Source organism: Macrotis lagotis, chromosome 1 (genome assembly GCF_037893015.1).
Source record: "Macrotis lagotis isolate mMagLag1 chromosome 1, bilby.v1.9.chrom.fasta, whole genome shotgun sequence".
Lineage (NCBI taxonomy): Eukaryota > Metazoa > Chordata > Mammalia > Peramelemorphia > Peramelidae > Macrotis > Macrotis lagotis.
Genome location: NC_133658.1, coordinates 899,513,149 through 899,654,296, shown reverse-complemented (window position 1 = coordinate 899,654,296; position 141,148 = coordinate 899,513,149). Strand labels below are relative to the sequence as shown.

Here is a 141,148-nt window from a genome sequence, read left to right as displayed (position 1 = left end):
CTTTTCCTCTCCCTCTCTCTTCTTTCCGCTTCATTTCCCATACCCCTTCCCTGATTCATCCCTCTACCTCCACCCCTCTCTCTCCTTTTCTGCTCTTCCTTCTCCTCCCATCACTCTTTCCTTCTTATATCCTGTCCCAATCCTCTCTCTCTCCTTTACTCACACCTCCATTTGCGATCCTTCTCTTCCCTCCTTTTTGCTATGATCACCCTCTTTCTTCCTCTCTTCAATTTACCTCATTCTCTCTGCTCACCCTCTACCCCCCCTCCTCCTTCTCCCTGAAGCAAGGCTAGTGAGGGAAGAGAATCCTGGGTTCACATGGCATCAATATTGTTTCAAAATGGAGTTCTCTAGACACTTCTCTCCAGCTGTAGTTCTTTTTCCTAAGCCCACCTGCTTCTGCATTTTTTCAGCCAGGCTCTCATTATCTTCTAGCCTAGGGACTCTGTCAAATGCTAACATTTAAGTAGATTCTATCTGTGATCTCCCAGTTCAGTGACCCCATCAGGAAAGGAAAAGAAAGCCAAGTGATCTAGCCTGACTCAATCTTGATGAAGCACCTTGGTTCTTTTGTGATCACTGCATCCTCTTCTAAATTGTCCATTATCCATCCCTTTCTAACACTTTCTACAGTGCGCTAGAAACTGAAGGAAAGTTCTTTTGTTCTTCTTTTGGGGGGGAGGGGGAATACTTGTCCTCCTTGAATCTAGCCTTCTCTTAGTTTTCCAAGATATTTTAATGCTCACTGATAGCAGTTTAGTAATTACATCCTTTTCATGTAGCTCAGCAGGACCTGATGAAAGGGATTGTCAAAGGAAGCTAGGTATCCTATTACCGGCTCCCTACTTATCTTGGCTTTCAACTACCTAGAAATCATTTTTCCTCAGCCCTTCCCAGATCAGAGATCATTCACCTTGACAGAGGAGGCAGAAGCCAAATCATGGATGAGCAGCTGTGCTTCTCTCCAGTTATCATGGTTCCATCCACCTTGAGTGATCACCAAAGGAGGCTCCCTTCTTTGCCCCGAGTCATGTGAAATTCCCTTCGCCAGATACAAAATTTCAATCACCAGCAGGTGAGAATTTTGTTCTTGTTTTTTCCTACCTCTTCAACAACATATGAAATTTCCTAGAAAAGATTTTTCTCCTTGAAAAGGTCTGGAGTCTTCTGGTTGCTTATCTCTGAATTAACTCTACCTGGGGAAAATAAGGCTTCAAGATTTTTATTGCCAGTTGATTATGGAAGTTAACATCTGGAAGACACAGAGATGAGGGATGGAGGGGTTCTTAACAAGAGAAGATTGCTACTCCATTCCTATGACTTCCTCCTGTCTTGGCCCTTGCTCCTCTTCTGCCTTTCTTTGCCCTTTTTTCTTACTTTCCCTCCTCCGAGCTTCTTCTCTTTGGCATAGACAGTGATCCTCTGCTCCTCTGATTCATCTCAGCTCTGTCTCTGACCTCCCTACTCATCCTCCCTGATTCTCCTTGTGTCCCTCCCAACCCCATATTTGTGAGATGTGCTCATTGCTGACTAACTGCCTGCATTTACATGATATATGGATGCTGGTCCTTGTCTTCAGAAGATGTGAGAATTGAGATAGCTCAGCTCTTTAGCCTTATTTCTTACCCTCAGATGGCCAAAGGCAGGCTAGGGGCCTTGAAGCTTTAGGCAGACAAATGAAGGGAAAATGTATAATCATTGAAACTGATCCTGAAGGAAGGGTCACTGCTCACCCTAGGAAAGGACCATGAGAATTGCCCCTAGACTCAAAGAGGGGTCCATCCTGAAAGGTCCAACCTCTCCTGAAGATGGGAAGCCTTTCCCAGGGGGAAGTCTCTCCTTTATCTCCCAATCTATCCTGGGGGAAATCCAGCTACAGAGGCAGTCCACAGTCCCAGCCAGAGACAACAGATAGTCAGATAGACAGACCAAGGGATAGACAGACATATAGATTAAATAGACAGACAGGTAGATATTTAGATAAATAGATTAGATAATACATAAGATGAATGGAAGGAAGAAAGGATGGATGGATGGATGAATGGACAGATAAAGAAATGATATATAAGATGGATGAAGAATAGCTAGATAGATGAGACAGGTAATAGATTGATAGAGGAGAGATAGAGTAGATAGATGGGTAGGTTGGTAGGTTGCTAATATATAAGATGCATAGAAGGAAGAAAGGATGATGGATGGGATGGATGAATGGATGGATGAATGGATGGACAGACAGATAAAGATACATGTGTGTGTGTGTGATGGATGAAGGATGGATAGGTGAGATAAATAGATTGATAGATAAGAGACAGTGGAGAGACAGAGACAGGCAGAGAGAGAGAGAGAGAGAGAGAGAGAGAGAGAGAGAGAGAGAGATGGAGGAAGGAGGCATAAACTTTTATTCAGGCTTTACTACAAGTGAAGCACCATACTAAAGCTGGGGCTACAAACAGTAGTCCTCCATTCTCTAAGAGGATCAAAAAGACATCACTATGCTGGGATCAAGGTATAACATGTCTGACTATGACTGATCAGACCAATGGAGGTCAGAAGATTCTACCATCGTTCAGGCCCAAATCATCCATGTGAGCAATTAGGATGGAGGGGACCCAGATAAAAGCAACACAATCCAATGTTCTAACAGAAAACATTATAATAGGGGAATCCAACTCATAAAGGAGAGCTGACTAGTGAGTAGTCGGGGAAGAAGGGAAGGGGAAGGAGGGTACCCTCATGGGTAAGGAGTCAGCTGGGAAGTATGGTGGAGGCCTAAGGACCATGCAAAATAAGACCAAAGCTGGCTTGAGTTGGGAGATGGAAGACTAGAATAAGGTGCAAATTTCCAGGGGGTTTGAAGCCAATCAGAAAATGAGACCATGGACAGGAGAATTCGGGAACATACCTTCCTCCTGTTTCAGCTTTAGCACCAGAATTATTCTTCTCGTTTTACAGATGAGAAAGCTGAGACTCAGAGAGGCAAGTGAGAAGTCCAGAACGTCACAGCTTAGTGTTAGAGGCAGAATCTGAACCCAGGTCTTCCTTCCAGCCCTTAACACAGGGCTGCCACATTCATGGTGCTTAATAAACACCGATTGACCAATTGAGTCCAAGATCAGCCTGATAGATGGTGTAAGCCAGTTACTATTCAGAATATGATCTGGGAGGAGAATAATGGATTGCCAGACCTCAGAGCCCATCTGTTCCAACTGCCTTCATTTTATAGGAGAAACTAAGATTCAGAACTGGGGAGTGATTTGCCCAAAGACATACAGATACGAAGTTTTAAGAGGTGAGATTTGAACCCAGTACCTTTAACTAGAGAGTGAGTGTTCTTTCCACTATATTTCCTATCAGGTACCCAGAACCTTGCAAGGGAAACAGGTTCCTCCCATCCTTACACTTGACCACACCCTTGATGGGGCAGGGGTGCCATGGGAGGGGGAGGGGTGATGGGGGGGAGAAGAAATGGGGGAGAGGGGAGTAAGGGGTGGGAAAGGAGAGATCTCTTTGTGGGGTTCCTTCCTGTTTTTCAGAACAGAGACTTGAAAACCATGAGACACAGAATCTGCTCTGCACCTGATTTGGGGGTTGGCCCCCACCAATGCAGCCTCCTCTGGGAGGTTCCTACCCCCTGTCCCAGGAGGTCCTCCTGCCATCTGCCCCGGGCCTGGCAGGCTGCCTGAAGCCTGGGAGTCTGTGAGTCGCTAGCTCCTACTTAGTCTGACCTCACTGTAACAAGAGGCTGGGACCCTCCCCCCCTGCTGAAAACGCCACCCGCCCTCCCTGGCTCAGAGATTTAGAGCTGGAGGGGACCTCAGGCCGAGTCCCTGCCTGGTTTTACTGCCGAGTTCTTAGGGGCAAGCCCCTGGAGGTAGCACGTGACTCGAGAGTGGGGGAAGGGGGTGGGGTCACCCTGGCCAGCTGGGCTCTAATGGTGGGGTGGGGCGGCTTTGGCCCCAATCTTGGGGCCACCAGAGGAGAACTGAGCTAGAGAAAGCCTACTCTAAAAGGCAGATTTTTCCAAGAAAGGTTTCCAGCTTTCCCCTTCCTGGTCCCCCCACACTGGGCCAGCTGGCCTACAACTCTCATGAAGGGTGGGGGCATGGATGTGTCTGTGGCTGAGAGCTGGCAGAGCAGGCTGCCAGTGTGGCCTACCAAGGCTGGGGAAGGGGACTTTGGAGAGAAGGAGTCCTGGACTCTTTGCGGTGGGGGGAAGGAGGAAGAGGTGGAGACTCTTCTGTCTGAGCTGCCATTTGGTAGTCCCCAATTCTGACAGAAGTCAAGGCAGGAAAAGAAAGTCAGGGAGGATGGGAGTGGAGGTGCCCTTTATCCAAGTCATGCTTGCTTCTGTGGAATGGGTTGCCAAAGGTCTTAGCCTCAGATGGAGGAAGGACCCTGAGACACAACTTTTCCAGTTTCTCCTCAGTTCTATCCCTCTATTCTTAGGGATTAGGTCTCAATGACTTCCCTTTTTCATGATTACTTTAATTCTTTAAAATATCATGTAAACTATATCTACCTGCCAGATGCTTAGCAACTCATCTCTTTAAATAAGTGAGAACTTTCTAATAATGAGCACTATCCCAAGGTTAGAATGAATGAACTGTCGTCTCAGGAGGTAGTGAGTTCCATGTCACTGGAGGTCTCCAAGCAGAGGCTGGAGGACCACTAGTTGGGGCTGATGCATCAAGACTTCTGTTATGTTCATTCATTCATTGAACATTTATTAAATCAGATAGTCAATCAACAAGCATTCCTTGAGCACTTCCTATGCCCCAGATACTAAGTGAAGCACAAAGAATGCAAAAAAGGGTGAGTCCTTGCCCTCAAGGAGCTTGCAATCCAAATAAGAACTACACATCCATAATTGATTGGTTGTTGTTTGTCCTTTGTTCTCAAAGAGGACAATGACTTCAGGAAAGTAATGTTGTGACTTGCAAGTGAATTAGATTTAAGTAAGGTGGGGACAAATTGGAGAAAACAGGAAGAGGGAAGGTGCTAGAATTAGAGGAATTGGAAAGGTTTCCCATAGAGGATGGATTCTGTCTGGGACTCAAGGGAAGTCAGAGAAAGAAGTCTAGGTATGGGAACAGAGTTGAGAGATGGAGAATCTTGTTGAAAAACAGCAAGGACAGCAAAGGCACTGAGTCATGGAATAATCATAGATGATATAAAGGATATAAAAAGACTGGAAGGGGAGGAAGGGGCCAAGTTTTGAATGATTCTAAAAGCCTATTTGATCCTCCAGTTAACAGGAGCCAATGGAATTTATTAGATAAAAGGATGGCATGGTTAGACATGCACTTTGGAGGAAAATGATCAATGTTGGAGAAGATGTGGGAAAATTGGGACATTAATGCACTGTTGGTGGGGTTGTGAACTGATCCAACCATTCTAGAGAGCAATCTGGAACTTTGCCCAAAGGGCAATAGAACTGATCCTACCTTTTGACCAGCAATACCAATATTAGACATATATTTTAGGAAGATCACTTTGGGAGCTGAATAGATGATGGCCTAGAGGGAGAGAGCCCCTTCTTCCAGCTCTACTTTGGAGCTCAGTTTGGTCATTTAAATTTCATAGCAGTTTCAATTCCACTTACACTGCCATAGTCACTATGTATCAGTTCAGGTAAATCTCCCCAACTTCTCTGTATTCATCATTTCTTACAGGATAGAAATATTCCATTATGTTCATGTACCTCAATTTGTTTAGTGATTCCCCAAATGATGAATATCAGTTCCAATTCTATTTTTAAGAAGTTGATATGGGGGCAGCTAGGTGGTGCAGTGGATAAAGCACCAGCCTGGTGTCAGAAGGACCTGAGTTCAACTGTGACGAGAGAGAGAGAGAGAGAGAGAGAGAGAGAGAGAGAGAGAGAGAGAGAGAGAGAGAGACCAGATTTAGCTGCGTGACCTTGGGCAAGTCACTTAAACCTCTTGCCTTGTCAAAAAAAAACCCCAGCAACATAGTAAGTAAATAAATAAATACAAAGCGGATACAAGTATTTGATGGATATGGGGCCTTTCTTTTTATTAGTGATTTCCTTGGGGTACATGTCTAGCAATAGAATCTCTGGGTCTAAGAGTATGGACATCTCAGTTACTCTCTTTGCCTAAATGCAGATTCCTTTATATAATGGTTGGCCCAGTTTACAGTTCTGTTTTCAAAGTGCCTGACTTTTCTCAACTCTGCAAACATTAACTATTCCCTTCTTTAGCCATTCATACCAATTTACTGCATGTAAAATAAATCCTCAAGGGTGTTTTGATTTGAATCTCTCTCACCATTAATAATTTGGCATAATCTATCACAGTCTGCAATTATTCTTAAAACTGTTTGTTTATGTCTGGATAAATTGCCTATTAGTAACCCCTTTCATTTTAAAGAAGAGAAATCTGAGGTGCAGGGGATAAAGTACCAGGTTCAGTTAGGCAGACTTATCTTTGCGAGTTCAAATCCAGTCTCAGATACCTATTAGCTGTGCAATCCTCAAGTCACTCAACCTTATTTGTCTCAATGTCTTCATTTGTAAAATGATTTAGAGAAGGAAATGGCAAATAACTCTAATATCTTTGCCAAGAAAATCCCAAATGGGGTCACGAAGAGTCAGACATGACTCAACAATAAAACTTTTTTTGGCAGCTAAGTGTGTGCATTAAATGGAGTGCCAGTCCTGAAGTCAGGCATACCTGAGTTCAAATCCAGTTTCAGACATTTACAAGCTGTGTGACCCTGGGAAGTCACTTAACCCTCCAGCTCAAAGCTGGAAGAGCAAATGGTAAACCACTCCAGCATCTACCAAGAAAACCATGAATGGGGTCACAAAGAATCAGACATGACTGAAAAATGACTTAAGAAATCAATCAATTGAGGGAGGCTAGGTGGCGTAGCGGATAAAGCACCAGCCTTGGAGTCAGGAGTACCTGGGTTCAAATCCAGTCTCAGACACTTAATAATTACCTAGCTGTGTGGCCTTGGGCAAACCACTTAACCCCATTTGCCTTGCAAAAAAAAACACCTTAAAAAAAAGAAATCAATCAATCACTAAATATTTATTAAGTACCTACTATATGTTAGGCACTATGCTAAGTACTGGGGATACAAAAGCAGACAGAAGACGTCTCTGTTCACAAGAAGCTTACAATCTATTGTGGGAGACACCATGCAAACAAAAAATCTGCAAAGAAGCTATATATAAAGAAGATAAACAGAGGGAAGGCTCGGGAATGAAGAGGGGATGGGGAAGGCTTCCTGGAGAAGATGGGATTTTAGTTGAGACTTAGAGGAAGCCAGGGAGGTCAGTAGGCAGAGTTCAGGCAGAGACATGGCCAAGATTAAAAGTAGAAAGTGGTCAAATTGGAACTCACATTTGGAGACTGGGGTAGGGAGGATTATTTTCAGGACTGAAGGGCTTTCCTGATCTTTGTAGTCCATGAAGGATAGGGTGACTCAGTTCCCAGGGTGCAGAGAGAGCTACCCAGTGGGATGATCTTGTTATGACCTTGTAGTTGTGCTAGACCAAAGGTTCTTATGCTCTGTGTTGAACTGAATCCCATACTCAGGGTCAGCCCAGGCCAGATTTTTATAGCTAAGTAATAAACACTTGAGGACTTGGGCATGTAATGGACAATACTTGCCAGTCCATTAAGCCTGGATGCTACAAGACTCAAGAATAATTGGCTCATGAAGTTTAAAATCAGTGAAGCATTTTTCTATAGCCTCCCTGCCCATCTCCAGGCCAATTGTCAAGAGGTTCAGCCACACCTGCTCCCTTGAGCCCAGAATGACCAGCAGACTCAACTCTCTGAACCCTACTCTAAGCCTCGACTTTCTTGGGCGATATCTCTCACCTTCACACTGTCCGGGACCCAAGAGGGGAAAATATCCATCTGCTTAGTCTTGTTTAGATCTTTTTAGAATATCTGTTCAGTCTGGGCTCCAAATTTGAGGAAGAACATTAATAAATTGAACAATGACCGAGATAAGGCAGAATATCAAGATTATGTCTTATGAGAATCAGCTGAAGGAGCTAGGAACACTTACCCCAGAGAACACTTGGTGGGGAGAGGGATGGAGACATAACTGTTTAGAAGTATTTTCAGGGATGTGGAATAGAATAGGGATTAGCTTTTTTCTGCTTCCCCACAGAAGGCAGAGTAAGACATATCAGGTGGAAGCTGTGTAGAAAGATCCATTTCAGCTTGGTGCAGGCCATTGGTGTCAAACTTAAACAGAAACAGGCTGGTTTGACTTTGTTATCTGTTGAGCTGTTTTCAGTCAGGTCCAACACTTTGATACCCCATTTGAAGTTTTCTTGGCAAAGATCCTGGATCCTATTTCCTTCTCCAGTTCATTTTACAGATGAGGAAACTGAGGCAAACAGGGGTTAAGAGTCTCGCCAGGGTCACACAGCTAGGAAGTGTCTGAGGCTGAATTTGAACTCTAGTCCTCCTGATTCCAGTTTTCCTCTCCTCCCAGCTACTTCATCACCTAGCTGCCCCCATATTGACTTGGAAAACCACATATCAGCATTATCTATATTCTATTCTATTTTTATTTGTTTTGCTAAATATTTCCCAATTGCTATTTTAATCAGCTGACACTTGGAAATATTGTTAATTAAGGCTAAATATTTCCCAATTGCAGTTAACTTTTATGGCACTTGACTTGTATGGTGTAGCTTCTCATTATAGTGAAAGCTGTCCCAGTGAGCTCTGGAAGCCTTCACGTAGAGGCTGGATGACCACTTGGTGAGGATGTTGCAGGAGAGGATTTTTGCCTAGTGCCTCTGAGGTCCCTTACAATTCTGGGAGGCCTTGCCTCTGCTGCCCTTCCTGGCCATTTGTTCAGCATGCTAGCCTTGCTTTCCAAGGGAGCTGCCATTGGATAGGGATCAAGAATGGGGATGGCCCAATGAGTGAAATCGAAAGACTTCTCAGCTCCATGTATCAAGTGATCTTTGTGGCTCATCCTTCTAAATTTATGTGCTGAACCTTAAAAAAAATAGTGGCCGTAGCTCCTTTCTGCCAGGGTCCCAAGATTTCCAAAGGACTGGAGAAGAGTTTAAAAAATGTTGTTGAGATAGAATTTGATTGTCATCCTCAACCATGTGGTTGTCCCTGAGACTCCAGGCAACTCCCAACACAGGTCTAACTACACAGCTCCCCTGGAGAAGCACACAGCAGACAGTTCATAGAATCAAAGATTTAGAACTGAAAAAGGCCATATGCTCCCACCTTCTCATTTTACAGATGATTAATTGGGACCTACCCAAGGTCACATAGATCATAAATAACAGAGCCAAGATTCAGACAGAGGACCTCCACTTTTTTTCCTCATTTCACACGTTTGCCCTAAGGAAAGGAGACTGGCAAATAAAACTCCAGAAGCCCCACATCCTCAGACCCACAGACGAACTGAATCTCTTCATTCTCTCTCCTTACAGTCGCCCAAACCCCAATTCAGACCTTTACATACTATCTATTCAGAAGACTATAGGCAGCAGGAGCTGTCTTCCTGCCCCCGCAGCCCAACTGTCCTGACTCCCAAATTAGAGTAATATTTTCACTGACATTTTATTCCTTTAAGTATATATGTTTTTGTTTGGATAGAACAACCTAACCAGGCTCCAACAATCCTCAACCTACCAATCCAATTATCCCTTCAAACAACCACACACTCCAATACCACCTAATAGTGTGAATGTGACTGATGGTTCACAACCCTTTCCACTGCTAATAGAAAAGATTTAAAATGTATTTTTCTATTGGTACCTTTCAGAATCATCTGTAGTTCTATTGCTGAAGTCAGAATTTTCTTTTGCAAAAGCTCATCTTCTGAATTTTATCACCTCGACTATCCTTTTAAACAGGGCCTGTGACTTCATTTGTCAGAGGGGAAGAGGAGGACTTCTAGTATGGACATTCCATTCACCAAAACAGAAATGAAACTGATCTGCAATTTAGTTTTAGAGGTCTACCTGGCAGTCTTGAGATGAAGTGATTTGCCCAGGGTCACCTGACTAATACATCTTAGAGAAGGGGCCCAAAGCCCCATCTTCCTGACTCCAACACCTTCATCCACGATACCAGGCTGTCTTTCTTCTTTCCTTTAAATGTGATATTTTAAAAGACTTTCATGCTTTAAATTGATTTTATTACCTTTGAAAGGCCTACTCCTCCTTCCTTCTCCAGGGAAACATAGTACTGATCTGATAATGCAAGTCAGTGAGAAAAATGGGATTTGATATACAGAAATTTGATTTACAGAAAACATCTCACAAAGGAAAGGCAATCTGGTCCATGGAAAGAATGCTGGATTGATCAGAAGACTTGAATCCTATTTATGACCTAGGGCAAGCTCCTCCCTGGGCCTCAGTTTCTCCATCTGTAAAATGGGGTGAGGTTTGGACTTAAATGGTCCCAAATTCCTTTTCAGTTTTAGAATTATGGTCCTTTAAAGAGGAATTGTGCCATAATATTCCATAATAGATGGTGTGGGTTTTGGGTCAGGAAGACCTGGGTTCAAATCCTTCTTCTGTTGCTTACTAACTGTGTGATTCTGGGTCATCTTCAACTCTCTGAACCTCAGTTTCTTCATCTGTAAAATAAAAACTTTGATCTGTAATAATAATACCTCATTGGGCTTGAGTGGGTCAAATGAGTTAAGTATGTAAAATGTTTATAAATTTAAATTTGAATTAGTGATTAGGAATATCAAAGAAGGCACCAGTAAGTAGTTTTAAAAACAATTATCTGGGACTGGAAAGAGACTGTCTCCCTCTGACTGTAAACAACAGCTTGATGGACTTTGTGCTTCTCCAGGACTCAGGGTTCCCTGCCCCCCCCATCTCCAAAAGGAAGGAAGAAAGACAACAAAAGACAATGTCCCGGGCCATTCAAGTTTCAACACCACCACCCACCACTGCTACTGAAAACAGAACTGGGGGGGGTGCGGAGAGGGACTTCCCTCTGACACATGTGGACCATATGACCATATGACATCCAGGACCGGTCTCCAGTCGCCCTGATTCCTATCTGGACCTGCACCCAGATGGCTCTGGAGGACAAAGTGAGGCTGGGGATTTAGCATAGCGCCTCCTCACTCAATCCAATTCACTGGCTTGTCATGGCATCACCTTCCCCATGTTGTGGTCTTCTTCCAGGACCGAAGGACAAACATCATCATCATATGACCTTGACTAAGTCTCTTCTCTCAAAGGGCCAAGGAACTCCCTCTGGTTAGAAATGGCAGACTCGGTGCTGGCAGATTATCTGCAGGGTTAGGGGGAGTTCCCCTTAGCCTGGAAAACACAGCTCCAAACCAAAATAATAATAATGATGATAATCAAGTTATCACTTTAGGGTTTGCCTCCATCATTTCCGCTGAGCCTCACCCTAAATTTTGGGAAGCCTGAGGAGCAGGAAAGGAAGTTGTCAGTGGAGGGAACTCCAGAAGAGGAACTTCCCCTGCACCAGAGCAGATTGGCTCCACCTCTGAAAGTGTCAGTCCTTAGAAAGCTGCCTAGGGTTTTAGAGACTTGGCAGGTCTACCAGCAGGGCCGTGTGAAGGACAGGTCCCCATTTTACAGATGAGGCAAGTCAAGGGCAGAGAACGCAAAAGGGATTTGCTGAGGGGATGACTTTATTGGTAGGTGTCCGAGGTAGAATTCGAACCCAAGACTTGCCGTCTCCCGGACCGGCACTCTCTCTGCCTGGTCACGTATGGTACAGATAAACGGTACTTTCCGGAGAGGGGGGAGACCGAGGCTGGAGGCTCCCCCCCACCCAGGCTCCTCTGGATCCGCGGGGGTGGGCGCCGGGCCTGGGGCCCGGAGGCTGTGGGCAACCGCAGCAGCTGCGGCCAAGGAGACCTGGCGGCGGCCGGCTCCGGGCGCCCCAGACTCCGCTCTTTCCGGGCCAAGCCCCCCCATAGCACCCGCACAGATCACCCCCTCTCTCCCTCACAGCCAAGCTCCGTCCTCCTCACGGTTCCCGCCCCCGGGGAGCTTTCCCTTTCTCCAAGGGATGCCCTGGCCCGGAGCGCTGGGCCCACCGTGCCCCCCAGGATCCCAGCTCCGCCGGAGCGCAAGCCCCTCTGGGATCTAGGCAAGACGTGGAATCGGCCACGCTGTGCCGCGTGTGGTTAGTCGGGCGGCCCCTGCTCCCTCCCCCCAGTGTCCCCAGACAGAAACGCCCCCCCCCCCGAAAACGCGGTGGTTTTTATCAGATGGCCGGTGTGTGTGTGTGTGTGTGTGTGTGTGTGTGTGTGTGTGTGTGTGTGTAAATGTGTATGAGGCTTCAGGCTAGGGACTTTAGTGTGTCTGTGTGTATGTCAGTCTTTGAGTGTGTGTGTGTGTGTGTGTGTGTGTGTGTGTGTCTATGTGTGTGTAAATGTATGCGAGGTTGCCAGGCTAGGGACTGGAGTGCGTTGGTGTCTGTCTTTTGAGTGCGACTGTGTGTGTGTGTGTGTGTGTGTGTGTAAATGTGTATGAGGCTTCAGGCTAGGGACTTTAGTGTGTCTGTATGTATGTCAGTCTTTGAGTGTGTGTGTGTGTGTGTGTCTATGTGTGTGTAAATGTATGCGAGGTTGCCAGGCTAGGGACTGGAGTGCGTTGGTGTCTGTCTTTTGAGTGCGACTGTGTGTGTGTGTGTGTGTGTGTGTGTGTGTGTGTGTGGCCTCGGGGGGAGTTGGCGTCGGACCGCGGGCTAATGACACCCTTGGGGAATTCAGGGGGAGGGGCGGGGGGCTGAGCTCCGCGTGGGCCGGGGCCAGGCCTGCCCGGGGCGGGGCAGGGGGCGCTGCCTCGTCCCGGCCCCCCCGCGGCCCGGCGGCCCGCTGCCCGCTCCGACAGGCCGCCCGCAGGGGCGCGGGGCGCGCTTGATGGGAAGCAGACGTGTCCCCGGAGGGCCCCACGTGCCCATTGGCCCGCGCGTCCCCCCGCCCCCCAGTCAGGCCTGGGCCCCCCGGAGTCACTCCCCTCCTCCCTCCCTCCCTCTTCCCCCCCAGCCCGGGGCGGCTGAGCTGTGGGGGAGGAGGAGCAATTACCGTAATGACTGCAATTACCTTAATCACCACTTGGGCCGGAGCGCGGCTGACAGCCAGGGGTGCGAGCCAGCCTGGGGCGCCCAGACTCGCCCCCCCTCCCCGCCCACCCAGGCAGGTGTCAAACCTTAGCCGGCCCGGCCCTGGCCGTCCGGGGGGCCCCGGCCCGCCTCCCTCTACCCCGGCCCCAGCCCTGGTAAGCAGGCAGCCCCCGCTTAGGGGAAACTGAGGCTCCCCCTCCCTTCCTTTGCACCGTCGGGGGGGGGCACATAACAGCCACACATCCTCAGTAGGGCTGAACACACCAGTCACACACACTCAGGTCCCTACACACCAGCCACACACTCAGAAGTAGGCACACCAGCCACACACACTCGGCAGGCGTGTAGACACCAGTCACACACACACACACACACCCTCAGCAGGCATGTACACACCAGTCCCACTCATGCACTCAGAAGGCGTGTACACTCCAGCCACACACATTCGGCAAACGTGTAGACACCAGTCACACATACACACACCCTCAGCAGGCATGTACACACCAGTCCCACTCATGCACTCAGAAGGCGTGTACACTCCAGCCACACACACTCGGCAGACGTGTAGACACCAGTCACACACACACACACACACACACACACACACCCTCAGCAGGCATGTACACACCAGTCCCACTCATGCACTCAGAAGGAGTGTACACTCCAGCCACACACCCTCGGCAGGCGTGTAGACACCAGTCACACACACACACACACACACACACACACACACACACACACACACACACCCTCAGCAGGCGTGTACACCCCAATCACATCCACTCAGCAGGGCACCCCCTTCCAGGGGGCGGTATACGTGCACCCCCCGCGGTGAGCACAGGTCCACACTCCTGCTTGCAGCCCCCGACAGCCACCAGCCCTCCCCCCCAGTCGACACACAGCTAGTTGGCCCAGAGGGCGCCCGCCAGAGGTCCACTGTGCCCGGGGGCGCCCTCCCCCCAGCAGGCCGGGCAGTGGGTGCCTGCGGGGAGCCCGCATCCTGTTTCCATGCCTGCCCTCGGGGCTTGTCTGTCAGTGGCTGCCTGCCCGGTGGGTGGGCGGACCCGAGAGGGGAAACAGAGGCGGAGGGGCTGTCAGGGAGTGAGGTCGTTAGCCCTGCGCTCCAGGGGGCTGCTAATTAAAGCCCGATCCCCGCCCCCCCAATTTCTCTGCGGCAAAAGCGGGGGCGGGAAGGGGGGCTCGGAGCTCCCCGGCAGCCGCAGCCCAGGCGGGGGCGGACAGAGCGATAAGGCGCTAATAAGTTCCGTTCTGGGCCCGGCTCACCCCGCCGCCGCCGGCGGCAGAAGGGGGCAAGGGGGGCCCACGGCCCCGCCCAGCTCGGGAAGGCGGCCTGGCTCATTGCACGCAATTTTCCCGGCCGGGGAGAGAGCGGCTCCTCACCAGCTCGGGCTGCCAGCCCCTTGCTTTGGGTTTCTGTGAATAAATTCCGGAGACCGCCCCCCTCAGGCTCCGGGAGCTGGCGGGGCGCCCAGTCGCCCTCCCCCCTCGCGGGGGGACCAGCCAGCCGTTCTACTTCTGGTCCTTACCCCGAAGCTGGCTGGCTCGGGGTCTTGGGGTGAACCCCTACCCCCTTTCTGGGTCTTTGATTACACCTCCCATCCCATGCTAGACATATCATTGGCCAAAAGACCTGGGTTCGAATCCTCAGAAGGAAAGAACGGAAGCCTAAGGTCCCTCCCTGCTGGAAGGATGAACCATTCTAGCCTCGTCCCCAACTAAATGGACCTTGAAACTCGTGACCCCAGCCCTCCGTCATTTACAGAGGAATTCCAGCCCGGGAGTGTTGGTGGAGGCAGGGGCCAAACTAGGGACTTCCTGAATCCAGGGTCAAATAACCTTTCCTGACCCTGGGTAGATCCTGAGCTCTGAGATGCAGGATCCCATAGTAGCTCTGGAAGATAGTGCCCTGGCAGGAGATGGTGGGGGCCTGAAGGTTGGGGACCAAGAAAGGGAGGGGATGGGCTGCCTCAGGAGTTGGCCAGTTCTACTCTTTGGAGTCACCAATGGTTGGATGTGTTATCTTGGGCATGCCTTTTGGGGGTGTGGATTGCTCGACAGATACTGCTGAAGTCTGAGACAGCTCTCAAATTCTGAGTGAGTGGGAGTTGGAAAATGGGAACCAGGTGAAGGGTGGTCAGGAGGAAATGAAAGAGAAGACAAAGACACACTTCACTTTCCCACTCTCCAGCAGATACTCCAAAGGGGGAGTATGGGGCAGAACTCTGGTTCTGCCTCCAGTCACCAGACATCGAAGGCATCCCTGCCTAGGGCAGGGTCTTACAGTGGACAGCACCCACTGGTCCTCTGACCTAAGGCCATGGATTCAAATCTCATCTCTGATACTATCCATGTGAACCTCCTCAACCTCAGTTTCCACCTCTGTAAAACAAAGGGGTTGGATTGGATGGCCTCAGCTCCCTTCTAGGTGCAGTTCTGTGATCCCAAGACCGGCTCCAATAGACCTCATCTGTGTAGAATATGAGGTCCCCCCCCCCCCGTGTTTCCAGATTTCTAGCAAGAGCACAGGCATGTCCTGAAGGATGAGATTGGACTTGGAGGAAAGGCTTCTAACCAGTGATTTGCTGGGAGACAGGAGGAGCAGAGGTGGCCCCTACGATGGGAGGGTCCCAGATGTAGATGCTTCCTACTCTCCTAGGATCACAGATTCCGAGCTTGAATCAATCTTAGAGATCATAAAATCCAACCTCCTTTTACATATGGGCCAACAGAGGCTGGGAGAGACTAGGTGACTTACCCAGAGTCACACCGAGGGTGTCTGAGATAGTAGATGAACCCAGGTCCTCCTGATTACAAGACCATTATTCCATTCTATCGAAGGAGAAAAGGTAGGGGAGGGGAAGGGACCTGAGTTCTTTCACCAGGGAGGCCTGGTTCCTGGTCCTGGTTTAGCCACTTTGAAAACATCTTGTCTTCCTTCTCTGAACCCCAGGGCCCTTATATGCTAAAGGATCAGATGTGGTACAAGGACCTTTCTCTGCAAGTCCCACAGGTACAGCTAGTCTGTGATGACCACAAAACCTGGGAGCTCTCCCTGGTGCTGCCTGGTCTAACTTCAGTATCTCTCAGGGTCCTGACCAAGGTAGAGACCTCTTCTGCCAGGATCCAGGCCTCCCAGGTTGAGGAAGTGAAGAAGACACCCCAGGGTCCTGTGAGGGAACTGGGGGCCAGGAGAGAAAGGTGAAGGATCAGCTCCATTATCGCTAGCATTGGGGGGACCCAGGCCGGCTCTGGGTCCCCCTGCTGGTGGCTAAGATGGGTAAGGGTTCTGGAGGCAGTTTCCCCCAGAAAGGCCAGGCTGCAGAGCTTAGAGCTCCCTCACAAGCGCACTTTTAATCTCATTGACCTCTCGTTATACGACATCGCATAAATTCAGGTTTGGGGATCTTATGTTCAATCATAAATTGGGCTGGCAGACTTCCGATCAACAAGATAAAGCTGTCTCCGGTGAGGCGGTGTTTTATTTGTCTGCTTTGTGCTTGGCTAGGCCAGCGGGGGTGGGGGGTGGGGGTGGGCTGGAAGACTGTCCCAGAGAAGGGGCTGAGTCCTGCCTCCAAACCAGAGGCACCCCTCTGCCGCACTCCTGGGGGTGGTGAGAGCAACGAACATACACAGCCCCTCTTTTCCTTGCCATCTTTTTTCCTCCTTCCCCCCTTTCCTCTTCCTACCTACTGTTGCACCTTTCCTCCCCTTTCTTTCCTTCCCTCCTCCCATTTCCCCTTCCTGTTCTCATTCTCTCACTTCCTTTTCCCCTTTGTCATCCTATTTTCTTTATCTTTCTCCTTTTCTTCCTCCTTCCTTCCTCCCTTTTCTCCTTCCCTTTCTCCTTCATTCCCTTCCTCTTCTCCATTTTCTTGTTTTTATTCCCTTATTCCATCCCTTCTTCACTCTTCCTTTCCTCCTTTCCCTTCCCCTCTCCTTTTCTTCTCCCTCCCTTCCACTTTATCTCTTCCTTTTTTTCCCTCCCTTCTTTTCTCCTTCCCTCCTTTCCTCTTTATTTCTTCCTCCTTCCATCCCTTCTTTTCTCTTTTTCTCCTTTTTTTCTACTTTCCATTTTATATCTTTTCCTCTTTTCTTCCATTCTCTCCCCCCCCCTTATTCTTCCCCCTTTCCTCCCAGGAGTTTTTTGGCAGGGAGAGGGGGTAGAGAAAGTTCAGGAACAAAGGTATTATAGGTAGAAACAGAATAGGTTGAGAGAAATTTGAAGCTTTTTTGTGTTTGTGTGTGTGTATGTATGTATGTATGTATATGTGTGTGTGTTTAGGTTTTAACCTGAACCCAAACCAAAACCTGTAGACTGATTTCTGCAGATCAAGGAGAAGATGAGGGGGGAAAAAAGACCCTTCAGAGAAGGAGACCAAGATGGATAAGTTGAAAGGGACCCCCAGAAAGGAGACAATCTTTACTGGCCCTCTTCATAGCAGTCCCCCACATATCCCAAAATGATTCTTCTTTCCAGATGGCAGTTATGGTATTATGTGGTTCAGTTCCATATCTTCTCCCAGTCAGAATCCTTTAACTCTTATTACCAGGGTCCCAGAAGCTTTGAATGCCAGGGCTCCTGAGCTGCAAAGAATTGGTTCAGAGGTTAGATGGAGGACCCAGCTGGCCCTTGCCTTGGGATATCCAAGCATCACTACCCAGTTCTTCAGTGTATTCACCTTAGACCTTAGACAATTCTCAGCACTGTCTCACATGATGATCCCCAGGGGTCCATACAACAGAGAGAAAAGCAAATTTAGATGAAAAGGGACATCCACATCTCCTCAGCTGCATCCCTCACTCTTCCTCCAAGAGGTCTCATCTGGCTCTCTCTCCTTCCGAAACATCCAACCTTGCCACCACAGTGGAATGGGCTAGCCTGTCACTCCCAAAGAGGTCTGCTTTCAGCTGTTGCCTCAGAGAGGGAGAAAACTACAATCTTCATTAGGGCTATTAGCAGCAGCTGCTCCCTCTCCACCCCAAGAGCTCAGTTGCCCTGCCTTCCTGCTTGTGGTAATGCACCCTTTCCATTCACCATTTCAGAGTTGGCAAGAAGGGATGGTGCATGCAAGGTAGTTATAATAAAAATGCAGCATGCTCCTATAGTCCAACTGAGTCAGATTAAACAAATTAGATGGTCTTCTTTCTTCTCTTCCATTCCCCCTCATTCCTCCCTGCTGCTTAGCCCAGTCAGGCTTCCACTTTCAGACTGACTCCTCTATCCCTATCTTGGATGCCCTTTTGTCTTAAGCTTCAGGTACAACTATCTCTCTCGTCCTTGACCCTTTTTCTTCAGATCTCCCACCCAACACATATACATGAGAGGCTGAGATAGCCTCCTTAAACCTAGCCTCAGATTCCCTTTAGGGGGCATTCACTTTGAATACTTGGATAAAGCATCCAGTCTGACTAACTTCTGTCTGTTCTTCCTGACCCCTCTCCCTTTCCCTTCTCTGGTTTGTCTCCCTACACCATTTCCTTGCTCTTTCCCATCATCTCTCTCCTTATCCATCCCTCCCTGTCCAATCACTTGTTTTTCCCCCATCAGTGTCTCTGACCCCTTGCAAATTACCATTTGCAAGGACTCACATTCATATTTAATACACCTAAGACAGAATAGGCTTCAGTTATTCATCCCAGACTCCATCAGACAGAGGAATGCAGAGACCTTTCAGTCAGACGTCTCTCTGGAGCCTTAGCCAGCTGGGTTCCATAACTCAGTTCTGCCTTTGTGACTGATGCCCCCTGAGCTTGAGCCCTCAGCAGTCTGTCCTCCCACCAGACACAGTCTTTGAGCTTCTTGTACCCTCCCTACTATAGGAGGAAAAGAGAAAGCAGCTAAGAGACTCTCCATGCACTTCATTCTAAAACTAGCATCCCTGCAAAGGCTCCTGGCAGATTGGAGCCTGGAGGTTCGGAGGATGGCAGATGCCCCATTCCTAACTTGCAGACCTAGACATAACACATCACGTGTTGCTTGAATCTTCCTGGTCCTGGGAGTCCGGCTGTGGTCTGCCATGAGGACGAGCTCAGGGTTATGGCAGCATTTGGACACAGGCCTCGATTTCTCACCGTATTTCTGGGAAGCCTGGGTCTTTCTGGTCTGTGCTACTTTATAGAACTATTTAAATGTCTGAGAAACTAAGGGTTTTCCCCCAGAGATGGGCTTCTTCCTGACTAAGTATAGGAAGCAAGTTTTGTTCTTCCCTTTGTGATTCCAACTTGAGCCAAGGACTTCTGACCAAGTCCAATGGAATCATCCAAAGAGAGCCCTCCTCCTGCTATGGTGGGCCTAACCACTACCTTCACCTTCCCACTATCAACGCCAGTGTCCCCAGACTTCTCACTCAGGCCCAGTCTCAGTTGCCTCCTGAACCCCACCCTCCCAAATCACAGAATTTTAGAATTAACCCATCCTTGCACAAGAATCTGCCTCTGCAATATGCCTGACAAGTGGTCAGTCCACCTTCACTTGAAATATGCTTCTCTTGAAGTGAGGGAAATTCATACCCTCCTGAGGCTGCCCTTTCTACTGCTGGACAGCTAGAATCACCGAGAAGGTTCTTCTTACATCAAGTTTAATTCTGCCTCTGTACTTTCAACCTGTTTGCTATTCCTAGTTCCACCCTCCCAGGGTCAAGCAAAATCAAGCAATCTCAGGGGTGACCAGGTGGTGCAGTGGATAGAGCACTGGTCCTGGAGTCAGGAGGATCCGAGTTCAAATCCAGCCTCAGGCACTAATAATTACCCAGCTGTATAACTTTTGGGGAAAAAAGATAAAATAGAGTTATCTCCACATCTCAGGACAAACCTCTGAATACCAAAAAAAAAAAAAAAAAAGAATGATTGTTCCCCTTAAGTCTTTTTTCCTTCTGGCTAAACATCAAGTATTCTCTTATAATTCTCCTGTCACAATTGCCGATCACTTCACCATCCAGGTTACTTGGCCATGGACTCGCTCCAATTTGTGTCACTTTCCTTCCTTCACTATGGCTCCAGGATTGAACCCAATCAGATGGGATCTCTTCGGGCCAGAAGGCAATAGGACTCATCTCCTTTATTCTGAGTGTTAAGCCTTTCTCAACTTGTATCAGTGTTTTTGGTGGGGCAGGGGGAACAAGGGAGGGAACTGCCATATCACGGTGTGGATTTCATAATAAGTCTGGATCCCCCTAGTATCTCTGGATCTTTTTTATTGGTTAATCAGGTCTCCCTCATTTTGAACTTAGGCAATTTATTTTTTCAACCCAAGTGTAGAACTTGACATTCATCCCTCAGTTGCAGCTCATTAGATTAGGTCCACCATAGAACCAACAGTTCTCACTTTCCCCCTCTCCGGAGGAAGTTCTGTTGTAATGGGAGAACCAACTTGGAAAAAACTAGGTACCTTCAAGATATAAACTGAATACTTGGAAGATAACCTGAAAGGGAGGGGGGACATTGGTCTGAAAGGGGTCTCAAAGGTCTTCTGCAGAAGGGGAGATCTGAACTGAGTTTTAAAGGAATCCAGAAAAACTTAAGAAGTGGAGATGAGGGGACGGAGCATAAAAGACATGAGGCACAGTCAGTGAAACTGCCTAGAGATAAGAAATGAAGTCCTGTGTTGAAGGGACTGCAGGCAGGTCAGTGTAGCTGGATTGTGGGTAGAGGGGGTATAAGGAATAAGAAGACTAGAATCATAGGAAGGAGATAAGTTAGGAAGGACTTCAGAAGTTAAACGGAGGATTTGATCTTTGACACTGGAGGTAATAGGGAGCTACTGGGATTCACTGAGTGAAGTGAGGGAAGGTCCATCCCCCTTCACTTCTTCCTGCCACCAACTCTAGAACTCTCAACTACCTCTAACCACAGAGAGTCCTTCAGCCAGGCCTGTGACCAAAGTCTGCATTTATACAATAGCCACTAATGGCTAGTTGGCCCAGTGGAGAGAATGCTGGGGGTGGAGTCAGGAAGATGTGTCTCCCTGAGTTCAAATCTGACCTCAGACACTTACCATCTGGGTGGCCCTGAACAAGTCACTTAATCCTATTTGCCTCAGTTTCCTCATCTGAAAAATTGAGCTCAAGAAGGAAATGGCAAATCATTCTAGTATCTTTGTCAAAAAAAAAAAAAAAACCCAAAGGGGATCACAAAGTGTTGGACATAATTGCCTTTGTATCTATCTTGTTGGTACTTTAATTATGAATAAGTTGTCTTCCAATTAGAATGTCATCTCTTTGAGAGAAGAGATGAGGTTTTGCCTTCTTTATGTCCTCAGTGTCTGGCATAAGTAAGATATTAATAAATGCTTGCTGGCTGCCTTTACTTGATGACCAATAATGCAAGGTTCAAGGTTGAAGGGGGTTAATGTCAGGACAGGGCAGAGGTTTATCCATGGGTGATGACAAAGATCCCTTAGGAGGGGCTCAGTCTGTAACCAAAACTATGAGTCATTCCTTAGCTGGGGTTAGAGGTCATTGTCGACCATTGTTAAAGGTCATGGATAAAAGATTGGTCCATTGTTAAACCTAGGAGGGTAATTGTAGCCAGGACTGTGGTCAGTTTGTGGTCAACATTAAGGGAAAAAGCATAGTGCAGGGGAAAGAATTGTGACTCTGACTGAAAATCTGGTTTTGAATCTCAGCTCTAAAATTTACTAACCACTTATCCTAGACCCTGAGTCATTTCACTATCTTAGCCTCAGTTTCCCCATATATAAAATGAGGGGGTTGGATCAGATGGCCTCTAAGACCCCTTCAAACTCTTGATTTCTGATCCTAAAAGACTCTTAAGGGATCAATCAATGGTCAAAATTATGTCTCAGTAGGTGACCAAGGTTTGGATTTAGTCTATTTCTGAAATTAGAGGTCCATGGAAGGTCAAGGTAAAGGGCCAGCAAATAGTCAAGACCATTGATAAGGTTGGGGAACAGTGTGTGGCTGAGGGTTGGGGCCCAACTATAATCATGGAACAGAATGATGTCCCCTGATGTCATGTCTTCTTCATTAACCCGGAGGACTCACAGGCCAACTATCCATACTGGTATGCTAATGGAGAAATTCAGGAGACTAATGGGAGGGATTTATTTTTGTGAGTGCCTGTGCAGAAGAGAAATGTGTATGGATACTCATGTCTATATTTGTATGGGTGTGCATGAATGGAGAGAAGGAAAGTGGGAGAAGGAAGGAGAGACAGAAGGAGAGGAGAGCAGAGAGAAGCAAGGAAGGGGGAGAGAGAGACAGAAACAGAGACAAGAGGGGTACAGGAAGAGAGAAGAGAAGAATGGAGGAGAGGGAAGAAGAGTAAAGAGACAGAAGAAGAGAGGGAAGGAAAGAGGAGAGAAAATGGAGAGAGACACACAGAGAGAGAGGGAGAGAGACAGGGAGGAGAAAAGAGGCAGAGAGAAGCAAGGGCTAGAGAGATAGAGAGAGATAGGGAGGGAAGTGAGATGAGAGAGAGTAGACAGGGGAGATAGAGAGACAGAAAGGAAGAAAAGAGAGAGGGAGGGGGAAAAGAGGAGAGCAAGGAGGAAAGAGAAACAACAGTCACAGAGAGAGGAGAGCAAAGTCAGAGAGTATGAAACAAGGGGGGAGAGAGATAGGAAGGGAGGTGAGGAGACAAGAAAGAGGTGCAGGAGGAGACAGGGAGAGAGAAGCAAGGAGAAGACAAAGAAAGGGAGAGGAGAGGAGAGAGAAGGAAGGAGGGAAACAGATGAAGAGAGAAGAGAACAAGATGGGGAGAGAGAAATAGAGAGACAGAGAAGAGAGGAGAGGAGAGGAGAAGAGGAGGAGGAGGAGAAGGAGGAGAGAGGGAGACGGAGACAGAGAGAGGGAGACGGAGACAGAGAGAGAGAGAGACGGAGACAGAGAGAGACGGAGACAGAGACAGAGACAGAGAGAGAGAGAGAGAGAGAGAGAGAGAGAGAGAGAGAGAGAGAGAGAGAGAGAGAGAGAGAGAGACAGAGACAGAGAGAGAGAGAGAGAGAGAGAGAGAGAGAGAGAGAGAGAGAGACAGAGACAGAGAGAGAGAGAGAGAGAGAGAGAGAGAGAGAGAGAGAGAGAGAGAGAGAGAGAGAGAGAGTAAGTGTTGGTTTAGGCTTCCTTTTCCCTGAGGCTGCCTGGCCCCAGAGCCAGGATCCCAGGAGCCTTCTCCATGCTCAAGGGGATTAGCTCCCAGGACAAGCAGCCAATTACCCAGCATAAAGTTGCATTCAATAAAGAAAAATAGAAGGAAGTCCATAGCAACTGAGCTGTAAATGTGTAGATTAGAAGTCACCAGAAATATACCTGCCTTCTCTGTCTCTGCTAATTAAACTCCACTCTGAATCAGGCTGTGGCAGCATTTGGAGACAGGCTGGAGATGAGAGCGGGAGATACGTGCAGGTGTTGGGAATACTTGTCCATGGGCATACTAGATACATTTGCTATGATGTGGAACCTTTCACACATACGTACACTAATGTATACCATGTGATCCAATCGAACACTCATTGCTTAGGTTCCTTCTGTATACCGACTACTCACTTGTTGGGAATCCAAAACCCAAACCCAAACCAGCCTTGCCTTGAAGAAGCTTACATTCTACTGAGAGATTTAGCTAGGGGTAGACTAGAGAAAGAGATGCTACAGCTTAGAAAAAGAGAAGTATTCATAGGAGAGTTTGAGAAGGGGGAGATCATGGGCAACCTGGGAAATCAGGGGAAAAACTTCAGGGAGGAGGCCCAGACTCAAGCTGAGCCTTTAGAAGGAAAGGTATGGAGGGGCTCGGAACATAGGACTGGGGGTGAGAATGTACTGGATGAGCAACAGTAAGGAGGTCAATGAGACTGGAATGTGGGGTGCACCCCTTCAGGCATGCAGGTCTGATCATGCCATTCCTAGCCCCCCAAAGAGAATTCCAATGGCTCACTGGGATGAAATAAGGTTCTCCCTTTCCAATCTGTCACCATTCTAACTTTCTAACCTCATTATCCATCATTTTCCTTCCAGTCCTCTAGTCCACTCAAGCTGGCATCCCTGGAATTCCTCTTATGTGAGATTCCATCTTCCCTCTCTATACCTTTCTCCAGACTATCCCCATTCCTGGGATATACTCCCATCTCACCTCTGTTAATTAGGATCCCTTGGGGTCTCATAAGGTGACACCCTTAAATGAAGCCTTTCTAAGATCCCCCCTCCCCTCAGCTCTTGGCTACAGCCTCCCCCCCCAAAAAAAATTTACCATGATTATATACACACATACATCTATATTAAATATACACACATGATAAACATGTATATTTACAAACATGTAAGCTATAGCACATGCATATTAGATACTCAGTAAAAAGATACATGGTAAATCCATATCTATACACAAAGTTTACACACACAAAGTAACTAACTATACAAGATATCCAGATATATTTATGTATTTGTCTTTTTTATATTTAAATTTATTTATTTATTATTCCAACTACAGGCAAAGAGAGTTTTTAACATTCATTTTCTGTAAGATTTTGACTTCCACATTTTTCTCCCTCCTCCTTTTTCCTTGTCAGCAAATAATCTGATCTAGGTTATTGATATACACCTATGTTACACATATTTCCTGTATGTCTGTCTTTATTGCCTTGTTCTACTCAGATTGTAAGCTCTCTGAGGACAGCCACTGCTTCATTTTTGCTCGAGTCCCCAGAGTCTACCAGGGTGTCTGGCACAATAGGTGCTAAACTAATGCCTATTGGTTGGTCACTTTATCACCAACTATGGAACTCAGGACACTGGGCAGTAACAAATGAATGCTTGTTGAGTTGAATTGAATCGGAGTGAATTGACTGTCTCTCTCCATCCAAGACTAGTCTGATCCAATTCACAGGAAAATCCTCAACTTGAGACAGACAGAATCCCGGACAAAATGGTGCCATCTGAGCGAATCCAAAGAGACTGACCTTGGGGCCATAGGACCCACTCAAGTTCATGTTGGGTCATATCTTGCTGGTAAAATCCACCAGTGCAGATACAGGGAGCAAAGGAGAATAAACTTAAGAAGGTGATAGAGAAAATGTTAATACTGTATATTGAATATCTGGCCCCTGAGCTGGTTGTTAAATATTTACCATCACACTCCTGAATAAAGAACATAGTAGATTTTGAGCTGGAAGGAGTCTTAGAGAAGACTCTTTTTTGACTCATTTTATAGATATGAAAAGTGGGGCCTCTAGAGAAGAAAGCAGCTTGCCCAAAGTCACACAATAAGTGCCAAAGGTCAAATTTGAACACAGGTCTTCTGGCTCTGGAGCCGATTCTCTTTCCATTTTACGAGGCTTCCTTCACAGAAGCATAATCCTATTCTGATGGGATATGGTCCTTATCCCTGCCCTCCTCTGCTGTTTCCACTTATCAATATCTCCTTTAGAATTTGGTACCCAGAACTCAATCAGAGGGTGGTTATTGTTGTCTGCCTTTCTGTGACCCCATTTGGGGTTATCTTGGCAAAGACATTGGAGTGGTTTGCTGTTTCCTTCAGCTCATTTTACAGAAAAGGAAACTAAGGTACATATGGTTAAGTGACTTGCCTAGGGTCACACAGCTAATGAGTATCTGAGCTAAAATTTGAACTCAGATTTTTCTGAACTCGAGACTGGGTACTTGATGCACTGTTGTACCACCTAGTTGAAGACCCAGATTCAGATTTTGATGCTGTAGAGTAATACCTGTGTCATTTATCTGGGCCTCAGTTTCCTTATCTGTAAAATGAAAAAAGAAATGGATCTCTAATATTCCTTCCAAATCTCATTCTGTAATCCAAACCTTTGGTCATTTTAAGTCTCTGGCTTTCTCAAAACTCCTGAAAGACATTCTTCTTTTTCTTTCCTGAATGAACTATTGTCTAACTATGGCTTTCTTAATCTCTAGGATCACAGGATCAGAGATTTTGAGCTGGAAAGAACCTGAAAAATTCCAAAGCACACAATGGCATTAGAGGACCTGGTCTGAAAGTGAGACCCTTGCCCTTCCTGGGTCTCAGTTTCATCTTCACAAGTAAGGTTAGGATTGGGTAAGGTGAGCTCTAAAATCCTTCCTAGCCTAAATCTGGGTGTCTATTAAATAGAGCTGGATTTTGTATATAGTCCAACCCCCTGAGTTGACAAGTGAGCAATGTGAGGCCTAGAGGAGTTTAGTGTTGTTCCAAGGTTACCAAGTGGTGGAATTTGAATCCAGATCCCCTGAAGCTACACATTCTTATACTCTTTTTGGACTTGTGTAATTGATACTTTAAACCAGAATGTAAAATTTTTACATTTCACTGTTACTTCTCCAGCTCTCTTTCCCTCCTGCTTCTTGAGTTAATTGGGGATGGGGAGTCCAAATCAAGATGGCTGGGGGATGTCTTTAAGGCAGGAGGGAATTCTTGTCTCTTCACTTCCTGCTGGTCCCTTTGTCAAACTCTTACATCAGGGAGAGGGTATGTCATCCATCCTCTTTGGATCCAGGACCTCTGAAGCCAAAGGCAAAGAGGAGACCAAGGCTCTGCTCTCTCCAACATAGAGATGTGGGTTCAGGAAGGGGATGCTTCAGAAACGGATTACCAAGGGGGAAGGTGACCTAGTACTTCAAGGCCACACCTCCAACAGGGCTGATTGAATTGACTACCTGGCCACACTGACTACCCCCTGTGACCACACTGCCCAGCCAAACTGTCCATATTGTCTAGGCCAGTTGACCACACTATTTGTCCCACCAACTACACTTATTAGCCCAAATAACTTTGACTAGTCCATCTAACCACATTGACTTCCCAATGAACATACTCACTGGCCACAATGACTGACCCAGTTGAATATCCTAACCAGCTTATCTGATCACACTGACTAGTGTATTAGCCACATTTACTGACCAACTGACCCCATCTATCGGCCCATTTGAATACCTTGACCAGTCTATTTGATCACATCAACAACCCACTAATACTCACTGGCTGAACTCACCACAGTGACTGGCCCACCTGACCATCCTGACCAGTCTGTCTGACCATAAATGACTGGCCAACCTGATCCCATGGACCAGTCCAACTGACCACCCTGACTAGCTAATCTAATGATGCCAACTAACTCATAAACCACATGGATCCACCTATTTGCCCACATGGGCCAATCAATCCAGCCATAATGATGAACCCATGTGACTATACAAAATAGTTTATTTGAATACTTTCACGGAATCAGTTGGAAACATTAACTAGCCAATCAGTAATTCACTGATTGTTCAGTGTACCCACATGGATCAGAACCAGAAAGACTGATATATCTGACTACAATGACAAATCCATCTGACTGACTTCAGCCCTGACCTTGTTACTGTGCTTCTTCTTCTTCCAGGCCATAGAATTCCAGACTTTTGACTTGAAAATGACCTCAGAGAACATCCAGTCCAATTGCCCCTCCCCGATCCCAGTTTAGACAGATGAGAAAACTGAGACTCTAGGAGAGGTTTAAAGTCAACAACAAGTGTTTCAAGTACTTATACCAGGTAGTGATACACTTTGGGAAGACAAAAGAAGGAATTTATGATCTAAAAAGGGAGACGATATGCAAATAACTATGTACAGACAAGATAAATTGGAGATAATCTTAGAGGGAAGGCACTAAGATTAAAGAGGACTGGGAAAGGCTTATTGTAGAAAAATTGGTATATGGGATTGCCAAAATTCTGTCAGTGGTCTTCAAAAAAATGGTGGGAAATGGGAGATTGGAGACAAATACCCCAAGATTTTAAAAAAGGGAAGCAGGTGGGTCCTAACTTTGATGATCACTACTTGAGTGACTTTTGGCAAGTTCTTTAACTTTTCTAAGCCTCAGTTTCCTCATTTGTAAAATGTGGCCCCTTACAATTGTCAGTAAATGAGCCTATGATCCTTAAAGGATTCATGATCCCTAAAGCTATAGACCTTCATTTCCTGGAAAAGTTGCATGATATATTATCAAAGGGATGGGAAAAAGAAGCAATGATCACTACACATCATTATGAGTAAATCAAGAACGGGTCATGCCTAAATAAATAAGATTTTTTTAAAAAAAGAACAGTTCATGCCCCACTAATATCACTGCTTTCTTTACAAAATAAAGACTGACAGATTGGGGAACATCAGATGTCCTGTATCCCTTGTTTTTAGCAAGGTACTGCACAAAGACATTGATGATGGCTTCATGAACAAGATACGGACATGTGGGCAGGAAGTTAGTACATTAGAAGGAGTCAGATCTGGTCATCTGATCGGACTCAGAGTTATTAAGGAATGGTCTCAGGTTGGAGGAAAATCTCTAGTGGAGTGCCCTAAGGATCTGTCCTTGGTCCTGTTTGGTTCAGATGTGTATCAATGACTTAGGTGTATTCAAAGCTACAGAAGATCCAAACAGATGTGATGAGTTTGAATGAAATGAAACTTGATAAAGTCTTCATATCTGGTCCAAAAGTTAACTGCACAAATCTAGTCTAGGATGGAGAAATGGTCCATCTGGGGGAAAAAAGGATTGAATTATTTGCTTTTGTTTGTGTTTTCTAGCTTACAAGGTCAATATGAGCCAACAGCTTCAAAATTACCACCACCCTAGGTGCATTATCCAGATGGTATCCAGAATAAGGGGAAATGCTCATTCTGTAATTCTCTGCCCTGATCTGAAGCCAACAAGAGTATTATGGTTGGCTCAAGAAATCATTTTTTTTTTTTTTAGGAAGGATGGTGACAAACTAGAGAGCATATAAAGAAAGGAAGATAAAAACAGTGAAGGTGACAAAATTAGAAGTACCTGTGGTAGGATTTGAATTCAGACCTTTGTTATTCTGAATCTAGTGTTCTCTATGTTGCATCCTACTGGGACACAAAAGATAAGCATTAAAGATAAAGTGAGAGGGGTGTCAATATGTCAGACAACAAGCATTTATTAAGTGCCTACTGTGTCCCAGGCATTGTTTTGACCCTTGAGGATACCAAGAAAGGTTAAAAACAACCCTGCTCCCAAGGAGCTCATAGACAACATGCATATAAGTAGGTACAAATGAGTTATGGATAGGATAAAGTGAAGATAATCTCAGAGGGAAGACAGTGAAAGAAAGATGAATAAGAGAAGGCTACCATTAAAAGGTGCATTTTAGCTAAGTCTTTATGGAAGCCAGGGAAGGAAGAAGAGCATTCCAGGGATGGGGCAACTAGTGAACATTCCCACAGTAGGGAGGTCAGTATCTCAGAATACCTGATAGGAGATAGGGTGAAAAGTTGGTAGAAGATGAGAGGCAGGTTATACAGTACTTTAAAAGTCAAATGGGTGTCATCTAGGGAGCTACAAGAGTTTAGCAAATAGTCATGCAGGTGAGATGGTCAGATCTGGGCTTTAGAAGATTACTTTGGCAATTGAGAGGAAGATGAGCTGGAGTGGGCTTCTCTTATAGTGGGGAGACCAATAGTACAGGATGAGGGCCTGCACCAGGGTCTGAACAGTTAGAAGGAGAAGGGACTCTAAATGAGAAACAATGGGAAGGCAAAATATTCATGACTTAGCAATAGATCAGATATGGGGCATGGGGTGAGAGCCGGGAGTTCAAGAGGACATGTAGGTTTCAAGCCTGGATGCCTCTGACAGTAATAGAATATTTGGGGGAGGCTAATGAGTTCAATTGCTGAGTTGAAGACACCTCTACAGGACATCCAGTTGGAGATGTCCAATAGGCACTTGATGATGTGGGACTAGAGAACAGCAGAGATTTAATGCATTATCTCCATAGGAGCTAATGAGATCACCAAGGGAAAGAAGACAGAAGAAGAGGAGAGGGTCCAGGACAGAACCCTGGTGGACACCCATGGTTAGTGGGCATGACCTGGAGGAAGATCTAGGAAAGATACGTGAGCATGCTGGTTGTTTTATCCAAGAGAAATTGTCCCTATGGTTTTCTAAGATCGTTGAGCTCATCAATTCTTATAGAACATTAGTTCCATCACAATTTTATATCTGCATGTCCTATGTCTGGGTCTCTGCTCTGTATGTATATCTAACCATTGGCTTAGGGACTAGCATACAGAAGACACACATGGGCAGCTGGGTGGGTGACCCAGTGGATAGAGCAGGAAGATCCGAGTTCAAATTAGGTCTCGGACACATAGTAGATGAACAAATCGCTTAATACTGTTTATTTTCTCATCTGGAAAATGAGTTAGAGAAGGAAATGACGAACTATTCCCCCAAATGGGGTCATGAAGAGTCAGACATGACTGAAAAATGAGTGAACAACAACAAATACATATAAGTCAATGACTATCCATAGTCTCCTCTTTATTCCCATCTATGGTCTGCATGACTTTGTGTGTGTGTGTGTGTGTATTAGCATGTCAATGCCTATCTCTGGGTGGGCATCTATGACTCTGGGTATCTCAATCTGTGTCCACGTAAAGGAACTGGGCTGTCAATCACAATAAAGGGGGGTAGGAAGGGAGAGGATGGTTAACCTAGGCTGCTGCTTATTTACTTTTGTCAATGATGGAGGTGGAGGACAGAGGGATTGTGTTCAGAAATTTCTAATGTTTCTTGGGGGAAAAAAGATATAGGCTGGAGCCACTGGGAATCTGTCATCACTGCCAGGTAACAAGAGCTTATTGGATAATGAGCTGTCCTGGAGAGAGCTGAAGACACTAGAGACCCTGGGACCCTGGCTCAGTTCTACCCACTATTTTATGCTTAAAATACTTCACACACATCATCTCACAACAACTAGAATTTATTAAGTACCTGCTCTCCTGTCAGGCACTACGCTAAGTGCTGAGGCTACAAAGGAAGGGAAAAACCAGTTCTTGTCCACATGCTGCTCACACTCTAATGGAAAATATTCACTCACTTTCACAGTGACCTTGTGAGATGGATGGTGCAGAGGAACAAATTGAGCAAGTGAAGACTAAACAGACTTCATCAAAGGTATAAGAGCATAGATTTAGAACTGGAAGCAACCTTTGAAGGTCACTGAATCCAACAACCTCATTTTACAGATGAAGAAACTGAGGCAGGCTGAATAACTTGCCCAGGGTCTCAGAGCTGGCAAGTATCTGAGGCAAGTGAGGTCTTACTAACTTCAATTCCAATTATATCCGTTGTGCCAAATAGTTGACTCACATGGTAGGTACGAATAACTCATACAATGTTTCAAATTTGTAAAGTATGTTACAGAAATGAGGTCCGTTCTGTCTCTAAGCCTATACTCCTATAGACACATTTGAACCTTACACATTGAACCTGGGAAGTAGGCTCAACAGGTTTTATCTCCATTTTACAAATGAAGATACTGAGAGACAAGTCTCAGGAAAGTTAAATGAATTGCCACGATCATACAGCTCATGTCAGAGGCAAGATTTGAACCCAGTTCTTGGCAAGTCCAAGTCTGACATTTTATTCCATATAAATTTTCAGATCCCCAAAACTTTGATAGATAGCGAAAACAATGAAGGACAGATGCCCAAACATCGTGACAGGCTTAGACTATTACACCAAATCTAAGATGACATTTGATAGGGATGAATGTTAAATTTTTTAGTTGAATTGCCAAAATCTATCTTGTAAATGTAAAATGGGTTAGATCCAGATAGAGTGTGATTCCTCTACTGCAGGACTGAGTGATTTAATTTGTTTTTTTTTTTTTAGGTTTTTGCAAGGCAAACAGGTTTAAGTGGCTTGCCCAAGGCCACACAGCTAGGTCATTATTAAGTGTCTGAGGCCGGATTTGAACCCAGGTACTCCTGACTCCAGGGTGGGTGCTTTATCCACTGTGCCACCTAGCCGGCCCTGGTAGATTTAATTTGGCAGAAGGCAACAACATACTTTGGTATCCAGGAAAGTTGGCATGACCTTAGACATCATTAAGAATTCATAGAGCATCTAGGACCAGGGATGTGTTGGTCCCATTGTCCTTTGCCCTGATAAGACCAGAGGACTATGAGGATGTGGAATCTGGAATATGTGGGATGTGTGTTCAATTCTTGAGGTCTTATTTTAGGAAGGATGTCCATAAATTGGATAACATCTAAAGGAGGGCAGCAAGTCCTTGGTGAAGGATCTTGGATTGATGCCAGAGGGGATTCCATTAATCACTAGGAATTAGAGAGAGTTAACCTGGAGAAGAGAAAATTCAAAAAGAGAATATAGATGGCTTTAAGTATTTAAAAGGCTATCATTTCAGGGCGGGTGGCGCAGTAGATAGAGCATGGGCCCTGGAGTCAGGAGTACCTGGGTTCAAGTCCGGCCTCAGACACTTAATAATGACCTAGTTGTGTGGCCTTGGGCAAGCCACTTAACCCCATTGCCTTGAAAAAAAAACCTAAAAAAAAAAAAGACTATCATTTGGATAAAGGTTTAGACAGGCCCTCCTTGACCTCAGAGGACCAGAGCTTGTAGCAAAAGTTAGAAGTTCCAGAGGGACTGATTTTGATTCACTGTAAGGATGTATAGCTGAACTCTTAGAGCCACCTCAAAGTGCAATAGGCTACCTTGGAAAGCATTGAGTTGCCCATCGTTGGACGTATTCAAGCGGAGGCTGGGTGACCACTTTTCACAGTAGAGAGAAGATTGGGTCTTGTCACCCCAACTTGAGTATCATTTTTTTCCTGGGATGGGCTTCTCTCTAACCTGGGCCTTGCTTTGGAATGGAATAGATTGGAATACTGGAAACAATGGTGGCCTGGAATGAGGAGAGTTGGTTTTGAATCCTGCCTCAGACACTTTCTAGCTAGATGATCCTGGAAAGGTCATTTCACCACCCACATCTCAGTCTTTATCTGTAAAAGTACAAGAATTTGTGGCTAAGAAAATTGTTATAGTGTTGACATTTCCTCAGTTTCTTTTCTCTCTTAACTTTTCCCTGGACTGACTTGCTCCTCAGTCTGAGTAGAATTTCTCCCAGCCTGGGCTTTTCTGGGGTTGAGTTCCTCTGTAGACTCCATTTCTCACAACTATGACTTTCTCCCTAGGCTGAACTTTTTCGCCTTTTCACCTTTTTCAGCTCCAACAGGGCTGATAAATGAACCAACAAGCTTACTTACCCCACATCAATCTAGAAAGGTCAGATAACGCCTGTGCTACCAGGTAGAATACAGGCATGAGAAAAGGGTTAACTTCCTTTTTTAGACAAAGTGGGGCAAAAGTCCAGACTTTGGATCTGGCAGGTCCCCTTCCCTGCTCCAGACCTAAGATTCTCCTTGATAAATCCTTAATGGTCTGAGAATGAGACAAAGATCTCATGAGTTCATTGAGTCCTGGTCTCTAGGACCTTGTCAAGGGAAGAGGGTGAGGATGTGTTTGTAAATATGTGACTATAACTATTTATGCCTTCTATCTCTCCTTCCCTCCATTCATGCTAGTTCATTCATCTCTTCCTCCCTATCCCTATCTCCCCCCCTCTTCTCTGTCTCTGTCAATCCCCTCCCTGGCTCTCCCAATCCAGTCCCCATCTCTCTCTCTTCTCATCCCTGTCTCATCCCTGAGGATCTAAACAGAGAAGGAACATTGTATTGTCTTCCATGTGAGGGTGAGGAAGATTCTGCATCCCAAAGATTTCTAGTGGCATTGCACCTCAGAGATCACTCAGGTCCGGGCTGGCCAGGCCTGTAATATTCTGTCAGGGATTCCTCTATCACATCTCAAAGGTTCAGAAACAAAAACTTTGAGAAAAAGTGACTTGCTTGGAGCAGCTAAGTGACAAAGTGGATAGAGCACCAGCCCTGGAGTTAGGAGGACCTGAGTTCAAATCCAGACTGAAACACTTAACAATTACCAAGCTGTGGGACCTTAGACAAGCCACTTAACCCCATTTCCTTGCAAAAACTTTAAAAAAAAGTGACTTGCTCAAGGTCATCAGGTAGCATTTAGTGCATGTGGAATTCAAACCCAGATTCTCTGACTCCAAACTTAGTTGCCCCCTCCCTCGCTGCTCCCAGGTGTGTTCAAGGCCTCTAGATGGAGAGTTGGAAGGGAACCTGAGTGAGTAAATAACTTATCCAAGATCACCTGGTGACAGCAAATCCAGAGCTGTATCCATTGGACCAAACTGGACCTATGTGCATGTATCCACATGTGTCTATATGTACACATATTTCTGGATCTGTGTATGTGATTAGCAAGGCCATGCATGGGTAGATGAATGGATGCACCTGACTGATTGACTGTGGGCATCTCAGTAAGGAGGTATGACATGATATTGTCCTTCATTCTTTTTGTTTGTTTTGGGGTTTTTTGCAAGGCAAAGGGGTTAAGTGACTTGCCCGATTTCACAACTAGGAAATTAAGTGTCTGAGGTCACATTTGAACTCAGGTCCTCCGGACTCCAGGTCCAGTGCTCTATCCACTGTGCCACCTAGCTGACCCTGTCCTTCATTCTGGAAGAAGACCATGACATGAAGGAGGTGATATCTTGACAAATACATGAATTGGATTTGAGTGGGTAGGGGGAGGGGTGGGGAGAGGGGCTGTGCTAAGTCCCCAGCCTCCCTTTCTCCTCCAGAGCCATCTGGGACCAGGGACCAGATATGAAGCAGGATGACTGGAGATGGTCTTGGATTCGAGGCAGTCAGAGTGAAGTGACTTGCCCAGGTTCACACAGTTAGTGTTGTGTCTCAGGCCAGATTTGAACTGCTGTCCTGGATCCAAGGCCAGTGCTCTAGCTCCGGGTCTGTCTTGCGTCTGGGTCTGAGGAGAGAGGGGATTCTTGGGATCCAGCTCACTTTCTTCTCAATCCAGCAGCTCTCTAAACCAGGGACTCTGAGGACGATGGGTCCTCAGTGGCTGCCCCAGCCGGAGACCTCCTGCAAGGTCTCCTAGCTCTGTCTCAGAACTCCAAGGAGAACTCACTACCTCCCAGGGCCGCCAGCCGCCTTATGGACCTCCGGCTTCCATCACACCTGTCTTCCTTCTTCACAGCAGGCGCTGCGCTGGGCTCTGCTGGGGACTGACCCTGGGATCTCTAGACCCTTCTCTCTCCCCTGACTCCAGTTTCTGCTCCCCTTTCTCCCCTGTTCTCTGCTCCTCACTCTCTGTTTCCACCTCTTTCCTCGCTGCCTGTCTGTCCCTGACCCCTCTGACTGTCAGTCCCTCCTTCTCTGTCTCTCCTTTCTCTTTGCCTGTTTCTAGCTCCTTCTTTTGGGTCTGCCTCTCCCTGTCCTTGCCTTAGTGTCTCCCTCATCGCTCCAGCTTTCTTTCTCCACTTCTGACTCTCTGCTTCCCGGGTTCCCTCTGCCGCCACCCGGGGTCTGGATCTGTCCCCACCCCCCCAGGGCTGGGTCTGCCCCAGCCTGCCTGGCACCAGGGGGTCCCCGGAGCAGTCCCAGGCCGGAGGCTCCACAGCGGAGAATGGCAGGGGAGGGGTCCCGTCGGGGATTCCTCAGGTCACCGCCTGGGCCGCCTGCCCACCCCCCCGCCCCGCCGCCGACGCCGCCGCCGCCGCCAGCCCGCCCCGCCGGGCCGGCCCCCGCCGAGCCGCTGCCTCCCCGGGTTATTTATTACTTCTCTCCCCCGGCGGCAGCGCGGCGGCTCCCGGGCCTCTGCCAGCCAGCCGCGGAGCTCGGGGCCCCCAGCCAGGGGGACTGCGAGCAGCGACCGCAGGGGCCTGCAGCCCGCGGCCCAGAGACCTGGGGCGGGGGCCCCAAAGTCCTCTGCCGAGGGGACGCACCCGGATAGACCCGGGCCAGGGCCGGGCCGGGGTGGGGGGCACGGGGAGGGGGCATGATCGGGGGTTAGAAGTGAGCTCCCCATCACCAAGGGGCCCTGGATGATCCCTTAGGTCTATTCTGGAGGAGACTGGTGGGGAGCTGAGGAAAGACCGACTGCCAGACCTCCCAGGGCCCTGTGAGTCTCCATGGGGGTGCCCTGGGTGGGGTGCACCTGTGACCTGATGCCCAGTGGATGGCATCTCTCTGACTGGAATGGGCATCGTGTTACATATTGGTCCCCCTCTAGGAACCATGAACTCCTTCCTGCTCTCTCCACCAAGGGCCCCCAGCCCTTGGCTCTGCCTTGGGTAAGATGAGGCATCAATAGGGCATTTCTGGGCATAGCTGGGCAGGTCTAGGGTCCTTCTCAACAGCTGAGGCCCTGATCTGAAAGAGGCATGAAAGGAAGATCAGGGAAAGAGACAAAGCAGGAATGGTCACAGGGAGATCAGGCAGAGCAGGGAGGGCCAGACTGGGAATAGGCAGAGCAAGGGTGGCCAGACTGGGAACAGGCAGAGCAGGGGTGGTCAGACTGGGAACAGGCAGAGCAGGGGTGGTCAGACTGGGAACAGGCAGAGCAGGGGTGGTCAGACTGGGAACAGGCAGAGCAGGGGTGGTCAGACTGGGAACAGGCAGAGCAGGGGTGGTCAGACTGGGAACAGGCAGAGCAGGGGTGGTAAGATTGGGAACAGGCAGAGCAGGGGTGGTCAGACTGGGAACAGGCAGAGCAGGGGTGGTCAGACTGGGAACAGGCAGAGCAGGGGTGGTCAGACTGGGAACAGGCAGAGCAGGGGTGGTCAGACTGGGAACAGGCAGAGCAGGGGTGGTCAGACTGGGAACAGGCAGAGCAGGGGTGGTCAGACTGGGAACAGGTAGAGCAAGGGTGGTAAGATTGGGAACAGGCAGAGCAGGGGTGGCTAGGCTAGGAACAGACAGCAGAAGTGACCAGAACAGAAAAAGGCAGAACAGGAATAGCCAGTCTAGGAAAAGGCAAAAAAGGAATGGCCAGATCAGGAAAATGCAGAGCAGGGATGGTCAGAGTGAGAACAGTTGGGAGACTGGAGGTGGGGGTGGGGAAGGAAGGGAGATCCAGACGAGCAAGGGTAGTATCCAGAGTGGAGAGCAGGGGATGGCTACACTGGGAAAAGGCAGAGCAGGGCAGAGTGACAACAGCAGTGCCACAGGCGGTGGTGATGGTCCCAACAAAGCTAGTCAAACTAGGTCATAAATGAAATTGGGATGGACAGAAGAATACTAGCATCAAGGGCAAGAGAAAGACAGTAGGGCTAGGCAGAGAGAGAAGCACAAGAGCAAGGCCGGCCAAAGCCTAGAGAGCAGGGATGACTGACAAAGGAGGGTAAAGGATGCCAAGGACAGCCTGCGAGGTGGACAGAGCAGGAATAAATAAAGGTCGATGAAATAGAAAGGGACAAAACTGGGAACAGTCGAATAGAGGGGAGAGGAAGGAAACATATTTCATAATCACTATGTGCTGGTCACTGGACTAAGTGTTTTTCAAATATGATCTCATTTGATCTTCATAATACCCCTGGGAAGTGGGTGCTATTATTGTATCCATTTTATGGATGAGGAAACTGAGGCAGACATAAGATAAGTGATCACAAAATTATTGTGTGAAATTAGATTTGAACACAGGACTTCCTGACTCCAGGACCAGTGTTCAATCCATTGTACCACCTAGCTGCCAGAGTAAGCTGCCCAGTCAAGAAACATTTATTACCTTCCAAGCCCAAGGCTGGGTGCTGGGGTGCAACTGCAGAAGCTACATGGACAAGGTCCAATCATGGTCTCAGGTAGCAGGGTGACTGCACAGAGCCTGGCCATCAGGAGGGCAGAGAAGGACCAACCTGACCAAGGACAGCCAGGACACGCTCATACCCTGCAACAGAGATGGAGAGAAGGGGAATGGAGGCCACAGGCTCAGAAGAAGGGGTTGAGTAGTCTTGGGAATGGTCTCTGTGGGGACTGATGAGAGATGGGGAGCACCAAATGGAGGATGAGGTGCTGAGTGTGAATCAGAGGACGACCAGAGCTGATGGAGTCAGAGCTAGGGGGGAGGGGCAGAAGGGGGTGGGGCAATGGTATTGACCCAAGGAAAGCATGGGTGGCCAAAGCTGTCAGTGGTTGATCAGAGAAAGAACTAACTGGGCAGGAAGGGCAGGTAAGGGCTTAGAGAAGGTAAGGAAGGCATCAACATCCACGAAAAGTTGGCCCGAGCTGAGTTCAAATCCTGCCTTGTGATGGGGAACAAAGTTCCTTCTCCTCCCTGGGTCTCAGTTTCCCTTTCCATAAAACTAAATGGTAGCTTGGTAGCTTGGTAGCACAGTGGATAGAACACCGGTCCTGGAGTCAGGAGGACCTGAGTTCAAATCCAGCCTCAGACACTTAATACTTACTTAGCTGTGTGACCCTGGGCAAGTCACTTAACTCCATTGCCTTGAAAAAAATCAAAAACAACAACAAAAACTAAGTGACCTTTGAGCTCCCTCCTGGTTACTTGACTCACTAGGAATCTATGAATTTACCTAATCTTACAAGCAGAGTCAAATCCAAATCATCTCTCTTCACACCTGACTGCTTCACTTTCTCTGTAGGGGAATGGGTGTCAGGGTGCTGAGCTTCCTGGCCTTGGTCTGATCCTCGAATGTTCATCAGCCTGGGGACTTAGAGTCATCAGTTGCCTGCTTTCAACCAGAGCAAGTCACAGCTGAGGTCTGGGTGAGTCACATAGAAGGGAGCAAAGCCCATATCCCAGGGGCCAATCACTCAAGGGTCATGGGGGTCACCAGGGATGACAGCTGGGGTCATGGAAGATCCAGAGGAATCACATGGGATTGGGGAGGACAGAGCCAGGGTCATGGGGTAACATGGCTGGGGTCAGACCACCTGACTGTCAGGTGTCACCTCCCCAGTGTCTTAGCTGTTTTCAACTGTCTTTTGCTTCATACTTTGCATTCTGATGGTGAAGCATTAATGGGACTGGCCCCAACCCAGAACTTCACTTTCATGGTTGATCCTTGATAGTATCCATTTGCTTTTTAATTTTCCTAGGTGTGAAGGTAATTTTGAAATCCTGGGCCTGACCTCCCGCTATGACATAACCTGTGTGACCTTGGGCATATCTTAATCCCTCTAGCCTTGGTTTCTTCCTCTATAAAATGAGGGGATTGAGTTAGATGGCCCCTAAAGTGCCTTTCAGTTTTGTCCCCTTGACCCCAGTACAAGTTTCCAATCTGACATTGCCTATTTGTCTGAATCAGTTAATTATTTTGAACTTGTTTCCTCATTAGTAAAATGGGGACAAGACTTGCAATAATGTCTTCCAAAGAGCTCCACTAATGTGGAAAGGTTAAAGTTGGGGGGGGGAAGCCAATTCCATTCATGTTCCCGAGGTAGGGAGGCTGGGAAGGGGGTGTCAGACTTTCAACACATATTCTCCCCTTCTCCTAGGACAATCCCTAGCTGATCTGTGATAGAGCCATCCTGTCCCTCCCCTCCCCTCCCCGACATACATGGCACTCACTGTCAGACTCATTCACTACTTGAAGCAAAAGTGGGCCAACTGTCCAAGTTCAGCTCTGAGCAGCCTCTTTGAGGCCAGACTGGGAAAGTTACAAGCCTATTCATTTGTCAGGCCATCCATCCATTCATCAATCACCTACTATGTGCCAGTTTCTTTTTCCAGGGTACATAGGCAGATGGAGACAGAGACAGAGACAGAGAAAGACAGAGGCAGAGAAAGAGAGAGAGAGAGAGAGAGACAGAGAGAGACAGAGACAGAGACAGAGACAGAGACAGACAGACAGGGACAAAGACAGACAGAGACAGAGTCAGAGAGAAAAAGAGAGATAGAGACCAGAGAGTCAGAGACAAAGAAACAGAGATAGACAGAAACAAACAAAAAAAAAAAAAACAGAGGAACAGAAAGACATAGAGAAAAAAGAGACACAGACACACAGAGACTCAGAGACAAAGACAAGGAGACAGACAGAGACAGAGAGGCATACAGAGAGTCAGAGCTTAGAGACCAAGAGACAGAGACAGAGATAGGGAAACAGAGATAAAGAAACAAAGACAGAAGCAGAAAGACAGAGACAGACAAAGAGACAGAGGAAAAAAGAGACAGACAGACGGAAATGGGTCAGAGAGAAAGCGTTTCTTAGGACTTACAATGTTCAGAGCTAGCTATGAGGAGAGAAATACAAGCTAGATCCCCCCCTGCTCTCAAGGAGTTTCCCTCCTAATGAGGAGGTGGGAAGGAAGAGGGGAGGCAGTTTCATTAAGGGGAGGGTGCACATGAACCTGGCAGGACCAGGTGATCCTGAGTAGCATGCTACATTGTGCTGAGAAGGGCAGAGATGAGGAGGATGGCCAGAACTTTGGCAGCAAAGGGAGGAGGAGATGGCTTTCTCAAAAGTCATCAGGTCCATCTCTCTCTCTACCTGGGCATCCCATCTTTGGCACCCCTTGCTAAACTTGGGGAAGAAGGAGAGTAGCCAGGCTGCTGAAAGGGAGGCCAGCACTTATTGAGTGACAACTGTATTTTCAGCACTATGCCACAGATTTTATCCAATATGTCATTGGATAGTGATGACAAGTGGACAGGGCAGAACCAGGAGAAGACTGGACATAATAATGGCAATATTGTATGATGATCAACTCTAAAGGACTCCATTCTTCTCAGCAGTACAATGATCCAAGACAACACCAAAGGGCTCATGATGGAAAATGCCATCCACCTCCAGAGACAGAACTGTGGAGTCTCAATGTCGATTGAAGCTGACAATTTTCATTTTTTGTTTTTTTCTTTCTTGTGATTTTTCCCTTTTGTTCTGATTCTCCTTTCATAATATGACTAATGTGGAAATATGATTAATATGATTCTACATGTAGAATCACTATCAGATTGTTTGCTGTCTTGGGGAGGGGAATTATTTTTACATGAATTTTAAAAAATAAAATATTACTAAGTGGAGGAAGAAAACCTAAATACTTCATTTGGTTCTCGCAATAATCTTGAGAGGCAGGTGCTATTATCCCCATTTTACAGAAAAGAATTTTGAGAAAACTGAGGCAAACAGAGGTTACTTAGGTGACTTGCCCAGGGTCACACAGCTTGGAAGAAGAAGAGACTGGGTCTCAACTCAGGTTTTCTTGATTGGAGATCATGCCAGAGGACTATTTAAAGGATCTAGTGATATTTAGCCTAGAAAAGACCTGGAGGGAGAAGCCTTGAAGGATTGGCCTGAGGAGGACAGATGACATTTTTTCTTGTTTGGCCCAGACATGATAGAGGTATGCTACTTAGGGACAGATTTAGACTTGAACTAAGAAAACAATCCCAAGAAGCAGCTAGGTGGCAGAGTGGATAGAGTACTAGCCCAGAGTCAGGAGGGCCAGGGCCTGAGTTCAAATCCAATGTCACATACTTAATAATTACCTAGCTGTGTGATCCTGGACAAGTCACTTAATTCCATTGCCTTGCAAAAACAAAAGAAAAAAGGAAACAGTCCCAAGCACCAGAGCTTTGAGGAAGAGTAGACAGGACTGTCTCAATAGGAGAAGCCTTCAAGGGGAGGGCTGACATGGGAGCAGGTTGGGGGTAGGTTGGGGGTGGGAGGTGTGGCCCCAGTCTAGGGAATACTCAATCAAGTGTGAGTTGGAAGAGATGACCTGCAAAGTCCCTTCCACCCCAGAGATTCTGGAATTCTCTGAACACCAAAAAGGGGATTCAAAATAGATGTCAAGGAAATAAATAATCACTATGGGGGTCTGGGGCAGAGAGGGTGACTAACAGGTGTAGGGATCAAGAAAGGGATCTTCCATAGACGGAAATTTTTGTGCAGAGCTCTGAAGGGAGCCAGGGATTGTCTGAGTCAGGAGGTGAGGAGGATGCATTCCAAACCTGGAGGCCTGTGCCAACATCAGGGACCAGAGATGGAATGTTCTGTAGAGGGGACAGCCAGAAGGCCACTCTGGATGGAACAGAGAGTTCCTGAAAGAGAGCAATGTCTAATCAGCTTGGGCAGGTTGGCTGGAGCCAGTGGGAGAAGGCGAAATTTGAATACTAAACAGAAGCCTTTGGACTGGCCGCCAGTGCTCATCTAGCCACAGAAGCTCTTCTCTGTTTTGATATTGGGTACCCCTTGGGCAGTCTGCTGAACCCTATGAACCCCCTTCTCAGAATCATGTTTTTAAATACAGGGGAAAAGATAGAAGATGACAAAGAAAATCAATTTAATTAAAATAAAGATTCAATTTCTTCCCATCCAAGGTCATGAATCGCATGTTTAGAACCTTTGTCCCAGAGGCAAGAGGGAACAGTTAAAGATGGACTATGGCTTTCCCAAGATTGACAAGTGAAAGGCAGGGGGCAGAGCCTGGAACAGAATCTAAGAATCCAGGCTCCCAGGCCAATTTTCTCATCCACTGGACAGTCCTGCCTCTGCATGGGTTCCTGCCCTATCTCCTCTCAAAGGCATGCATACGGATATAGGTAGAATTTTGGATCTGGAGACAGAAGAACTGGATTCAAATTCCATTTCTCAGTCAGTTAACATTTATTATTTTTGTATCTTATTTATCTTATATATCTTACATGCAAAGAGCTTTCAGCAATCATTTTTCATAAACTTTTGAATTTCCTATTTTTCTCCTTCCCTCTCTTCCTTTCCCCCAACAGAAAGACATCTAATATAGTATAACTACGTTGAACAAATAGCCATAATAATTGTGTTGTGAAAGAAGAGCCAAATCAAAAAGAAAAACCCATAATATATAAAACAAATTTTAAAAACTGAAAATAGTAAGCTTTGGACTCATTCAGACTCCATAGTTGCTTCTCTGGATGCCAGTCGACTTTTATCAAACACCTGTTACATACTGGCCACAATGGGTTGAACACTGGGGATATGAAAAGGGGCAAAAGATAGTCCCTGCCCTCAAGGAGCTTACAATCTAACTGGGGAGGAAGACCATAGGCAAATAAATATATACAAGACAAACTATATATAGGACAATTTGGAAATCATTAACAGAGGAAAGGCACTGAAATTAAGAAGGTTTGGGGAAGGCTTCGCATAGAAAATGGAATTTTATTTAGGACTTAAAGCCGAGAAGGTGAGTAGTCAGGTAGGAGAGAGAATCTTCCAGAATCCCAGAGATGATGCTAGCTGTTTGATCTTGGACAAGTCACTAAATCCCATTGTGTCTCAGTTTGCTTAGATGAACAATGGCCAGAATAATGCCTCTGGTCAGCCAGGGTCAGTCAGTTAACATTTATTAAGCATCTGCTGTGCACCAGCTCCTTGTTACCTCTCGGAATAAATAGAAAACTCATTCCTTTGGGGTCCTTTATAGCCACACCCTCTCTACATTTCCAATCTTCTTACACTTAAATCTAGCCTCTACCTCCAGGGTTGTTTGAAACTCAAATTGACTGGGATGTGAAGTGCTTTGAAAACTCGAAAAATGTCATTAGTATGGCTGGTATTGGTGTTATTCTGATCATAATGAGTTCCGGGGTCTTTCAAGGTATTTTGCCTCTGGACTATGGGAAGGGCCCTTGATCCGGTGGTTTGGTCCTTATTACCAAGTCATCACACTATAGGAAAGGGATGCTGGCAAGGCCATAGAGCATTATGACCCTCCTCCCCCAGGTTCTCCTTTCCACTAGAGCCTCTCTCTAGTCTCCTGCCCCTGTGACCATTACCATCACCTCTGACCTCTGAGAGTTTTCCAGCTTCTGCTCCAAGCCCCCTCTCTGATTTCTATCTCACCATTCCCTCCAGGTCTGGGCTGAAATCATGTGCTTCCTGGCTTGGGTTTGCCTAGAGTTGGGTCAGAGGGTCCCACATTCATCTTAGTGAACTTAGGAACATGTGCAGAGGTGATGTCAGGAGGATAGGAGGAGGGAGGGGTGGAATCCCAAGGGGGTGAGGGCCAAGAGTCTGGGAGGGGAAGGAGACAGAATCTTTCCCTTTCTGGTGCCAGTCTCATTCCCTAGCTCTTAGGAGGGACTTCAGGTCACCCCGTCTGAATCTGTTCCCAGGTCTGAACTGGAACTAGGAAGAGGCAAGCTAGCCAGGTTCCCAGGCAACAGTGCCAACACAGGGGCAGCAAAGGACACATTGCAATGTGACTTTTTATAAATGTACTTGCCCTTCATGCCAGCAAACTCCTCTCTCCAGAGTCCAAAAAGTCTTTATTTTATGATAAGTAAATTTGTGTTAGTTGGAGTAAAACCTTTAAAGATATCAAAGAAAGTAGCACTTGGGGGAAGACAGCTTTCAAGACCTAGGTATGTCCCAGAAAACCTTTGGCTGAGCCCCATTCATTCTCTGAGAGACCCCAGAAGAGTTCCTAGTGGTTAGGTTCCATCCTGGCCATAGTTCCCCTTCCATCAGACCAGTCAGTAGAATGAAAACTCCTTGAGGGTGAGTAATTTCTCATTTTTGTGATAGCTGCTTAATAAATGATTCTCCTTGTTAATGTTTGGTACATATAACATATATATATATATATATATATATATATATGTATGTATATATAGAGGGAGATAAGTGGTACAAAAAAGATAAAAGGGGGCAGTTAGGTGGTGCAGTGAATAGAGTACCTGCCATGGAGTCAGGAGGGCCTGAGTTCAAATATGACTTCAGACACTTAATAATTATCTAGCTGTGTGACTTTGGGCAAGTCACTTAATTAAACCCCATTGCCTTGCAAAAACCAAAAAAAAAAAAATGGCTTACTTGGTGTCAGGAAGACCTAAATACAAATCTTGATTCACTTGATTTGTAGTCTTGGCCAAGTGACTTAACCTCTCTGTGCCTCAGTTTCCTCATCTATAAAATGGGAAGAAAAATAAGAGCACTTACCTCACAAGTTTGTTTTGGGATCAAATGAAATCCTTCCAACTTTAAAATTCTAAAATGATGTAGTGGAGTAACTCAGGCCAGTTCACCCCATGCCTCAGTTAAGTCTGTGAAATGGGATAGCCTTTTGTCATGGACACCATTGAATTATGAATTATGAGAGAGAGGATGTGAGGGGGCAGTTAGGTGTCGAAGTTGATAGAATACTGGCCCTGGAGTCAGGAGCAGCTCAATTCAAATCCCGACTCAGGCACTTGATACTCACTAGCTGTATGACCTTGGGTAAGTCACTTAACCCCATGCCTGACCCCCCCCAAAAAAAAGAAAAGAAAAAAGAGAGAGAATGTGTGGTAAAGGGGATATCAGAGCAGCAGGATTCTGGATGGAAGAAACACAGCAGCCCCCTCATCAGTGGCAGAACTAACCCCTTCAAAATTTCTGATCTAGGATTTCTTTTATCAGGGGGCACAGGTTGGGATCATGCTCTCTGTTCACAGGATTTCTGATGTCTCTAAGGTCAGGAGAGTTGACCACATTTTTCTATTGTGTTACCACCAGGACAGGGAACCTGTTCTCATCCAGACCCTCCCCAAACATCCTTTAGTGTCTAGGATGGGTCATTTTCCAAAGTCTCTGCCCCTTCCTCTAAGAATCAGTTTCTGGAGTTCCTCCATCCTCCAGGTCACCCAGAGTCATCTTCAGCTCTTCCTATTCACCCCCTCATACCCCAGATACCAAGTCCTGGGGCTTTTCTATCAACAACATTAGGAATACCTGGTTCCCTTTTCACAGTCACCACTCAAGCCCTGGCCTTTATCATGATGTTGCCTCCTAATTGTGCTTCTGTCTCCAGTCCCTCCATTTTCCAATCCGCCCTCCACAGAATTGCCAAACTAATTTTCCTCAGGCAGGTGTCTGTCATTTAGCCTTCACTGGCTCCTTATTGCTTCTGGGATAAAAACCCTGTTCAAGATCTAGTTCCAATCTCCCCTTTCAGACCTCTTTCACATTACATGTCTTCACATTCTCTGTGTTCCAACCCAATTTGACTACTGTTTCCCAAATTCAACATATAATCTCCCACCTCTACATCTTTGCCTAGATCCTTTCCCATCCCATCTCTGTCTGATAAGGTCCTTATTTTCCTTCCAAGGTTCAGCTCAGATGCCTCTCTTAAATGGTCACTTAAGCTTAAGGTCACCAATACTTCAATGATCTCAGGACCCTCTGAACTTGACCTCTCTTTCCCCTGGACTTACTCCAGTTCTAATGTGTAGGTTTCACTACCTGCCCACTAACTAATCAATTCGAACTCTAGTGGACTAGAATGGTGTGCCCAGGGATGCCCAGCTGACTGACCCTTGAGCTAGGATTCACCAGCTGCAACTGGCAGAACCAAAGGGAATTTCTCATTGGAGTGCAGTTGTGTGTGTGTGTGCGCATGTATGTGCAAGTATGTCTGTGGGGAGGAGTAAGTAATGTATGGCCACATATCTCCTCTATAGGTTGAATAGGGAAGGCCTGTAGATCACCATAACAACCAAGTTTGGTCTATGAATAATTTTAGTAATATTTCCAGAATCTCCCCAGGTATGCGGTGGGGAGGGAGACCCAGGTCAGCCTGCCTCTGCCTCCTTTGACAGCAATAGGACAGTTGTTTCTCAGGTCTTCCATCTTGGTCTGAACTGGGCCACCATAGTCCCGTGACCTTCTCAGATGTCTGCTCACGGCCCTCAGGCAACACGCATTTATTAATTGCTCACTCTATGTGCTTAGTGTGCTAAGGCTGGGGAGACAAAGCAGAGCTCTCAGGGTCCCCATTACGTGGCCATTCACTTCCAGTTCCCCTTTCTTCCTTTCCCCTGCCCCTGTCCAAAACTGCTTTAGCTTGGCACACCACGCACTCTACACGGCCTCTGGCAGAATACACAAATCTAGGCTGCCTCAAAATCCACTCTCTAACCCTGGCTTCTCTCTTTCTTCTCTTTCTTTCTTTGTCCGTTTCTCTCTGTCTCTCTCTGTTCTGTGTCCTGTCTCTCTTCCTCTCTCTTTCTGTTTGTCTCTATCTCTTGCTTTATCTCTCTTCCTGTCTGTTTCTCTCTTCCTCTCTTCCCTACTCTTTGTTTTTCTATTTCTTTCTCTATTTCTCTCTTTTTTATCTCTCTCTTTTCCTCTCTCCTCTGTCTCTCTGTTTCCTCTTTATTTCTCTCTTGATTTGTCTCTGTTCCTCTGTCTCTCCTCGCTTGTTTTTCTGTCTCTCTTCCTCGCTGTCTCTTTGTTCTGTCTCCCCTGTCTGTCTCTTTCCCTCTGTCTCTCTTCCTCCCCTCTCCTTCTCTTCCTCTCTTTCTGTCTCTGTCTCTCTGTCTCTGTCTCTCTCTCTCTCCCCTCTTTCTTGTTTTGTCACTTTCTTCCTGTCTCTGTTACTTTGGTTCTCTCTTCCTCTCTGTTTTTCTCTTCCTCTCTTCTCTACTCTGTCTTTTTCTATTTCTCTCTCTCTTTTTCAATTTGTCTCTTTTCCTTCCTCTCCTCTGTCTCTCTATTTCCTCTATTTCTGTCTGGATTTGTCTCTTTTCTCTCTCCTCCCTTGCCTCTTTTTCTATTTCTTCTCTTCTCTTCTCTGTCTCTGTCTCTCTCTCCTCCCTGTCTTTCTCTGTTCTCTCTGTGTCTGTCTCTTTCTTAATTATATAAATATTTTATTTGTTTTCCAATTAAATACAATGGTAATTTCTACCAATCATTTTCTTTGCAAGGTTTTGAATTTTACAATTCCCCCCACCCCAACAGAAGGCAATCTTAGATAGTCTCTTTTTCTTTTTGTCTTCCTTTGTCTATCTCTTCCTCTCTTTCTCAGTCTTTCTCACTGTCTCTCTCTTGCTTTATCTCTTTCTTCCTCTGTCTCTCTCTTCCTCTCTCTGTCTCCCTTTCATCTCTTTGTCCCTTTCTCAGTCTCTATCCTCTGTGTGTGTCTCTTGTTCTCTTCCTCTATGTCTCTGTGTCTCTCTCTTCTGTCTGTCTGTCTCTGTCTCGCTCTCTCCCTCTTCCCACTCAGTCACACTCCCAGTCAGTGCGGGGCAGACAGAGTGGTCTCCGTTACACCTGGCCCGCATCCCCACGTGGTGGGGACCGAGGGCTCCAAGAAATCCCGACCCCCCCCCTTACAGCCCTTAAGCCGGGAGCGGCAGGGTCGCCCCCCAACCCCCGCCGCCCCGCTCCTGCCTGGGCCCGGCCGCCGCGGTCGGCCGTCGCGCACCCCCCCGCCGGAGCTGGCACTGGCCCGCCGCGCGGGGGCCGTTTAAATGGGCCAAGTTCGAAGAGCAGCGGCGGCGGCAGCGGGGCAGCCGCCGGGCCCGAGTCTCCCAAGTCCCAGGGCTGGCGCGCGTGTGTGCACACGCGTGTGTCTGAGTGTGCGCTTGGGGCAGTGGGGGCGGGGGCCCGAAGGGGGCTGGGACCCGAGGGCGAACTGAGGGGGGCCTCCAGCGGCCGGGCTCCCCCGACGGCTCGAGCCCCCTGAGCGGCGGGGCCCCGGGCCGGGGCCGGGGCCGGGGCGGCGGGGCTCGGCGGGCGGGCCGATCGGGGATCGATAAGTCTCTGGGAGCCGCACCATGAGTCGGGCTGCGGAGCCGGCGGCGGCATGGCAGCTCCCGGGCCGGGGGGGCGGCCCGGCCGGGGGCCCCGCGGCGGCGGGGGGGGCGCCGGCCCGGGGGGCTGGGGCGCGCTAGCCGCCAGGGCGCGGGCGCGCTGCCGGGGCGTCCGGCGCCGCCGCCGCTGCCGCCCCCCGCCCCCGCCCTCGCCCCCGCCCCCGGAGCGCCCGAGGGGCCGCCGGCAAGCGGCAGCCCAACTCCAGCCGGAGCGCGGAGCGGCGGCGGCGGCGGCAGGAGGAGGAGGAGGAGGAGGAGGAGGAGGAGGAGGAGGAGGAGGAGGAGGGCCGGGAGCGGGAGGCGGCCCAGGCGGCGGCCGCCGGCCCCAGGCTGCGCCCCGGCGCGGCCCCGCCAGCATGCCGGCCGTCAAGAAGGAGCTGCCGGCCAGGGAGGAGCGGGCCCTGGCCGCCTTCAACCAGCCCCTGGACGCGCTCCCCGACTACCTGGCGCCGCTGGCCGCCGCCGCCGCCGTGCCCATGCCGGTGCCCGTGGCCCTGCCCGGGCCGCCCCCGCGGGGCTACGAGCCGCTCTTCGCGCCCCCCCCCGCCGCCGCCGCCGCCCCCCCCCGCCGCCGCCGCCCCCCCTGCACCTCCACCCGCCGCGCGCCTACCTGAGCCTGCCGCGGGCGCGCCGGCCGCCGCCGCTGCCCCCGGACGAGCTGGCGCTGGAGCGCTTCTCGGCGGCGCCCGACTTCCAGCCCTTCCTGGACCACGGCGAGCCCTGCATCGAGGTGGAGTGCGGCGACAACCGGGCGCTGCTCTACGTCCACAAGCTGTGCCAGGGCAGCAAGGGCCCCTCCATCCGCTACCGGGGCGAGTGGCTCACCCCCAACGAGTTCCAGTTCGTCAGCGGCCGCGAGACGGCCAAGGACTGGAAGCGGAGCATCCGCCACAAAGGTACGGGGGGCGGGGGGCCGCGGCCACCCCTCCGACGCCTCCCTCCCCGGCCCAGAGGGGGCGCCCCGACCTCGGCCCCGGCTACACCCTCCCCAGCCCAGACGGCCGCGGCTCACTTCGACGCGGGTCGGCCACGGGGGCGGCTGGAGGGAGCCCCGATGTCTGCGCCCCCCCGTTTCTGAGGTGCCCTTCTCTTCCCATCCCCCCTCCCCGAAAACTTTGGAAGAACTCTGGGCTTGGGCAGGGAGAGGACCCGAGAGGCCTCGGCTCTCGGGTTTTGGAGGCAGGGGCTGGGCTGGGGGTTGGGGCGTCCGAGGGTCAGGAGATGGGTGTCCATGAAAATTGGGGGGGGGCGCTGTGCGTCCGAGACCGTTAGCGTGCTTCAGAGGGTGTGCGTGCTTGCGCTTCTGGGCCAGTGGGGGTTCGGGGGGGGGGGGCTGTGGGTCGGCGCGCCGTGGACGTGTCTGGAGACTGACCGGGTCCATTCCTTGGGTTCTCTGGCGATGGGGGGGCGAGCCAGGGCGCGCGTGTGTGGCTGTGCCTGGGAGGGTGTGTCGGTGTAGGGGTGCGGGTGTGTGTGTGTGTGTGTGTGTGTGTGTGTGTGTGTGTGTGTCGGTGTGTTTGTCTGTGTGCCTGTGTGTGTGTGTGCGCGCGCGCGCTCCGGGGAGGGGAAGGGCGGCAGCAGCTGGGGCGGGGGGGGGGGGGGGGGGCGGCGGCTTGTGAGAGCGCGGGGTTTCCCGGAGCAGAGTGTGGGCGGCCAGAACCCGAGCCGGAGCCGGATCGGCGAGCGGCGGCCCAGGCAGCCCGGGAGCGGCCCAGCGGGGCAGGGCGGCCGGCGCGGCGCCCCCCAGCCCAGTGAGTGCGGTTGGGGGTGGGGGTGCAGGTTGAGTTCCAAAGTTGGAGGGGGGCGCTGGGGGCGCGGCGGCCCCGGGCGGGCTGCGCGGAGGTGGAGGCGCGGGAGGAGCCCGGCGGCAGCCGGAGCCCGGCGGGGCGGCGGGGCGCCGGGGGCGGCGGGGCGCCGGGGGCGGCGGGGCGCCGGGGGCGGCGGGGCGCCGGGGGCGGCGGGGCGCCGGGGGCGGCGGGGCGCCGGGGGCGGCGGGGCGCCGGGGGCGGCGGGCATGACAGCTCATTAGCTGAGCCGGCGCGAGGGGCGGCCCGGGGCGGGAGCCCGCAGGCTGGGGGGGCGCCTCGCTGCAGCTCTCCCCCTCTGCTGCCAGCCTAGCCGCCCGCGGCTGGCCTCCTGGGCTCCCCCGGGAAGCCCCGCTGGGAGGCAGCGGGGCGCAAGGGCCTGGGAGGGGGTGGGGGGGGACGCGCTGCGGGCTTAGGTTTCAGCAGCCTCCAGCCCGATCTGCTGCTAGGGCGGGGCGGGGGCTGGTGGTGGGAGAATCGGCCCCTCCCCAGCTCTGGGGTCGGTGCCTGGGGCCAGGAGGGGGGTGGCCCAGCCGGCTGGGCCGAGGCGGGGCCGCCTAATTGTAGCCAGAAAGTTGGCCTGAGGTACAAGGGATGGTCTGTGTGTCGCGGGGCCGTCTCCCTTGCATCTGGGGGAATGGGGGAGATGTGTGGGTGCATGCAAGGGAAGACCCGGGGGACATGCCTAGAATGCCGGGGAGGGGTGTGTGTGATTGTGTGTGTGAGGGTATGACTGGGTGGGGGTGTGAGTGGGGGATTGGAGTGTGTGGGGGTGAATGTGTGAGTGTGACTGAGTTGACTGCATGTTAGCGTGACATGAACATGTGTGTGATGGGGGGGTGAGTGGGTGACTGTCAGTGGGTGGGTATGAGGTGTGAGCATGACATGAGGGTTTATGACTCTGTGTGTGTGTGTGTGTGTGTGTGTGTGTGTGTGAGAGAGAGAGAGAGAGAGAGAGAGAGAGAGAGAGAGAGAGAGAGAGAAAGAGAGAGAAAGAGAGAGAGAGAGAGAGAGAGAGAGACACACACACTGGGGTAGGGGGGCGGCCGTGCCAGTCACAGGAGGTCTGAGTACACGGGCTTTCCCTCTTGTGTGGTCTGGGCCCCGGCTGCGGGGAGGGGGTGCAGCTGGGCAGGTTCACAGCTCCTCTCTACTGCTGCCTCTGGGTATGTGTGTGCTCCGGGGGCTGCCCGCATCTGGATATGCACATCTGTGAACACCGGGGCCTCCCTTGGAGCCGTGGGTGGGCATCTGGGGCCGGTTAGCAGGCAGGCCTTCTGTAGGTGTGCCTCTGGGAGGCCCAGTCTGTCTGTTAGGTACCCCTGAGCAGTTCTAGCAGCTGTCCCCGCCCTGCCTTGGGGTTCTAGCCCGCATTTATTTGGTTCAGTTTAGCCCCCCCCAAACTGGGCTTCCCAGCCTCCCTTTCTCTAAGTGTGTCCCAGGCTTGCTCTTTCCTGCCTCCTGATCTCACCTCTCCTTTCTCCTCTTTCTCTCACTTGCATTCAGGGAAGAGTTTGAAGACCCTTATGTCCAAAGGCATCTTGCAGGTTCATCCTCCGATCTGTGACTGCCCTGGGTGTCGCATTTCCTCGCCAGTGGTAAGAATCTGGGGACGTGCTGTGACCTAGCATCTCTTCCCACACCGCCTTGCTTTTCTTGGTTACTTTCTGGATTGAGACCTCAGAGACCGGTCGCTGAAAAGTATCCTAGAGACCTTTTAGTCTTAGCTTCTCTTTTTGCAAAGGAGAAAATAGGTCCAGAGAAGTTAAGTCACTTGTCCAAGGTCCCCCAGTTACATCGATAAGCAGATTCAAAGCCAGGTCCTTTGACATCAAATCTAGGGCTTTTTTCCCACTGGTGTGTCTTGATAGAGAAGAAAGCTCAGTGTTAGAAGTCTCTCCATACGAAGCCTAAAAATTTTTGAGGTAGGTTAGATACTGGTTGATTTAGGTAGATATGTAGCTATTTTGGGTTCCCCCCCCTTTTTTTTTACAAGGCAATGAGGTTAAGTGATTTGTCCAAGGCCACACAGCTAGGTAATTATTAAGTGTCTGAGGCTAGATTTGAACTTGAGACCTTCTGGCTCCAGGGCTGGTGTTCTATCCACCACACCACCCAGCTGTCCCTAGAAGGAGGTAAGAGATCTGGTAGATCATCCCCACTCTTCTGCCCCTGCTCATCTTAGAAATGGGGAAAATAAGCCAGGCCCAGAGGGGGGAAAGGACTGGATCAAAGTCCCCCAGCAAATAAGTTGCTTTCTCTTTTGAAGGTGAAGTCCTGAGGGTGGTGGGGAGAGAGCCTCAGGAAGGATATTGTCACAAGGTGATGTCAGACACCAGGAGGGCACCAGCTTCAGACTTTCAGTTTAGCGACCCAGTCCCTTAGACCCAGATCCAGGACACAGGACTGCCAGAGGGATGTTGGGGACCCAGCGCTGGATGGGGAGGGTGCCTCCTGAGAGGATCATGATGTGTGAATGAGGTCCCTAGGCTGGACTTGCAGGCATCCATAGCAGTTGAAGACAGAGGCTCTAGTCATATGGTGTGTGCCCCCAACCTGGGCAGCTTTGGGGTATGAGGGAAGGGCCCCAAGCATCAGTTGCTATGAGGTCAGAAGCTCCTGTCTGGGTATGTGAGGGCAGAACTTCCAAGAATCTGTGGTATCTGAGGGCAGTGACCTCGGACTGAGCATGCTTGGTATGTGAGGGCATATGCTCCTGGTGTGGGCATTGTGGGGTATGAGAGAAAAGACCACAGTCATCAGTGATTTTTGAGGTCAGTATGCCTTGACCTCTATATGTGTGATAGGACTAGTCTGCATGCATGGCCCTTGTGTGTGATCATTGTATGTGTGTATGTGTGCGTGAGGATGGTGCTGGGGAAAGTGCCCCAGGCCTGGTCATCTCTTCCATAGGAGGGAACTGCTTCCCTCATCTTGAGGAAGGGCAGTGTTCCTAGACATCCATCTTTGTGGTAGGACTGATTTATGTGGGGTGTGTGTGTGTGTGTGTGTGTGTGTGTGTGTGTGTGTGTGTGTGTGTATGTGGTAAAAGTGCCCCAGGCCCGAGCATCTCAAGGGAGGCCAAAGTTCTTGGTACAGGTATTTGTTTTGGGAGAAAACAGGACCCCGGGCATTTATATGGCAAGGGAGTTTAAGCTGCCCTTGAAGAAGGCCGGTGAAAAGGCATGGAGTCTAGGGTCCTGGCCTTTGGATCCTGGCAGAAACATGAAGCCAAGGGTGTGGTTGCCCAGTAGACCTATGTGAGCAGAGAAGGGTCTCTCAAAGTTCATCGGGTGCAATCATCTGGTTATTTTACAGTTGAGGAAACTGAGGCCTGGGGAAGTGAATTGACTTCTTCAAGGTCAGATAGGGAGTAAGCATTATGCTGAGTGATCTTGGAAATGTCATTTATCCTGAACTGGGTGAGGATAGGCAGTTTCTCCCTAGGTTGAATAACTGGTGAATGACAGGTTTCAACAAACAGGCCTAGAGATAGACAGACAGACAGACACCAATTGATGAAGAAATGAACACGGGCACAGATACATGCTTAGATACTCTTGCACAGGGTTCTCATCCTTGCAGACATGGTTTCCCCTGCTGTGGATTGTATGTTGGTTTCCGAGCAGTTTGACTTGAAATTGGGGAGTCATAAGAGGAGGGGTTAGGAAGAGGGGAAACTGGCAAGAGTCAGTCAGGATTGGGGGGCCTCTCTGTTCTTCCCTTTTGGGCCTTCCTCCCCTCTCTACCCAGCTGCTCTGGGGCCTCCCGGGAGCTCCCCACCCACGTTTCCTGTTGGGTGGGGGGAACCCCAGTTTTTCTGCACATTCCCCTTCCCCCGCTTCCCCGGTGAGGTTCCCCCCACTCCATTTTAGTGTTTTGGTAGTCGGGCCTCGTAAAATATGAAATCAAAACTCTTTCCAAGTCTATGGGGAGATTGTCTGGGGACTGGAGGGGATCCTCGAACTCAGCTTTGTGGGCACACCTCCCCTTGTGACCATGAGCTTCACCACAAGGGCCCCACTGCCTCCACCACAGACCTGCCAATTTGAAAGTCTGATTCACCTTCCTGACTTCTTTTCTTCTCAGCCAGATAGGGTTTCCTTTCCCCATTCTCAGAAGGTAACTGAGGCTCAGAAAGGAGCAGGGGCCTCCCCCCACCCTGCATCTTGGCTCCCACACCAGATCACAGATGCTGGTGGCAGTGTGGGAGCAAAGAGTAGGGACCTAGTTTAAATCCCTCTCACTGGGTGCCCTTGGACAGATCCTGTCTGTTCTCTGGCCTCATTTTCCTCTTCTGTAAACTGCAGGGGGTTGGACTTTGTGTTTCTGAGCATCTTTTCAGCTCTAAGACCTATGTTCCTATGTGAACAATGGAGCCTGGGTAGGACCCAGGTCCCCCAGCTCCCGGTCTGCTATTCCTGCCTTTGGCTAGTGACCTTTAAGCTGAGCTGTGATGAGGATCAGCTGCTCACTTTTAGGGCCCTCCTGGTACCTGGTTGCATCTTACCCCTCTGGGTACCTAACCATGAACTTCAAGTCTACCTTACAATGAATTTCTCCTCACCACCCATGGAAATAGGTGCCTGTGCATATGCTCATACAGTTTTGTAGCTGAGAGCATAGAAATCATCTATTCCAACCATCTAGTCATTTCAGAGTGGAGGAAAGTCCCTTGCTTGAGGTTTGGCAGGTAGTAAAAATCAAAGGTAGGATCTGAACCCAGGCCCACCTTGAACCGGAGAAACACACTCGACTTCCCAGGTCCTGAGGGCAAGCTTGTCCATGATGCACATTCAGAAGTTGTGTTTGGTTGGAAAGACTGGGATGAGTGTTGAGTCTGACAGGCCTTAGTTTTCTCCTTTGTTTATTTAAAAGGTATCTCATCTGAGCACCTGTTGATGGTGGAAACTGGAATGGGGGATGAGTTGCATTCCAGGGGTCAGTGGGCCTGGGGTTGGAGGCTCTGCTGGAATCTCCCACTGCTCCACTCTCCCCTGGTAGCCTCCTCTCTGCTCCCCAGCACAGACATGGCTAAACTTGCCATCCCTGGTGCCCAGAGGGACCCCCTCTGCTGGTAATTAATGAGCTTCATGGAAATTACCCGTCATCTCATCTCTGCCCGCCCGCCTGCCCGCCCTCCACTTGTTCCACCAAGGGGAGGTGAGGGAGAGGATGCAGATGTCTGGGCTCAGAATCTGTTGTCAGTCCTCCCTCCCTCCCTCCCTCCCCTGCATGAGTGCATCATTGCCCAGAGGCTGAGCTAGCTCTGAGCGCCAAGCCCAGACCCTAATCAGGGGAGAGGCCTCCCCATCATTTCTATTTCCACCTCATTCCCTGCTTTTTCTTTTTCTCTTTTAAAAAACCTGCTTTATTTTAATCAAACCAATTGGAAATAAGATGCATGGGTCCCTGCCCCTCCCTCTCCCCTGTCCTCTGCCCTCCACCCCAAGTTAGTCCAGGGAGGAAAGGTCTATGAGGTAGAGCTGGGCAGAGGATGGTGGGTGCCCAGACCCAGCGGGCTGCTTTTTAAAAGATGGGGAGGCTTTATTTGGGGAATGCCAGGAAGGCTGGTATTTGGCATGCTGTGTCTAGGTCAATACTTATCACTGTCAGTGTAGACCCGAGGAAGGCTGGAACGATAAACCCGGGGAGGCAGACTTCAGCCTTTGGCACCATCTCCTCCCCAGAGAATCTGATTCTCCACAGTGCCAGAGCTGTCAGCTCAAGCCAATAGAGCCGGGGGAACCTGATGAAGTGGCAGACATTCTGTATATGGGACGACGTGTTTTTGTACACGTAAGTTTGTGTGTGTTTGTGTGCGTGCGTGTGTGTGTGTGTGTGTGTGTGTGTGTGTGTGTGTGTGTGTGAGATAATCTCTGGGCCTGTATGGCAAAATGCCCATTTGTAAGCACATTTGTATCTTGGTCATTTTTGAGGAAATGTTAGTGGGAGTCAGGAAAATCTGGCTTCAGATGTTACTTCAGATGCCCAGGAACAGGGTGAACCTAGGCAAGTCATTTCACTTTCAGGGCCTGTTTCTTCATTTGTAAAATGGGGATAAAAATTTCTGTTGTGGCCATGTCCCAGGGCTGCAGTGAGGTTTGCTTGGGGTGTGCATGAGGTATTTTGCAAGTCTTTAAGCTTCAATACAGACTCTTATTATGTGTGAGAGACTGTGTCTGTACAAAGAGCTGGGAGACTGAGCCTGTGGGCAAGACAGCACATGCTCCCCCACCCCCTGCAGTGACCCTGCTGTCAGCCCAGCCTTCCCTGAGAGGTTGGGGGTGGGGAGAGGGCCAGGTTGTTCTTGCTGTTTTGGGGGGTGGGAGCCTAGCCAGGTGGTGAGGCTGCCTATGGGCCTCAGGGAGCCTGGACTCGATGGAGGGGGGCCTTGGAAGATACAGTTGTGTGTGGCTTGGCTTTGCTGGAGGAGCCTAGGTACCTGCAAGAAGCAGCTTTTCCCAACCTACTCTTCCCTCCTTCCCTTTTCTTTCTGTCTCTCTGTCTCTCTGTCTCTGTCTCTCTGTCTCTCTCTGTCTCTCTCTCTCTCTTTCTGTCTGTCTCTCTTTGTCTCTGTTTCTTTTCTCTCCCCATATTTCCCCCCCTCAATTTCTCTTTGTATGTGTCTCGACTTATGTTGCTGACTCTCCCCTTCTGCTATCTGTTCCTTTCCCCCTTTTGCTATCTGCTCCTTTCCCCCTTTCTTCCTTCCTCCCTCTCTTATTTCTTTCTGTCTTCTATAGCTGTATTTCTTCTCTTCTACCTCTCTCAATTTTTCTATCTTTGTGTTTTCTCTTCTCTTTCTCTGTCTCTCTATCTCTGTATATGTCTCTTTCCTTCCCTCACTTATCTACCCCTTATTTCTCTCTTTCTCTCCCTTTCTTCCTCCTCTCTTTTCTTTGTATCTGTATTTCTTCTTTTCTCCCTGTTTTTCTTTTTCTCTCTCTCTTTTCTCCTTCTGTCTCTCTCTGTATATGTCCCTTCCCCATCTGCCCCCTTCTCTTTCTTTCTCTCCCTTTTTTCCTCCCTCCCACTTTTCTTTCTGTCTCTATCTGTGTTTCTTCTTTCTTCTTCCTCTCAATTTCTCTCTCCTCCCTTTTCCTCTTTCTCTTGTCTCTATCTCTGCATCTCTTCCTCTCTACTGTCTACCCCCTTCTCTCTCTCTCTCTCTCTATCTCTCTCTCTCTCTCTCTCTCTCTCTCTCTCTCTCTCTCTCTCCCCCAGCCCAGTGCCCAACCTGCCTTTCTTAGTGCTCCAGCCCCCCACCCCGCCCCCGAGGTTCAGAACCTCCCGCCTTCCCCTTCCTGCCGCCTCCCAGATGGATGTGAGGGGCTGCGTTGCCCTGGTGACGGGAGATGAGGGAGCTGGAGCTGGGGCCTAGAAGGCTGGTGGCCGAGGCCGTGGGGGGCAGACCAGGCGGGGCTGGAGAGGCAGTGATTGAAGGAGATGGGAGGGAATTAGGCATTTGGAGGCCCTAGCCAGCCATTATTAAATAAGTCAAAGGGACTGCCCCTCCACCTCCACCCCCAGTCACATAATGATCGATAACTTTTCTTCCCATGTAACTAGCAGAGAGGGGGCTGTGAGTCTGCAACGGCCCAGCCCCAGATTCAGGGTCCTCCTGGTAGCTTCCTGCATCCCTCCATGTTTATGGGACCCTGTCACACATCTGTGCTGCAACCCACGCGTGCACATCTACACATCAGATAAAAAACATCATAGAAATTCTTAACACATATGACAGTTTAACTGTTATCTCATTTGATCCTTAAAACAACCCTGAAAGCTAAATGCTGCCATTATACCCATGAGAAAACACCACACTGTGCTACCGGCCACACATATCACAGCAACTACATGCATGCCACAGTCCACAAAAGCCACATATGTGCTAGACATTACATACCCTATTCATGATACCTACAAGAAACCTTTTCTAAAAGATTTAGAAATTAGATCTGCAGCTCACCATAGGGCTCTCACCTCCTTTGTGCTCATGGCCAACAGCTACCATCCTGGGCTGGAGGTGGGGCAGGGGTGGAGTGTGCTACCATTTGGCTAGTGCTTCACCTGCTAATTCCTTGGCACTCCTCTATTGCCTCAAGACCATTAGTGCATGAAGGCAAATTAGAGTTCTTTTGTTCTCTGGGGTCAAATAAAACAAATGTCTGGGGACCTGATTTACAGAGAACTGGAGGGAGTGGAACAGACCCACCTTATCACTGGAAGAAGTTAGGATTAGAATCCAGGCAAATTCACAGGTTCTGAAGACCAGGGTGTTAAAACATGGATTGCTGAAGAGCTTTTTAAATGTTTTAAATTGCTATTGCTATTTTCTGTTTTTATATCACTTTCATTTTTAGAAATGCCCCTCCTTGGGGCAGCTAGGTGGTGCAGTGGATAAAGCACTGGCCCTGGAGTCAGGAGTACCTGGGTTCAAATCCGGTCTCAGACACTTAATTACCTAGCTGTGTGGCCTTGGGCAAGCCACTTAACTCCATTTGCCTTGCAAAAACATAAAAAAAAATAAATGCCCCTCCTCTTTCCCCTCCCTAGTAAGCCATCCCAAGTGCCTACTATATACTGTGTATTATTATAATTTTTTTTTTTTAGTTTTTTTGGGCCTGTGCTCTATCCACTGCACCACCTAGCCTCCCCTACTGTGTACTATCTTGAGCTTTAAAACAAAGAAAGAAAAGGGAGAGGGGTGGTGGGGAAGCATTTAAGCAAGACTAAACAAGTCTAGTGCAGCATTCCACACATCCAGTGTCCAGGGTCTGAAAAGAAAGGCAGGTGAGACATTGTTTCATTTTGTCTTTGGGTCCAAGCCTGGTGACTATAGTTAAATTGTATTCTTTCTCTTTACTGAATCATTATAGGTATTGTACCTAGACTTTCGCTGGAACCACTTCCTTCACTTTGTATCAATTCATATAAATCCTCCTGGACTGCTCTGAATTCTTCATATTCTTTGGTTTTTTCAGCTTATGCAAACTTTCGTCGCATTTCTATGTAATAGTCGTATGTCATGTATGTTCAGTCCTTTCCTACTCTTTGTTTCCACTTTGCTCTCATTTTAAAAAATGCCACTATCAATGTTCTGACCCATTTGGGGCTTTTCTTTCTATATTTTACTCCTTGGGGGAGTAAAAAGGATGATTGACTCAAAGGATGATTCCAAAAACTAATTTTGGAACTGAGAGATCAGTCCAAGGAACAAGACCAGGTGGGATGAGGGCTTAAGGGACTGACTCTTCTTGTGTTGTATCCCCAGCACTAACTATATGTTAATAGTCACTTTGATTTTTTCTTTTTTGGTTTTTGCCAAGGCAATGGGGTTAAGTAGCTTGCCCAAGGCCACACAGCTAGGTGATTATTAAGTGTCTGAGGCCACATTTGAACTCAGATCCTCCTGACTCTAGGGCTCTATCCACTATGCCACCTAACTTCCCCCCACTTTAATGAATGTTTGTTAATTGATGGCAACAAGTCCTGACTGAGGCCAAGATCAAGAGGAGAGTCTTTAGTGGAAGACAGCTAGACTGAGTTTGGATTTTGGCTTCAACTTTTACTGCATTAACTTTAAGGAAGTGATTTAAGCTCTCTGTGCATGAGCTGCATCAGTGGAATTCTGTGGGCAGTTAATCAGTGGGATCTACTTCTGAGTAAGAGTCCGGGTGCCTTGTTGGGGTTCAGGCAGGGAAATATCTCCAAAGAGATCCTGCCACAAGCTATGGGATAAGAATGATAGTTATCTTAGAAGGAACAAAGCTTGGGGGCAGCAAGCCTGTTCATTCACTCATTCATTCATTCATTCATTCATTCATTCATTCATTCCCAGATCTCCCTGTCTCCCAGTCCATCTATACTGGTTGTTTAGTAAAAGCCTGACTCTAAGTTCATCTATACTATACTACATCTGAGTCCTACTTCCATGATCTCTCAACACTTTCACCCTTTTTCTCCAAGCTTGGTAGCATTAAGATTTTTACTTTGCAGATTAAGAAACTGAAGTTTAGGCCTTCAGTGCTGAGCACTTTAGAGTATGAAGAAGAACAAATTCATCGTCTTCAAGAGTTTTGCCAGGGTTCTTCAGTCACAGGAGTAAAGAAAACAGGTTATTAGGAATTGGGGTTTGGGGACCATTGTTTTGAGCCCGACTAGAATTATTTTTGTACCTCTTCTCATAAATCAGGACAAATTCCTGAGTCTGAGCTAGAGCTAACAGGGAGATATTAGAAAAATATCAAAATGAATTTGAGGTCCTAAGTCCCTGAGCAGGGAGAAGGGGCACCATCTGGGAGTTCAGGGAGCCCCTGGAAGGCAGTTTTGAACAAGAGTTAAGATTGGACATGGAGGGCAAGGGATATCAATATTTTCAAAAAGTGGAACTGAGGAAACAAGATTGGAGGAAGAGGAGACTGGAGCTAAGGAAGGGAAGACGTGAACTACTTCTGAGCCAAGCTATATTCATTGACAACGTGAAATTTCTGGGTCACCAAAGAGGAGTCAGAAGTAAGGGGCATGCCCCAAGCCAGAAGGGCCTCAAGCCCCCAGAGTTATCCTAGATCATTTCTCCTGGGCTCTCTGCAGATCCCAAGATTGAGCTAACCTTGGTGCCGCCACCATGTGGGGCCACCAGGGGCACCCTGACCCCTTCTCTGCCCAGATTAAGATAGGGGAAAAAACCTTTCCTCCTTAGTTCATCTGAGTCACAATTGGCTTTTTGCAAAGGAATTTAGAAAGAATAAGGCAAAAAACCCATATGTAGAAAGAGGAGGGGACTGCAGCAGGTCTTTACATTGGATGTAGCCAAGATGTGGCTATTTCAAGACAGCAATGACTAGCTCAGCTCATCTCTTTCTTTAAGAAAAAACCCAACAAGGCAATAGGGTTAAATGACTTGGCCAAGATCACACAACTAGGCCAGTGCTCTATCCACTGCACCACTTAGCTGTCCCCTCCCTTCTTGGTTTTACCTCCATTCTCTATCTTGAACCTACCACCCCTTGTGAGTGTTAGGAGAGCAGATTTATGGGGTGAATGCAATCCCCCTAATAAAGAGGGAATGCCTAACTTTTCTATAATCCCTCAAGAATGAATGAAAAGCATTTTTTAAGGCAGTTGGAGCTGTGACTTGTCCAGATCCCACAGCTAGAGAGTGTTTAGGTTAGCTTTGAACTCAGTTTCCCCCTGATTTTAGGACCAGGTTGTCATCTACTGTGCCACCAAGAATGAATGAAAACTTTTTAAAGGTTTACTCTGGTTCAGGGATTGCTATATTTGGGGATTAGAAATCCAGAAGCACAACAAGGCCTGCCTTCAGGGAGGTTGTATTTTGGAGGAGTGGTAGGCAGGGAAAGTTAGGATTTCAGGAAACAGGAAGCAGTAATATCCTTGCCCTGATGTTTGCCCAGCTCCCTGGGGTCTTGCTCCCCTCCTCTCCCAAGGGGCACAGGGATCCTGTAGTGATGGAGCTGTTGATCTGGCCCTAGAATTTTTGACTCTGGAGGCCATAGCCACACTGACCAGTTTTGACTCCTCTGTCCCCTTTCCTCCTAGAATCGGGGTCGCCTGGCAGAGAAGAGGACAATCCCATTACCTCCCACCAGGATCCCAAAGAAGGAGCTGAGTTCGATTTTCTCAGCCAGTGATGGGGACAGTGATGGGAGCAGCCCAGCCCATGGCCATCGGCCAGATGTGAAGCAGGAGGACGACGTGCACATCAGTATCATGAAGAGAAGGTACTACTTTAGAAGGTCCTGTCCCCAGTAGAACATGGTGGGCTTTGGAATTTTCTGTAGTTTTTGAGAATCTGAGAGGAATGCAAACTTGCTACTCTGAGCTGTGGGGGAAGAGATCTTGAATAAATCCTCTTGTTTTGGGCCCTCAGTTGCATCCTGTAAATAAGATGTTTGTGTTGGTGAGTCTGGCAGTTGGGAAGACCTGGGTTCCAATTTTACCTTTGACAGTTTCCCATCTGGCTTCTGATGATCTCTCAGTGTCATAGATGCTCTCAAAGTGGTGCAGTGATGGATCACTGGGCCTTGGAATCAGGAGGACAGGAGTTCAAATCTGGTCTCAGATAACTGACACTAACTAGCTGTGTGATGTTGGGCAAGTCACTTAACCCTGATTTCCTCTCATCCAGAGCCATCTTCAATTATCCTGATTCATATTTGGCCACTGGACCTAGATGGCTCTGGAGGAGAAAGTGAGGCTGGGGACTTAGCACAGCCCCTCCCCACTCCAATCCAATTCATGTGCTTGTCAGAACATTACCTCCCTGATGTCATGGTCTTCAAAAATGAAAGACAGACGTAATTATTTTCCTTCTACTCCCATATAATGAGGACAGTGTAGCCATAGCACTTTCCCCATAGGATTGTTTCAAGAACCAGATGAAATAGTGTCTTTCAAGATCTTGGTGGACTTTGGGAAAGCAGTGACCTCGTGAGCACTGGCATAGGAGGCAGGAAGACAAACTTGCAGTCTCGTTGCCCTGGGCAAGTCCCCTAACGTCTTGTAACAATAGCGCCTGCCTCACCAGATTTTAGGGAGATTGTGATTCCACAAAAGGGATTTCACAAACCTTACATTGCTATTATTGCATAGACACTGGGTTACTCAGGATCACCTTGAAGCCTGCAGGTGTCTGCTGTGACTTTGTGACCACTGGTCTAGGCATCACCCAGGATCTTGGTAGCCAAGAAGAAGGTTCTGCCCCAGGGATCAGTGCTCCGATGATCCCTTAGAGCTAGACACATGCGACCATGTTTTAGATAGCCCTGCCTTAGGGGAAGCTAGGTGCCCCAGGAGATGGAGTGCCGGACTTGGGAAGACCTGAATTTAGATATGACCTCAGACGTATATTAGCTGTGTGACCCTGGGCAAGTCACAACCTTGGATCTGCCTCAATTTCTTCATGTGTAACATGAGGTTAAGGGCAGCACCTGCCTCCCAGGATAGTTGTGAGAAAGGAAAGAAAGCCAGGCACTCTGCTAACCACCTCTACCTATGTTATCTCATTTGATCCTCATAAGAAACCTGGGAGGTTATTCTTATCCCTGTTTTACAGATGAAGAAACTGAAACAGAGATTATGTAACTAGACTAGGATTACACTGTTAGTATCACCCCCATTTTATTGTTGAAGAAACGAGCCAAATGAAGGTTAAGTGACTTGCCCAGGGTCACACATCCACTAAGTGTTTGATTCAGTATTTCCTGACTAAGCTTTGTACTCTAAATATTCTAGTAGCTAAGCCTAGTTTTGTTTTTTGGACCTTTTTTGCAAGACAATGGGGTTAAATGACTTGCCCAAGGTCACACAGCTAGGTAATTATTAAGTTTCTGAGGTCAGATTAGAATTTAGGTCCTCCTGACTCCAGGGCCGGTGCTCTATCCTCTGTGCCACCTAGCTGCCCCCTTTGCTTAGTTTTACTGAAACAGTATTTTAAAACATTTTGCAAACCTTACAATGCTATATAAATGACAGGTGTTACTATTATGGTTGTTACCACATACAGGGGATCAGTAGAAGTCTAGGATCTCATGATTATCCCCATTTTACAGATGAGGAAATGAGGTAAATGTAATTTCCCTCCTGACTCCAGACCCAGCTCTTTGCCCTGAGCCACCTAATTTTACTGGGAAATGTTGAACAAAATAAATAAAAATAATCCTGAGTAACCCAATCTGTAGTCTTCATTAGGCTGTTTGACACCACTGATCTAGTCCCACTCCATTTTACAGAAAGGGAAACTAAGGCCCGGGGAGGTTGAGTTATTTGTCCAATGTCACATAATCACATAGGTGATCCTCTGACTATAGTTTCTGCATTTTATGGATGAAGAATGCATTCAGTTAGGAGGCATTTATTAAGCCCCTATTATATGCAAGGAGATGAAGTGAAACATAGATGAAGTATCCCTACTCAGAGGGAACTTATGTTCCAAGAGTAAGGAAGAAAAGGTCTCCAGAGGTTAAGGGACCTGTCTAAAGCAGATAAGGGGCTGGTTCAGGATTCGAATCCAAGTCCTCTCTTGTTCTACAGATGAAGAAAGAAAACGATCATTATTTGTCCAAGGTCATACAAGCTGTAAAGGGCCTGGATTCAAACCTTCAGCTTCAGACTAACTTCTCTGGTCTTTCCATTAAAGTGGGAGAAATGGAGCTGAGTACTTGGGCCCTCGGCAGGCTTGGGTCAGTGTTGGAAGGGTTGCTCCAGAGACCCCAGGGGTTAGAATCGTGTTTGCTTTGGGCTTGCGTGGACAGAGGCCAGTAGGAGTGTCCCTGGAGCTGAGGGTTGGGCCCTTCAGAGGCACTGATAGTGTTTGAGGGAAGGCAGTCTGCTTGTTTCAAAAGATTAATCCATCCCCTTGTGGGGGATTGGAGGCAGGGCAGGCAGATACCAGGATGATTTGAAGGAACTGGGAGCTTTTGCTCTATAGATGGCTGCCTTCATGGAACTGGAGGGCTAGTGTGTGGAAGAAGGAGGTCTTGTTCTCTCAGCTGCAGAAGGCAGAACCTGGGGCCATTGGAGGAAGTTTCCGTATTGCAAACAAAACTAGGCTTAGCATACTAGAATACTTAGAGTACAAGGCTTAGAGTCAGGAAATAGTGAATTCAAATCTAGCATCAGACACTTACTAGATGTGTGATCCTGGGCAAGTCACTTAACCTTCATGTGGCTCATTTCTTCAACAATACAATGGGGATAATATTTGAAAAGGGAGGCTTGATTTCAAAACCTTCCTAATGATGGGAAAGAGAATGGGATGTCACAGGAGGGAGTGAGTTCCCTGTGACTGGAGAGGATATTGTTGGGGATGGTGGACAAGTGGATCCTCAGATCAGACTAGGTTCCCACTCAGGCCAAGTCATTTTGGAGGGTTTTTTGGGAGGTTAGTGGAGGCAGGTGGCCAGTCCTGGCTGGGGACCTTTGGGTCCTACTCTGGTTGGATATCCTATAGCTAGAGACTGGTTTCTCCTTGAGAGTGAAGCTTTGGAGCTGAGGGGGCTGGCTGCCACACAAAGGGGCAGGTAGAGAAACCTGATCTCTGCCCCAGGGTCCTGGGCCAAACCTGGACCTGCTCTACCCGCTATTAACCCAGTTTCATGAAGCAACTAGATAGGGTTTCATGTAGATAAACTGAATCTGGAGAAGGAAAGACATGAGTGCAAATCTAAGCTCAGATACTTCCTGATGGTATGACCCTGGGCAAGTCACTTAACTTGTATGGGGAGGCAGCTAGGTGGTACAGTGGATAAAGCCCTAGGCCTGGAGTCGGGAGAACCTGAGTTCAAATCTGGCCTCATACACTTACTAGCTGTGTGACCCTGGGTAAGTCACTTAATCTTAATTGCCCCCCCCAAATGTAAATAATAATAATTTAGGGGCAGCCAAGTGACACAGTGGCTAAAGCACTGGACCTGGAGTCGGAAGGACCTGAGTTCAAATCTAGCTTAATATACTTACTAGCTGTATGACCTTGGACAAGTCATTTAACCCTGATTGCCACCACTTCAAAATAAATGACAATAATAATAGTTTAGGGGCAGGTAGGTTGCTCAGTAGATAGTACACTAACCATGGAATCAAAAGGACCTGAATTCAAATGGGTTCTCAGAAAATTACTGGGTTGTACAGTCAAAATTGCCTCAAAAAACCCAAACTGTATGCCTCAGTTTCCTCAACTGTAGAGTGGGAGCTATACTGATACCATCCTCTCCCTTTTGGGTTGTTGAGAGAATCAGATGAGATAATAGTTGCCTAGTATATTGTAGGCACTTAATTTGGTTTCCTTCCTCATTTGTATATGATGTTCCAAGATAGGGGAAGAAATGGAGAATTCTTGTCTTGAGCATCATGGGATCGCAGATCAAGAACTGAAGGCATTCAGAGGCTCCCTATTCCTCCCTTCACAGGAGGGAAGTTGAGTCTCAGAAAAGTTCAATGACTTGCCCAAGGTGACAAGTATTTTAGCATGAATAATGAGAATCGAATCCAGGTCCTCCGACTTCACAGACTGCTCTTCCATGCACAATGGGCCAAGTTTTCACTAGAGTCCTCTGTCATTGAGTCATCATGGTTGGTTAGGGCCCTTCTTTTGGCCATTGAGTCCATTTTACAGATAAGGAAACTGAGTCCCATTGAGTTTCCCACAGTCACATGGCTAGGCAGGATTAAAACTTGAGGTTGGCATTCTATCTACTGTGGCACCCTGTCACCTCTTTCACTTAAGTGAACCAGTTTTCTTGCCTATTCTTGAGAATAGTTGAACTGAGAGCCCACTGTTGTTTCTCACTTGTTTCAATTGTACTGAATTCAGTAGATACAAGATTTGAAACAGTCCCTGCCCTCAAGGAGCTTCCACTCTCCTGAGGGACGAAAGTTTGGAAGCAGAAAACGACAACATGATGGCAGGAGGAGAGAGATCATGGACTGGGCCAGCTTCTGCTGAGACTTGAAGGCATCCTTCAAGGTCTTCTAAGGAGGCAGGAGAACTAGGGCCGGCCTCTGGTGACCCTTTCTTTGCCCCCTGGTGAGGTAGTCCCAACTTGAGGCAGGAGGTTGGAGAAAAGCCCCCGAGAGATAGAACCCCACAACCCAGAGAATCCTTGACACCCGTGGGCTGGGTCTGGCCTAGCAATCTTTTTCTTCCAGCTAGGGGTGACCATCCCTCCCTATACCTTTATATTGCCTGTGCTTACAATTCCCTCAGTGCCACAGATGATAGTTACATCTATGTAAGCACTGGCTCTGAAGCCTGGACACTAACTATGTGACCATAGACATATCTCTTCCTTTCCCTGGACCTCAGTTTACTCATCTGTGAAGATGAAAAACTTGAGCTAAAACACTTCCACTATCCAATGAAGTTTAGTAGAAAGCATGCTGGTCCTGGATTCAGAAGACCCAAGTTCAAATCCAATCTCTGACACTTGGTAACTGTGTGACCTTGGTTAAGTCCCTTGTTCTTCCTGGGCCCAGTTTCCACTTCTGTATAGTCAGGGAGGGGAGGACTGGATTGAAAGGTCAATGATAATTACCGTCAATCTTTCTCCTCCAATAGATGATTAGAGCCTGCTCCCAGGCTACCAGTTTCCTCTTAAGACCCTGTTGGTATCAGCTTGCCAAGGTCAATATGGGCATATGAGCCAGGGCAGGTTTGGTGGGGGGGAGGTATCAGTTTGAGCTGGGCTGAGGGCCAAGCTTTTGTGAGCTCCCCACCTTCTCTCCAGCTGCAGGTTTTATTGGACACTTTATGAGGCCCATAGAAGAGGGGGATGCACCCCCCTTCCAGTGCCTAGGGCCCCTGACTCCTCTTGGCCTCCCCCTGGTCTCCTCCCACCCCAGGAGCTTCCTGGCCAGCCTTCTTCTATTTTAATTGGATGATTAGTGGCTAGAAAGGAGGAGCCCCTTCCCCCCTCCCTAGCCGCCTCCCCCAAGTAGGTCCCCTCCCCCAGAGTGTGGGCTCCCTTGCTGAGTTCCTATGGAGGTGAAGGAAGCAGAGATAATGAGGATTTAATTTTTGTTCTTACCTATCCATTTGTCTAAGGAGACTTGGAGCAGGGTAGACTGGGCTGTTCCCACTGGGGTGCCTTCTCCCGTCATCCCACCTCCATTTCTGAGCTAGAGAATGGGGAGGGTCCTTTCCTGGGGTGATCTTCCTCATAACCCTAGAAGTCCTCTTTCTATAAAGGTCTACTGTGTCATAACCCTGAAGACTCTGTCTCTGGGAATTTTCCTGCTGGAACCTCAGGGTCCCTCTCTCAATGTCCTCCTCTTATAACCTTAGGGCCCTCCTGTGGAGAGTCTTTCATAATACTCGTGGTTCCTCTCGGAGGCGTCTGGGAAGTCTATCCTGCTATAATATTTGGGGATCTCCTAATGCTGAGTGAAGGGGGTATCTCCCTAGGGACAAAAATGAATGAATCACTTATTAAGCACCTACCGTATATAAATATCACTTTGCCGAGGATTAAGTATACAGATAAAAAAGCAGGGTGTCTTACTTCTCAGGGAGTGCTCCCTCTAAAAGGAAAGACCACTCCAAATCTGAGGGAAGAGTGTCACAGTCCTGAGGGTGGAGGAACCAAGCAGATGGACTGTCTCTTTTTAAAGGTGATTTCCCACTGATGAAATCATACTCATTTCTGATGTTAAATCATTTGATCGGAATCGAAGGTTGAGGATCTCACATTGGCCAGACCCTAGCGATCCTTCAATCTGGGGAGCTGGTAGGATGAATCTTGAGTCCTGCCCCCCCCTTAGGTGGACCTCAGGGGGACCTGAGACATCAAACTATCCAAAGTCCCACCAATCTATCCGATTCTTGAGCAAAGACTTAGAAAGAGCTATCTGCCTCTCAGGAGAGGGCCTGGCTCAAGTCCAAGCACCTCCATTTCCTACCTTCTCTCATGACCTCGGCCAAGGCCTTTCCCAAATCAGATGAAATATTTGTAAAGCTCTTAGCACAAAGTTAAACTTCTTGTTTCCTCCCCCTTCCCTGTCCCCATCCTGGGCTTCAAGTTCTTCCTCTAAAGTGGGGGCAGAGGCAGCTAGGAGGCACTGTAGTGGATAGAGTTGAGGGAGTGACCCTGGGGAAGGGGGCAATGAGGGAGACAAGAGCCCAAGGGACCAGGACTGACCTTCTCTCTTTCTCCAGAGTCCACACTCACTGGGATCTGAACATCTCCTTCCGAGAGACATCTTGCAGGTAGGCCCTGGCCCTGGGTACCTGGGAGGGTGAGGGTTTCTGGTCCAATTCCTACCATGTGGCTGTGACGTTTACATGGTTCTCTGACCTTCATTGTCTCATCACTCTAAATGAGAGCGTATCTCTGGGGGCTCTGGCCTCCTGGCCCCTTTCAGCATCTCCTCTTTTTTTTCTGCTTCCTTAGTCCTTCCCCTTATCCACAGCTGCTCCTTTCATCCCCATGGTCCTCCTCAACTTGCAGGTATCTTCATCCTTGGGGATGACTAAGGTAGGAAAGACAGTGCCCCCCCCCCAATTCCAATAGACTAGAGAAGGTGGATGGCCATCTCTTAGTCAACCACCACTTGGCTTTGGCTTTGCCCAGGAGGATTGTACCACTGTGACTGTTTCCTGATCCAAAGAAGAGCCTGCTGCTCTCTCTCTTGAACCTGAGGCCTTGGGTCTGGAGCTCTGGGAGACTCTCCTGGGCTCTAAATCTTTAATGGAACAAAGCCAGTGACCCGAGACTGGTATTTGGGATAATGTACGATTTAATTTGCCCTTTGGGCCTATCTGATCCATGGAAGGTAGGGGAGCCTTTGGGAGGAGTTGGCACAGCTTTGGCCTTGGAGGGGTCATGCTTTGCTGGCTGAATTTATTCCAGTCTAAGCTGCCATCCGAGAAGAAGGCCAGAGGGATGCGTCTGGTTTGTTGGGCTCAGACATCCTGAGGAGCCAACGCAATAGCTAGAATTCCCCAGGAGAGCCCTGCCAAGGCTTAACCCTGTTCTCCAAGCATGGGGCCTAGGGAGGGTCTTATTCAAGTCATCTGGAATGGTATGAAAAGGGCCAGAAGGAGAAAAGCTGGATGAATAGACAAGGGAGACATCAGAGCAAAGGGAAGGGGACTGTTGTAGGTAATCAAGCTATGGATAGAGATAAATCTCCCCCCCCACTTCCATTTTCTAATTAGGTAAACTGAGACCAAGCAGGTGATTTGCCTAAAGTACCCTCCTTAGAGGCAGTATTTGAGTTTTGAAGGGCTTGGGCTTTTCCCCCGTATGTTGCTTGGAAGATTGGATTTGTGGCCAACTCATGTAAGAATTTTGTATACAAACAAATAATGCCTTCCCTGGGTCCCGGGAAGGAGCCTTCAACCGCAACAGGAGAGATGGAGGGTAGATAAGAGAATGAACTTCCTGCCACCGACCTGCTGGGCAGCTCCCGAAGCTGTCCCAAGAAGAGGGGCCCTAGGCCTGGCAGGACTCCAGAGGTATTTACGTTCCTGAGAAGGGCCAGATTATGGAGCAGAATTACAATAAAAACATCTTTAAACTTATTTCTACCTCATTTTGGAGTTGCCAGCTCAACTGATCATTTTTATGACCTGTCATGAACATTAATGACGTTTTATGAGCCTTTTACTTGGGACATTACAGGATAAATTTGTCAGCAGAGCCTGTGGGGAAATCAAGGCGGCGCCTCTTTTCTCCTCCTCCCAGCTCCTAAGGTTGGCTTCCTGCCCCAGCCTGGTGGGGCCCACTCCAGGGGTCAGGGCTAAGAGCCTCTCTGTCTCTGGCCTATCGCTGAACCCCAAGTATTCCCAAGGGGAAGTCCTCCCAGTGCAGACATGGCCTGGGGCTGAGGGAAAAAATGGTGTTTGAGAAGCCTGGGCCAGGAGGCAGCAGAGGCTGACCTTGGGAAGCTGAGAGGAGCAAGATGGGATGACAAGATGAAAAGGAGGGGGAATGAGTCTGCTCTTGGGTAGCCCTTGGTCTGGTAGAAAGCCCTATCTTCTGGAACTCTCCCTTCCTTTCCAAATCGACCTGAATCACCAGCTCCCTCCTGTCCTTACTTATTGCCTGTGTAACCTTGGGCAAGCCACTGCTACCCTTTGGCCTCAATTTCCCTATCTGTAAAATGAGAAGCAAGACTGGATGGTCTTTTAAGATCTCCTGCAGTTCTAGAACAGACTATTGATGGGGGGCACCACCCTTTCCCCTCCCTTCCTCTGTGAAGGCTATAGCCATTGCAGCCTACATTAGGGGTGACAGGCCCCAGAGGTGGGTCAGCCCAGTAGCACTGTCTGCCCATGTGTCTGTCCATCTGTTCTATACAGATGGAAGAGCTCCCAATCCTTCCCCAGTCTTTGACCCCGATGGTGGCCCCCAAGCTTTAAAGGGGTGTGACGGGATGGGAGGGGGTGTTGGAGTGGGCCCAGTTTCCCCCCTCCCCCCATTCCTTGGAGAGCTGCCGGGGAGCTGACAATGCGATTAAGGGGATTTAGACTCTGAGCCGGGAGCCCTGAGCCGATAAGCAGATCCCCACCTCCAGCCACTGGCCCTTCTTGCTGAGTCAGCATCCTGGACTTGTCTAGGCCACTGGGGGTGGGGGGGGGCGGGGCAGATACCAGAAGCCTTGTGGACCCAGAATGTCTGCAAAACTCAGATTCCATCTGTCTGTCTCTCCTGATGAATCCCCTTGATTCTGTATTAGGAGGGGAGGGGGTCCTCAGCCAACTTTGCTTGGCTAGTCCTTAGCTTCCGGGGATCTAGGGAGAACCCAGTGTACCCAAGTGTGTATGGGTGGGGTGTCTAGCAGGGTCACACTTCTGCCAACCACTGATTCTACCATGCTCCCCAGAGGGCCAGACTGCTCTCTGCTAGAGAGCCGGGAATGCATGGCGGGCTCTCCCTCTCTTTGCCCGTCTCCCCTCTAGGTGGAAGTCTCTTATTTTTCTATATCTGTCTTTGCCCGGGTCTTTTCTTTGAATTTCCTTCCCTTGGTCCTGGGGACTAGAGCAGGTCCTCTTAGCAGTGAATCAGAACCAGCAGTAGGCTACCCCTGGAGCCCAGCAGGGAAATTCAGAGGGGGTCGCTGAGGGATTGCATAGAGAAGTAGAGTGTGGAGACCAGAAGAGACATAACTGAGGGCAGAGCTAACAGAGGTGCTAGAAGGGAGAAAGCCTCATTCAGCCCCTTATTACTTGTGTGATCTGCATTCCATCCCCTTCCTCAGTTTCCTCATCTGACTTCTGAAGTGTCTTCTGAAGTCCCTACTCACTCTAAATGTATTCTCTTAAAGTGAATTGTATTTATTTTTTAAAATTCTTTTTTTTCCTAAATTTTGAGTTCCAATTTTTTGAAGCCCTCCTCCACCCTCTAACTAGACTTTCACCTGGATTTGAATCTTCTGTCTGCCACTTACTACTACCCGTATGACCCTAGGTACAGCTTATCCCCTCTCTATGTCTCAGTTTCTCCATCTTTAAAATGAGGTGGTGAGTTTGATGGCCTCCAAGGGTCCTTCCTCCTGCGTTGTACCTTAGTCCTCCATTAGAGCCTCCTGGCCTGGGCCCAGGACCACTGGAGACAGTTCTTCCACAGGAAAAGTTATATAAAAGGAGAGAGATGCAACAAGGTCATGGTGGGTGAGGGAGAAGGAAGGCCAGAAGAATGAAGGGGTCTGAGTAGAGGGAGAATGGTGACAGGAGAGGGTGAAAGTCTAGGGAGGCAGAAGACTCCAAAGTAGAACAGGGTGAGATGCTGTTGGAAAGATGGACCTTGAAAACCAGAATAAGAAGGGTCCATCCAGACAGGACACAGTGAGGGTTTTCCCTTGGGGAAAATGACCTGCCTCTGACTTATGAGGGATGGACTGGAGGAGAGAGACTGTGGGGCTGTCCAAGGTGCTGAGGCACTGGTCTCTGGGGGCAGTGGGAGTGGTTAGGAGCCCACAGATGGGAGAAAATCCGAAAAATACTAGTGGGTATGAAAAAGATGCTATTTTCCTAGTGAGTTTATCAAAAGGGCCTGCTCTGAGCCAGGCTCAGTCTTAGGCCCTGAGAACCTCAGGTAACTGTTCAGATAGACCTTGCTCATTAGGACAGAGATCTTTTTCCGTGAAGGTACTGCAAGGAAAGACCATTAATACATCATGTTAGGGAACCTCTTTCCTTCCATTCTCCCATTTGAAATTCATTAGCTGTCTGATGATAAAGCCATCTTAGTCCCATTTCACTGACGAGGAGACTGAGGAACCACCTATTCCTCTTTCCATGAAGGTTTCCCAAAGGAGCTGATTCAAACCCAGGGCTTTTGTGCTTTTCAAAACGTCTTTCCACTGACTTGGCTGCCTCTGGGACTCCAGGGGTCCCTGGATGGTTTACTGCTCTGCCCCCCTTTGCTCCCCATCTGCTGTCCTCCCCATGCTGAGGCCAGCGATTCTCAGCCTCATCCCTTCTGCCCCCTCATTGATGCGCCTGTCTGATTAAAGAACCTGCTAATCACTCCCAATTAATCCTATAAACTGCTCACAACTCAAGCTATTTGCATAATGCTGGAGAGGGCAGCTCAGAGAGGATCATGCCTTGCCACTTGGGGGGAAGGGGCTGGCAGCTCCAGAGGGAGGTGCCTCTGTGGCCCTGGGGGGTCAAGGAAGAGGGTGAGGTCATAACACGAGGAAGGAAGAACTTTCACTAGAGGGAAGGGTCAGCCCCTTGATGCAGGTAGGGAAGCAGAGAGGGACGGACTGAGAAATAAAGGGGTCATACTGTTAGAGAGGCTGGAAGGGACAGGCCCTCAATGTCCCCTGGCTGGTCCTGAGGATCCCTGCTTCCAGGCTCAAGCCCCAGGACTTAGGGGGGATGGGGGCCCGGTTAGAGTTTCTGATGAAAACTGATCTGATTAAAGGAACAGAGGCCTAGCTTAGTCCCTGGGGAAGGTGGGGGGAGTGGGCAGCTGAGGCCGAAGGAATATTTAATGAGGTTAGAATTAGGGTTCCCTGGTCATTCTGTGGAGGGAGCAGAGCCAGCATCCAGGGTAGGGAGGTGGTGAGGGTGGGGGCTGTCAGGTTGGGGAGGGGGTGCCAGGGAGGAGGCTGTAGAGGAAATCAACGTGAAAAGGGGGGTCTCTTAATGGTTTTTTCAAGTGTTATCTATGTCCCTCTGTCTGGATGAAGGTGTTAATAAGCTGTTAATAATAATGAGGGGAAAACTGAGAGCCCGCATTGACCACATTCACACATTTCCCTCCGTCTCTCTCTCTCTCTGTGTCTCTTCTGTGTATGTCTCTCCCTCTATCTCTCTTTGACTCTGTGTGTCTACCTCTGTCTGTCTGTCTCTCTGTCTCTTTGTCTTTCTTCCTCAGTCTCTCTGGCTCTCTCATTCTATCTCTATCTCTGTTTCTGTCTCTTTCTCTGTCTCTCTCTATCTCTTCTCTCTTTCTCTGTCTCTCTGTCACTATCTCTTTTCTCTCCCCGCCTCAGCTCCCCTACCCCAGGGGGGTTTCCTGCAGGGTCTCCTGTTCTCTCTGTCCATCTGTAAGCATATGCTCAGGCTACCTAACCCTGAGGAGATAAAGCAAGTACCAGGAAGGGTTTACAAATCTTTATTTATTACAAGTGAATGGTCTGCTTGGGAGGCATTCTTATGCAAGGACAGTGGTTAGAATGCAGAGGTTTCCTGAATGACACCTGTCACTTCAGGTAATGGAAACCTTCCTGAAGTAGCCGTGTGTTTGTGTTTGTGTGTGCGCACACATGTGTGGGTGTTTATGCCTGTGTACGTATGGGTTTTGTTGCTGGGCATCTCTGTGTGCCTGTGTGTCTTTGGATGTAGCTTTGGCTTTATGGGTGTCTGTGTACATTGCTGATGCTGGTTGTCTGTATCATGTATATTGTGACTTTGTATGTTGACTCGGCCTCAAGTCTCTGAGTTTATATAACTGTATGTACCTAACTGTTGGGCCATGGTGGGGGGGGGGGATTTCAGACACTGAGACCCTAGAAATGTCCCAATGTCCCCTTGTCTTTTTCTGATCCAGAAGAACAGAGTCAAGACCTCTTTTTTTTTTTTTTTTTTTTTTTTTGCTCCCCTGACTCTGGGCCAAGGATTTGTTGCCCACCTTGTAGATTTAGGAAATGAGGCCTTGAGGAAGGATATACCCAGTCATAATTAGAACTCAGGTCTTCTGGCTTCTAGCCAAGCATCCACAACTTTAAACTGACCACCTACTGGCCATTTTTACTGACCTTGATGCTGCCTGTTTAATGGCTTGGGAGTTTCCAGGATGGAAATACTAGAAAGCAACATTTTCTCCTTCAGAGCCCCAAACTCTCCTGGTCTGCATCTATCTGTATCTGCTTCTCATCCCTGCTTCCTTCTTTTTATCAATCTCATCTTTCCATTTCATCCAAAAGCCAGGGAAGGGATGTCTTTCTCCTGTGTCTACACATACACAGACACACACACACACACACACACCATTCTGGAGTAGCCAGTGGGCTGATCTCATCTTACCTGGTCCCTTTTCTTCCCCAAACAGCCGTGACAGTGACCTCTCTACCATCATCTCCAATTTGCATCAGAGCCGCCACCTCGTTATGCCTGAGCGCCAAAGCCGCTGTGAATTCCAGAGAAGCAGCGTTGAGATTGGCCTCAGCCCAGCAGGTGAGAGGACTGTCACCCAGAGGGTCTGGGTCAGAGTCATGGAGGTGGAGGGAAGGTGTCTGCTCTCTGTGCCCCAGCTCTGGGAGGGGAAGGCTGGGGAGGATGCTGCCTCTGGGCACTATTGTGTCCACTATTATGGCACCCACTATTGTGTCCATCCAGTCTATAGGCTTAGCCTTGACCAAAAGGAGGCAGAAACATGTGAAGCTAGGAATACACACACACACACACACACACACACACACACACACACACACACACACACACGGAACAGGCTAAATTTCTCAGACACTTGCTAACACCCACAGATACATAAAAGGACACATAGATGCTTGGCCATCCAGTCACATACCTTTACACATACATCCTTAGATAAATGCCCACTCTTGTGTACATGAGTGAACCCCCATATCTTCCTTCCACCCACAGTCTACCCCAGGGGAGGGAGGAGACTGTCCCTGTGGGTGGACTTTGCTTGGAGAAGGGTATAGGGAGTCTTGGGAAATTGAAGAAATGGGGAAGTTTACAGGGGGAGTGAAAAGGGAAGATGAAGCAATGCCAGAGCAATGTGGGAGATGCTAGATGGTTCCCTCTGCTTTAACTGCCCTAAGATTGAGAGGTTGGGAACCTCAGGGAATAGAAAGTCTGAGGAAGAAGAACCAGAGGGAGACTGCCCCTTGGGGCTCCTTGGGGGAATGTAAGAGAGGATAGAGAAGAGAGCCCCTTGCTCCTGAGGACCTTGGTAAATGAAACGTAGTAGGGAAAAAGGAGGGATGAGCTGGCAACACTTTGGAGGGAATTATAGAGAGGTCAAAGTGTCTAGGCCAAAACTGGCTGATGTTGTAGGACGGGAGAGAGGGGTCAAAGGTAACTCTGAGATTGAGAGACCAAATGGGGGCAGGGGAGGGTTCTTCTTGAGAAGAGCTGATGGGTCTTGGGCTTCCTCACTCCTGAGCTGTTCTGTCTCTGTTCCTCTGTTCCCCCAACCCCATTAGAGCCCTTCTTTGGGACCAATCGTCGCTACTTCTCTGTCTCTTAGTCTCTGTCTCTCTCTCTCCATTGATTTCTGCATCTCAGCAGATGCTGTCAGTCTTTCGTCTGTGATTTTTGCTCTCTCTCTCTCACACACACACACACACACACACACACACACACACACACACACACACACACACACAGACTTTTCTCTTTTCTGTCTCTGTTTCGGTAGCTGGGGGGAAGCCTCTGCCTTTGGTGCCTGGGGCAGGGTGGGCCGGAGACAAGGAGCAGGGGAGGGGGAGAGCAGTTGTGGGGCTCTGACGGCAGGAGGGAGGCCAAGCAGGCTGCTGATAAAATCTAATTGCCCTATCGATCGGCCGGGAGCCGGCGTGAGCCGAGGTAATGATCGAGATGTTCTGTGTGCCAGCTGGGGCCCCCCCTCACTCTTTAAGATCTCTTAATCACACACAAGCCAGCCCTGAATCCTCAGTCCTGGGAGAAAGAAGAGGCAGAGAAGGGCCAAGGTGAAGGTCTGAAGAAGCCAAGGATGTTGACCAGGGACTGAGTAAAAGACATTGCCCAGAGGGACACTAACTGGGAAACTGGGAAAACCAGGGAACTGGCCAAAGGGCTGCCTGGGAGATGGTGACTGGGAGGACCAGTGGGTGACGGAGCTGAGGAGAGGACAGTGGTCATGGAGCACTAACTTGGAAACTGAGTAGGGGGCAGTAATCATGGGACTGATGAGAGAACAATGACGGTAACCAGAGGTCAGTGACCGGAACGCCGATGGGGAGACACTAACTAGGGGTCATCACCGCTGACCTAGGGACATTAATCAGGGACAGAGAGTAGGGAAGACTAACCACCAGCAGGGGCATTAAGATTCTAGTCACCGACTTTAGAGAGAATGAGTTCCAGAGCATGCAGGATGTTGGCCCTGGTTGCTGACTCCAACACATCTCCTGTCAGAGTACATGTTTGTGGCTTTGACTTTGCAGAGTCAGGAGGCAATGGCCAGGTGGCATTTGCTTTCAGAACCTTAGGATCCAAATTAGGAGGGGATCTGAGAAGAGAGAATGTTCTACTTGGGAGAAAACAAGGACTTAGAAGGGGGAAAGAGGGAGGAGTTCAGGGCTAGGAGGGACCTTTAGAACTCAATCAGATCTGGGTGAGATCTCAGCATAGTCTGTTACAATACAGAGCATAGAATGTTAGATCTGGAAAAGCCCTTACAAGAGAAGCTGTCCAAGTGAAGAGCTATAGAACCTTATATATTGTCTAGGTGAACCATTTGATAAAAGATGAAATTGAGCCAGGCCTGTTCAGAATTCCACCACATCCAAAGAAGCAGAGCTGGGGTGCAAACCACTCCATCCCTTGCTTGTGGGCCCAAGTCCTGGGGATGAGGTTGCCTTGGACAAGTAATAGCTGTGATTTTGCCTTATTAAACTGGAGTCCCTGGGGGTAAGGAGGCCAGTTGGCTCCCAACAGTTCTTTCCTGGTTGACCTCCTGCCATAATTGTTGCCAACACCAGACCAGCCAGGGGTGCTCTGCCCTACCTACCAAATGCAGGTGTCCAAACACCTGCCTTCTCTCTTCCTGGCTTCCCTTCCCCAAACAGCTAAAGAGCTAATTAGGACAGACACTTTCCTGAAAAGGGAATAATACTGAAGAGTTATTACACTTAGATATAACTGGTCTGAAGGGAAAACTAATTCCTCCTTCCATCTTTGAGCTGTGATGGTACCAGTTCTGGGTATTCTCTATCTAGCTCTCCCAGCCCTGGCTCCTCACACAGCGCTGCCCCAGGCGGGCCCCTTTAGTGTCCAGGTCTGAATGAGTGTTGTTTTCTAAGAGTATTGTCCCAAGCTGGATTCCATCCTCTGACCCTGACCTTCAGCCTCTGTCTATCCTCCTGCCTTCCGGAAAATCAGAGCTTTTCCCCCAGTCCAAGCACCCCCCCCATCTTCCTTTTCAGGAGCAAAGATGGCAAAGTATGCTTGAAGGTTGGGGTGGGGTGGGCAGGGAAGACTGTGGTTCTCAGTGTCAAGGCAGCATATTTGCCTATGAGCCAGGTGATTTATAGAAATTCGATTCCTTCTCCCCCTCCCCCTCCCCCAGCTGGAGATTTTAGCTCTGGGAGAGGTATGTTTGGGTCTGCTAGGTCTCAGTGTTTGTCCATATTTATGTCTTCATGTCCAATGGGGTGGGGGGAAGGAGGGGAATTTGTAGAGAGGAAGGTTCAGTGGATGACTTTGATTCTCCTTTGCCTTCTGCTTTAGCCCCTCTAGTTAAACAGCCTTCCCCACACCCACTCTTTTCTGTCTGCCTCAGTTTCCTCAACTGTAAAATGAAGATAATAATAACACTGACTTCACAGTGTTGTGGTGAGGAAAAAGATCATACAATAAACATTTAATAAGTGCTCTTTCCTTGCCCTTTCCCAAGAGGGAGGAAGGGTGATGGACTTAGAGAAATGGTGCAGCAGTTGCCCACAGGTGATGAGGGGAGAGAGGGCCTGCCAACCTTAGGGCAGAAGCTCAGAGGTGGGCAGGAGCAAACGGCATCCAGCAGACTAGAAGCAGTTAGTCTGGTCGGTACCTTGCCTGTAGCAAGTGCTTAGGTTTTTAGGTTGACTGTCTAACCAGAGCTTAGGACAGAGAGGAGTCAACAGGATAAAGGCTTCATAGGGAAGGAGATCCTGGGCTGTGGAGGCCCCTGAGGCTCCAGGACAGTAACAACTTGGAAGTTAAGAAGCTGGGGAGCGGGCATTTCCCCTCCACTTGGTCCTGAGCTCTGGTTCATCTCCGCTGGCTCTCACCTCAGCCCGTGACTGTGGGTGCCTCCCTCCCCCTCTGCCTCCACCTGTTTCTTTGCCTCTCTCTGACTGAATCTATTTGGCTTCATTTCCCCTGCCCCCCCCCCATGCCTCCTCTTTTTCTCTAGCTTGTTCTATTTCTACCCCCACCTGTCTCATCCCCAGACTGTCTCTCCCAATGTCTCTGTTGTCAGTCTGTCTCTGCTTGTGCCTCTCTGTCTCTTAGTGTCTACATTTCCTGTTCCTGATATTAAAATCTTCTCTCTCCCATCTTAACCTGGGTCCTTCCCCTTTTCTCTGCCCCTCTCTCTTCTCTCTCTGTCTCTTCTCTGTCTCACACACACACACACACACACACACACACACACACACAGTCTCATCTGGTCCCCGATGTCCTGTCTGTGTCTGTGCCCTAAGTCCCCTCTCTACTTGGGTCTCTGGGGGCCTGTGCGGCTGTTGCCACTGCCCCCCCCATCCCCACCCTGGGCGCCCCGGGCGGCGGGGCCTGACGGGCGGAGATCGATAAGTTATTAGCACCATTCTGTCAGCCCTAATGCGGAGATTGATCGGGGCGCCCGGCGCTTCCCGGGCTGATAAAGATGACGGATTAAGGGAATAAGAAAAAGGATGGGGGGGGGGGGGGGAATGGCGAAGCGTCTTCCGCCAGAAAACCGGAACCTTTAATGAGTTTGGGGGGTTGAGGAGGGGGGTCCCATTCATTCAGCCCTTCTCCTTACCAGCTGGAAACCACTCAAAGTGAGTTGGAAGGCCAGCTGTGGCTGTGTGATCTGGGCCAAGCACCAAGCCTCTCTGGGCTTCATTTCCTTCGCTCTGTGGTCTGGAGGTTGGGTGAAGGGTGGTCCTCAAGCTGCCGGTGCTGCCTCTGTTGGCATGGGCTGAGGGGGGAGCCGCTTGCGTCCCTCCTGTACAGCCCCGGGTTTGATGTGGGTGAGGGAGAAGGGGGAGGCTGTGGGGATCTGGGATTTTCATCCACAGTGGGACCCAGGTTGGCTCCATAGGACTTGGAGTCAGGCCACCTACATTAAAAAGAAAAATCCACCTCAAACACTAGTGGTGGGAATCGGGGAGTCAGCAGAGCTCTTGGGATCTGTTACCTTGCGCAAAAGCTGGGAGTGATCTGAAATCCATTAGATCTCTAATTGGTGATCCTTAGTTTAGTGTTTCCTGAAGCTGGGGGGGGGGGGAATCCTTCTCCCCCCTTGTTATTCAGTCAAGACTCTTGTGACCCATTTGGGGCTTTCTTGGCAGAGGTTCTGAAGGGGTTAGCCCTTTCCTTCTCCACCTCATTTGATAGATGAGGAAACTGAGGCAAACGAGGTAAAGTGAACTGCACAAGGTCACACAGCCAGGAAACTCCGGAGGCTGGATTTGAACTCAGGAGGTTTTCCTGACCCCAGACCCCTCTGTGTCCTCGGTGTCAGCTAGCTGCCCTATTTTTTCCCCTGGAATTGGGGAAAATGAATTGACTAACCACAAAAAAAACCAACTGGATCTTCTGGTCTTGGCCCTAGGGGCAGGTTGGGTTTCTGGTCTCCCTGGGAGGCTCTCTACTGGCTTTGGCTGGTTGGAGTCCAGTCTCTTCTGAAGGTAGTGCCTCGGGCCCATTTCTCTGAGTGGGAGACTGAGGTGTGGAAAGGGAATGACACCTGGGGGCGCTCTGGGCTCCTCAGTCCTCATTAATGTAGAAATGAGCTGACTTAGGCCATTTTTGCCCGCGGCTAGAAGGGGAGGAGAGCGCCTGCTTTTGTGTGTGTTTGTGTGTGTGTGTGTGTGTGGTTTCCTGAGGGTTCGGGTGGGCGGCTCCTTGCCAGGACTCACAGGTGGATTTGACAATCTTGGACAAAGCAGAGGTGGTGGGGAGGGGGAAGAGGAGGGGGCTGCCGGCCTGGGCCCTCGGTGTCCATCCGGGTGGCCAGGTGCAGCCGCCGGTTGGTCAGTTCCAGGCGCGGCTTCCCCGGGAGCATCTTTAACGAGCTCCTGACAGATGAGCAGGGTGGGATGCCCCCCCCCCCAAGCTCTGCCACTTCCCATCCCTGTCCCCAGGCTCCGGGCTCGCAGAGGCCCCCCCCCTCCTGTCCATCAGCCCCGTTCCCGCTCGTTACGGGAGGACATTGATTCTGGAGCCTCGGGGGCCGCTGCGGTGGGGGCGGCCTGGGGGGGGGGCGGCTCTAATGCAGGCTTGGCTCCGGCGCTTCCGGGCGCTTCCGGACACTCTCAGGGGAGAAGATTGAAGGGGAGGGAGGGAGGGGGAGGGAGAGAGGGAGAGAGAGAGAGAGAGAGAGAGAGAGAGAGAGAAGAGGAGAGAGAAGCAAGGAGGGATACTGAAGAGAGGGGGAGAAAGTGAGAGACAGAAGCAGGGGGGAGATAGAGGAGAGAAGCAAGGGGAAGAAAAAGGGGGGAGAGAAACGGGGAGACAAGAGAGGGAGAAAGTGAGAGGAAAGAGAGAAGCAAGGGGGGCAGAGGCACAAAGGAAAGTCAGAGGGAGAGAGAGAAGGGGAGACAGGAGAAGAGAACATTCCGGAGGAGGAGGAGATGGGTTCAGAGAGGAAAAGATGAAATGAGACCAGGGGCCTAGGTTTAGAATGGGGTTCAGAAAGAGGAGGGAGGGAACAGAGATCCAGATGAACAGAAAGTGAGAAGGGAAGATATTCAGAGAGGAGAAAGCTGAAATGAGACTGAGAGGGGAGTCAGAGGCTCCCGACAGAAGCTAAGGAGGCAGAAAATCAAAAAGGGGATGTGGAAGGAATGGGGGGGGGGGGGATTCAGAGGGGAAAATCATGAAATGAGGCTGAAAGAAGACATTTGGAGAGATTGAGAAAGGAAGAGATTTCAAGGGAAAAAACGGGGGAAGACTCCAAGAGAGGGAAAAGATTCAAAGAGGCGAAGAGGGAGTGATTCAGAACTAATAAGGGGGGAGGGCACCTCAGCTTCTGAGGAGGAGAGAGGCAGGAACTGGGAGGGAGGCTCAGACTGGGAAGGCGAGCGAGGCAGGAGGGAGGCTGGCTCAGGACATGAGAGGCGCCTCCTGTTGGAAGCCCAGGAGGGCCCTCAGGCAGCTTCACAGACCATGAAACTCAGTACGGGGATTGTTGGGGGGAGGGGCTGGAGGGCTGTGACCTGGGGGGGGGGGTGACACTGACCTTCTAACCTGCCCCTGCCCACCTGCCTGTAGGCTTTGGCTGGTGTGGAGGCTCCCTGAGCTACAGTCTGACGCTATTCTCTTCTTCTCTACCCCTCCCCCTGCTCTTCCTCCCTTCTGCCCCCTCTTTACCACTTCCCCTCACCCAGATGACCTTTTAGGCAAAAGGCGGGGCTGCTCCCCCAGCAGCGGTGGCAGTGACCGCCCCACGGAGAAGAAGCCCAGGAGCGAGTCCCCCAAGGGTAAGGGCTGAGCCTCTGGGGAGGGGCTGCCCACTGGGCAGTCCTACCTGAGGCCTGGCAATGGCCCTACCTGTCTTAGGGAAACTCTAGATGTGGCCACATCAGGGCAGGCAACCCCAGGGCTTATGAACATGCATGTTCTCGTGGGCACATGTGCCCACCCACATATGTGTGAGGGAGATGGGATGTTGGTGTGCCAGCCTGGCTGGAAGCTTTCCTTATATACAGAATGTAAATGGAGCTTGAATCCAGGAAAAATGTGTAGGGGGGGATTGTTAGTGTATGGACCCCGGGGGTTCTGGATCGACCTCCCCCTTTTCCCTGCTTCTCCCCCAGAGCCCTCCCCCTCCCCCCTGCGGGAGGAGCCGGCCCCCCAGATGACCCCTGAGGAGCATTACCGAAGGATGATGTCGGCCCTGAGTGAGCCTGGCGCCTTTGAAGAGCAGCAGCGGCTCTACCAACTGGCCAGCAGCGTGGGCCTGCCCAGCCACAGTGGTGAGTGCCCCTCCCAGAGGGCAGCCACCTCTGCCAGGCTGGCCCTAGGCTCCTCCTCCCGGCCCCATCCACTCCAGTGGTGTTCCAGGATGTTGAGGGGTGCTGCAGCCTCTCGCCCCACCCCCTTCTGTTCATCTGGTTTTCCATCCCCCCCCATGGCCTGCTCTAGCTACCTGGGGGGCGGGTGCCAGTCTCCTCCCCTTTTGAGCTGAGGGGGATGGAGGTGGGAGCTAGTGCGGAGGGGTGTGGAGAGATCCCACCTTCGGACCCTTTCTCTCACTGCCCCCCCCCCCGGGACTGGTCATTGACTCGCCCTGGAGGCCCCCCGCCCCCCTCCACATGGCAGTCAGGGCAGTGAGGCGGCCTCGCATGCTGGCAGTGGCACACAGCCTCACAGGAGTCCCCCACATCGGCTGCTACCTGCTGCCCCCCACACACCCAGGCTCCAAGTCAGACAGTCACCCCAAAGCTGGGGGGGGCGGTTTTCCTCTGACACACGCTCTCCGGTTCAGAGGGACGGCTCTGCCCCGGCGGGGGCGCGGGGAGCCCAGGCTGCTGTGGCCTCCGAGGCCTGAATAATTCACAAAATCTTAATAATTTAAAACCCTTCCCTTTAATTGCCTCCCCGCCCCCCGCCTCCTCCCCCAGCTGCAGGGCCGGGGGCGGGGGGCTGGCACGGCGGCGGGGCCTGGAGCGGGGCTGTCACTCAGGGCCCCCCATCTCCCCCCCCCCCCCGGCGCCGTCAGGGCCCGACTGTAAATAACAGCGCGGGGGGAGGGGGCGGGGCGGGGGCCGTTCCGGTCACTGGGGATCAATGCGGCTCCGGAGCTGGCGCGGAGCCCGGGGCGGAATCACGGGCCCCCGGGCGGCCGGGCGGGCGGGCCGGGCCCGGAGCCGGCTCTTCTCGGCTCATTAATCTGGGAGCAGCCGCCGAGACTGGGGGGGCGGGGGGCCGGGCTGCCCAGCTTCCCGCAGCCCCCGGCCACAGGCGGGGGGGGGACCTGGGCAGAGAAGAGGGGCTGGGAGTCTGCCCCTTTGGGGGCCCCCCAGCTCCCTTCAGTGTGTGGGAAGTCTCCCTGTTTCCTTGCCATTTCACGAAGCCCAGTGTTTATCTGGAGGCTGGCTGGTTCTGGGTTCCCCAGTCTCTCCGGGAGCCCCTGGGGTCCCCCCGACTCCTCGGAACCTGGGAAGTGTGTGGGTGATTGGGGGTTCCCCATGCTGCCCGAGGGGTCGGAGTTGTTTTCTTTCTTTCCATCGTGGGTGGGAAGGGTTTCCTTCCTTCTTGCTCAGGGGAACCCCAAATCCCGTGAGTGGAAGGGGGGCCGCCAAGCTGTTTCTAGTTCCTTCCAGGGGGCCCCATCCTGTTTGCCCCGAGCTCCCCGTTTCTGCGCTTCCCCATCCCCAGCTGCCCCTCAGCCTTGGCTTGATGGCCGGTGTTCCCTCTGCCTCTTATCTCCTGGCCCCCCCCATCCGGTGACCCCCTCCCCCTATGGCCACCGGGGCAAGTCCTTAGGTGGGGGAGGGGAGAGGCACGCCCTGGTTTCGCCTTGGCCCCAATGTCAAGTTCTTGGGGGGATCCCCAAGGCCTTGGGCTGGCTGCCTGCTCACGGGGTGCCCCCCCTCTCTCCCCAGATCTCTTGAGGCTCAGACAGGAGGTGGCAGCTGCAGCTGCCGTGAGGAGCCCCGGGGCCTTGGAGCCCCATCTCCCCTCATCCTCCAGCAGTTCTGCGGGGGCTGCAGTCGGAGGCGGGGCCGGAGGGGGGGCAGGGCAGCGACGCAAGCAGGGCCTCCCCCCCCATCGGGAAACAGCTGTCAGCGGGCACTTCTCAGATAGGTAAAGGGTCCGGAGCGGATTGGGGGGACATAAATGGGGCGCCCCTCCCTAGCTCCTTGGGCTCTGGCTGTGTGTGTGTGTGTGTGTGTGTGTGAAGGCTGAGGCCGGCCCCCCAGAGTGGCCCCTGTGGCTGGCAGGTCAGTGGTCACTGGGGAGGGGCCTCAGTGCAGACAGACTGTCAGCGGCCCCCGAACTGCCCGTGCCCGCAGCTGGTGCCCCCCCTCCGGGCGGGGGCCAGGGCCGCCCCGGGCCGGGTAATTGCGGCCGCAGCCCGGCCCGGCGCCCGCCAAGGTCAGCGCCTCCGCGCCGCCGCCCGAGATTAATTGGCGCCGCCGGGGGCGGGGGCGGGGGCTGCTGGAGGCTTTAACGAGCGGCGCATCGACCGCTCCCCCTCCCCCTGCCCGCCAGTGGCGAGGCGCAATTAGAGTCAGGCCGGGGGTGGGGGGGCCGCGAGGGCCAAGGGAGATTCTGGGAAATGAGCAGGAGGAGCCCCCAACCCCCCAGAGCTCCAGAGGCGGAGCATGTGCTTCGCCAGCCCCCCCCCCCCAGCCTGGGTAGGGGGAATCTGGGCCGAGTCTGATTCTCTTTTACCCTCAGGGACCTGACCCATCCATCACTGCTGACGCCCCAGAATGCCCCCCACATTGCCCTGGGCCCCCACCTCAGACCCCCCTTCCTGGGGGTGCCCTCAGCTCTCTGCCAGACCCCAGGTGAGGAGGAGGCACAATAGGTGGGCTGTGTTTGCTCAAGCCTTGGGCTGCAGCTAGTGGTTTGTGGGCACTGGAGGGGTTGGGGGGGGGTTAAGGTGCATGGCCTGGGCCGGACTGACCAGCTGCCTCTGCCCTCTCCACCGGCCAGGTTATGGCTTCCTTCAGCCCGCCCAGGCTGAGCTGTTTGCCAGACAACAGGAAATTCTCCGAAAGCAGAGCCTGGCCAGGTGAGGGTGACCCCGAGATTGCCCCCTCCAGTAAACAAAAGCTGGCAGATGGACCCAGCCACTGTGAGGCACCTGACCAGTAGCCTTGCAGATAGCCACTGGCCCGCCCCCTCTTTCAGGGGTTGGGGCCTGTCTGGTTCCAACTTGGCTTGGGGTGGAGGAAAGCAGGGGTGTGCTGACCCCCTTTCCTTCCCTAGGCTGGAGATGTCGGCAGAACTGCTTCGGCAGAAGGAGTTGGAGAGCCTGCACAGGCCGAGGCTGCTGACGGGGGACCCTCTGGGGCTTCCCCAGGAGCACCCTGCTCTTCGAACCCACGAGGGCCCTGAGAGCCACTCGCTACCCCCCTCCTCTCTCCACGAGGACCTTCAACGGAGGCGGAGTGCCATGCTGGTGCTGAGGCACAGTTCGGCTCCCCTCTTGGCCCTGCCCCCACACGGAGCCCCCTGCCCCGGTCCGGGCCCCCCAACGCCCCCCAGGGAGCAGGCCCGTCAGCGCCCCGCTGCCAGAAAGGGGGTGGCAAGGCCCGGAGAGGCCAAGGAAACCACAGGTCCGGGGGCCCGGGCCCAGGACAGCCCAGAGGAGGACTCCAAGGAGTCGGACAGCGAGGAGGCTGAGGCTCCCAGGCTGGAGGCGGGGGGTGCCAACCGCACCTCCGATGGCCCCAAGGATGCAGCCAGCGGAGCCAGTGGTGACTCTCCAGGGCACGGCCCGGCAGGCAGAGCTGAGGGGAAGGGACCCCTCCTGGGTGCCCCCTTACCAGCCCCTCTGAGCCTCCCCTATACTGTCAGCCCCTACTTTCACACAGGTGGGTGTGTCTCCCTTGTTGGTGGGCTGGGAAAAGGGGAATGCTGGGTCTTTAGTGGAAGACACTGTCCTAAATTCCCCCACCCCAAGACAAGCTGAGAGCTTCCAAGGAGTCAGAGACAAAACCACTGACATGGAGCCCACAGATCAGGGCTGAGGAAGGGGGGGGCCCTCTGAAGCAGACAGCCCCTCCCCCGCCCAGGAAGAGATGGGCCAGGGCTTGGGGGGGGGGATTTATTAGGATGACCCTTACCAAGGGCTCATGGTCTCTTCACTTCCTTGGGGGAGGGGAAGGCAAACCAGGCCAAGGAGTCCCCAGGGTCACCCCCCCTTCCCTTCTCCTTATGCAGGCACCATGGGGGGACTGATCTTGGACAACGGGGAGGAGACCGTGGGCCCCGAAGACGTCAGCAAGTGGACAGTGGATGATGTGTGCACTTTCGTGGGTGGCCTGGCTGGTTGCGGAGAGTATGCCCCGGTATGGGAGGCCAGGAAGGGGGTCCCTGCAGTGTGTGTGGGGGGGTTCACGCACTAAGGGTTCTGTCCCATCCCCAGCAGGTCATAGACACAGACAATGGGCATGTCCTTTGGCCCAGCCATCCTGAAGGGATTCGGGGGCTGCTGCTGTCCAATCCTGGGCCCCGCCTGTGGTGGGATGCCCCCCCAACATGGCCTGTGTGTACATTGGCAGTGTGTGTGGGACAGAACCACAAGCCCCCTCACCCCCCCAGTGTCTGGGATTGGCAAGGGGGCCAGGGGAGTCGTTGTGCCCCCAGGGCTGAGCAGCTTCACAAAGGGGGTTTGTCTTCTGTTGAAGATTGGGTGGGAGGGGGGAAAGGAGCTGCCCCGACTTCTTTGCTTTCCTGGCTCCCCTTCTCAGCTCCCTCCGGAAACCCCTGGGCTGTCCCAGGGACCAGAGTGGGAGGTGGGAACCATCCCAAGAACTGGGAGGGCTGGGGCCCAGCGGTCCTCCCTGGAGAGGTGGGGAGTAGGAGGAGGGAGGGGCTGACCCTGGCCCCCTCCACCCCCCAGGTTTTCAGAGAACAGGCCATCGATGGGGAGACGTTGCCCCTGCTGACTGAGGAGCATTTGTTGACCAACATGGGGCTGAAGTTGGGCCCTGCCCTGAAGATCCGCTCCCATGTGAGTCACCCCTTGGGAAGCTGTCAGAATTTGAATCTGGGTCCTGTGATTTCAGGGTGGGGGGCTGGGGTCCCACTGTGCCTCCATTTCTCTGCCTTTTCCTTGGACCAGAGTGCCCATGCTCCCCCCCTCTCTTCCAGGTGGCCAAGCGCGTGGGCAGACTCTTCTACATGGCCAGCTTCCCCGTGGCCCTCCCTTTGCAGGCCCCTGGACTTCGGGGGACGACGGACAGGGAGCTACCAGAACTCCAGCCCACCTCCCCGGCTAACACTGCGTCCCCCTTTGGGGGTGGCTTCCCGGCTAGCAGAGGCTCCCCTAAACAAGAGAATGGGACGTCCTCCCTGCTGGTGGGGATGGGAGATGTGCCCAAGCCTCCCTCCTAACAAGGCCCTCGGAGACCCCTCCCCAAGGGCAGCTGTGGACCACCTCACCTTTGGCCTTTCCAGGCAGGCCAGGTGTCCGGCCCCGGGCACTTCCCTGGCCTTGCCCCGGCTTTGTTTCTTTTTGAGGCCAAAAACAAAAGGTGAAAAGGAGAAACCCTGAACAGCAGGACTGAGGCCCAGGAGAGGGGAGAAATCCAAAGAATTTCTGGAAGCAGCTCGGAGGGGGCCGAAGCAGAGCTGGGGCCCCCAGGGGCCCCCAGCCTGGACCCGGCCCCTTCTTCAGGTCTCTATGCATCTCGAGCCACTTCAACCATACCAAAGACGAGGAAAGCGAGGGGTTGGGGAGGGGCCAGGGGTGGCTGGCATCCCTGGCCCCAGGGCTCCCCCCCCACGCTGCACGTGCCACCAACTTTTCTTAGAGAGACTTCTGGGTCCATTTAAGCTTCTTTATATTGTAAAGAAAACCCAATAAAGGCCCCACCAGCTGGGCAGCACTCTGGCAGTCCCTCAGTCTTCATCGGACAGCCGCAGCTCCTCCACCACATCGGCCTCTCCATGGGCCAGTCGCTCCAGCTCAGTCGGGGGCAGCTTTGAGGCTTCTCCTGGGCCTGGGGGAGAAGGGCAATTCTGCTTGAGCAGGGACATGCCAGGCAGTCCCGGCATCTCATCACTAATTAATCATGGCACTAATTAATGTATTGAGGCCACTGGTGTCCCTGATAGCAGGAGAGGAAGGAGCAGCTGGTGGGTATGGGGGGGAGCACTCCTATGGTGGTGTCTGCAGGGACCCCCAGCCCCACCCAAACCCTACTTTGTCCCCCTCCCCCAGTGAGAAACCACGGCACCCTGGGCCAGCCTAATCAGGATGCTTCTCAGTGTGGGCACCACGCCAGCCTCTCACCCTTGGGGTGGCTGTCCTCGTCCTCTTCCTCGCTCTCCTGGTCCTCACTGTCCCCACTCAGGTCAGATGCCTCGTCCGTGCTGTCTGCGCTGTCCCCTTCTTCGCCCCGACCTTTCTTGGAGCCAGCCCTTCCTGTAATTCAGACACACAAACGGCAGTGGTCAGCTGCCTGCACGGGGCTGGGGAGGGAGGCTGAGGGCACAAGCCCTCCTCTGTCCGGCATCGTGGGCGGCCCCTCCCCAAATCCATCAGCACCTCGGCCACGGGGGAAGTCATTAGGCCAGGCGCTGGGCGGCCAGGGCCCATCTCTAATCGCCTGCCAGGAGGCGTCCAGCTCCCCCTGGCTCCCGCCCGCCCCGAGTCATTAATAATCTCCGACAGCCTGTCTCCCCGCCTGAGACCTGTCAGGGGGTAAATGAGAGAAATTCGTGGGTTTCCTTCCCCATCGCCATCACAGATCCATCAGAGCTGGAAGCAGCAAGCCCCCCCCCCCCCCCCCGCACAGGGCTGTAGCTGGCATCACCCCTCCCACCCCACAACAAGAGATGGCGGAGCAGGTCTAGAGAAGTCAGGGCCCAGGGACCTTTGCCCTCCCCCAGTGGCTTCTGAGGTCCTGCCCTAGCTCCATGAGGTCTTGGGGGCATGTGCTCCCCAGAAGGAAGAGGAGGGATGGGGGCACTAGGCCCCTCCTGGATGGAAATGGGAGACCAAGGGTCTGCTCAGGTGGCCCTGGACTAGCCTCATCCTTCTTTGAGCCTGTTTGCTCTTCTATCAAAAGGGGAACACACTGGCCCTCAAGTCCCCCACCTCCCAGCTTGGGAATAGGGAAGCCTTAGGTTCCCCAGGCTGCCAGCTCTGAAGGCATGGGGCAGCCTAGGCCCTGCTCCCCACCTCCTCGGGGCCAAGATGAGGCATGCCAAAAGTCCAGCCTTCCCAATGGGCAGTTAGCTGGGGATCAAGTGTGGGGGTGAAAGGCTGACTGCTTGATGTTTCACAATCCCTAGAAATCATACCTCCCTCCCTCCTTCCCTGGAGTCCCAGGCTGGGTGATCAGTCATGAGGTCCTGCAAAGTGCCCAGTGTGCCTTCCTCTGCCCTGCTGTCCCTGTCCGAGGTCTGGAAGGATCCCGGGGCGACAGGCCCAAGGGAACTGAGGTCTTCCCAACTCCAGGACCTGAGCTCCAACCACCCCCCACCAGCTGCCCACATGGAGTCAGCCCTGCCAAGGGTGTCCCCCACATGGGGGGGCAGGACCATTTAGGATTGCTTACCCCCTCCCTTGTCCTACCTCTCTGGGGTTCACCCAGGATCTCATCAAGAAACCCAGACCCACCAGCCTCCTCCCTTTGCCCACAAGTCCTCAATAGAAAGGAGGGCCCTCCCTGTCCCCCATGTATCAGTGACACCTGTCTATTGATACACCTGGGCCATGAAAGGGGGAACAGCAGAAGACGAGTTCAACGAGTATGGATGTGGACATGTCCTCCGGCTGGGAGATCTACACCCTTCTCCCCCACCCCTAGACCAGTCCCGCTGCCAGGGCAGCATCTGCCCTTGTGCCCCTAGACCTGGTACAAAGTAGGAAGTTAGGTGTGACTGACTGGACTAAGGGTCTCTATACCTCTGAGCTTGGTCCAAGGACTCGCCCCTCCCTCGCTGGGCAGGGGTCAGGCCAAGCCTACCCTGGTGCCCTGAGTCTCCACTCTGCCAGAGAGTGAGGGTGGCTGGGTCCCACTGTGGGCCTCAGTTTGCTTCTGTTCAATGAAGACGGTGCACTGAATGGCAGGGCCCTCTCATTGAAGGGCTGGCCCTGGCTCCTGGGGTACCGGGGGCAGGTGGGGGTGGCCCCTCCTCAACCACACCACATGGAGGGGCAAGGCAGTCAGAGGCTGCCCTGGCCAAGCACAGGTCCACTCGGGGATACACATGCCCAGAAAACCTGTCAAAGTTGGCACATTCACCCCTGCAATCTACAGGATCCTGACAACTTGAGTCAGGAGGCCTGGATTCAAATCCTGCCTCAGTCACACAATCTGTTTCTCCGGTCAAAAATGGGAGGATAATGGAAACATTCCACTCCAGTCCTGGGCGGGGGGTGGGGGTGGGGCCGGAGGGGAAGACTCACACCCAAGCACTGCAGGGAGGGTCACAGCCATCCTTGTCACTAATCTAGGCCAGGGGCCATTTCCCAGCCTTGCCCCACCCTGGCACAGACCCCAGGGAGACTTGAATCCCCCACCAGAAGGCTCCGGGTCACATGAGACACTGAGGCAGAGAGCTCCAAGATCACCACATAAGTGCTGTGGCTGGGGCCAGGCCCAAGGGGGCTCCCTCCCTGAGGAGCCGTTTCTGGGGGTGGTCCCATTGCCAGGAAGTTCCACCTGGTGTTCAGCACCCAGTGGGGTCAAGCAGAGGCAACGTCCTTCCAGTGACAAAAGGCAGCTTGAACATTGGGGGACCCCTCCTCAAAACAGACCCTCCCTAGCCAGCCTGGTCGGTGCAGCATCCCCCAATGAAAGTGGGAAAGGGGGAGGAAGAGGAGGCTTATGGGCTGAGAAGGCATCTGCTCTCTGGGGGGGCTGGGACTCTCAGCCAGGCCTCTGAGCTTGCTCCATCTCCTGGCAGACACGACAAACGTCCACCAGCCATGGCTGTTTGGGGTCCCCCTCACCTTAGTCATTCCCAGACCCTTGGGAGGGCCAAACAGAGTGGAACTCATGGTGTGAGGATCCCCTTCCCCTGGACAGACCCAGCACCTGGTATCCGAGGCAGCCTCCCAGGCAGTCATTCTCCCTCTCCCCTATGCCATGTGCTCGCCAGTCCTCTTGGGTGAGGTCCAGTCCTTGCCCATGCCGCCCTCCCCTCAGAGCTCAGCCAGAAGGGTGCTTCCCACCTTTCACTGAGAGGCCTTCGCCCTCCTCCTCTGAGTCGGTGTCCAGGTCAAAGAGGTCCTTGAACTCTTTCCTGTCCTCCTCCTTCCTGTCCTCCGGTCTCTGTCGCTTGATCTCGGGGAAGTTCAACTCTTCAAGCTGGAGGAAAGATGAAGGCCGCACAGGCCCAGGTGGTGAGGGCTGAGCAAAAAGCTACAGAGCCTTCTGGCCCCCATCCTCCGACCTCTCCTGAGGTCTGAGTACCCACCCCATGACTGTAACAGGCAGCCAGAAGCCCCCGCTGGACCCCCCCCTGCACAGACTCCCAGCCCTGGCAGGGAGGGGGGTGAAGCCTAGCCGCTCCCCTGGCTCCCTGGTCCCTCACCCTTTCCTTGCCGCTGATCTCCATCAGGATCTCCTTGTCCCTCAGTTTCTTCCAGTGGCTGTAATACCTGGTGAGGGGCGTCCCCTCGGCCCGTACCTGCCTCTCCCAGGCATCCTAGGGATATAGCCACAGCCTCAGACGCTGTACGTCATCACAGGACCCCTCACCGGGTCCGTGGCTCACCCCACCCTTCAGTCTAGGCCCCTTCCCACCTGTGGCACCTCCTGGGCTGGGGGTGCAAGGGGGACTAGATGGATCTTCCCCCATCTCTCTCAAGCTGATGGGGAATGGGGCAGGGGGACCAGCACCAAACCCAGCTGACTGCTAAGGCCCAGCTTGGTCATCTTGGCAAAGGAACAAAATGAGGCTCAGGAAGGTCCCCAAAAACCCCAGAGAGGGACATGGGGTCTCAGTTCATGAGTGAATCTAGGGGAGGAGCCCAGGGTAGCAGCCTGCAGCCAGGGACCCTCCATCTGGGGGGAGAAGGCCAAGAAAGTCTCCTGGCCTCAGGATGACAGTGGGTCAAGAAAGGAAGCTTCCAGTGACCCTCAGCACTCTGGCCACTGCAGCAGCCCCCGATGGCAGTGGGCAGGCCTAGTCATCTGCGGCCCACTCCCCTTCCCCTCAGTAGACAGGAAGATTTGCCCCTGCGAAGTCCAGTCCCTCTCACCCCTGAATGTTGCCCAAGGGGCCCCTCCTGCCCCTTGCCCTGGCCAAAGCCCCCCAGGGAGGTGTGCCCCTCCCCATCCCCCCCAGCCCCAGCTCATGCCAGCACTGACCACAGCGTGTCGGTTGGACACACCAAAGGAAGCCTTCTGACGCAGGTTGGAGACATACTCGACGTTCTCCTGAATCTTCTCCAACAGCTGGCGGATCTGCTTACAGTAGTTGGCAACCTTGCACTCCTTCAGGAAGGACTTAAACTGGATGGGGGGAGGGCGGGGGGAAGGAGAACTTATTGGCATTCAAGTTACCCCCCCCAGGGCCCAGCCCATCACCATCCAAGGGTATGAGGAAACCCCACGCAAACTGGGGGAGACTCTGGAATGGCCACGTGGGCCGACTCCACGAGGCAGAAGCCTAGGGTGGGTGAGAGGTCCTGATGGTCTCAGGCTCCGGGGTCTCTGAAAGACCTTCTCCAGCCAGGGAGGGCCTCTGCCTTCTGAAAGAACTCTTCCATAATTCTCCCTTTAGTCAAGAGGCCTGGAGCAGAACTGGGGGAAAGGACCTGTGAAGGCCAGGAAAGGTGGGAAGCTCCTGGATGTCCCAGGCTGGGGGATGGGAAACCCCCCACAGGCTGGTCAAGGAGGGTCTCTAGGAAGGCCAACCCAGTCTGTCCACCCTGGGCTTCTCCCTGGGAAAGGCCAGGGCTTCAGGCACCACAGGTCCACTCCTACCAGGCTGGGCTCAGGGCTGCTCCGCTAGCGACACCCTGTGGAGGATACAACACCCCCTCCAAGACTCCCAGGTCACATGCCCTCCCCTCAGCTTTCTGCAAGGACACAGACATCACTGGGGCCAGCCCCCCCATCACCTCACCCCAGGGTCGGCTTCCTCAGGCCCCTCCCAACCCCACCATGGGGCTGCCAGGGCACAGGAACATCGACGCCTCTCCTCTGCTCCCATTTTACCACTAGGACCCCCAATGAGCTGGTGTGGCCCTCACCACTCCTCATGACGCGGCCCCTCCTGCCTTCCTGCCCCTCCTTCCCATGCACACACCAAGGACCTTCTGTCATGCTCACACACAGGACAAGTTCTATCTCCTGCCCCTAGACCTTGGCACAGGCTGGCCCAGCAGGCCCCATCTCTTAGGATTCCTCTGGCGTGGGAGGTCCTGCCCTGGCTACAGGGGCCTGGCTGCCTGAAGCAACCATGGGCTTGGTCTGGATGGGCCTCCTGCCTTAGAGAACGGAAACTTCTGGAAGGCAAGAGTGGTTTCATTCTAGTCTTGTTCTTTCTAACTAGGGCCTAAAGTCACAGGCTGAATCGTGTCTTGCTTCATTAAGGCTGGACCCGTGACCCCTGGGCTGGGGTTTGATGGTAAGGAAATCTGGTGTTGCTTTGATAAAGGAAAGCTTGATGGTCTGAAGGTCAGAGAGGAAGAGGAGCAGGGACCTACTGCCAGATGGCAGAGACTTGGTCCAGGAGCAGAGCCCCCCCAACACAGAAGGGGCATGCCCCAGGCCCAGCAGCTCAGAGGGGAGGAGGGAGGGAGGTGTGTGTGTGCCTGCACACGCATGTGAGTGCATGTCAGAGAGAGGAGAGGGTTAATACTGTCTGATTGGGTATGAGACTAGAATGAGTGTGAGTGTGTGTGTGTGTGTGTGTGTGTGTGTGTGTGTGTGTGTCTCTGTGTGTCTGTGTGTGGTAAGGGTGCGCCATCTCCCCACTGGGCAGACCTGTGATTAGTGGCATTGACTGTCGGCCTGCCAGGGCTAAACAGTGACAGCCGCTGCCAGCAGGGACCACAGACGGCCCCCCCAACACCCCCCCACCAGCCGCCTTCCTGTAAGAGACCCAGGGCCTCCCCATGATCGGAAACAGCTGGGGCACTGAGCAAACTGTGGGGGAGAGGGGGAGTAGACAGTCACATGGAATGGGGAGACAGGGGTTGGGGGCCCCCCACACACATATTGCAGTGGGGGGGTACTCCTGGCCCAGGTCTTGGGAAGGAGGGAAAGCAGAGGTTGAAGCCCAGTCTTCCACAGCTCCAGGCCTCCCTAGGCTTCCTGCCTCCAGCCCCAGGTCCACTCCTTCCAGCTGCCCATCCTCCCCCCTCAGAGACAACTCTGGAGGGGCCTGTGAGCTGTGGGAATGAGGGTCCTTCAGGCCACAGACAGGCCCAGAATGACCACCCTCCTCTTTGAACTCATCTGTGTCCTCATATGTGTCCCCATTAAGATCCCAGAGGGCAGGGTCTCTTTTATCCTTGAGCTGCCAGCACCTGGCACTCTGTAAAGCCTGGCACAGAGGGGCTTGATGGGCACTTGAGCAGAAGGATGACCCACAGTGGTCCAGACAACTCCCAGGACCCAGCAGCACACCCCCCACCATCCTTCACCCCTCAGTTCTCCCCCCAGCTCCACTGCCTATGGCTTGGCTGGGCCAGTCCTGGGGCCAAGTCTGCTCCCTCCCGGGGTTCACCAGGGGGTCAGACGTCTCTTCAGCCCGGCTCCGTCGGCCAGAGAAGGCGTCGGGCCCCGGCCCAACCTCTTTCCACTGAGGGAGCCCTGGCCTTCTCTCTGAAGCCCGGCCTCCTGCCAGGAGCAGAGGTGGGAGGGGTCTCTCAGCTCGAGGCCCCTCCCTGTCACATGGAGACCAACTTGCCAGGTCGTTCACCCCCACACTGCCAAGGAAGGCCCTTACCTGGATGATGGCAGGCAAGGCCAGCTCCGGGAAGCCGATGGCACAGGCCTGACTGTGCAGGTACTCCAGACTCAAGTCATAGAGCTGCTCCACAAGGCCGTCCTGGGAGGGAGAGAGGGGCTTAACTGTCACCCCCCACTCCCAGCAGGCACCTCCAGGAGGGGGAGAGGGAGAACTGGAAGTCATCCAGAATACCTTTCATTTTTCTCACATTTCAGAGAGCCCTGGGAGCAGCTCCTGTTCGTCCCAACAAGAGGCTAAGTGACTTGCCCAGGTCTCCTAGCCCATCCAGCCTGAGGCAGAGCTTTATCTCAGTAGGGGCTACCTCCCTCAGCCTGGCCCTCCCAAGTCCCTGGTGGGAGACCTGGGCAGGTGGACCCTGGACCCTGATGGCCCGTCTCACCCCCAAGGGAGCTCCTTGAGTGCAAGTTGTTTCCTGTGGGCCTCCAGTCTTTCAAAGTGTTGAATAAGGAGGGCAATGTTCCACTGTGGTAGGGCCAGTGGGAAGCTGTGGTCCCCAACCTCCCAGCCCCTAACTCTTCTATGCCCTTAGGGACAGCGATTCTCCCAATTAGGCTGCTCAAAGGTGGGGGCTGGCTTCCTTCTCTGCCCCCTGGCACTGCCCTTCAGGCCCTCTCCATCTCCAAGATGGAAAGGGCTTGGCTGCCCCAGTCATGCCTGGCCTGCTTCTAGGCGAGTTTCTGCTTCACAGAGCCCAGGGGCAGCCCAACCACAGGCTGGCATCAAGAGACCCCAGAGGCTGTCCACAATTACTTACTCCTTCACTGGGCCCCTGGGTCCAAGAGGAGAGCTAGCTAGAGCCCTGCCTATATGGAAGGCCTCCAAATATGCCAGAACAGCAGACGCTCAGGTTAAATATCCCCTAAATCTTCAGGTGACCCTTGCTTGGGACCAACCCACAGCCTTGGCCTCCAGGTGGATCTCTTCTAGCTGGGAACTTTCAGAAGTGACTGAGGCAAGTCCTCTGGCTGGACCCTGAGCCTCTGGCTCCCTCCCGCCTCCCGTGCGCGCCTTACCTGGTAGGCCTTCTCCTGCAAGTTGACATTGGACAGCTTCAGGATGACGGCAAAGTTGATGGGCTTGGCACTCATTCGTCCAGGTTTCTTGTTGAAGTCAACTTGCTGGAAAATCTGCAAAGTGAAAGAGGGGTCCAATTTTCAACCCAGGAATTGCAAAGGACTGAGACCCCACCTCAGCCATGCCATCCAGAACTCTCCTCTGCTGGGGGCCCGGCTGCTCGAATGGGAGCTCACTGCCCCTCTGGGGTCCCCAAGGAGGCAGAGCTCGGAAGGCTTCCTCAGACATACTACCACCAAGACGGCCCCAAAACACATTAAAACCTAATAACACTCCTCCATTCAGGCAGGTCCCCCTGCCATCCCCCCATGAAGGCATCACCAGGGTTACCACTGGGGCCTTCACAAGCCCCAACCCACACATACTCTGCAGTCTGTCTTGATACAGGATAGCTGGTTAGGTGTATGTGATACCCACTGCCCTGGACTGTCCCTTGACAGATGGAGAAACAGGCTGGCAGGTCAAGACTGGGCTGCCATGCCACCAAGTTCCTAGTCTTGTTTCTAGGCTGTCACCCAACCCCAAATGGAAGCACCCCCTGCCCCAGACCCCCTTCACCCACAAGTCACAGCAGCCCATGCTTCTCACAAGGGCTGGGATGGATGGGGGGGGGCCTGCAGTAGCCCCAACAATCCACTGGCAAATCCACCTCCAGCCTTCCTATCAAGCCCCATTCTAAAGGCAGTAGTGGTTAAGGTCCTGGAGGCAGGAGGATCTGAATTTGAATCTTGCCTCAAGGCATTTACTAGCTGTGACCCTGGGTAAGTCACTTAACCTCTGGTTGGCCCAGTGTCCTCATAAAACAAGGATAAACGTGCTCTTGGTGTTGTTGTGAGGCTCCAGTGAGATGTATGCTTGGCAAATATGAAACTGTCTTATTGATGTAGCCCATCATCACTGCCCAATCATTGCTCCCTGGGGTCTTGGGCAGTCAGGACCCTACCCCCACTGCGGTCTCCTTCAGCTGGGAGGCAGGGTGAGTTTCTCGGCAGCTTGTGGAAATAAAAAATTAAACGTCCCTACCTGGATAATCAATGCTACAAACCTCGTTATACACGATTATGTCTTTCGTCCAAATGGCATCGATCGCCCAGGTCGCCACATCAGAGGCGGAGGCTGACTCGACAGACAAGCCCCTGAGTCCTCAGCCATTGCTGACATGCTCCCGGGGTCACCCAGGAGGGGAGGGGGAGGAGGGCAGGGGGAGGGGGCTGGGGAAGATAAAGGAATGGGGGAGGAGTAGATGCAGCGAGAGGAGGCTGGGGAGGGGAAGAGAGGGAGGGAGCAGGGGGGAGGGAGGGGGTGGGGAAGGGGGACTGGAGACGTAGAGGGAGACAGAGGAAGGGAAGGGGAAAGGAGGTAGAAGGAGGGAGCTGGGGAAGGGAAGGAGCTATAAGGAGAAGAGACAGAGGGGGGAGCGGGGTGGAGCTGGGAAGAAGGGGGCTAGAGAAGGGGCGGGAGGCAGAGGAAGGGGAAGGGGGCTGATGGAGGGAGAGGGTCTGGTGACAGAGAGAAGGCAGAGGGAAGGAGCAAGGGAGAGGGAGGAGGTCTGAGGAAGGGGAGATTGGGAGTACCAGGATGGAGACCCCACCCGTCCCAATGGAAAGCTCACTCCTGCCCAGCCCAATGATCACTTCCCATTGTCACAAGCATTCTGGGAGGGAGGCCCTATGATTATTCCCTTTTCATCACGAGGAAACTGAGGCTGCCAGAACCCAGGCTGCAGCCTGGGGTGGGGGGCAGGATTTGAGGCCAACTCTTTTGAGGCACTGTCTGAGCTGATAAATTGGGGAGGGGGTGGTGAGGACAGGCTCTGGCTGGCCAAGGTGGGCCGGCCTCTTTGCCTGGCTCACTTGCCCATCTTGCTACCCGGCCCCCCCACCCCGGCCCCAGCTCCAGGCTCCATTCCTCTTCACAAGAGGCAGGCTGTCACCCTGATGAGATGTGAGCAGCAGCTGGCCAGGGATGGGCATGGGGGGGGGGGGGGGGCATGGCACAGAGGAAGAGGGTCTCCAAGCAAGGAAAGCCCCCCCACAGTTGAGCTCCCCCTGCAGCCGCCCCCTCCCTGGCCACAGGAGGGAGACTGGGCCAGACTCTAAATGAAAAGCAGCAAGGCCGATTAATAATAAATCGATTCCCAGAGCCACAGCTCTGCCCTTTATCACGCTGATGCTGAGGCTGAGCCTGCGGGCTTTGGGGGGGGGGAGGAAGGAGAGGGAGGGCCCAGCTCCACACCCAGGTGTCTGGGAAGGGATGACACCGGATGTGGCAGGAAGCTCCCTGTGCCCTCTGGTGCCTGCTGAGAGCCCTGAGGTCGACAGGAGTTAGAAATGGGGGGGGGGGGGGCCCCTCTCCTGTCAGAGGAGAGACAAAAGTTAGAATGAGGTGGGAAGAGTACCACAGGGATCCCAGGATGCCAGCGCCTGGTGAGTCAGGCTGTGCCAGAAGGGCCAAGGGCCCTGAGGTTGGAGATTTACAAATGGCAGCAGCGGTGGTGGCATGGATGCTGGCTCCCACCGGCGGGGAGGATGTGGTTTCCGACGGACGTTTACAACACGAAACCACAAGGGCTCACGCCTCAGCAGAACCGATGGGGAGCGAGTCTGGGGTTTGGTTGGCCTCTCCCACCTCCTCCCTCCTTCCTTCCTTCCCCCGGGGCCGACCACGGCCCTGGCAGTGTGCCCAGATGCCCCAGCCTCGGAGCTGGGGGGGGGGGGCTAGAGAAGAGAGGAGGAGCCCAGAGGGACTGGAGCTGAGGACGAGAGCCCTGTGGCGGCCACCCCAGACTCCACAGGGATGGTGGCTTGCCCCCCTTGAGAGCTCCATCACTGTTAGATACTGTGGGCTGGGTGGGGGGCCCTGGAGGGCAGGGCCTGTTTGGCTGGTGGCCCTGGCCTGAGTAGAGTGAGGAATCAAGGAAGGCCTTCATCCAGACTAGCCAAACAGGAATAGAGGGAATTCTTTGGGATCACCAAGTCCCCAATCCTGCTGGCATCAGTCTGGGCCCACTACCCAAACCTCCAGCGACACCTCTGTCTGCCATCTACACAATGGAGGTTTGCAACCTCCATAGGACCAGGATGGGGGTCCTAATATGCCTCTCTGGATCCAGACTATCCACCTGGATCCAGACATCTAACCTAGAGAAGCAAAGGGTGGGCCTGGAACCCAGTCACGTGACAAAAGCAGCAGAGCCATAGACAGACCTCTGATCACATGGGAGCAGGGAGCACCTGTCCATGCCTCTGTCAGTGGGGGCCCACTGTGTTCCCTGCCCGCTGGGCACCACATCTAAGGATGAGAGCTGTGAGTGCCCATCAGGCAGACCTGGACATGTGTTCACTGCCCACTGGGCACCATGTTTAAGGGGCAGACCTGGACACCTGCTCTGCCTGCCTGGTACTCCCATCTCTCTACCTGTAGAAGAGCTGGGGTGTCCAGAGTCTCAGAGATACAAGGAGGTACAAGGATCCTGGTGCCCATGGCAGTGTTGCAGGGGCTCAGGATGAACTCACCTCCAGGATGAAGGGCAGGATGGGGATGAAGGTGCCGGTACTTTCGGAAAGCAGGGTCAAGGCCCGTATGCAATGCATCCGCAATGGGTAAAACCGGGCTGTGGGGACCAATCTGGGAGAAAGGAAAGCACCAGAGTCAGGGCCGGAACAGGCCTGCCTCCAGGGACCGACCCCTGCTCCCACCATGGACCTGGAGTCAGCTCAGAGCAGAAGCTGAAGGAGGCCCTGGCCTCTGGCCCCTGACAAGGCTGACAGGGACCCCAGTCTTGGGTCCAGATGGGGTCACTTATCTACAAAGAGCCAAGGGGACAGAGGGGAATGCTGCTCAGTTCCCCCCACCCCAGCCCAGACTGGGGGTCCTCAGAGACGCTCCCCTAGTTCATTTTACTAAGGCCCAGGGAAGGAAAGACTGTTGAGGAAGATTGGTAAACTTTCCACTCCCCAAGCTAGGCATCTGAGCAGCCACTATTGGGGGGCAGGGGCTACACATGCCCTCTAGCTGCTTCGAGGCCAGAGCAGGATTGTGCCCTCCCCAGAATGCCCAGCAGGGCCAAACCTGGGATGGGGGGGGGGGGTCTTGAAACTCCTTCTGAGGCTGCCCCTCTGCATTTTTAATGCACTTTCCAGGCTGGTGAGGAGGCGCCCCCGGGAGGCAGCCGCAGCCCCCTCCTCAGCTGGCACAAGCACATTTCCAATTCTGCCCTGGTCCCCACCTGGAGCCAAGCCAGCTGTCTGGCCCCGCTCAGGCCCCGCCCCCGGCCCGCCTTGTGCGGTGGAACAGCGCCACCTCCCGGCCGGGGCCCAGGAGTCCTGTAGGAGGCACCCTGCCCCCAGCCACCCACGACCTCTGCCCCGCCCCCCCAAGCTCTTAGTGCTCCGAGTCTGGAGAAGGGGCTTGGGTTCAAATCCAGCTTAGCCACCCAACATCTCCAGCGGGGCCCACTACAGCCGGGAGCAAGGGCCCAGGAACCTGCTTAATCTCTGAACCCGTGTGTCCTCAGCCAAGGTGCCCACCCTCTGCGCCTCAGTTTCTTCCTCTGTCAAATGAGGGAGCTGGGCCAGCCGATCTCTGGGGTCCCTTCCAGTTCCAGAAAGGGACCTGAGGGCCGGGGCCACCTTGGGTTGGGGTGTGTGTGTGTGGGGGGGTTTGTGCAAATCAGCTTTAGCCCCCTCCCCTGACTTTACAGATGAGGAAACTGAGACCCCAGGGCAGCCCACCCTTTGTGAGCCCCCCCAGGCTTCATCAACATGCAACTACAAAGCAGAATCAAACCCAAGTGTAATTAGGCTGCTGCTGGGCCCCCAATCCACCCCCCAGGGCCCCTGGAGCTTCCTCACACTCATGCACACACCACTTACATACACACACACACACACACACCTGCATTCACAGGTGTCCACACCAGAGAGGCCACGCATCCTTAGCCCCTGCCCCCCCCACCCCCACGCTCCCCATCCGTACTTGATACAGCCGATGATGACCTGGGTCAGTGGGTAGATGAGGGGCTCCAGGACCTCACTGGGGTGGATAGTGCTCAGGACACGGCACCACAGGTAGAGGCAGTGGATGTACTGCCAGTTGTACACGGACTGGAAGGTGTCCTGGGAGCAAGGAGGGAGGGGGCTCAGAGCTGGCTTCTGGCTCTCCAGCCAACCCAACAAGCATCTATTTAGTACCTACTGTGTGCCAGCCCTTGGACACAGAAGGATGAGCCCTGCCCCCCTTTGCCTCCTTCCCCTCAGAGGGCAGAGGAAATACAGAACCATCTGGGGAGGGGGGAGGGGGCCCCAGCCCAGGCTCTCTGGAGCCATGCCCAGCAGATCTTCTAGAATATTGTCCTAGAAGCCAGAGGGAGCCACAAAGGCTCCAGAAGCAGCAGGCAGCTGGGGCTCCCTGAGGGCGAAGGGGCCAGTACCTTCTTATTCATGGTCATGGCGTTGCGCAGATGGATGGCGAGCTGGCGGATATAGAGGAAAGCATGCTGGTAGGAGAGGACTGTATCCAGCGCATACATCTCTGTCAGCGTACGCTGCATGAAGTTGATCATAGGGAGGGCATTGGGCGACGTGAACTTGGAGTTCTTCACATAGGAGATGTACATTTGCTAAGAGGAAGGGAGGACAGTGGGTCACAGGGGTGGGAACCAGCGCCACCATCATACAGAGGAGGAAACTGAGGCCCAGAGTTATCTGGCAGGGTCTGAACATGAGTCCATGCTGTGGTGCAGCATCCAATGGCCTCTCACCCGCCAACCTGGCCTTTTGTGGACTGCACCAAACGTTATCTAACACTGTGGCCTCCATCGTCTCCCCCAGCCTCATGGCCGTCCTTCTCTTGCCCTCCCAGGACTCAGTTTACTCATAGGGCAGAACCCAGGTCACCCCTGATACCAAAGTGAGTGTGGTCCCCATTAGGGAAAGTGACAAGACTCTCTTGGCAGCTCCAAGTGGGGTCGGGAAAGGACCTGGCTTTGTCATGCCCTGGCCGCCAGCATCGGGCAAGTTCAGTTTCCCCCTTAATAAAGCAGGTGGGTTGGACCAGGTGGTCTCCAAGATCCCTTCCAGCTGGGTCAGCAATCCCATGAAACCGCCCTACCTCAGCTTCTGGCTTGGGAAAGCCCTTGTGGGGGGGGCCACCCTTAAGGAGTCACCTTGAGAACAGGGCTCAGGAAGGGGTCCTTCTTGTGGCGGCAGACTTTGTTGATGATGAGGAAGGCCAGCACCCGCACCGTCTCCTCACCCGTGCTCCAGAGCACGACCATCCTCTGTGAGAGAGGGAGGACAGCTGAGCTGAGCCAGAAGCCTGCTGCAGGGATCTCCCCACAACCCTCTCTGTGGAGCTTTGGGGACCTCGACCCCCCAGCCCTGGGGATCCCCTTGGCAGAGCTGATGCTGTGAGGGGAGAAGTTTGGGGACTTTGGAAGGAGGGGACTGATGATGACACCCAGAAACATCCCCCCCCTTACTGCCTCCAGGGGCCCCTGCTCAGTATTCCAGGCTAAAGCGGAATTACCAAACCATGCCAGGTCTGCCAGCCACCTAACAACCATCACAGGTGACAATGATGATGCCTTGAGTGGGCACATCGCTTCTTATGGCTGAGAGCCTACCACCTTCTCCCCCCAATAGTCCACGGTGAGAAAGCCCCCAACACAAACACACACACACAGACACAAAGATACAAACACACACACAGACACACACAGATGCACATACATAGGGAAAGACACACATAGACACACACACATACACGCACACGGACACAAACCAAACGGACATGCCTGACTTGGGCCATCCCCCCCCAGCCCCCAGATAGCCAGCTCTCATGCATTAGCCATCAGCACAGCCAGAGCAATCCCACATCTGGCCAGCTGGCATGAGGAGGGGACACTGGGCTGCAGGAGATGGAGACCCGGGTCCTACATTATGGATGGTGGTGGGGACAGGAGGGCAGAGTGAATCCAGGACCTGATAGATCCCTTGGCCTCCCCCAGTTCCCAGCAGCCCTGTTGGAGGAGGATGCACATGTGAGGAACCCACCAACCTCAGACTGGAGTACCCTTAGCTGGCAGAGCAAAGCCCCCTCTGATGGGTGGTCCTGTACTAAGCTGTCCCCCAAGAATGCCATCTAGGGAAGGCAAGAGCTCCTACTCCCCAGGTCTAGGCCCTTCTGGGCCCAGGTGTCGTCAAAGTCCACCCCCCCACCCGGTTCAGTCCCCCAACCTCACCTTGAGCAGCACCCGGCACTGCTTGGGGAAGGTCAGATAATAAGGGACAGCGGTGCTGATGTGTTGAAGGACAGCGGCAGCCACAGACGCCTCAGTCAGACAGGAAGCCAGCTATGGGAAGAGAAAGGGGGAGGATCAGGGCAGACCTGAGAATGAGACAGGGTGCTGGCCCACCAGGAAGGAGCCCACCCACCAGCCTGCCTACCCCTCCCTATACCTGAATAACGGAGTTCAGGTATGACTTGATGTCCAGACGCATCTTTGTCCAGAGAGGGCTGCTGGATGGCTGCGCCAGTCTGGAAGAGAGAGGAGCCTTGGTGTAGGCCGAGGTCAAGTCCTGGCCTGGGTCTAGCCTGTGCCGAGTTACTGAGGGAGACCAGGGAGTGCCTGCCCTCCCCGGGCTGTGGTGTAGCATGTAACATGCACACCCATGTCTATGTAGTCTACACATGCCCACACAAGGCAGAGACACATGTAAATCACATGCACGTATGGTCTGTCCTCTCCCCCATGGAGCAGCCTGGAGTTTAAGAGATGCTTTTATCCCTGGGCCTTGGCTAGCTGGGGGAGATCCCCAAGGGGCTCCCCTGCCTCAGGTTCAGTGCTTTCTTCCTAGAGTCTCAGTTTCCCTATTGGTACAAAGGCAAGAAAAATGGGCTTCCCATCTCATGGGAAGGGGGGGGCGTATTTGAAAGCTTCAAGACCAGAGATTTCAATTCCTCTCCTCACGATATGGAACCCTGGGCACCAACTGGGGAGGGTACCAATGGGGGAGGGCACCAGCGAAGTGGGACAGAAAGAAAGCAAGTATTTTTGTTCTTTGAAAAAACAGACCCGACATGGTACTAGAACAGAAATGCTAGCTATAGCAGCAAGCAAAACAATGGAAAAAATCAGAATAGGTAATGAGGAAACAAAACTCTCTCTTTGCACACTCTTAAAGTACCAAGAGAAACAATGGAAATAATTAACAGCTTCAGCAAAGTTGGAGGATACAAAATAACTCCCATAAAGCATCAGCATTTCTGTATAAGACCAACATAGCCCAACAGCAAGAGCTAGAGAAATTTCATTTCAAATAACTGTGGACAAATAAAATTCTTGGGAGTCTTCTTGCCAAGACAAACCCAGGAACCATAGGAATACAATTACAAAACACTTCACACAATTAAAGTCAGATCTAAACAATTAGAAAAATATCAATTGGGGGTGACTAGGTGGTGCAGTAGATAAAGCACCGGCCCTGGAGTGAGGAGGACCTGAGTTCAGATCCGGCCTCAGACACCTAATAATGACCTAGCTGTGTGGCCTTGGGCAAGCCACTTAACCCCATTTGCCTTGCAAAAACCTAAAAAAAAATCAAATGCTCAGGGGAAGGCTGAGCCAACAGGATAAAAATGACATTTCTGCCCAAGTTGATTTATTTATTCAATGCCATATCAAACTCCCCTAAAAATTATTTTATAAACTAAGAAAAAATAATAAAATTCATCTGAAAACTCAATGAGAAATAATGTGAAGAAAGGGGGCAGCAGCAGACCTGGCACTGTATTCTAAAGCAATAACCACAGTTGTAACTGAGATCTAGGGGGTGGAGCGGGGACAGAAGGGACATGAGACACAGCAGTAAATGACCAGGACAATCTAGTGTTTGATCAAGCTAAAGATCTAAGCTTTTCACACAAAAACAGAAAACTAGAAACTATTCTGGCACAGCCGAGGCCTAGACCCCCATCTCACAGCCTCCACCGGAGAAGGTTCAAATGAGTGTGTGACTTGGACATGAAGGGAGCTACCAGGGCCAATGAGGGGAGTGTGAAATCATCTGCCCCTCAGATCTATGGATAAGGGGAGAATTTAGGACCAAATAGGAGACAGAGAGGACTGAGGGAAGTAAAATGGATATTCTGATTACATTAAATTGAAAAGGTTTTGTGTGGGAATGCCCATCACTTAGGGAATGGCTGATAAGCTGTGGTTGACATATGGGATGGAGTCAAGACTTCAGAAAAGCCTGGAAAAACTTAGATGAATTGAAACTGAGTGAAGTGACAGGACCAGGAGATCACCATCTACACTAACAACATAGGTGGGTGACCATATGAGGGATGCAGCCAGTCAGTGCCAGCAGATCAGTGACCGAGGACAGTTCTGAAGGAGGGACCACCTACCTCTGGAGAAAGAAAGGGTGAAGTTAGAATGCAAATTGAAGCAGACTTTTTTATGTTCTTCCTCTTAGCGGTTTTGGTTTTGGTTTCTTTTCTGTTTTCTTTCATAACAAGGAAACGAGTGACTCACCCAGGGTCACACGGTTAATAAGACTGAGACCAGACTAGATATCAGTTGATAGAGAGCTCTATCTACTGGGCCACTTGCCGCCCTCTGCATCCTGGGCTAACACTAGTGGCCTTGACCTTTGTCTTGGCCCTGTCCTGGGCTATTCCGGAGGAGAGGCGAGTCAGAATGGTGCGCCTCTGACTCACTCAAATCCAATCCACACACAGGGCAAGAAATCACCCTTATGATGTCATTGGTCCTCTTCAAAAACAACACAAACAACAATACGGGGATGTTTTGCATGCTGCGCATGGATAACCTCTATCAAACTGTTCACCATCCCAGGAGGGAGTAGGGCAGTGGAGAGAGGAAGAGAATGTGGAATTCAAAATCTTTTAAAAACAAATATTAAGAACTATTTTTATATGTAATTGAGAAACAAAAAATAAAATTTTAAAACAAATGTTTAAAAAACTGTTCACATCTAATTGAGAAAAAATTAAAATAAGCATTTGAAAAAAGAAAAGAGGAAAAGTCCATTGCTATAGCCAGTGGCCTTCACAGCCTGATGTCCATCAGCCGGTTCCCAGTCTGTCCAGGAGTCTCAGCTCCTGGACCTGTCCTGGCTCCCAGTCCTCTGGAGAGGCCATGGCCCATCTAGCCTGGATCACCAAGTGGTCCTGAAACAACCTGCTCTCAGTCCTGTCTGCAGGGCCCCCTTCTCTGCGCCCATCTAGACACCTGCATGTTCTTACATCCTATCCTCACCACCCTCCTGCCCACCCTGCCCTGAAAGAGGTCCCAAATCAACTCCCTGAAGCACCAGGGTGACAATGCTGGCACAGGAAGTCTCCTCTTGCCACCTGTGCCCCTTAAGCTATATGCCCTCAGGCTACAGGCTCCACTTGAGTCCCTGTGTTCCAGACAGTCTGCCCTCACCTCTGCCTCTGGGAATGCCATCCTTAGAGGGAGGCCCTTGCAGAATTATGCTTTTCTCTGCAGCTTGACTCCCTCCCTGAGGGCAGACCAAGGGGGCACAGGAGGGGATTATACATGCCTGCTGGAGGCAGCCTCACCACTGACCCTGAAACCAAGGCCCGAGTATGGCCCTCAGGTTGTCTGACCAGAACTATCATTCCCATCTTCATACAGCTGCCCCCTCCCCACACTGACTCCGGCTGCCACCCAACTTATCAGGCTTCCTCCAAATGCCAGACCACTGACTTGGGATGGGGCAGCTCTGAGCCTTCTGGGTCACCTCTGCCCAAGCAAAGACTCCAGAATTGGGGGGGGGGGGCAGGCTGGACACCCTTACCCCAGACAGCTGGGCCTTAGCACTGGGACCCTTCCCAGGGGTCACAGATCTAGAGGCCAAAGAGGCAAGTTCCCTCCTTTACAGACTTGCTCAGGGTCACATTTGGAGGCAGGATTTGAACCCAGGTCCCCTGACTCCAATCTGTCAGCCAGTTAACAAGCTTCTCCCAGATGTCAGAAGGGCACTAAGTGTACAAAAGAAAACAGCAGCAGCTGGCCCGGGGGGGGGTGGGGGTCACGTTTCAGGGAGCCGGCTTGAGAAAAGGCTGCAGCACAGATGGCTTCTTTCCTCACACCACACTAGAGTCTGCCAGAATAACTCCAAGGATGGGAAGCTCACTACCCAGCCACTCTCCACTCTCCCTCACAGGCCCTGGGCTGGAAGGAGCTCCCAAGGACTTCCCTGGCTAGTCCTCTCCTCAGACTTGAGGGCACAGGAGAATCATCTCAATCAACATTTACTAAGTGTCTGTGACAAGGGGCGGGGGAAGAAAAAGCCAGGAAACCTGGGTTCAAATCTTGCCTGAGACCCAGGCCAACTGTATGACCCTCAGGGCTGGAGGCACCTCTCAAAGACAAGGGGGGCCAACCGTACCCCTGGAGTAAGTCTGCTCCCCTGGAGCAAGTCTGCTCCCCTGGAGGTCCCAGCACCTGTCTCTGTCCTCTCCACACTAGGTCCTGTGAACCCCAAACCACACCCAGGCCCTGTCCTCAGGGGGCTTCTATTCAAGCTCCTGCCCTGCCCTTTGTGGGGCAACAGACTAGAAAGGCAAAACCAAGTCGGACCAAGACCACCAACATCAGATGAAATTATGTGTGGGCAAGGCCACTTCAACAAATGGGGTGAGGAGGCTAAGGGGAGGCCCCCAGGCTGGAGGGAGAGGGTACAAACTACTCCCTCTGGGCCCCTTCCTGGCCTCCCAGAGGGGGGCCCCATGGGCACTAGCCCCCCACTCCCAATGGCCCAATCCAGGAGTCACATCCCCAAACATCAGATCAGGCAGGAATAAATGAAGCTCCCCCCAGCTTATTATACCAAATTCCAATGTTAAATTCTAGGGATCTAAGGCTGTGAACAGTCCCAGCCCTCAAGGGCTGACACTTTGCTATGGGATCTATCCCTTAGTCAACAAGCATTTATTGTTTGCCTATTGTGTACCAGGCCTCTCCTAGGGGTTGGGGGTGAGAGCAGAGCTGAATTCGAACTCATTCCTTTTCTCCTGAGCATTGGGCCCAAGGCCCCAGCCCCCTCCAGAGTCTCAGCTTCATAACTGGTATGGAAACTCCTCAGTCTCTTCCCCCCAGGGTCTACTGGTGGCTGCATCTCACCCCCATTCTCACCTTCCCATCTCTGTCTCCCAGGTCAAGCAGCGCCCCCACCCACCCACTTTCTTGGGTCTTCCTGGAGCTTAGGGAATATCCTGCCAGGGCCCGAGCCTGTGTACCCTAACCCTGATCTCTTGCCAGCCTCAGGATTATTCATCTCTGCTCCCCTACACACAAACACAAACAGCCAGGGTTGCCAGGCCTCACCTTTGCCCTGGCCACCCCAAGGTCCTGTCCCCAGGACCCCTCCTGCCTCATGTGAAGCCCTCCCCTCAACTCCTACAGGGTGCCCTCTCCCCACCCAGCTCCCACTGAATGACTAGAGGGAGTCTATTCTGCTCAGAGGTTCCCAGGCTGTCTGCCCCTGAGAATGCCAGCTTCTTTGCTTCCTGCCTGCCTGCTCCTGGCCCTGGCTTGCTGCTTCTCCCCGTCCCTGTATGTCTCAGGTGTGGAAAGGGCTTAGTTTCAGCCTGAAGACTCCAGGGACGGTGCACCCCCTCTCCAGCCTCTGAAGGCACCCCCTTCCACTCCAGTCATAAATGTCTCCTGGGGACAGTTCCCCCAGCACTTCTGGCTCTGACCTGGGGGCCGAGCTGAGACCTCTCTGCAGGATGGCCCTTGCTCAGATTCTTAGACATGGGCTCCGCCGACCTGTCTCCTGGAGGGTCCAGCTCCCTTTAATCCATACCCTCCCTAGCATGGTTGTCCCCAGGAAGGCAGCCTTCCTTCCAGAGGAGCCTCTAGACCCCCCCCAAGCCCTGACCTCTTTCCCCAGCTTGAGGACTGTCAGACACACATGTCCCACTGCTCACCAAGCTAAAAACACCATCACCCCACTCTTTCCATGACTGGCTCCTGCTCAAAGAGCCAGGCGGCCAGAGATCCTGAGATCCTCATTGACCCTGAGGATCTCTCAATGCAACAAGGAGACACCCAAACAGCTGAAGTCGAACCCCTGCAGATGATCCTCAGGTGAGCCAGTCCCCATCCAGTCTCAGTTTCTTCATTTCTTAAATGCCAGACACGGGCCCTTCTAGTTCTAGATCTTGGAGTCCTTGGACATCTTGCCTTGGTAGCCCTAGGACTGACTGATAAAGTGTCTGCTACACAGTAGAGGCTTAACAAATGCTGGCTGAATTAAAATGAATGCTCGGTCCCCCACTGCCACCTCCCTGGCCAAGCCCCGCCATGCCCACACTATTGCCTCCCAGCTGGCCCCCCCATGTCCACGCTATTGCCCCCAGGCTGACCCCTCTCTACTCCTGAAGACCATCACCTTATTATGCTTCCTAAAATAAGTCTGGGAGATGACACCAAGATGGCAGAGTAAAAGAGGGACTCTTGAACTCTCCCAAATTCTCCTCCAAACAATTTTAAAATAATGCCTCAGAACAAATTCTAGAGAGGCAGAGCCAACCAAAGGAAGGGTGAAACAATCTTCCAGTCCCAGGTTACTCAGAAGGTCAGAAGAAAAGATCTGTATCATTGGAGGAGTAAGAGTGCGCACAATCCTGGCAGGCCGTGCTGGACAAGCTGGCAGCCACGTGGGGGCAACAAGACTGACTTCGGAGCTCCTGGCCCACAGAGGGTAAGGGGCAGGACAAGAGGACAGAAGGAGATTAAAGGGGACCCTCCACTGGCCCCAGCTGCAGGACACTGCTGCATCACCCATACGGGGTTTTGGTTCCAGGCTCAGACTGAGGAGGAGCAGGGATACTGGTCACAGGTCAAAGGCAGAAAAGAGAGCTTTTACTACAGATAGAGCCTAGGCCAGGAGAGCAGTGACCACACCTCTCCTTAGATCACACTACCCTAGAAGAACTGAAAACATAGAGACCTACCAAACTAGCTCTGATAACAGTAGCATGAAAATCCTGAAGCTTGGGGCATCGTGCCCTCCACCTGGGAGCAAAGCCCTATTTAAACAAGAAATAGACCAGGGAAAAAACCCTAAGCAAACAATAAAAAAGAAGCTGACCACAGAAAGTTACTATGGTGACAGGGAAGCTCAAAACACAAACTTAGAAGACAACAAAATCAAAAAAGCTACAAGTAACACCTCAAAGAAAAATGTGAATTGGTCTCAGCCCCCCCTCCCCGCAAAAAACTTCTGGAGAAGCTCCAAAAAGAATTTTAAAAAGTCAAACACAAAAGGTAGAAGAAAAAATAGAAAAAGAAATGAGAGTGGTACAAGGAAATCATTTTTTAAAAGAATCAACAACTTAGTAAAGGAGGCAAAAAAATACTGAAGAAAATAAAACCTTAAAAAGTAGAACTGGCCAAATGGAAAAGGAGAGTCAAAAGCTCACTAAAGAAAATAATTCTTTAAAAATCAGAATTGGGCAAGTGAAAACTAATGATTACATGAGGTATCAAGAAAAAATAAAATAAAACCAGAATAAAAAATTCGAAGAAAATGTGAATTATCTCATTGGAAGAAGAAATGATCAGGGAAAGATAATATAAGACTTTCTGGACTACTTGAAAAATCATGAAAAAAAATCCTCTTTCAAAAAATTAATCGGGGCAGCTAGGTGGTGCAGTGGATAGAGCACCGGCCCTGGAGCCAGGAGTACCTGAGTTCAAATGCAGCCTCAGACGCTTAATAATTACATAGCTGTGTGGCCTTGGGCAAACCACTTAACCCCACTGCCTAAAAAAAACTAAAAAAAGAAAAAGAAAAGAAAAGAAAAAAGAAATTAATCAAGAAAAACTGCCAGGAAGAAGCCAAAGAACCAAAAGGTAAAATATAAAGTGAAAGAATCCACTGATCATCTCTTAAGAGACCTCAAAATGAAAACTTCCAGGAATATTATTGCCAAATTCCAATGCTCTTTAGTCAAGGAAAAAATAGTCATCAGAAAGAAAGAATTCAAATATCAAAGAACCGTCAGGATAATGTAAGACTTAGCAGTTTCTAAATTAAAGGAACTGGAAATATGGTATTTCAGAGGCCAAGGGAGTTAGGAGTAAAACCTAGAATCACCGACCCAACAAAACTGAGTAAAATCCAAATAGATACAATGAAATGAAGGACTTTCAAACATGACTTCTGAAAGGACCAGAGATGAAAAGAAAATCAAACTTTCAAATTTAAGACTTGAGAAAGATTAAAAAGGTAATAATAAGGTTAAATTGCTTTTCTGTTTCTATTTGGAAGACAATACTTGTAGCTCTTAAGAACATTCTTTTTTTTTTTAGGTTTTTGCAAGGCAAATGGGATTAAGTGGCTTGCCCAAGCCCAACACAGCTAGGTAATTATTAAGCGTCTGAGACAGGATTTGAACCCAGGTACTCCTGACTCCAGGGCCGGTGCTTTATCCACTACACCACCTAGCCGCCCCTCCTAAGAACATTCTTAAGGGCAGTTAGAAGGAGTGTACATAGTCTGTGGGCATGGATGTGCATTGACTATGAGGGAATAATATCAATAAAATAAGATTAAGGGGGTAAGGAGAAGAAAGAGGCAGGATAGGGTAAATTATCTCACTTAAAAGAGGCAAGAAAAGAAGAGCTTTCATAGTAGAGGAGAAGGTAGGGTGGGTGGGGAGCAATGCTTCATCTTTAGTCTCACTGGAATTGATTCAAAGAGAAAATAACACAAACATTCAGGTGGGAATTGAAATCTATTTTACTCTATGGGGAAGTAGGGAGGGAGGGAAATAAGAGAAGGGGAAGGATCTGATCAAAAGGAGAGTGGATTAGGTAAGGCACTAGAAGAAAGCAAAATATTTTTGAAGAGAGACAAGGGGAAAGAAGAGAAAGAGAAGGTTAAATGGGGAAAAAAGAGGTTGGAGAGAAATAAATAGTAATCATGACTGTGAATGTGAAATGGAATGCACTCATCCATAAGCCAGAACAGGATAGCAGAGTGGATCAAAAACCAGAATCCTGCAATATATTGTCTACAAAAAACACACCTGAAGCTGAGAGACACACAGAGAGTAAAGAGGTCAGACCCATTACGCTTCAACCGAAGTAACAAAAGGTTAGGGTAATAATCCTGATCTCAGACAAAGCAAAGCCAGATTTAATTTAAAGAGATAAGGAAGGAAACTACATTTCATTAAAATGTAGTGGTAGAGGGCAGCGAGGTGGTGCAGTGGATAGAGCACCAGCCCTGGAGTCAGGAGGACCTGAGTTCAAAGCCGGCCTCAATCACTTAATAATTGCCTAGCTGTCTGATCTTGGGCAAGTCATTTAACCCCACTGCCTTAAATAAATTAAAAAAATTTTTAATGTACTGGTAGATAATGAAGCAATATCAACGTATGTGTATCAAATGGTAGAGCATCAACAGTCTTAAAGAAAAAGTTAACTGAGTTACAAGAGGAAATAAATGGTAAAACATGCTAATGGTAGCTCTCAAATTTCCACTCCAAGAACTATATAAATCTTTACTAAAAATCAAGACAAAAATTGAGATGGATAGAATTTTAGAAAAATTAGAGATGATAGATCTCTAGAGAAAAATGAATGGGAATAGATAGGAAGATAACTTTTTCTCAGCACTCTATGGCACTTACACAAAAGCTGACCATATGTAAGACCATAAAAACTTCACAACCAAATGCAGAAAAACAAATATTATATGTATCCTTTTCAGATCATGATATAATAAAAATTATATACAATAAAGGACTAGAGAAACAGACTAAAAATTAATTGGAAACTAAATAATCAAATTTAAATAATTTCATTACAGAAAAAGAGAGCATCACAAGATACCAAAATTTATGGGATGCAGCCAAAACAGTACTTAAGGAAAAATTTTTATCTCTAAAAGCTTATACCAATAAAACAGAAAAAGAACACATCAATAAATTTGGCATGCAACCAAAGAAATAAGAAAAAAGAATAAATTTAAATTTCCTCAATTAAATACCGAAGTGGAAATCCTGAAATTCAAATAGCAATATTGAAAATAATTTTGAAATAAAATTCAAAGTAAGAAAACCATAGAAATAATAGGAAAAAAGTAGGAACTGGTTTTAAGAAGCCAATAAAATAAACTATTGGTTAATTTGATTTAAGAAAGAAAAAAGAAAGAAAACCAAATTACCGGTTTAAAAAAAATTAAAAGGTTGAATTCACCATCAATGAAGATTAAATTAAAGTGAGCTATTTTGCCCAATTATATGTCAATAAATCTAACAACCTAACTGAAACAGATATTTATAAAAATATAAATTCCCTAGATTAACAGAAGAGGAAATAAAATACTTAAATAACCAGATTTTAGAAAAAGAAATTGAACAAGCCATCAATAAACTCCCTAAGAAAAAATTTCCCATACCATATGGATTCTATCAAATATTTAAAGAACAATTAATTCCAATGTTATAAAAACTATTTGGAACAACAGAGTTCTACCAAATTCCTTTTATAACACAAATGTGGTACTGGTACCTAAAGGAGGAAGAGCAAAATCAGAGAAGGAAAATTTTAGGCAATTGTGCTTAATTAATATTGATGCAAAAAAACTTAAAATAAAATACCAGCAAGTAGATTATAGCAATCCATCACAAAGTTCATATACTATGCTCAAGTGGGATTTATACCAAGAAAATAGGGCTAGTTCAAATATTAGGAAACTAGCAGCATAGCTGACCATAGCAGTAACAAAAACAACAAAAACTGTATGATTTCAATAGCTATGGAAAAAGTTTCTGACAATACAACGTTCATTCTATTAATAACTTAGAAAGCATAGGAATAAATGAAACATTCCTTAAAATGATAAGTAGCACCTTTCTAAAACCATGAGCATTATCTGTAATGGGAACAGAATAGAATCTTTCTCAATAAGATGGGGGGGGGGGAAAGCAAGGATGCCCATTATTACTACTACTATTCAATATTGTATTGGAAATGGCTGGTTTTGCTAGGCCCAAAAAGCAATAAAACCCTTTGACGCAGTCATACCATGACTACATCTGTATCCCAAAGAGATCATAAAAAGGGACAATGACCCACATGTTTAATATTCATAGCAGCTTTTTGTGGAGGCAAAGAAATGGAAATTGAGGGGATACCCATCAAATGGGGAATGGCTGAACCAACTGTGGTATGTGAATGTGATGGAACACTATTGTTCTATAAGAAATAATGAGGGGAAGCTAGATGGCAATGGGGTGGCTAGGTGGTGCAGTGGATAAAGCACCCACCCTGGAGTCAGGAGTACCTGGGTTCAAATCCAGTCTCAGACACTTAATAATTACCTAGTTGTGTGGCCTTGGGCAAGCCACTTAACCCCATTTGTGTTGCAAAAAAAAAAAAAAAAAGAAAGAAATCATGAGTGGCAGACTTCAGAAAAGTCTGCAAAGACTCACAGGAACTGATGCTGAGTGAAGTGAGCAGAACCAGGAGAACATTGCACACATTAACAACATCATGAGGGGCAGTTAAGTGGCGCAGTACATACAGCACCAGCCCTGGAGTCAGGAGGACCTGAGTTCAAATCCAGCCTCAGACACTTACTTGCCTGGATATGTGACCTTGGGCAAGTCACTTAACCCCATTGCCTAGCAAAAATCTTAAAAAAAAATCACAATCCACTATGATGGATTCAGCTCCTCTCAGCAGTTCACAGATCCAGGACAATCCTAAAAGATTTGTAATGGAAAATGCCATCTCAGAGGAAAAACTATGGAGTCTGAATGCAGAACAAAGCAGACTACTCTGAAACTACTTTTATGGTTTTTCTTTCTTTCTCATGGTTTTTTTTCACCCTTTAGTTCTACTCTTCTTTCAGAACATGACTAATATGGAAATATGCTAAACAACCTATATCAGATTACTCACAATCATGGGAAGGAAGGAGTACAAGGAAGAAGATAGAAAAATACGAAACTCAAAAGTTTACAAAAAGATGAAAGAAGGGGGTGGCTAGGTGGCATAGTGGATAAAGCACTGGCCCTGGAGTCAGGAGTACCTGGGTTCAAATCCGGTCTCAGGGACTTAATAATTACCTAGCTGTGTGGCCTTGGGCAAGCCACTTAACCCCCCATTTGCCTTGCAAAAAACCTAAAAAACAAAGATGAAAGAAGAAAACTATCTTTGCATGTAATTGGGAAAAAATTAAAAAGCAACAACAACAAAAAAGAAATATGAGCTTTAGGAATAAAAGAACAAAAAGAAATAGAAGAAATTAGAATAGGCAACCAGGAAACACAACTCACTCTCTGCAGATAAGATGGTCTACTTAAAGAACCCTAGAAAATCAACTTAAAACTACTTGAAATAATGAACAATTTCAGCAAAGTTTCAAGATGTAAAATAAATCCCCACAAATCATCAACATTTCTATATTATCAACAAAGTCCAACAACAAAAGGTAGAAAAATTCCATTTAAAAATCACTGTGGACAAAAGAAAATACTTGGGAGTCTCTCTGCCAAGACAAACCCAGGAACTATAGAAACACAACTATAAAACACCTCATAAAAATAAAGCCAGATCTAAACCAGTGCATCAATTGCTCAAGACAATAAAAGTGACAATTCTACCAAAATTAATTTATTTCTTCGGTATCATACCAATAAAACTACCAAAAAATTATTTTACAGAGCCAAAGTTAGGAGTCAAAGTTATAAGAATACAAGTCATCCCCTAACTGATAAATGGAGGAAGAACATGAACAGGTAGTTTTCAGAAGAAGAAATCAGTTATCTATAAGTGATATGAAAAAATGCTCTAAATCTCTACTGATTAGAGAAATGCAAATTCAAAAATCTGAGGTTATCACTTTTCACCTATCAGATTAGTTAAGAAGACAGAAAAGAAAAATGACAAATTTTGGTGATGATATGGGAAAACTGGGACACTAATTCACTATTGATGGAGTTGTGAACTGGTCTAACTATCAAACTTTGATCCAGCCATGACAAACCTAAATCTGTAACCCAAAGAGATCAAAGAAAATATACATACCATAAACATGTATAAAAATATTTACAAGAGCTCTTTCTGTGATCATAAAGAAGTAGACATTGAGGGATCATCACCTGGGGAATGTCTGAACAAGTTGTAGTTTTATGACCGTGATAGAATATTATTGTGATCTAAGAAATGACGAGTAGGATGTTTACAGAAAAGCCTGAAAAGATTTACAGGAAATGATGTGAAGTGAGCAGAACCAGGAGAACATTATACACAGCAACGGCAACACTGTCATGATAATCAACTGTGAATGACTCAGCAAGACAATGACTCAAGATAAGAACTTAAGATGAAAAATATTATTCACCCCCAAAGAAAGAACTAATGGTCTGAATACAGATCAAAGCCTACTTTTTCAGTTTTACTTTCCTTGGGGTTTTGGGGGGTGTTTTCTTTCACAACATGCCTAATATGGAAATTTGTTTTTCATGAGTGCACATATATAATCTCAAGCAAACTCTTTGCCTTCTCAAGGAAAGAAAAGAGGAAGGAGAGAATTTAGAAGTCAAAAAATTTTTTTATATGTTTCTAAAAATTGCTTTTACAGATAAATGGGAAAAAAACCCTAAAGTTTTTCACATTTAAATAAATAAAATGTATCTGGTGCTCCTAAACCCTTCAAAAGACAATGGCTTCATGTTGCTGCAGGGAGGCCAAAGCTCTGCCGCCCAGCTTTCAGAGACCTCTCAAATCACTAGTATATTTTTATCAAACACACACACAAACACACACACACACGGTGACCACTACATGAGACACTGTTGAGTGTCCAAGGGTCCAAGGCATGATATGTGATATAACAGGGAGCTTGGAATTAGTCACAGATGCAGGACATGCCAACACAGGCCCAACCACGCGGGCAGGGGCAGGCAGTACAGACGGAGAAGGACAGAATGGCACCATAAGTCGAGGCTTCAGGGATTAGACCCCCTCAGCTGAGTCTGACAAGAGGGGTGGGATTTCACTAAGCCATGTGAATGAGGGCCAGGCAGTTTGGCAAGGGTAGGGCTTTGGGCACCAGCCTATCCATCCTCCCAAGGGCCAGGAAGACTAAGGAAAAACAAAGTGCTTCACATGAGGATGCTATCTAACTCAGGTCTCACAACAACCAACCCGTGGGGAAGGCACTATAACCATTTCACAGAAGACTGAAACTCAGAGCAAAGGGCCTCTAGGAGTTGGAGGAAGATGCATCAAAGGCAAGCTCCCCCAGGTCTCTCCCCTCCAGAGGTCTCGAGCCCCTCCAGGGCTTGGCTCTGCTCTAGTCTACAACCCATCCTGTGACCAGACATTTCCTGAGGGTAGGGGTCTCCCCCTTTCCTAGCTCCTCCACAGTGCTCACATGTGACTTGCACCCAAAGGCTCCCAGCCTGCTCTCCCAAAGTTGCTTAGGGATTATTTCAAGGTTAAGCTCACCTCTGCCACAGCAGCCCCCAAGTCCCCTCATCAGAGCAGGCAGCTCCCAGGGGTTGTTTGAGACCAGAGACGCCCTCCTCAGGAACAGAGGTGGTTCCCCAAGAGGACCTAGGATGCCCCCCACTGGCCCTAGATTCCCAAAGACAGGGTCAATTAACCCAGACATGCCATTAACCCCCTTAGCCAGGAAGCAGAGGTGCCCATGCCCCGATGCTAAGATGCTCCTGAAGGTAGCAGGGGTCCCTGCCCTCAGGGGCAAAAAGGGGCTGGAGAGGCCAGGGCCCACTCAGAGGGAAGAAGACCATCTCTCCAGTCCAGAGTTCCTCTGAATTCCCAAAGGACACTGCCTCCCCCTTTTGTTTTGGGCTCTGAAGACCCCCCAACTGATGCCAGGAGTCCTCCTTACCTGGTTCTGTCCTTGGGTGGCTTCAGCTGCAGCAGCTTCTGGAGGCAGGGCAGGAGGTCCCGAATACAGAAGGTGATGATGGCGTTGAACACTGCAGAGGCCAAGGGGAGACACAAATAAGAGTCAGAGGTTTCGGCACGTCCTCCAGAAGAGGCCAAGATGAGTCCCGGCCTCCCCGCTTGCCCGGCTCACCGGAGCTGTCTGTGATGCGGAACTTGCTGGGTTCTCTGTCCTCCTTGTCCTCGTGGGTGGTGGACACAGCGGCCCGGAAGGCCTGCAGGATTTCATGGAAGAGCCGAGGCGAGAGGTCCTTCTAGAAATGGACAGAAAACAACAATGGAGCCATCACAGTTGGGCCAGCTCTTCTCAGGATCTCAGTTCACTCACTTGTAAAACCACGATTCTCCTAGGTGCCAGGCCCTGAGCTACAATTAAGATCTTACTCGATCCTCACAACTCTTGGAGGAAGGTGCTGTTACTGCCCCCATTTTACAATTGAGGAAACTGAGGCAGACAGGGTCACACTGCTAGGACATGTCCAGTCAGGTTTGAACTGAGATGACCTCAGGGCATCTTTCAATAGGGCTCAGATTCTCATCTGAAAACAAAGGGGTTGGGCTAGATGAGCTCCCCCAAGGGTCCACTCTGGTGCCCAAGCAGCCTGGGGAAGAAGGGAGTGTGAAGGACGGGTAGTGGGCTAGGAAGGCCAAGCTGCATCTGATCCTGGAGGATGGAGCAGGACAGCTCTGGCAGCTGGACTAGAGAGGGGAGCCTGGAGATGGGTGGGCAGGGACAGGGGAGGCCTGGAGAGGGGAAGACAGGCATGGCATGGGAGACTTAAGTTTTGGGGCAACTCAGCCCCCACTTAGAGCAGGGGAGTCTGACTGTGTGGGGCTTTCGTTTTCAACATGGCTGTGTCTGTGGTGGTATTTTGTTCCGTTTCCCAGGGACGCAAAACTGGGTCAGCTGCCCCCAGTATCAGGAACCCAGGGCTAGGGGATGACACCTCTAACGGCTGCTTTATAGGATGGTCAAAGACTCGCCAGGGTCACAAAGCTGGGAACCCAGGGGACACAAGGCAGAAATCCAGGGACAGGTAGACAAGAAGCTTCTGGAGAACCAGAGTCTGAGCAGGGATCACATGCATCACCCCTGCATCACCCCCCCACCCCCAGCCTGAGGTTCCCAACCCTCTTCCCTTCCTTACCTTGGCTGACTGTTTCCACTGCTCCACCATCTTAAGGGTCAGTTTGGCCCTCTTGGACCGGCTCTTCTGTGTGCTCTCCTCCTCCGCTTCCTCCCCCTCTTCATCCTCACTGGCTTCCTGTACAAGGTAGGGCCAAGGCCAGAGATGAGAAGGGGAAGCCCAGGGCTCACAGCCAAGCTCCTCAGTCCCAGGGTCGCAGGGTCCAGAGCTAAAATGCACCCTTTTCATGGCAGAGGTCTCATCTAGAGGCAGCTGGCCCACCCAGACTTCTGAGGCATCTGGTAGAGGGTCAGGGTCCCCTTTCACAAATGGCATCAGATCAGCCCCCTAAGCCTCTTGGATGATCTCTAGGGTTGCATCACCAGTGGATGGGAGGACACTTCCAACTGGATTTCCCAAAGGCATTTCATATTTGTGTGTCCCAAACAGAACTTGTGATTTTTCTCCCCTCCTCCCCCACTGTATTGCCTGGGGTCCCTCCCCCACCTCCAGCTCATCTGGGAGGGTGTGGAACTTCTCATCCTCCTCATCCTCAGAGGTGTCCGAGTCATCAAAGTTCAAGAGCGTCTGGTCATTTTCCTGGAGGAATTTGTAGAACTCGGGGTCCTTATCCTTCAGCCTTGAGAGCTGGTCTTTGTGCTCGGATGCCTGGCCCTTCCTTAATTTCCTGGAGGTCAAAAGCAAAGAAGGGTCAGAGGGGGTCATAGAGCCAATCCTTCTTGGGGTGGGGGTGCAAGTGGCTGGAACCCCAGCAGACACTGGTTAGTGCATCCCCCATCCCGACCCTGATACCAGAAGGGAGTTCAATCACTAATGGGAATGACAAAGGTGAGGGAACTCTAAGTTGGAGCACAGGGAACCCAGTGATAGACCAGGCCTCCTGAAGAAGAGGCCTGAGGGACAGGGAAGAAGGGAGAGCTCCTTAGGCAGCAGGGATGGCCAGCTGGGAGATGAAATAACCACCCAGAGAGGTCAGGAAACAAAGAGGCAAAGCCTGGAAAAGAGGCACTCACAATCAAACAGCATAAACAGCCCAGATTAGCCCAAATTACGGTGATCCATACATACCCTCTAGTTGGCCATAAATTGTGTTGGCGCATCTGTGGCATCCAGGGAAGCCCCATGGTGGGGCTAGTCTGAAATGACACCCTACTGGGGATGACCCCCACAAATAACTGATATAATACATGACTAAGACCCTGGTGCCAGTTTAGTGGACAAGATGGAGAGAGGGCCAGTGTATGGGAGGACCCTAAAAGGTCTTCATGAGCTAGCCAGACTTCAGGACTGCAGGGAGAGGGACCAAGACCACTGTGTCCCCACCTGGAGAGATCCCCTCTGGAGGGCAGCATTCAGACATGGGCATCAGTGTAGAAAGACTGTAGTCAGTGTAGAAAGAGGGTGCAGTTGAGCAGTAAAGGGTTTGTCAAAAAGCACAAGTGCTGTACAAAAATATTCACAGCAGCCCTGTTTGTGGTGGCAAAGAACTGGAAATCAAGTAAACATCTTTCTATTGGGGAATGGCTTAGCAAACTGTGGTAAATGTATGTCATGCAACACTATTATTCTATTAGAAACCAGGAGGGAGGGGCGACTAGGTGGCGCAGTGGATGGAGCACTGGCCCTGGAATCAGGAGTACCTGGGTTCAAATCCAGTCTCAGACACTTAATTGCCTAGCTGTGTGGCCTCGGGCAAGCCACTTAACCCCATTTTGCCTTGTAAAAACCTAAAAAAAAAAAAAGGAAAAAAAAAGAAACCAGGAGGGACAGGAATTCAGGGAAGCCTGGAAGGACTTGCATGAACTGATGCTGAACGAGATGAGCAGAACCAGAAAAACAATGAACACCCTAACAGCAACATGGGGGTGATGTTCAACCTTGATGGATTTGCTCATTCCATCAGTGCAACAATCAGGGATAATTTTGTGCGTCTGCAATGGAGAATACATCTATATCCAGAGAAAGAGCCGTGGAGTTTGAACAAAGACCAAAGACCTTCAATTTAGGAAAAAAACCAGATCTTATTGTCTGATCTTGCTATCTCTTATACTTTGTTTCTTAAGGATATGATTTCTCTCTCAACACAATCAAATTGGATCAATGTATCCCATGGAAACAATGTAAAGACTGCCAGACTGCCTTCTGTGGGGGGAGGGAAGTAGGATTAGGGGAAACACTGTAACACTCAAAATAAATAGAACCTTTAAAAAAAGGCACAAGTGCGCACACCAAGTAATGGAAACAATGATGGCAAGACCAAGATGACACCAGGAAAAAGGGCCTCATGATGAGAACAATCCCAGTGGGGAATGGGCTGCTGCTAAAAGTGAGGGCGCCCTGGGGGTGCCTGGGGGATTTTCAAGTAGGTTTTCTGGAGGGTGCCAGTGGGGAGGGGACTCCTGTCCGGCAGCGGCCAGACCACACAAGCACCCTCCCAACTCTCATACTTGGGGTTCATTAAAGGCTTAACTCAAAAGGGAGATGGGGTCCTAAACAGAATGCCCTCTTCATCCAGAAGTGGATCAAGACACCTTGGAATGGAAAAGTACCCAATCCAGAGACCCTTCCCAGGTGGGAAGGATGGCAAGCTACCAGAGGGGAGGGTGGTCAAGCAGCACAAAAAGTGATAAACTGAATCACTTAAAATAAATTTGGAAAGAGTGAAGTGTGAAGTCAAAGACACTAGAGACCTGAAAAGTCAGGGTCAGAGGTGACAAGCAATCAGAGGTCATCTAGGTCATCTTAAAGAAAAGGGAACAGGCCTACAAAGATCACACAGAAAGTTCTTGGGAGAGCTGGAATTCCAGCCAGGACCTCAAACTTCAAATGCAGCATACTGCCACTCAGACCAAAATCAAAGACTTGCAAGAACAGCCTCCTCGGTAAAAGACAGCTAGCCAGATGCTCATCTGAAGATGCTGGGGCTTTTCAGATCTGGCTTTTTCAGTTTCTAAGAAAATCCCAAGATGAAGCATCCAAGATGGATGGTAGGGGAATATTTAGAAAAGGAAGTAGTAATCACAAGCCAGCCTGCCTCTGTTCAGCAAGTACAGGTTGTGACAGACTAGCCTTATTCCCCTTCTGTTTCTTTTTTTTTTTAATTTTATTTACTTAAGGCAAGAGGGTTAAGTGACTTGCCCAAGATCATAGCTAGGCAATTATTAAGGGTCATGATCACAGACCTGGATTTTGGAAAAGCATTTGGGAAAAAAAAAAGTACCTCAGATTATTCTCATGAAGGGGCTGGAGAGGTCATGAGGAACGTTAGACGTACACAGAACTGTCTGGCTGAATGGACTCAACAATGGCAACATGGCTGGAAGTTTCTAGTGCCCCAGGATTCCAGATTCAGTTTGGTGCTGTGTAATGTTTTTATCAGTGATTCCAATAAAGGCATCATGTTATTCTAGTCAAATCTGTAGATGATTCAGAGAGATCTCAGCAGGTTAGAGCAGCAGGATAAACAGGCTGAGATGAATCAATGGAGGTAAATATAGATTCTTACACATGGATTCAAAAAAACCAACTTCACCTACACAGGACAGGAGAGGTGGGATCACAAAGCAGCTTATCTGAAAAAGATCTGGGGATTTCAGTGAACCTCAAGCTCAATGGGGCAACTGGAAAAGCTAATGGGCTACATCAAGAGAGACGGCTTCGGGGAGAAGGAAAAAAGTGAAATTATGCTCGGTCTTGATCAGATCTCCTATAGAGTACTGTGTCCAGTTCTGAACACTGGTTTTTGTAGACCACTGACACGTGCAGGACAAAAAGGAAGTTGAGGAAGGGCCAGGATGCCAGTTTAAGAGAGGCATGCTTGACAACAGAGCCATCTCCAGGGAAAATGGGATACCAGGAGAGGTGGTGAGTGCCCCGTCAATGGAGGTCAAGGGATGTCTAGATGACCACTTTTTAGGGGTGTTGTAAAGGAGACTGATTTTATGTAAATACAACTGGATAGGGCACCTGGAGTCAGGAGGACCTGAGTTCGAGTCCGGCCTCAGACACTCCATAATGACCTAGCTGTGTGGCCTTGGGCAAGCCACTTAACCCCACTGCCTTGTGAAAACCCTAAAAAAAAAGAAAGATTCAACTAGATATGTCAGCCTGTGACTGAGGAATCCGAGCAAGTTGACTTCCAGGCAGCTCAAGGTTTCCTCATCCGTAAAACGGGGGCCCCGGGGCCCCCGGGGGCCGCAGTCTGTTCTGGCCTCCTGGGTCAGGAGCTGCTGGCACAAGTGCCAGTGTGGGGGGCGGGGGGGCTGAGTGACCTGCCAGCCGCCTGCCGGACCCACTGGCGCGGGGGGGGGGGGCAGGGAGGGTCGAGGCCCGCGTCTGGGGGGCGGGGGTCTAGGGACACCCCGGGCCGGGCCCCCGCCCCCCGCCGGTTCCTGAGGGGCGGGGGGCGGGCTGCGGCCCGGCTCGCCGTGCTTACTTCGGGGCGCCGCGCTTCCTCTCGGGGGCCCCCGCGGGGGGCGGGGCCGCCCCTCCCTCCTCCTCCGAGCCGCTGTCCAGCCCCGAGTCGAAGCCGGACGTGAGGAACTCGTCCACGCTCAGCTCCGCCAGCCTCCTGCGGGGAGAGGGCGAGGGGCTGCGGCGGCACGCGGGCGTCGGGGCCCCGCGCCCCTCCCCCGGGAGCCCGCTCCTGGGAGCCCCCCGCGCCCCGGCCACGCACCTGCGCCCCGCGCCGCGCGCCTCCACGACCCCCGCCATGCTCCGCGCCGCGCGTGGGCTCCGCTTCCTCTCCCAGCGTGCCCCGCGCCTCCGCCCCGCCCCTTCCCGCCCCCGGCCCGCCGGCGGCTCCGCCCCCCAGCGTCGGCTCTATGGTTCTGGGGCCGCGCGGAGGCTGCGGGCGGCGCGGGCGGGCGGGCAAGCGCGGGGTCGGGGGAGCCCCGCCCCGGGGGCCACGCGCCTCCCGCCGGCCCCTCCGTCACGCGTGGCCCGCCGCGGGTCGGGCCGCCCCTCCACACGGTCGGGGTGTGAGTCCGGGCCCCGGGCCCCGGCCCCGCCCCCCGCAGGGGGGCGCTCGGGCTCCCCCCGGCCGGCGGCGGTGCGGGCGGGCCCGGCAAGCAGCGCCCCGCGCGGCCGGGCCGCAGAGCCGGCGCAGCGTGGGGCGGGCAGAGCGGCGGCACCGCGGCCCCCGCAGCCCCGCAGCCCCGCGGCCCCGCAGCCCCGCGGCCCCGCAGCCCTGGAGCCCCGGCGGCCCCGGCCCAGGCCCGGCCATGCAGCCCTGGGGCGAGCGCGCGGCCGCCAGGACGCAGAGCCCCGAGCACGGCAGCCCCGGGCCCCCCCAGCCCGGCCCGGGCCCCAGCCCCGGGCCCCCCGAGGCGTGAGTGCGGCCCCCACCCCTGCGGCCCCGCGGACGGCCCCCCACGTGCCCCTCACCCCGGGGTCCCCCGCCAGCGTGAGGCCGGGACCCCCGAGCCTGGGCTCCCTGGTAACCCCCGCGCCAGCGCACCCCACGGTGCGTGGCTGCTGGCCCCGAGCCCCGCGGACAGCGCGGCCCCGTCTCCCCATCAGTGAGGCCACGCGCTGCAGGCGGGGCCCCCCATGTGGGACCTGTCAATCTCAGCCCCGCAGACAGCCCACCCCCGTGTCTCCCGCATCCTCTAGCCTTCTCCCCATCGCAGCCTGAGGCTGCCCGCCGCAGGCAGGACCCCCCAAGTCTAGCCTCCCCGCCGCGTCTCCATCATACCTTAGCCCTGTCCTCATAGTCTAACCCATCCGAGGTCACCCGCTGCAGACAGGGGCCCCCCCAAGCCTGGACTCCTCCAGGTGCACCCCACTTCTGTCGGTCTCAAGCCCTGCAGACAGCCCACCCCCCACCTCCATCGTACCCGCCCCCCCCACAGTCCAGCCCTTCAGTGGAGGCCCCAGGTGGGCGCTCCCCCCCACCACATCCTAGCCTAGGCCAGGCTTGTTAGTCTAAGGTGACTGAAGACACTTCTCCCCCCATCACAGTCCCGGATCCCTTGTCCTCGTGCAGATCTTGGAGTGGGGGGTCACTGCAGACCCCTGGCCCTCTCCTCTCCCTAGCTGCCATGCACCTTTAACCCTGGATCCCCATGCTCAGCCCCCTGTTCAGACCTCAGCCTCTCAGTTCCTAACTCTGAAGAGTCCTAGCTGAGAGCTCTCCCAAGAACAGTCCCACCAATCACAGCCCTCATATTGCGTTCCACCCTTAGCCCGCCAATCCCAAGCCTTCTGCCCACCCTAGCCAGGGCCCACTTCCAGGGCAGAAATACCGGCTCACTTCCCAGCCCCCATTCCCTGACCCACCTGCTCCCTCTCCCAGTCTGGGCCCCCAAATCCCTAGTGGTCCCATTGCCCACTCTTTTAAGCCTTGTAGTCTAAACCCCAGACGCTCTTATGCCAGCTCTGTTCCTTGTCAGGGTCTGAATACAGGGACCTATGCCCCATCCTTGTAGTCCCTCCACCCATTCCTGAATCCGGGCCCCCTTTTAAGGCCATGAGTTCTAATCCTGTTCCCCAACCCTTCTGCCCCCCTAGCACAGGTAAGCCTCAGTCCCCAATCCTTAGGCTGTCCTATACCCCAATTCATAAGAGGCCCCTCACTCATCTCAGCCTGGGCCCCCCAGGATTTCCAGCATAGACCTGTCACTAAGAGTAAGTATAGTCCAGCTGCCCTTAACCAAACCCTCTCTGATCCTGTGAACCCTGAGAAGGAATGGGCCCTCAAATGGCCCCCCACGCCCAACTGACCCCGTTCTCTCATCCCAGCCTCTGCTCCTTCCCCACCCTTTCTGCTGTCTACCCTCTACCAACCTACCCTGACCAAAACTCCCCTGACCAATCCCAGCCCCACCCCTACCCCAGCATATCAACTTAAGAACACAAGGCCTGATTAAGAACCTCCCCCAAACTCCCAAATAGGGTCCTCCAATCTCAGCCTGGCCCTCCAGGCTGGACCTATTTATTCTCCATGTCCCTTATTTCTCCTAGCTAGCACCACCTACTCTTGGGGATACTTTGATGGTGGTGGGGGAGACCCTAGGGTTGGACCCATCATGCAGAAGCCATCTCCTGAACCTCCTGCCACCCTGGACAAGGGGGCCTGGCCAGAGCATGTTTGTTGGGACATCCTAGGGGCAGAAATGCTGTGGTTGAGGCTGCTTTGCCCCCTAACAGGGGGTCTGCCAGGCAATCCCTTTCCCAGAGCCTGGATTAGCTAAGTCTGTATGACTCTAGGAGTGTCCATCATGCATTAGTAGAAGGAGCATCCACACAGGGCGAAAAATGTCAACCCTTATATGTGTTGGTGTCCAAATACAGATGAGGATGTGACCTTGGCTTGCAGTCCCACATGTGTATGTTTACACATGATTGCCTGCACAGCTGTTAGGTTGTCCTGTTTCTTGGACTTGGGGCCAAGACTAAACCCTCCCTCTCTTTCCTATGGGTGGGCTTCCTGTTTATTTGGTTATCATTATCCCTGCTTTATAGAAGGGGGAGCTGAAGCATTTGGAGGTTAAGTGACTTGTCCGAGGCCACACAGTAAGCGGGAAAAGAGGGTCCTCTGTGGAACCAGTGATGCTCTTTCCCCCCTGAGAGCAGGGAGAACTCAACAGGAGCAGTGGTCCAGGCTGGAGGGCAGAGCGTATGGTGTTGCTGGTCTAGGAGAGAGCCAGGTGTCCAAGGATGGGAAGGAGGGAGGAACGTTGAGGCGAGCTATGGAGAGAGCTTGGGTTTGGGTCTGCAATAAGGAAGGAGCTGCCCTAGGTCACTCGTACCCCCCTCTGCTGCACTGCCCTTCCCTTGCTGAACCAATGATGGCCCCTCTGAACTGTATTTTCCAAGGGTCAGGAGAGTTTTGGGGACAGCTGGGTGGTGCAGTGGATAGAGCACTAGACCTGGAGTCAAGGAACACGGAGTTCAAATCTGTCCTAGATACTTCCCAGCCGTGTGACTCTAAGCAAATCACCATGTCACTGTTTACCTCAGTTTACTCAGCTGTTAAAAAGGTGATCATAAATATCTATTCCTTCCTCCCCAAGTCATCTTCCTACCCCTTTCCTCAGAGGCACCCTTCTATCCAGTCCAACTCTTCATTCACCTCCTGCTTCTGAAAGCTTCTTCTCAGAGCTCTGAGCCCCCAAGTCTGCCCCATCCTGTCTTATTCTCCCTTCTGTGGAGACCTGTCCATGTGTCCTCCTGTCTACCCCCTCCCTCTATCCTGTGTCCAGGCTGGAGGATGGGTTCCAAGAAGGGCTCAGTGAAAACAGATTCAGAATGCCTGAGCATCAGGGACCTTGGAGAGTTCCTGGATTAGCCTTTTTTTTTTTGAGGAAGTGGGTTAAGTGACTTGGTCAAGGTCACCCAGTTAGTCTGAGACTGGATTTGAACTCAGGTCCTCCTGACTCCTGGGTCAGTCTCTAGTCACTGTGCCACCTACCCATCTGCTGGGTCAGTCACATTTTCATATTGACCAGCTTTGCTTCAGACTCTATGGTGGATGAGACCACAGGGAGACAACTGGTGGCCCTTTGACACACCCTCAGGGAGAAACCAGTGGCCCTTTGGGGATCCCATGGGGAGACACTAGTGGTCCTTTGGGGACCCCAATTCTCTAGAGGGAGTCAGTATATCAGAAAACACATACCAAATGTTGTCCCACAGCTGGTCAGTGGCAGAATCCTGGGCACACCCAGTTGGACCAGCAGAGTGACCCACCACTTCTGATTACAGGCCACTAAGCACCGATGCTACACCTCGTCCTCACCCTGAGGTGGCCGAGAGAGCCCGGCCCCGGCCGGCCCGAGGCCCCGGGGGTGCCATGGAGGGTGCGATGCAGCTCCTGACCCGCGAAGGCCACAGCATCGCCCACAACTCCAAGCGCCATTACCACGACGCCTTTGTGTGCATGAGCCGCATGAGACAGCGGGGGCTGCTGTGTGACATCGTCCTGCACGTGGGTGCCAAGGAGATCAAGGCCCACAAGGTGGTGCTGGCCTCCTGCAGCCCCTACTTCCACGCCATGTTCACAAGCAAGTACCACCCCAGCCTGGCTGGACCTCTTGACCCCTGACCCCGGCCATTCCAATCTTGCCCAAACAGACCCTCGCCTTGACCCGGTCCTCCCTAACCCCAACCTGGCCGGCCCTCCTCAGCACAGCCCCCAACCCCTACTGAATCTTCTTGGCTCCATCTGGGTGTTGCCCTTCCCATCCAGCCCTGGGCCAGGCCCTCCCTGCCCACCCTGGGTCCAATTAGACTTCCCCGCCCTCAGACTTGGGGAGAACTTCTGCTCCCCAAGGCAGGCATTCTGTAGGCCCCTTATCCAGCCTCTGTCCCTAGCTTAACCTCCCAGCTTCAGTCCCTGGGTCCTGACCACCCCCACCCCTCACCGCCATGAAATAAGAGCCAATGAGGGGGGAGGAGCCAAAGCCTGAGGGTCTTCCATCAGAGGCAGGAAGGCTCTCTCCACAGTAGGAGTCTGAGCAGGTGGACTAATCTGATGGTGCCCAAGGAAGGGGCTCTTCCCAGTGTGGTGATCTCAGACAGATCTGGGAATGTCTCAGGGTTGAGAGTGATGGACTTGGGGGGCTCTGATAGGACTAAGGGGCTCTCAGCATGCGGGAGAGAGAGGAAGTCTGAGCAGCACCAAGGATTTCAGCGACTGGGGGCTCTGATGAGGAAGGAAGCTTTAATCAAGGTCGGGAGGAGATTGAAGAGCACTCAGAGTGGGCCAGGGGGTGCGATGGCGGGCTTTCTGATAGGGGTGAAGGACTCTGACCGGGATGTCCCCGCAGATGAGATGAGTGAGAGCCGCCAAACACACGTTACACTCCATGACATTGACCCCCAGGCGCTGGAGCAGCTGGTCCAGTTCGCGTACACAGCCGAGATTGTCGTGGGGGAGGGCAATGTGCAGGTGAGGTTGGCTGCCCACCCCCCAGCCCCTGGGGCTCCCTGAGCCCTCCTGTTTCCCCGCCTGCCCCACACACAACCCCAGGCGCCGTCCCCCCTCACACCACCTGTGCCCTCAGACGCTGCTCCCTGCTGCGAGCCTCCTGCAGCTGAATGGTGTGAGGGATGCCTGCTGCAAGTTTCTACTGAGCCAACTCGACCCATCCAACTGCCTGGGCATCCGGGGTTTCGCCGACACCCACTCCTGCAGTGACCTCCTCAAGGCTGCCCACAAATATGTTCTACAGCATTTTGTGGAGGTGGCCCGGACGGAGGAATTCATGCTGCTACCCCTGAAGCAGGTACTGTCCCCAGGGACCCCCCAGAAGCCCTCTGATGTTCCAGGGACCCCTTTTATCACCCTCAGATTCTGCAAATAAGCACAATCCTACAGGAGATACCCCAAGATGTCCAAAGGCCTCCCTGGAGCCTGAGGACCAGTAGGACCCCAAAGACACCCCAAGCATCCCTGTGATCCCTGATCCTACAAGGATTCAGAGGCCCTTTCAGGGGTCACCCTTATATTCCTAAGATTTCCTCCCCTTTGACCACTCAAGGGCTACCCTAGACTTCCCAGGGATGTCCCAAGACCTCTCCAAATGCCCTAGAGACACCCCAGGGCAGAAATAAGTGCCCCCAACCTTCAGGGATCTCAGGCCACGTCTGAGGTGACCCAAGGAACCCTGGGGGGGCCAGCTTGCGAAGGCCAAGGGGGCTTGACTGTGTCCTGGAGAATACCCTTGGCCTCCCAGGTACTGGATCTCATCTCCAGCGACAGCCTCAACGTGCCATCAGAGGAGGATGTCTATCGTGCAGTCCTGAGCTGGGTGAAGCACGATGTTGATGGAAGGAGACAGCATGTGCCCCGGGTGAGGGGAGCCAACCTGCTCTGACCACTCCTGCTCCACCCCCGACCTCCTTCCACCCTCCTCTCTTTCCTGACCAATCTTTCACCTCTCTTCTTTCTTGACCTCTCCCATCTCACTCTATCCCTTCCTGAGCCTCTGTTGGGGGGGGGGTGCTCCTGCTCCTCATCTTGGGGAGGGGGATCCTGGCCTGAGGGGAGGGGGGAGGTTCTGGCCCTGCCTGACCCCCTCCCCCCAGCTGATGAAGTGCGTTCGGCTGCCGCTGCTGAGCCGAGACTTCTTGCTGGGCCATGTGGATGCCGAGGGCCTGGTGCGACATCACCCAGATTGCAAGGACTTATTGATCGAGGCCCTCAAGTTCCACCTCCTGCCAGAGCAGCGGGGCGTCTTGGGGACCAGCCGTACACGGCCCCGGCGCTGTGAGGGGGCCGGCCCTGTGCTCTTTGCTGTGGGTATGTCTGAGGCTGAGGGTGGCCCGGGGGAGACTGGGAAGGAGACAGCCCGGGCTTTTCTGGTTCAGTGATGGGGTCCCAAGATGACAGGCCCCACGCTCTTCCTGTGACGTTGCATGAAGAGAGGGCTCCAGTCCACATTCTGCCATGGCTATGGGCTGGAGGTCCCATCTCCTGGTGGACACAAAGCTGCCACCCTACACTCTGCCTAGGGGAACACTGGGGACCCTCCATCCTGACCTCCCCCCCAGGTGGTGGGAGTCTGTTTGCCATCCATGGAGACTGCGAGGCCTATGACACCCGGACAGACCGGTGGCACATGGTGGCTTCTATGTCCACACGCCGGGCTCGAGTGGGTGTGGCGGCCATTGGAAACCGGCTGTATGCTGTGGGCGGGTAAGACGGCCTTGGAAGATGCTGGCGGGGCGAGGCTGAGACTCCCGGAGCTCACAAACTGACCTCTTTCTCCTCTACCCCACCTGTGACCCCAAGCTATGACGGGACATCGGATCTGGCCACCGTGGAGTCCTATGACCCCGTCACCAATGTCTGGCAGCCTGAGGTCTCCATGGGGACCCGGCGGAGCTGCCTGGGCGTGGCTGCCCTCCACGGGCTCCTTTATGCTGCCGGTGGTTACGATGGGGCCTCTTGCCTCAACAGGTAGGGGCATTCAGAGCATCGCAGTTCATGCTGGCCATGGCTCTCAGCTAGGGCAGGGTTAAGTCTGGCTCTTTCTGGGGGCATGGTCTTAGGGACATCCCCTTACCACCACCCCCCACCCTACACAGGAGGGAGGGAAGTGCATCTAGACCTAGGCTCTGCCTAGGTCAATCATTTAGTAAGCGTCCATTCTAGACCAGCCATCATACGAGGTTATGTAAGGACAGAAACGGAGCCTCCCTGCCCTCCACGAGTGTACATTCTACCGGGTTGTCTAGGAGTGAGACATTAAGTATACAGGTGTAAACTAATAGATGTATCTTCACATACATGTATGTATGCCAAACCAGTCCAGGTTAGGGTAGGAGAACCCCAAAAGGCCACCTTTGATGGGGAACACTCCAACTTCTCAGAGGTGGAGATGAGAAGGGATTGGAAATGCCCAAGAGGGAGATTGGACCATTATAGGCTGGGAAGCCAAGTGCGTGAATGGGAATAATCTAGAATAATCCTGGAAAGTTAGACTAGAGCTAGCTTGAGAAGAATGTTAAACGCTAAACAGAGGAGATGGGATTTGTTTTGTTCTCCGAGGTCAGCAGTTCTTAGAGGCCACCAACTTTTGCTGAGTATGGCCAAACTTGTGCTTTGGGAAAAAATCTCTGGCAGTGGCAGGAGGAAGCATTGCAGAGATCAATTAGAAAGAAAGGGAATGTGCATTTATTAAACTCTTACTGTTTATGAGACACTGTGCTAAGCTCTTTGCAAATATTTCATTTGATCCTCACAACAACCCTTGGAGGCAGGTGCTATTGTTAACCCTGTTTTACAGATGAGGAAACTGAGGCAGACAAGTAATTTGCCCAGAGTCACCCAATTAATAAATGTTTGAGATTGGATTTGTGCTCTATCCTCAACTGAGTTTGTGAGTAGAGAGGAGCTAGAGAGGCAGGGGATGTTTTGTAGGTGGTGATGGTGTTAGTAATAGTAGTAGGGGTAGTAGTGGTAGCAGAGCTGAGTCCTTTGTCAGTTGTGTGGTTTTTCTTGGCCAAGAGTAGTTCACCATTTCCCTTCTCCAACTCATTTTACAGATGAGGAAACTGAGGCAATAATGGTAAGTGAGTTGCCCAGGTTCACACTGCTGGCAAGTGAAAATGGATTTGAATTCCGGGTCTTCCTGACTCCAGGTCCAAAGCTTTATCCATTATGTCACCTAGCTGCCCTGAGAAGTAGAATTGATGAGATTTGTCAATTAACTGATTGGATATGGAAGGAAAGAAAGGCATTGACACACCTCACACCTAGATTGCTGCCATAGCTGCCCGGCTGAAGGGTCGGCCTCCCTCATCTCTCCCCACTCTAACCCATCCTCACTCAGCCACCAAAGTGATTTTCCTAAAGTATAGGTCTGTGGTGGTGACTCAATTCTCAATGGCTCCCCTGTTACCTCCAGAATTGGGTAAAAAATCCTCTGTTGGACAGTGGAAGTCCTTTGTCACCCAGCCCCCTCCTCCTTTTCCAATCTTCCTCCTCCATGTTTCCCAGCATGTCCTCTTCAGTTCAGAGACACTAGACCTGTCCAGAGTCCTGGACACAGGCCTCCTGGCTATTCCATTAACAAGACCCTCCATCTCCTTCTCTCTGGTGGGCCCCCATACCTGGAACCCTCTCCTCACCTTTTCTCTATGTATTGACCCTCCTGGCTTCCTTTTTAAATTATTTTTTTTTTTTAGTTTTTTTGCAAGGCAATGGGGTTAAGTGGCTTGCCCAAGGCCACACAGCTAGGTCATTATTAAGTGTCTGAGGCTGGATTTGAACTCAGGTCCTCCTGACTCCAGGGCCGGTGCTCTATCCACTGCACCTCCTAGCTGCCCCTCCTTTTTTAAATTTTAAAGTTTAAGTTTTAAGTCTTCCCTAATCCCACATCATTCTAGGAGCTTTCCTTAATGTATTTCCTATTTATTCTGTATATATTTTTTTATATATTTTTACATAGTCCTTTGCAAGTTGTCTCCCCCAATAGATCAGAAGCTCCTTGAGGGCAGGAACTGTCTTTTTGTATCTCATTTTCTCTGTCTGGGCTTAGCATAGTGATAGGAGCTTCTTAAGTCTTGATGACTGACCTAGCTGACAATTTATGAAATCTTGAGATCTGGGGTTACAAAGGCCCCAGAGGTGAAGGTTCTCTAGGAAGTCACTTTCTCCTGCAGATGGAGGAAGGCATCAGTACAGTTAATAAGAGGTGGAGGCAGACACAAAAGGAGAGGGGAGGGGGCGATCAGCTCAGACTTCCTGTAGGATGGGGTGTTCTCAGTGATTGTCAGAGGCAGAGGGGGAGGAAGGACCCCAGTGGCTAAGCTGGTTCCAAGTCTGGGCAGACCGATGGGCCCTTACAGAAGAGTAAACCAGGGGTCAGTATGCTTCACTCCACCCAGAGAGAGACTGGGCAGGCCAAGTGTGGGGACTTCTGGGACATAAGTGAGTGAGTGATCGGGGTTTGCCAGCCTCTGGGAGCCTTCTCTCCTGGGCAGTCCTGAGGACATTGGCCTAACTTCTCTTCAGGGTGCTTGCCCACCCACCCCTAACATTGCCTTCTGACTCCACACCTCAACTATGTTGCAATGCATCACCAGGCCTTCCTCAAGAGAGCCTGGGAGACACCCAGTATCTGGATTAAGACTGGGAGGTTGTCCTTAATTGGTTTCAGGAGACACCCAATACCACTTGTCCAAGCCATTTCTAAAGGACAGGACACCCACCATCCAGAGGGACATTTTTCTAACGTTGTCTCTAGATTTAGGGCCCTGTCACTGAAGTGAGAGACCTTTAGTCCACCCCCTGTGGTGAGTGAGAGATACTTTCATTCATTTATATAGTCATTTATGAAGGTATCATATTATGAATTATTAATTATTAATCCTTTCGTTATGATCAGTCCTTGCTTAATGTAACATTTCTTTCATTAGAGTTCCTTAGATTGATTTTCTTCTTAAAATTCTTGGCATTTAACCCTACCCCCCACCTTGCAAAAAAATTAATTTCCATATACAAAGTAGAACAGAAAAGGGGGCTCCATCTGAAGCTGAGTCTCACATTCTTTTTCTAACCCACTCTAAGGACTTTTTTTTAGTTTTTACAAGGCAAAAGGGTTAAATGACTTGCCTAAGGTCACAAAGCTAGTAATTATTAAGCCTGAGGTCAAATTTGAACTCAGGTCCTCATGCCTCCAGGGCTGGTGCTCTATCCATTGCCCTAGCTGCCCCCACTCTTAAGGATTTATTTTAGATTCTGGGCCCTTTCTGCAAATTCAGACCAGCTTGCTTTCAAGAGCCCCTCCAACAGGTCCTAGAATCTTGAGATTTGGAACTGGGAGACGCTTAGAAATCAATCAGTCCAATGCCCCCCCCCCCCCCCCCCCGCCTTAACAGATGAGGAGACCGAGGTCCAAGTAGTCTTGATGCTCAGAGTGGCAGCTGGGTGGTGCTTTGGTTAACAGAGGATGGCTTCAAGGCCTCATGCCCTTCCTAGTTGTGTGACCCTGGGTAACTCAGTTCACCTCGTTTGCCTCAGTTTCCCCATCTTTAAAATGAGCTGGAGAAGGGAAATGGCAAAACCACTCCAGTCTCTTGGTCTAGAAAATTCAAAATGGGGACATGAAGAGTCAGACAGGAGTGAAACAACCAAACAACAGAATAGACCAGGCCCTAGCATGTAATAGATATTTAATAAATAATACTTATCCCCTTCTCTCTTCTTTTCTCCTGACCTACTGTTCCCTTCCTATGTCGAAACTTCAAAACTGGAAGGAACCTTAGCTTATAAATGAAATAATATGTGTAATATTCTCTCGATGGGTGACCCTGGTCAAGTCATTTTAGCCATTGTCTGCCTCAGTTTCTTCATCTGTAAACCTTTGCAAATCTTAAATATTATAAGTATTATGAATAGTGGGATGTCCCTGAAGTGAGGGAATACCACAACAGGTTGCACCCTCTCCAATTTTTAGTCTCCGAGTTGCAGGAACAGAGAGGTGAAGGGTCCAGTGCCACATGGTATCTACTATTGCTGCCATTCCATATAATTCCCATATAGGGTAGTCTGTTTACCTCTTCTGCCTTTTACTCTCTCAGATAGATGACCCTTTCTTCCTTCTCTATTCATAAGATCCTGGTCCCATAGATATGTCTACACTCTCCCATCTAACTGTCTTTTCAAGCTAAAAGGAACTTTCATGGCTGTTTTATTCTTTTTTTTTTTCTCTTTGTAAAGTGTTTGATTCACTTTAAGAGAAAATAAACATTTCCAAAGTTTTAGGCCCACTCCATCTCTGGGCTCTGGACATTGTCTCTGACTGTCCCCCCAGACTTGGAATGCTCTCAGTCTTCACTCCACATGAAGACCTCCAATTAAAATCACACTTTCTAAAAGGTAACCTTCTCCATCCCCTCTTTGTTTCAGTACCTTCTCTCTTTTAATTATTTCTTATTTATCCTGTATACAACTTACTTTGTGTATAATTGTTTGCATGTTGTCTCCCCCATTGGAGTGAAGCTCCTTGAGGGCAAGGGCAGTCTTTTGCCTCTTTTTGTATTCCCAATGAGTACACTGAGTAGGCACTTAATAAATTTGATTGATTGATTGCTAAGCCCTAGGGACACAAATAAGAAAAAGGAAAGACAGCACTGCCCTCAAAGAGCTTACATCTAATAAGGAGGAGGAGGGGAGCACCAGAGGTCTGGTGGATGAGGGTAGTTGGAGTCAAAACTGAGCAGAGCCACTGGTGACAGATGAGAAGCTGGCTGGCACTTTGATCCCTCTGTCAAGGGAGACTAGGGGAGAAGACTTTTACTCTTCATCCAGCCCTGAAGAAGCATTAGAACCAGGAGGTGTGAATAGCCAAACTGAAGTAATCTCCATAATGTTGAGTTTCCCAGGTGATGACTTTATCTGATGATGATAATCCCTCCCTCCCTGGTGCTTAGCTAGAATGGGAAGCAACTAGTTGAGTGGGTATAGCTTGGACTTGCAGTGAAGGAAGAACTCACCTCAGGCCTTTTTAATAGCTGTGTAAAGCCAGGCTAGTCTATCTCTCCTCTCTGAGTCTCAGATTCCTCATCTGTAAAACTGAGGGTGGGAGAGTAGCATCAGTGGCCTCAAAGGTTCCTCCAGCTGTTGCATTTCTCATGGAGCTGGACCCATCCTTACCCCTTTCTGTGGGATATGGGCTCCAGTCCATCATCCCTGCTCCATCTTGATGGGGATATTTCTTTTACTTTCTAATTCCATATTCATAGTCGTGTGTATAGAATTTTAAATCTGATATCGCTTTGGGTCATTCCACATAAATCCTGCCCTATATCTTCACGCTTCATATTTATCATTTTATGACCCTGTCATATTCCATTCCATCCATATTCCATAATGTCCTTAGCCATTCCCCAGTTGTTACATATGTAGGTTGTTCCCAGGTGTTTATTTTGCAACTATAATGAGGGTAATTAGGGAGATATTTTTTTAAATGCACAGGCCCCTTTTTCTTTTTATATTGTTTTTGAGCTAATGTCCTAGCAATGGAGCCACTGGGTTGAGAGATGCAATCTGTTCTGTGAATCCTTGCAGATAGCCACATGGCTGTTCAAACTATGGATACTGCAATACCACCAGTAATGTAGTAGAATACCTGTTTTCCCACCGAATTCATCCTGGGGGGGGGCGGTGTTTTGGTGGCCATTTAAGTTGTTGAGATTGTCTTTTAAGCAAGGGGTCCTTTTTTCAAATTTCTTTGAAGCTCTAGAAGGGTGGTAAAGTGGAAAGACCACAGGTTTCCATCCCTGGCTGGGTGTTCCTACCTGTGTGGTATTGGGCAAGTCACCCTTCCTCTCTGGTTCTCAGTTTTTTCCATCTGTAAAATGGAAGAGTTGGATTAGATGATCCTCAGGGTCTTTTCCAGTTGTACATTTTCTGATCCCACAGGATCACAGCATTTTAAAACACACCTGAGTTTTTTTAAGGAGTATGTGTGGTGCACTGGGGATATCTCATCCCAAGGGTCTGTGGTAGGGGGACGAGGTCAGGGGCTTGATCTTTGGGTCCTGCTTCTTAAACCCTTCCTCATCCTTCTCATTGACTCCCCCTCATGTTCACAGTGCTGAGCGTTATGATCCCTTGACGGGCACCTGGACATCCATCGCAGCCATGAGCACACGGAGGAGATATGTCCGTGTGGCCACCCTTGGTGAGTAGTTCTAAGTCCCCTAGCTCAACATCTTCCCTTGACTTGCCCCCTCCCTCTAATTAACCAAGATTCCAGGTGCTTTCTAGGACTCCCCCAGATGTTTCCAGTGTCACACATTTCTGTTGACTATATCCCACAGATGGGAATCTCTATGCTGTGGGTGGTTATGACAGCTCTTCTCACCTGGCTACTGTGGAGAAATATGAACCCCAGGTATTGCTCCTCCTCCTCCCCACTGTTCCCCTTCCTCTGTTTCTAGGTACCTATCTCCATGTGTTTTCACCTCTCTTCCTACCTCCATGGTGCAATCTACTCTACCAATCACCATGTCCCAGCTTGGTATTGAAAGGAGGGAGGGGTCTGAGAGGAAGGCTTCATGGCTCTCCTTTGATTTGGAAAATTTAATTCAAGTATTATCATCCTCCCTCCCCAAGGCTCCCCTCACCCACATTGGGGAGAATATCTGATGCTCCCCACCATGGCCACCTACTCCCAACCTCTCAATGTCCTCCAGGTGAACACATGGACACCAATTGCTACCATGCTGAGCAGGCGTAGCTCGGCAGGCGTGGCTGTCTTGGAGGGGGCGCTTTATGTGGCAGGGGGCAATGATGGCACCAGCTGCCTCAACTCTGTGGAGAGATACAGCCCCAAGGCCAATGCTTGGGAAAGTGTGGCACCCATGAATATCCGTAGGTATGTTCCTTGGGCTCCTGGGCCTTTCCCCAACTCACATCCTTGGCAGTGACACATACCCATAAGGGCGGCCTACAGGTCAGAGTGCCCCTTGACCCTGACCATGAACAAATCTTACCCTTGCAACTTCCTCCAATCAGAGACCAGATCCTGACTCCCCTTGCCCCAGACCCCTTCCTTCCTTCCTTCCTTCCTTCCTCCCTTCCTCCCAAAGCCTTCATCAGGCAACTGAGACACCTGAGTGGCTTCTTTCTCTGACTTGCTGAGTTTGTGCCTCAGTTTTATTTCATCATAACATGTCCCACAAAATGAGCCTCTCCTCTGATCCCCTCCAACACCCTGCCCTGTGGCACAATTTTGTTCCCCCCCCCCCAGGAGTACGCATGACCTTGTGGCCATGGACGGCTGGCTCTATGCAGTTGGTGGCAATGACGGGAGCTCCAGCCTGAACTCCATTGAAAAGTACAACCCGCGCACCAATAAGTGGGTGGCGGCCTCCTGCATGTTCACCCGTCGGAGTAGCGTGGGGGTGGCGGTCCTCGAGCTGCTGAACTTCCCACCTCCCTCCTCGCCTACACTCTCGGTGTCCTCCACCAGCCTCTGACCCTCAGGGAGACCGGGAGCAGGCCCCAAATTCGAGACAGCCAGACTGATGGGGCCCTGGACTGGAGAGCCCCAAAAGAGATGGCTGCTCCCCGTCCCCAGGGCGTGGAGGGCTGGGACAGAGATGGCTGTCCTCCCCACCGGGCCTCTTGCAGATGCCTTAATGCTCCCCCCATCCCAGGAAGGGAGGAGGAGGGGCAGCTCCTCCTGGGGAGGCCCCTGAGCCACAGAGACATGGGGCCCTGGCTCTCCCCTCCCTCCCTGCCCTGCTCCCCAGGCCCCGGAGCACCGTCTGCGTCTGCCTATGTTTGTCTATTTATGTATTTATTATTATTTATGAAATGTCCCACGGCCACCTCTCCCCCCCCTTTTATATTCTTGCTCTCTCTGGGGCATTTGAGAAAGTCGAGTTTCCTTTGGGAACCAAGCCCCAAGCCTAGGGTCCCTCTTGATGAATTCCTGAGAAAAGAATCATAAGGAGACCCACAGAAAGATGAAGCCCCACCAAGATGGGCGCAGAGACAAATGCCAGAGGAGACCCCAAGAACCCTCGGCTTGACTGAGACCGGAAGGTAAGCCGGACCAGATCCCCAGGAGCCAGCGGAAAGACAGGCCGATGGCTGGTGAGGCGGCTGGAAGGTTCTCCTGGACCTTGGATGAAGACTATGCTGGTCCTTGGGAGGGGGCTGGATGGCCAGGCTTGGACGATTCGTTCCTCTGTTTTGTGTCTGTGAAGAGTTCTGTTTCCTTGAATTATGCACTGAGCTGGATACACGCACACGGATCCCTGTGCATTACAGGCAAACACGTGGACGGGCCCACCAACATACATGCCTTCCTGCACATCCACATACAGCAATATGAGCCTACCTGACCAATAAACGTTCTTGTACACAGCCTCAGGCTGGCCTCATCCTCCTTTCTCCAAGGGGCTCCCTGGGCTCAGGCCTGCCTTATCAGAGCTTTGTGTGCCTCAGTTTCCCCAGGATGGAAGGTGGAGGGGGCTGGGGAAGGTGGGTGTCTGACTGGGGGAGAGCTGACATGGGGAGGGGACTTTCAGCCTGGGCTCTGACCTGCTTTATCAAGCTATTTGTGCCTCAGTTTCCCCAGAATGGAAGGCAGAAGGGAACAGGGAAGGTGGGTCTGACTGGGGGAGGGAACTTTCAGCCTCAGTTCTATCTTATCAAGGTTTTCTATGCCTCAGTTTCCCCATTATGGAAGGTGGGTATATGGGGGAGGGGATTTTTAGCCTGGGTTCTGTCCTGTCTTATCAAGGCTTTGTGTGCCTCAGTTTCCCCAGTATGGAAGGTGGAAGGGGGGTTGGGAAGGTATGTCTGATTGGGGGATGGAACTTTAAGCCTGGGCTCTGTCCTATCTTATCAAGATTTTGTGTGCCTCTGTGTCCCCAGTATGGGAAGTGGGTATCTGACTAGGGAGAGCTGACATGAGGAGGGGACCTTCAGCCTGCTTTTGTCCTCTTATCAAGGCTGTGTGCCTCAGTTTCCCCAATATAGAAAGTGGGTATCTGGGGAGGAGACCTTCAGCCTGGCTCTGTCCTGTCTTTTTAAGGCTATGTGTGCCTCAGTTTCCCCAGGATGGAAGGTGGAGAGGGATGGGGAAGAAGAGAACTGACATAGGGGAAGGGAACTTCAGCCCAAACCCCCTCCATGTCCCCAGTCATCTGTGACTCAGAGGCTAAGGAATCTGAGGAAGAAACAGGAAGTGGGGGGGACCGGTAAGAAAGGGTTGGGTTTGGACTTAATCTCTGGGCCAGTCCTGCTTCTCCCCTTCCCCCCCAGCACCCTTTCCCCAGCCCAGCCTCCCGCAGTAGCCCTTGAAGGGAAAGGTGACCCGTGCTCAGAAACATG

General features: G+C 51.0%; 3 protein-coding genes across 5 annotated transcripts; 2 read left to right on the top strand and 1 right to left on the bottom strand.

Moving 5' to 3' along the window:
• Positions 1-48,646: 48,646 nt before the first annotated feature.
• Positions 48,647-88,594, top strand: SAMD11 (sterile alpha motif domain containing 11). Its single transcript, XM_074218800.1, is given in 16 exon segments — positions 48,647-48,872; positions 48,874-48,894; positions 48,896-49,232; positions 51,648-51,739; positions 61,707-61,888; positions 68,818-68,868; positions 75,170-75,294; positions 82,404-82,496; positions 82,833-82,991; positions 84,624-84,825; positions 85,423-85,535; positions 85,684-85,762; positions 85,960-86,567; positions 86,917-87,044; positions 87,599-87,709; positions 87,850-88,594. Coding segments are annotated over 16 exon segments (2,724 nt in total). The 5' UTR covers positions 48,647-48,692; the 3' UTR covers positions 88,093-88,594.
• Positions 88,519-124,593, bottom strand: NOC2L (NOC2 like nucleolar associated transcriptional repressor). Of its 3 annotated transcripts, XM_074218802.1 has the most exons (19): positions 124,520-124,593; positions 124,280-124,414; positions 120,331-120,511; positions 119,845-119,961; positions 118,830-118,950; positions 118,638-118,728; positions 104,175-104,253; positions 103,958-104,068; positions 102,881-102,994; positions 102,146-102,334; positions 101,692-101,831; positions 100,230-100,341; positions 96,654-96,767; positions 95,617-95,718; positions 93,027-93,170; positions 92,248-92,361; positions 91,886-92,021; positions 88,994-89,125; positions 88,519-88,700 (listed from the first exon to the last, which is right to left on the bottom strand). In XM_074218802.1, the coding sequence occupies exons 1-19, from the start codon at positions 124,555-124,557 to the stop codon at positions 88,600-88,602; spliced, it is 2,271 nt and encodes a 756-aa protein (XP_074074903.1). In that variant the 5' UTR covers positions 124,558-124,593; the 3' UTR covers positions 88,519-88,599. The 3 variants fall into 3 exon arrangements, with proteins under 3 accessions (XP_074074903.1, XP_074074904.1, XP_074074902.1); XM_074218803.1 differs by lacking the exon at positions 124,280-124,414 and having other exon boundaries at positions 124,520-124,557; XM_074218801.1 differs by lacking the exons at positions 124,280-124,414; positions 124,520-124,593 and adding an exon at positions 120,913-124,038.
• A 456-nt stretch (positions 124,594-125,049) lies between these two features.
• KLHL17 (kelch like family member 17) lies at positions 125,050-140,172 on the top strand. Its single transcript, XM_074218798.1, has 12 exons — positions 125,050-125,173; positions 128,551-128,849; positions 129,615-129,736; positions 129,852-130,073; positions 130,524-130,640; positions 130,876-131,089; positions 131,341-131,485; positions 131,582-131,749; positions 137,893-137,981; positions 138,121-138,194; positions 138,496-138,677; positions 139,053-140,172. The coding sequence occupies exons 1-12, from the start codon at positions 125,067-125,069 to the stop codon at positions 139,279-139,281; spliced, it is 1,968 nt and encodes a 655-aa protein (XP_074074899.1). The 5' UTR covers positions 125,050-125,066; the 3' UTR covers positions 139,282-140,172.
• Positions 140,173-141,148: the final 976 nt, after the last annotated feature.

Coding starts and splice junctions, on each gene's coding strand:
- KLHL17 (XM_074218798.1), top strand. CDS start 125,067: ATGCAGCCCTGGGGCGAGCGCGCGGCCGCCAGGACGCAGAGCCCCGAG. Junction 131,486..131,581: donor CGGCTGTATGCTGTGGGCGG/GTAAGACGGCCT, acceptor TGTGACCCCAAG/CTATGACGGGACATCGGATC. Junction 138,195..138,495: donor TGGAGAAATATGAACCCCAG/GTATTGCTCCTC, acceptor AATGTCCTCCAG/GTGAACACATGGACACCAAT.
- NOC2L (XM_074218801.1), bottom strand. CDS start 121,196: ATGCTGCCCTCCAGAGGGGATCTCTCCAGGTGGGGACACAGTGGTCTT. Junction 118,729..118,829: donor CCGCATCACAGACAGCTCCG/GTGAGCCGGGCA, acceptor TGGCCTCTGCAG/TGTTCAACGCCATCATCACC. Junction 102,335..102,880: donor TCCTGAGCCCTGTTCTCAAG/GTGACTCCTTAA, acceptor CCTTCCTCTTAG/CAAATGTACATCTCCTATGT.